The 144179-nt window shown below is 32.7% G+C and overlaps 1 protein-coding gene and 1 non-coding gene across 2 annotated transcripts; both read left to right on the top strand.

Annotated features, from left to right (window-relative positions):
• Positions 1-43217: 43217 nt before the first annotated feature.
• On the top strand, positions 43218-135607 carry LOC147070031 (allatostatin-A receptor-like). The gene is made up of 2 exons (XM_085949965.1): positions 43218-44060; positions 135350-135607. The coding sequence occupies exons 1-2, from the start codon at positions 43218-43220 to the stop codon at positions 135605-135607; spliced, it is 1101 nt and encodes a 366-aa protein (XP_085806091.1).
• On the top strand, positions 122539-122612 carry TRNAT-AGU (transfer RNA threonine (anticodon AGU)). The gene has a single exon. It is a non-coding gene; the product is annotated as a tRNA-Thr (tRNA).
• Positions 135608-144179: the final 8572 nt, after the last annotated feature.

Genomic DNA, 144179 nt, shown 5'->3' with positions numbered 1-144179 from the left:
TGTCTATAATATATAGTAGGTTTTGTTTTTCAATGTAACTAATATTACTTCTACTAACTTCTTGACCGTATCCGTAAATTTGTACGTAAACAGTTCACCGCAGGACACTTATTCGTGCGCCGCAGTACGTGAAACATGAGTTCGTGTAACATTTAATCAAATGACGAGTTCTTCGTTAAACATTTCACCGTGGAGTATATTTGTACGTATGCTACAACATGTGGAGATGTCTTTACTAGGTTAGGTTAGGTTAGGGTTAATCTAATTGGAACAGTATTATTTGCAAACTATCGCCGCATTTTTTAAGATACGTACAAATTTATTCCACGGGGAAATATTCAACGAAGAACTCGTCATTTGATAAAATGTTATACGAACCCATGTTAAACGTAATGCGGCGCACAAATAAATGTCCTACGATAAACTGCATACGTACAACTTACATGTAACCCTTCTTGACTGACGTCCGTTTGAGAATTAATGCGTGATTCCAAATGTATTTTTAATAATGAAATAATCTTATTAATTGAGATAATTCTTATATTGTTTTGGCTACTCTTCTTCATCCACCACTTAGTTGGAGCAGAGCCAGGTCCAACGCCGTCTCTACGCTCTCAGCGTGATGAGAGACTGTTGAGTGCGTTCTCTTATCTCCTCGTTACTACTAAAGTCAGTACCCAGTATCCATCGCAACATTTGTTTTCGAAATTCAGTAAACGGTTTCTCTGAGCCTTTGTAAAACGCCCTGACTACCGTAAAGCAGCACCGTCAGAATGCAAGCGTCGAATAGGTGGCATTTGGTTTTGACCGAGTAGAATCGTGAGTCCCAGTTTTGGCTCAGCATTCTATTTCAAAATTTATTGTCTAACCTAGTTTCCTGCATTATATAATACTATAATTAATTACAAGTATGTGAGACAATTTTCATATAAATGATTTTTTAAAGAAACAAACACTAATAATAAAGTTAAACAACATATATTTTATTGTTTTTATATTTTTTTCCACATTTTTATATACTTAATTGAAAGAAAGGATTTTTCTGATGACAATATAACATTTAACTTACTTAATATATTTCTCATATGGTGGTAACTGTAAATTCATGCTGGACATACATTAATATATCAATTAAAATAAAACACAAAATGTAGTACTAATTCTACTTCATTAAATAATATTAATCAGGATCGGTGTCATCATTTTTATTTCAAAGGGTCATTGTAAATCGGTAAATAATAATATACAAGAATATTATAGATGTTACTAATAAATTTTAAAAGGAAAAATTATTTATTGAAGATGTAATAATTAAATAAAATTCTAATAAATTCTCCGTTCGATGATTATAATGTTTTCTGAGAAGTTGTGTAAATTTAGTTGATTTATTTCTGAACAGAGAATTTCTTAGAAATTTATTTACTTAAATATATTTAATATCCATTTTCCTTCCATCATGTTTTTGCAACACGTGGTTTGTACACATGATAAAACTTTATCCAGCACGTGCATTAAAATTTACGTTTTCGTTTATGTACTGTTATAATTATTAATAATATGGTAGTGTAGAAAAGAAGCTGTGCTATAATAGGAAATGGTTAATTGGTTGAATTTTAAATTATAGTTGAAAAGAGGGGTGGGAACTTTTATCGAAAAGTGGTATATAACTCGGATTTTAAGTAAGTATAATAAATCGATACCATATTATTATTTCAAATGAGAAACAATTAAAAAAACCTTGTTCAAGATAATGGCGTTTGAGTTTTGCAGAAATTCTCATTTTAAATTTAAAGGCTTGATTTTGAGTAAAATGCATGTTTTTTATAATTTATTTTAGCGGAATTCAGCAATGTAATAATGTAATTTTACAGTTTAATAAGGAATTAACTCGGAAATTTCAGTATATTATTATTATAACGGAATTAATGATTAATCTCAGAAAAGGTTATTCGATTTTATGACATAAATTGTATTAATTAATTATTATTACAACGTTTTTCTTAGCTCGTATTCTTATTTGTCCGGTGGTTGTTTGTCCGGTACAAATCTTGCAATCGATTTTTAACTGATTTCCCGACTAGCTAGACATTTTAAACTTTTAGAATATATCAGAACTCGATACCAATGCATTTTTTTAATACTTTCAGCCATCTTTAAATAGGATTAAATTCATTTTCAGTTAATTCTATTTTGTATGAAAAGTTATTACGATACCATTATTGGTTGCTAGGGGGTCCTAGTAATTAAATTATTAATATATACGTGCGTTACTATGGAAATCAATATAAAATGACATTTCATTATTCAGTATTTCTATCAAGTACAATATTTTTTGATCGTTTAAGCTAGTCAAGTCAAGTTTATATGATTCAACAGAAAATTTAAAAACGTTGAATATAAAAAGTTCTTTTTATCCTGTAATTTTATTTTTATAAGTTTTTTATAACTCCTTTTTTGCTAAATTATAAAGAGACGACCTTTCTACATCGAATGTCATTATTAACTCAAAGCCTTGAAATTTTGAGTTGTTTCCATAATGAAATGGGGTATCGACATATTCAATATTTTATTGCTACGTTAGTTTTAATAGAACACTTTATGGTTATCCCGTTATATTATTATATTTCATAAAATCACATAACAAATAAATATTTATTAAATTCTAATGGATTTAAATTTTGTATTATTCCATTTGAGTCGTTTTTTGCGGCCCGGGTTTCGCCTTTCGGCATGTTCAGGCACGGTGTACTGTTAATTTCCAATACGTTACCATTGTGTCTAGAATGGTCGATTTTATACCTCTTGATTGTAGTATTTTTAATGTTTATAATTACTAATGATCTATTATTAGGTTTTGACGATTTATTATACCTACGCTTATCTAGGGTATAATTATTAATACTATAGGGGTTTTTTTACTAACACTACAACTATTCATAATTTGTTTGCTATATTTTTTATTGTGACCCTTGGTTTGATAGGTAGGTAATCGAGTTTTTACCTACTTTATTGTATTGATTGTTTATATAAGTTAGAGTTAATAGTATTCGTTGTCAGTGGTTATTTGCCTTTTGGTGAGTGTACATAGTGCCTGAAGATGCCTGAAGATGCCGAAAGGTGAAACCCGGGTCGCAAAAAACGACTCAAATTGAATAGTACAAAACTTAAATCCATTAGAATTTAAATTCAAATTCCATCAAGTACCGTCGGTCGATAGTATAAATATTTATTATTATTTTTAAGCATCATGTATTGCCATTAAAAACTAACAGATAATTAAATTCATAAGAGTACTTGATAGCTTTTTTGTGACTTCGTTGGGTACAGTTAATATTACGATGATAATTTTGTCACTTATACTTTTTCATTGTATCTATTTGTGACTGTAATCTATATTCGACTTGTTCACCGCAACGATGAATTCAAGGTCTTTAAATAATTCAAAGCAAATTTACAAAAGGTCTTGTTGTAATTTGCCGAAATTATTCAAGCAATCAAAAGGTGAGAGCGTCTAGATACTTGTTCTGTAAATAATTCATTTATATGTGTGACGGGGTAAAGTGTGATAGATGACATTTTGCCTTTGTGATGAAGAAAAGTGGAATAGAATGGCAGGTGTCAAAATCCTGCCTCGATTGATTGCCACATTAAATTAGTAAGGTACTGCTTTTAGGTGAGATTATGCCTTTGTCTCGAAGTAACAAGAACGGATTTATTACGACCTGGTGTCAATGCACCTTTATCGCCTTTTTAACCAGGGGTGTAATGTTCAACTGGGCAATATGTGCATCTTACAAATGTGTCCAAACTATATGATACTCAAGCATAGAGTTGGGTTTCGGGAATTCTCCAGAAATTTCTGAGATTTTCAATCCCGAATCTCGAGAATTTAAATTTTTAACATTTCGGGAAATACCGGATCTCGAGAACCGTTTATCGGGATTCGGGATTTCGGAAAGTGAATAGAAAACACAAAAAGTTCAAAGACTGATCGGGGCAAACACAATTAAGCCAACGTCGACTCAAAATGTGCGCAATTTTTGCAACATCATCTTGTGTCTCAAAAGAGCACGCAATTATCAGAGACAGCAATTGACAGTCTGTGTTTTTTGAAAATCCATTTTAATAAGTAATTTTTCGATTAATTTTTGTTTTCCTATTTCTATTTTGTTTGTTTTCTTACATATATATTTTTTTTTGCGATTTGCCTATTTTACACTGATTTTAGGATTTTTATAGGTTTTTTTAAATTTCCCTCTTAATATCTCGAGACTTCTCGAAAATTCAAATTTTCATGCGTTCGGGAAATCCCGAATCTCGAGATTGAGATTTTCTCGGGAAATACCCAACTCTACTCAAGCATGATTTTAATATTGCAAGTTTGATCACTAAGTTATATTATCTCAAAATTGCTAAGAAAATAGTGTGAGTCATAATTTTCCACTTTAGAGATTTTCGCCAAATGATGTGCTTTTTGAAACGCTGAACTCAAACAAACACTCAAATACCTAACCTCATAAAAAACTCATTTACGACCTCAATGCTATTTTGCCTTAGCAACTTCGATTTACTGATTTGCAAAAGAATCGTCACTGTGTTAATTCACTATGTTCAAGTAATCTTCGGAGAAATTTGTTTTCAAATAGGTGCTTGAATAGCCTTATCTTGTTTCACCGCCAGACTCCAGGTTTAACACACAATCACAGCATGTTTTCTTTTTCTTTCTTTTTCAAGTACATGCGGAACGTTTTTTAGTCATCTTTACACGATTTAAAAATATATTCCTCCGACGCCATCACAAAACAAATTGACGTGCAAACAGGTCGACTATCGATCTCCGAATGGCAACGCGGCCAAAATTTCATTCCAAATACAGTTGAAAATTATTTGCCGTTTCACTTATGTATGCTCGTAAAATAATAAATAGTTGGATTTTGTTCATCGCATTGTCTCGATAATTAGTTTAAATATTTTTATTACACTTTTAGTGAATGGAAAACTATGTTAGAATACTGTGAGTTTTGATAATTCAAGTTAGTAAAGTTTTCTTATAATATTTAAAACTAGATAGAAACTAAAATAAGGCACATTATTTAGTTTCAGAGCAGAGGCGGGAGTGCCCCTAGTGACCACCCTGCATTTCGTTAAGTTAAAGGTAGATACCCGCATAATAAGAATACCTAAGTGATTTATCATAAAGCTCTGAATAATCGAAAGCTCCCTACTCGTGAATTATATCAAGGGAAAATCGTATTACAAAGACAAAGTCAAATCTTTGTATTCGTAAAAGTGAATATTTTAAATCAAATTAATGATTGCTACTCTTTGTAACGTCGCTCATGAATTTTTTTTACTCACAATATATCACTGGAGTTCATAATCCTTAGTATTTTTGAATAATAAAATATTGTGAATAATATTCCCATCAATTTTGATCGATTAAAATTTCCATTTCGTTTCGAATAATTCTTCTTCTTCTTCTTTCACCCTGTTACGACCCAGCATTGGGGCATTTAGCAAGCACAAATTCGCGTCACTTCCCTCGATCCATCGCCAACTCTTGCGCCTCCCGCCATTCCAGACCTGCAGCGCGTAGATCGCTATTATAGCACCACTGCAGGGTGAAGGAGGGCCGGCCACGAAGACGGAACCCTTGAAGCTGTGTCACAAGGGTACGAAGTGTCTCACTCTTTGGCGGCATCCGGAACACATGTCCCATCCACGTAAAACGTCTCTTCGTGATTGCGTCAAACACCGAAGGCTTCTGTGTCTGCAGAGCAGACAAATGGCATTCAACGCCCTTAAAACCCGCTGGTTGGACGAGCTCATAAAGTTCCGAGGATATACGTGGCAGCGAATATACTAGGAACCGAGAAGAGTGGAGAGAGCTTGGGGAAGCCTTCATCCAGTTATGGATCGACCACGGCTGATGATGATGATGATGACATAATAAAATTTCTAATTCGTATTACCTTCTCTAATCCAGTATTTTACTCCAGTATACCTGAGATTCACCACGTCCCACTATTATTATAGCCAGCCCGCTTCCGGTTTATTCCTGGCGTAGCGGTTTCCGTTATCTATTGACCAGTATTAATTAATTGAACCAGCCTTCAGTGAGAAGGAAAGCTCCAAACGAAAGGTTAGTAATAAATTGACACTGGCTGAAAGCTTAGAGAGCTGTTAGAGCGGATAGGTGGATACAGTGCAGCTTTTAGCGTCGATGCAGTATAATATATGAAACATCAGTGGCAAAAAGCTCTGTTAGACGGAACTAAGTTATTAATATCTATCTAAACAAAAATATTTTAAAGGGTGAATTTTATTTATACAATATTAGTGAATGCATGCAATGAAAGAAATTTGATTTATGTTATATTATTCACCTATCTACAACATTAGTCATATTTAGGGAATCCAATCCGGAGCCAAAATTTTGATCCCGGGATTTCGAGATTAAAAATTTAATATTTCCAAATAAAATTGATAAAATCGGTCAAAAAAAATCTAATATAATTAATACTATTTAAGACATTTATTGTTAATATTGTATACGTCCAATCTTAGAAATGCTAAGTTGGATGGAGTAAATAATATTGTAATATAAATAATAATGTGAATTTAATATGAGATTGCTGTTTCTGATAGTAAATACTTGATGAATGGGTTAGCGAGATTTAAAATAGTAAACCAAATCATGGTGTACCTACTTATGGCCTTTCCGCTTCATTAATCCAATTAGTCAGCCAAATATGAAACTGCCGTAAAACGTATTAGATCATGGTGGAATTACTTTGTTAATAGTGCTAAGCATTGTTTTTTTCCAACATTTTTCATTTTTATTAATTTATGTGAAAAAATAAAATGAATCGGCAACTTACACATGGGTATAAATCAAACTTCATTAAAACTCAGTTTATTTCTAATTCTTTTTGTTATTAAAAGTATTTTTTCTGTCATATTTTCGTTTTTATTTTATTTTCCATAAAACTTGATAAAAAATGAATCCCGAAAGTATATTTATCAATCCCGGGATTCATAGGTATTAAAAATAGCTCGGGATTCCTAATTATATTCAATTAATAGACCAATCGACTCGCGTAGTATAATATCTACCCTTTTCTGATATAGTGTTAGTCGGGTCGCACATTTAAACAAAATGACTAAACAATAGTTGCACAATTTATGCCAAATGTCCACAGCCTATATCCTAGTGGCGAAGAGTGGAAGTAGGTTGTTAAGATTTAACGCGCGTGTTTGAACATGTACCTAACCGTTTTTTTAAATGGTACATGTTCAAACACGCGTGTTAACATCATTTTACTCCCTACTTCAATTATAGTTTTGTCAATTTATGACTACGGCAGTATGTTGTAGCTTAACCACTGGGGAATGCCAAAAGAAATAGCGTATTTCAAAAAAACACTACCTTATTCTTAGGTCAATAATTATTATAAAGCAATCATTATTCGTAAGATGTTTATCACACTTGAATGGTCCAAGACATAGTTTATAATGAGTATCTTTAGAATTATCTTCAAATGTGTTAATCTTGCCTGCACCACTGCACATGTATGTACTGAAATATGACTATATTCTAAAACATTAGAGCGAGAAGTTTAAAAGAATACTATTTTATATAATAAAAATACTTTATGAAGTCATCAAATGTTTAAAATAAATATAAAGGATAAAAAGGCTTCAAAATTATATAAATAGATTATCTACAACGTTTAAGGTATGTCCAGGATCATGCTTTGAAAATAGAACAAAAGCTCCATTTTGACCTACGCTGAGCATGTCCCCCCTTAAGAATAAATAATATTACAGATGGTGTTAGTTAGTTTTTTAAAATCATTAATCCCTACCTATTCCAAATCATAATTATTGATAAAAAATATCGTTCTATCTATAAAACATCGAATCTTATGTGTGGTTTAATGTCATAGTTTTAGATACTTTATAGATACACGAATATTTTTTGACTATTATCTACTATGGCTTGGATTAGGCAGGGTTTAATTAAATTAAAAAAAAAAAACTAACATACACTATCTACACAATTATTGTCACAGTTATATTAGTTCATCACCTACGGTGGCCATGCGGCTTAAGCGTTGGACCATTACGCCGTGGGTCTCAGGTTCGAATCCTGGGTCTGGCAAGTATACGTATTGTTTTTCAATATGTGTGTGAGTCAGGGTATGGACCTAATAGGTTGAGCAAGTGGCTTCCATTTCTCGTAAAAAACAAAATCTATTAATACAAACCTCTACTCTGTGGAGGCCCATATGATCCTATTAGGATCGGACATGGTCGAAAAAAATATTAGTTCAATGAAAACATATACGTATGACTGACAAAATTTAGTGTGCACTATTTATGTCGGATCTTAACAGCCTACCTCCACCCTTCGCCACTACCATATCCACCCGTCAACACTGCTATGATATGTTAAAGCAATCTGGTAGCTGAGAGCAAACGTTGTTCAGCTAAATAAACCCCTTTTTGACACAAATTATCCCTTGAGAATGACCTCTAAAACGTGTCCAAAACGTCGAAGAATGAAGGAGAAAGAACATTCGCTGACAACCCAAAAATCTTCTACGATAACAATAATTAAGTTTATAAAGCACCGAGTCTTTACCATATCTCTCCTGATTGATATCATCAGCATCCCTGATCCGTGATACTCTATCGCCATGAGTATATTTATTCACTTATTTCGCCGCAAGTATCGCTATTCCGATACCCCACCCTGCTATCCTTGCATCGTAGCGTATTTGATTAATCACCAGTCCGTGTGTAGAGAGGGGGTAGTTGCTGGAATCAGGTCCGCGAACAATGCGAAGGCTTTGCATACAATATTGTTTTTTTCATGCTGTAATTATTGATAGTTTGCGTGGGTTATCAATATGTATTCGGAACAAAAAATATTGAATGTAGCAAAAAATCACTGCGCACATAAAGCCTGTAAAAATAATGAACGCTGTACAAAATGAATCACTTAACCAAAAAGACTGACTACAATGAAAGGGACTTCATACTTGAACAAGAGTAGCAAGAATATTAATTTATTGTGTTTCAATTATGGTTAACAATAATTATTATAAACTCTAATGGATTTAAGTTTTGTACTATTCCATTTGAGTCGTTTTATGCGACCCGAGATTCGCCCACATATAATAAATCAATACAATAAAGTAGGTATTGGATCGTTGACTTAATAGGTAAGTGATAGTTTTAACCTAATTTATTATATAAGTTAGAGTTAATAGTGTTATTTGTCAATGTGTGTTTGCCTTTTGGTGAGTATACACAGCGCCTGAAGATACCGAAGGGCGAAATCCGGGTCGCAAAAACGACTCAAATATAATAGTACAAAATTTAAATCCATTAGAATTTAAATTCAAATTACATCAAGTACCTTCGGTCGATAGTATTAATATAACAATATAAACATTTAAAAACTACTGTCAACAAGAAAATTTAGGCACAAGCCGGAAGTCGCTGTCGTCGATAAATAGGAGGAGCTTGTTTAGTTCACAGTTTTAACACGTGGATAACTCGTCGCTAACCGGAAGGCGCTATAATCTAAAATGGGATGAGCTTGTTACTTCACAGTTTTCAGTTTTCTTCTTCAGAAGATATTGTTGGACAGTACAAGTTAATTTCAACGTAACTATTCAAGACGCTCGTGGCCCAATTGGTAAAGCATATTTGCGCAAATTCAGCGGATATAGGCTCGAATCCCACCGGGAATCAAATTTTCAAATCAAGTTTTTTTTAAACATGTCCGATTCTATAATCACAGAGTGGAAGTAGTACCTATTAACAGATTTTCGTTTTTTACGAAAAATGGATGTTAGTCACTTGCTCAACCTATTACGTTCATACTCTGGGTTCAAACACACATTGAAAAATAACACGTATTTTTGTTGCCAGACTCTGAAATCGAACCCGGAACCCACGTCATTATAGGACGACACGTTATCCTGGGGTATTACGTTCATTAGTGCATTGAAAATATAAGACGGTGACATGATGTGACACATGTATGGTTATCTCTACACTTTGGTTACCTAATAAATATGTTTGCGCTTGAAAAACTGTGATTAATTTTATATACTGAGTGTTTGAGTTAAGTACTGAGTGGGGTTGAGTATGCATAATATGAGGGACGTTGTTTTGTTTTCTGATTCGTTTACCTGAGATGATAGCTTATACGAAAAGTCTTATAAATGCCATCCTCGGATGTTGTCGTGTATCTCATTTCGATTCCATTTAATTTGGTGTTTCAAGGGCACTTGTCCTATAATACGTGTGAAATGTAATAAATTTTAATGAAAATTAAGAATTTGGGGAATCTCTTCTGAGGTAATTCCGAATAATCGATATATTTTATAGAAATGATGTATATGTCATCATCATTCCTTATTGTTTATCATCTTATAATATTACAGAACATATCTCTCTCTCTCTCTTCTTGGTCGTAAACTCATGGCTGAGGATTGTGACCACTTTTTAATTTTGCCATCATTTGAGCGACCAAGACTTTATTAATACAACAGTATTATTGTAAACTTCATCAGGTTATAATTGAAAACAAAGTCATAATTGTTGCATCAAACAATATTCATGATATTACGTGATTTTTAAGTGTAACTATTTTTTAATCATTGTATTGAAAATGTACTTTTTTTTGTACTTTGAGATTTTGTAATTGATTTGCAATTTACGACATTAAGCGATCTGTATTTACCATGATATATAATTTATGTATTTTATTACTAATATAATCGCTGCCAAAAGTTGGTAAGTCGATAATTTAAGTATTTACGGTTAACAACAGATTATGTGTCTATTAATTATTTATTATAAACATGTAAAATTCAAGGTCATCTGATAAAATATAACATGCACACAAAAATGACTTATTGTGATTTCCATAATCTCACACGTTTGTTTTATGTTCTGCACAAATCAGCCAAGCTGCTGTCATACAAAAATCTCATATAAATGTGTTCTAAAGATTTTGCAAATCACAGAATATGACATTTTTGATTTGCATAAAGCAACCAAGATGCTGTCATACAAAAATGTCATATAAATGCGTCCTAAAAATACGAGTATGCCATATTCGTTCTGCAAAAAGCAGCCAAATGATAATATTATGTACTCAACTAATTTTTTAAATCGTGACTGTAAGGTGTGTTTTTCTACATTCAATTAATAAACATTATTTTCTCAATTACGTTATATGTTTTTCATTTTATTATATACAATATAATATACAGATTTTTCATATAAAAAATAGTGCCAGGCAACTAAATATTGATGTATAATTTACAAGTTTTTTGAATTATTTTCAGAATTTTGCAATTTCCATAATAATTTAGTAACTTAGAAGGCTTAAGAAAATAATCAAAAATAAAGACTTTTCTTACAAAACTTACCCTGGCATGCTAAAACACCAAAATTTCATAGATTATATGCTTTTATCTCTTCAAAAGTTATACAAAATCATATATATATATATATAATATCTATCATTCAAAAAGTATAAACAGTATACAGAGGCTTTGCTGATTTAAAAGTGCCTCTATCTCTGTTTGAAGTTTGTGTGGCTCGGCTGCTTTGTGCATAACTACGCTCTATAATTAGTCATCCCGTGACACGAAACTGTTAACTACGATGGTAGTGACAGTAAGTTATCGCTCCCACTTTGAATGTAATATTATGGTAAACTATTTGTATACAATGATGATTATTACACATTTATAATAAATGGTAATAATTTCAATAAAATTTATGCAATCGTAACCGTACAGGTGACCGCATTGCATTCGCACTACTTCTCATTGCACTACTTCTCAAACAAGTATTTTCCGACCAACTTTCTTCACGGTATGCTCGCCTTTCATTCTCTTGAAGCTCGCATGTCACTTCTGCTCTTAAAGCATTTTTCCCTGCTCTCGTGTGGTATAGTTACCAATCTCGATATTCTGGTAAAATTTTGTGCACCTGTAGCTTACCTGCATGGTCGCAGCCAGGATCTATTTTGGGTGAAAGCTATTACGTCATGTCAGGCTCACCAGGCACCAATAGCGAGGGCTGTGCGGCTGGTCAATGCACTCTATAGAGATGTAGATATTTTTAGCGACGCACTTTGCATTCTGTTTTATTGTTTAATTTGTATTTTTTTTTTTTTAAATATTATTGCTGTTTTTTTCTCTAGTTGATTTACTTGTACTTTTTATTCTAAATGTCATGTTGTGAACATCTTGAATTAATAATTTGTTATGTGTCAACGTGTCTTTTTTAAATAAATAAATAAACATTGTAGGCAATCATAAATAAAATTACATAAAGTTGCATTATAAATTTTTAAAACCATAATATTATATAACCTATACAGCCTCTTGTTTTCATCCAGATAGATGGAAAAAAATGGTCGTCAAGAGAGAGAAAAATATGACACCCCTGTGGTGTTTTCGCGCGCTCAGTGTGAAAAATACTGATCCGAACATTCGAAAACTTGGCGGGGAAAAAACACGCCACCGCCATCTTGCCACGAGAGAGAGATGTAGATTACCCGAACATTACTCACCACCTTTTTAAGATTTTTTTTTCATATTTTGGCAAGTGCTGACAGCTACTTTCAAGTTTATGAAAAAAATCACGCGCAGGCGACTTATTTCTGCGGAGACGCCAAGGACTATTATTTCCACGTCCGGGGATTACCCGCCGTCATCAATCCTTTCTTTAAAAACACGCACACTAAGCTAGAAAACTAGTGTCGCTTGAGTTTTTACCGCCAAAAAAGCATCATTCGAGTGAGCGCACAGACACGCCTACACAGTTATAAATAATTACTCATAAACATTGACTTATATCAGGACAATTCCATAGAAAATCTTAACATTAACTTCACGTGATCAAAATAAAAATAACATTTTCAATAATCACGATTATTAAAATGTGGATAACGGAACCCCGACAAAACCGCCCGAACCAAATGCAGCCGTACCAGTGCTCGTCAATACCCCCCGGACAAATCCGCCTAGACAAAACCGCCCGCAAAAAATACGAAAATAATATAAAACAAGTGATTTTTTAGTTTTTCGAATTGCGTATCGATAGAAAATTATATACATACGATAATCAGTATAATTTGAGACTTAATCCGTTGCAGCTGTTAGTAGACAAATAACTTAAAATGCCTTATCAATACCTTTGTATGGTAGTATTTCTAATTTAGAATTTTTAAGAAGGTTTCCACACAATATTTAAATTTAAATACTTAATTTATATTTTTTTATATCTTTATTTGCGATCAGCTATTTATGACGTATGCATAATTGGATACTGCGCTGACTATATAGATGAAATGAATAATCAATAAATTGCAACCAGTTTCTATCTCGCAATGCATACCGTTACTTGGCCTGAGTGGTTGTCCCAGACATATTATCCATATTTCTACATTACAATTTACTTAAGTATAGATGAAGGGTTAATAGGATGGTTGCATATTTCTCCTAACCGTACTACTTGCTACTCGGCACAAGGAAGTGTGGCACTAAAATCTTTTCATTCTGACACGTTTATAGCGCCATGGAAGGCGACCGGGCACAAACCGTGGCTGCACATACATGGCTGGTGAGATGGGGCAACTCAAATCATTCTACAAAATTATAAAATGGCGTGAAATTTTAAAATGGCGACAATATGTGAAATATTCTACTATTAAAACCTCGTAAGTTGGTTTGAGAAGGATATTGAGGGGAAGGAAAAAACGTAATAAAAACAACATTTTAAACACCTCTCTAATCGATGAATTTGCTAACACTGTTTGTGAAATACGAGATTTTAATTCCATGTTTGAAACCACTAGACCTCCGAGTTTTTAAAACTTGTCGATAGATAGACAGCATACTAGTCCAGAGAACCGAGGTTTTGATATGATTTAAAATGTATTGTTGTTTAAATTTTGTCGTACAAACTTCATTTTTCCATAATATCGGACTTACGAGGTCTTAATAGTAAGGTGACGTTATATTTCAATGCTGTTATTTGTTTTGCATAGTGAGAGATACATTATATTAGAACATATTAAAATAATAATCCAGGGATATTACTCATTTAATGAAGAATTATTTGTATTTATTTAACAGCAGATAAATGAGTGTCATCATAAACTACAGAGTGGAATACAAAATTCCGGACATGGGGTATCCAAAAAGCGATAAGTCCACATTTGCTCAAAATCGAGAAAAAATACGCACGTATTCTTTGTATAATTTTACACAATATGTATTGATCTATAAATTCCAAAACGCGACAAAACCCTACAGAAAAAATATTTTAAGTCACGATTTATTACTAAAAGCGCCAAGTCCATGATTCATATTATTATTTAAAGCTTGGTTGATTTCGCGCGTGTTTAAGTCAGCCAATAAGAGAACGTTCAATATTAAAAATGGCGTCTCCCATGCTGTAGCATCCGGTAAATTTATGACAGTACCACGGAAATATGTGCCTTATGCGGACAAAATTAAATACAAGTAGCGCTACGTTCAATTTTATTTTGCTTTTATTTATTACATTTAAGAGTTTATCGGAAGAATTTTGACATAGAATACAACGTAAAAAATAATCTCACGTTAAAACAAATAATTTAAGCTTGAAACATAAAAACGTTGTTTCCGGAAATATCGAATTGGACACAATCGGACTTGTCGCTTTTTGTAATTCGACGCCTCATATCGTCCACAAACATGTCCTAACCGCCATTAAATAGCTTCGATAAAATATTACAATCCTTCTCTTTTATTTTAATTATTATATTATATTTTCACCAATTATTAACAATCAATTCCATAACAATCAATAATTAGTAATAAATGTTCATTTTCTCTCTGTGTGGAGTTGACTTGAACAAACATTTAGCCCTCTACAGTTGATATCAAATATACATACAATATAATATTATTCTTATATCGTAAAGCAAGTGTGTGTGTGTATATTTGCTTATGCAGTGAATTGACGCATAATAATTGAGGAGCTGAGAATGAACTAATGCAAGTACAGCGCTGTGCAAATTGAGTAAATCAGCTTCAAAGTTAATTATTTTTTAAATGAGATAGCTTTGTAAAATGATCCATGATTAATATTCCAAGAAAAATTATTGGTATTTTTTATTTTTATGATATTTTAAAGGAGAGAAATCATGCTAAAATTATAAATATATTTATTTAATTATGAAAATAATAAGAATAGTATATAATGTATATATATATATCAATGGCGAAGGGTGGAGGTAGGCTGTTAAGATCTGACAAAAATAGTGCACATTAAACTTTTTTAGACTACATATTTGTCTTTATTGAACTAAGACTAGAATTTACAGATGGTGTTGGTTAGTTTTTAAAAATTAATCAAACCATAACAGTTTAGGTATAATTTGGGCGATCCGAAAAAAAATGTGCATACGTTTTCATCCATGTTTGTTTTAGTTGAGATAGAAAAACATATTATGTCACGTTGTTGGTTAATTTGTTTGAATTCATTAACCCCTGTCTAACCAAACAATAATAAATAAATAATATTATTCTATCTATAAAATATCCAAAATTATATATGATTTATTGGCATAATTTTAGATATTTTATTGGTATTAAGCTATTAATTATGGCTTGGTTTTCGCAGGGTTTAATTGAATTTTAAAAACTAACCAACACCATTTGTAAATTGTAGTCTTAGTTCAATGAAAATAAATACGTACTTATGACTGACAAAGTATAGTGTGCACAATTTATGTCATGTCATTGACGATATGTCCAAAAATACCAGCGACAGGTAACAAAATTTGTCTTTGGACATATCGTCAATTTAAAATCTACCATCTACCATCATTTCACAACCGTATAATTCTTTAAAATCGTACTATCGTAAGTACTACGAAAATAGCAAGTCTTCTACGGTCGTTTTGCGAAAATTAACGTCAGAATTCGGTACAAATCATCACGTAACTGAAGGCTGTCTTTGCTAGCTGATTAAAAAAATTAAAGAGACTTGAGATAGTGTTTTATATCGCCTGACGCATGTGCGTTTTAACGCTAAAACATTGTAACTTTAATTTTATATAAAGACTTTCACCCGTATAATATGCAGCTTGGGATTAAGATTGGGTACCAAACCGATTTGTTTTAAATGGTACATGTTCAAACACGCACCTTAACATAATTTTACTCCCTACTTCAATTATAGTTTGACAATTTATGGCTACGGCCGTATATTGTAGCTTAACCACTCGGAATGCCAAAAGAAATGGCGTATTTCAAAAAAATACTACCTTATTCTCTTAGGTCAATAATTATTATAAAGCAATCATTATTCGTAATATGTTTATCACACTTGAATAGTCAAAGGCGTAGCGTATATGTAAAAATCTTAACACCACTGCACATGTATATTGTACTGAAATATGACTATATTCTAAAACATTAGAGCAAGAGGTTTAAAAGAATAATATTTTATGTAACAAAAGTACTTTATGCAGTCATCAAATGTTTAAAATAAATATAAAGGATAATAAGGCTTGAAAAATATATAAATAGATTATCTACAACGTTTAAGGAATGTCCAGGATCATGCTTTGAAAATAGATTAAAAGCTCCATTTTGACCTACGCTGAGCATGTCCCCCCTTAAACACTGGCTTTATTGAGTGTAAAAAATAAAAAACAATTTCGCGCCAGGCTTGGATAACGTATTACCTCTCTATACGAGCTCTTGGCAGAGTCAAACCCGTGACATCATGATCCTTCCACGTCTTTTACATACTTACTTAGAGTTCCAGTGACTATCAACGTATACACTATATTGTCAGTGCTCATGCAGGTAATGTGACCAAAGAGACTTAGTATGCATCTTGCATATAACACCTAGAACATAACCTAGATTTGCAGCCCCTTCATGATAGAGACGTTCCTACATAATAATATGTCACCTCTTGTAATTTGGAGCATTTTTTCCTCCGCCGCATCACATCTTAAAACCATCCGTTGTTTTAGGCAAAGGGTTGGAGCGGACCCTTTTTTGAGTTGCTCCGCTCTAGGACCTAATACTTACCCCAGCTCCGCTCAGAGAAAAAAGTTTTAATATGTATATATATACAAATGTTAAAAAAATAAAAAAAAAGTGGTTTTGAAATAAGGTTATTATGCATCCTTTTCATTAATAATTCTATTAAACAAAACCGACAGCAAATCGGCTTTCATTATCTGCCTCTTCTGTCAAAAAAGTGGTGAGGTTATTAATTATCACTCGACGGTGTTGCCGTATTTCAAATAATTCCAATGTTTTTTTCCATCACGTCCGATCTTAATAAGATCATATATGCGCCTCCATCGACAGAGTGGAGGTTTGTATTAACAGGTTTGTTTGTACGAGAAATGGATGTCAGCCACTTGCTCAACCTAGTAGGTCCATACTCTGACTCATACACAAATTGAAAAACAATGTGTACTTGCCAGACCCAGGATTCAATCCTGGGACCCACGGCGTTATAGGCCGATGCTTAAGCCACGCGGCCAACCTGGGTGTAATTCCAGTGTTGCAAAGTGTCCAACATAATATTTTCATCGGATTTTAGGATGAAAATTTAATATTAAAAAAACACAGTGGAGTACTACAAATTGTCGGTGCTCCGGCTCCGCTCCTACTCGGGGTAAAACCGTATTGCACCACTGCTCTGTGCTCCTGCTCCGAGCTCCGCTCCAACGCTCTGGTTTTAGGCATTCAGAAGTCATTTTTCCACCACATAAAAATACTTAATAATAGGTACAGACATTATTAATAATTGTGTCTCATTATTTTATTAATATAATAATATTGTGTAATATCAATCCATTAAAAGCTTGAAAATAGTTATTAAATTATTTAATATTGAAAGTTGTCAAGATTGTGTTTTTCATTTATAAATGAAACCATTTAATATACTTACAAACTATATTCAAATTCAATGAAATTTTTAAACTACTATAAAATGATGAATGATTTTAAGATTTGAATCAAAATATTATTAACAAAAGAGTCTATATTTCACGAAGCTTATAAATTTTGTGTTCCTATAGAATTGTACGGTTTTCATCGAGTTTCATTAATTTATAACATTGATGTCTGAACAATTTTCATAATGTATTATTTTGTTTAACTGTGTACCTAGACACGTCAAAATTTCATTTTTTTTTTTAAAATAATTAATAATAGTCCGATATTTATCAGCCAGAATGTTCGCTTCTTTCAGGACCTCTGTTTACCTCTTATGTTCACTTTCAGTATTTCCCATAGACGATGATTGGTTTACCTATATTAACTTCACTCTGGTACTTCATACCTAATATATATTATATCAGTGTTGTTTTTAACTTCTAGTTTCGAATTTCGAATTAATGATCCAATAAACGAAAAAACAGCCCACTTCTATGAATATCACCTATACATATACGTTGAGTTATTTATTTATTTTATTTATTTATTTAAAAATATACATAGAGCACATTACAAATTATCAATTCAAGACGTTTACAACATAACATTTAGAATAAAAGTACAGGTAAATCAAATTATAATTTGTAAATAGATTACTACAATTAGTTAGGTTGTCCACTCCAAATTCAAGCATATGTGTCGCTACATTTCAAAATCAGCCAAGTCCAACTTTAGGTATTTTTGACTTTTTTTGTAAATTGCTGAAGAACTACTTCTTTCTATCATTGCATTATCATAATGTGGAATTTAATAATTTTAAATATTCTATACTCGAAATAATATAAACTTTCACCCTTGTGACTGTGTATTTGAGAAAACAAAAAGCTGTTTTTCTCCAATTCATCTATTATGGATTTGGGTGATTTTGTAATCTAGCGACACATATATAGAAGCTCTCAGCGTTGACTACGCATTTCGTTTACGTAAAAAACTTAATTTTATAATATTATTATGATACAGATGTTAGTATTAAAAATAATAATATATTCTCTCACACGTGTTTAAGCTTATTCAATATTTACCTACCCTCGAAAATCGTACACTTACTTTCTTACAACTACCCCAAGAAGGGAACGTACGTTCCTTAATATTTATTATGTTCGCTGAAAGCAGTTATTTTTTTTTCGTTAGCAAGTAGCAGAGACCAATCTTCTTTGCTATTGTAAAAGCATGTAGAAAAATTATTGGACCACTGGAACATTTCATATAAATTCATTTTTTTTAATATCATTCAGTCTCTGAGAACTGTCTTTAAACGTAGATAGTATTCAAATAACACTAGATAATATTAATATCATTTATTATAGTAACTTCTATTGGCAAAAAACAAAAACTTTACTCACTGTTTTGCTAATAAAAATCACCTGTCATCAAACAGTAATTTTTGATACAATTAGACGTTGTTTACAACAGAAGGTAAGCAACAACACCAACACGAAAAGATTATTTTCTTCTTTTAATAAAAAGTATGTGCCCATCCAAAATTATAGTTACAAAATATTAAATTCAAATATAAATAACCACAAAATAAAAATGGTGACTGCGACATGAAACTACAAACAAAAACAATCACGTTCATTTGTTTTTCTTTCAATCGTATAAAATGAGTACTTTTTTTTCGAATAATGAATTTTAAAATTGGAATAACGGAAACGGAAGTGGTTACAATATGTTAATATTGGAAAATAACCCTTACGATTTTAATTCGTATGATTAAATAATATAAACGTGTTTTTTTAGTAATTAATTATCACATAATATGTAGGTTCAATGTAAAACGTAATAAAAATTTTCAAACTGAAATCAAATAAAATGATTTGTCTGTGTGTCTAAAAATAATTAACGTGGGGGCTAGCATATCCTTAGCAATTAATTACAGAAATGAGGCATATTTTATAATACGGGTCTAAGTACACGTCAAAATAGAATAATTTCTCCTTACCCTTTTAAAACAAAAAAAGACACTCTCTGAATATGTTTTCATTGTCCAAAATCTTTTAACATAACATTAAAATAGTTGAGGTTTAATTACTTAATTTAATATGATGTAATAAATTCAGTAAGTAACGAAAATTCAAATTCAGCCATCCCCTGTTTTTATTTTATAATTTGACCGCCTAAAAACATAAAAATTAAAAATATTTACGTAGTATCGCTAGCAATTTTTATAAAATAATAAATAAAATTGCGCCGCAGGCGCATGCGACTTTGTCAGATATATATAGTGAAATGTTAAAAAGGTTTGCTTTTCCCAAGTTAATGGTGGATACTTTTATTGTATTATTTCAAATTTAATGGTGGCGCTTTTAGCAGTGGACTGTAATTTGAGGGTGATACTGGATTGTGTGGATTATGGATCTAGGGTAGGTGTTTACATAAGATGCCAGACACTGAGCTTTATATTGAGATGGTTGGCGCACGCTGGGGCCGGTTCGGTGTTCACGCACTCATGCACTGATGATGATAATAAGTTCAGGATGGATGATAAACGCGACGTTCGTTCAAACCGAATCAGATTTAGCACAACAAAGCTCGAACATAATATGCGTTTTGATTCACTCGGTAGTTAACGATGGCCTCGTTCGTATCATATCAGATAGAGCGCGATAACTTGGTGAGATGGACAATATCAGCCTGATGACAAAACCTGCATAATATGTGGCGTATTGCAAAGTATTTAATACCTTGTCTAATGCAAGGTATACTCACTGAAATGCAACTTTAACGAGAGCTGAGAAAAACGGAGTTGCTTTTTCTAACTTCTAAATTGAATTAAATATTTTTTTATTTAAGAAATAATTCACAAGATTTAAGAATTTAAAATTCTTTTCATTGAACATACTTACATAATTTTGAAAACTTTGGAAAGCGCTTCAGAGAGTATTGAAGAGCCATTAGTTAAAATTTGTCGCAATTAGATAGGATACTGATACTATATAAAATGCGATCACCGCGTGGCCACAAACTTAACATCCCAGGAAGAGTTCTGAGGAGAGTCCAGGAATTAAGCTTACAATTTCCTATTTAATGTACATAATATAGGCGGCTCTCGTGGTGCAGTTGGTAAGGCGCTCGCCTTCCACCCGAGAGTTCCTGGGTTCGATTCCCGGTCATGACAAAAACATTTATGTGTTTTTCTCAAAGCCTGGGTGTTTGTGATTGTTCAAAATTACTAACAAAACCACCTTGTACGAAAAAGCAAGGACATGGTTATTAATAATTCAAAAAAAAAAAAAAAAAATGTACATAATATATATTTCCACATATTCACTCTTATATAATGTAATCTATTATAAGTACTTATAACTAAATTGGCAATCACTTCACTGCGCCGTATCTTTTCTCTCGCCATGAGTGTCGTAGGCTTTTTACTCAACGTCTCAAGGGTACTGGATTGAACATTTCGGAATTATGGGCTGCTATGCAAGCTGGCCAAAATTCCCAGTACTCCGGCCGCTCACAGCCCCCAGAATAGCTGTTTCCTTGGTTACTGACCACTATAATAATATCTACTACCCGCATTCTTACCTACGATCCACATCTTGTCTATCGGTAAAATGCGCCCCTTAGCTGCCTCTCGGCTGAATTATATAGGTATTTTATTATTATTCTTAAATTTGCGGCGCTAACAAGAGCGCCGTTTGCAAATTTACTTCAGCCTATTAGTCCAGTTGACTAATAGGCTGAAGGTTGAAGGTTAGGTCGTCTAGTGATCCAGAGGAGTCGTCTGCTGAAGCCGGAATGTTTCAATTGGTGTTAATACCTATAGCATTGTGGTCGACGTGCGTGGGCGCGAATTCTTAGAGACGCAAGTTCGATTCTTACAGGGTGCCGTATTTTTTTAAAAAAAGATTTTTTTCTATTGGTTATATATTTTCTCAGAAGTGTTTTCAAAATTATGTATGTTCTAAAGTAAACTCTTGTAATAGCTGAATATTTCGACATGAAGAAGAAGAAGCAACGCTTTGACGCAAAAGTACTCTTTATTGTTATAAACATGTCCGGTGTCCAAAAAAACTATACTTACAATATGTTGTAAATGCTGAATTATATCGTTCGAGACTATTTATGAGAATAAACATTCTTTCTCTCGTTTGACGCAACGAACACTAAAAACAATTGTATTTTTTGCTAGAGGAAAATAAATTATCCACGATTAAGCTAAATAACACAAAAGATAAAATATAATGTTCTTCGCCATTTTGTCTCGTACAATTCAGCATTATATTGTCCCATGGTAGGCTAATTCCGTTTATATTCTCAGTTCGCTTATCCGAAAAATAGAGTTAAGTAATTGTTTACTGGAGTGAAACGTGGCGTGTCCTTTAATTTTACTCGCTTATAATATATACAAAACTTCAATACCTACCTTTTGTATAACCAGACGTTATCAAGCCATTGTTATCAAGTTTATTAGTTTTTCAAATACTTTAGAATACGTAGATATTTTTTAATAAACACTTAACTATAACCAATAGAAAAAATCTTTTTGAAAAAAGTAAGACACCCGGAAGGAATCGAACCTGCATCTTCTTGGGTTTACGCCCCGTGCGCATTGTCTACTATGCTACTAGGTTACTAATACTAACTACGACAATTTTTAACTATTGGCTCTAATAAAACCTGCTCATCAGTGCTATTCCAATTCAAGCTACTATTGGCAATCAGTTTTTGTTTATTAAATCAAAGTAGGTACCTACTACTTTAATAATTACTAACCGTAGTCACGGGTCTCTCCAATATTTTATGTTGTAACTTACTCGAACTTGCTAATAATTTATAATTAATTATTTCTTTTATTCAACGAATAATTCACAATTAAGAATATACCATTCTAATTATTGAACATACATAATTTTGAAAAACACTTCTGAGTGTTTGAGTCTTCTCTTTTAGCAAACATTTAAAGATACTACTTCAAGAGTAGATAATATAATTAGAATCATGTAATTCACTATAAAAGATTAACCATATACCTAATATAGTGAATATAAGGTACGCATGTATCATTAGTTCCCGTGAACAAGAAATAGGCGGAGCTAATTAATTGAGTATTGTGTATTTTTGGTATTGTTGACAGTGCTTATATCGCTCTCACTATAGGGTTTCTCGTTCCGTCCTCTTATAACCCGCCAAACTGTATAAGTTTCTAAACATACTATGTATATTAGTCAATGACATTAATAAGGACGAAGCATCTGGAAAAAAAATGACACTCACTTTTTTTGTCGGGTCTGCCGAATGGCATAATCTGTTCTAACGCCATTACAATAAAGGTGATATTGCTATAAATTCCCGAAACTTTTTGTCGGGTCTGCCGAATGATTCGGTTCGAACAGGTTCGCTCAAATGATCATTGATACTAGAAACACTGTTCTAACGCCGTTACAATAAAGGTGATATTGCTATAAATTTCCGATGCGTGATATCGCATAATGGATATTGCGTGACGTCTACCTATGCACGTGCGAATGTCACTATGGGCGAATTTACTTGCTAGCTACTGTACTGAGTGCGTCGTCCATTAATAATGTCATTGATATTAGTCGTGAGAAATGTGAACCGAAGTTTTCGCGACAATTACATTTTCATGTCTCGTTTTGATTCACTAGGTCATTTGTGTCGTGACCAAGGCCTGAACAAAAACGATGCATGAGTGCGAGTGAGAAAGTATTCGGAACCCTTATAATCTCTGCGACACGCGCTAGAGTAAGATAAAAGGTCTACATATTTTTAAGTTGGTTTCCAAAAATATCGCTGGCAAATCGTGCTGAATCGCTTCACGTAGCGTGTTGTTCGTGTTGCTAAATTTGCTATTTTTTGTGTTAAACATAAAGTCAGTGGTAAATATTTTTAGTTAATTAAGTAGGAAAGGTGGTTCTGCATGTTGTATTAAAATATGGTAGCCGTACTGATAAGCAAGAAGATGGTATTACGTTTCAAAGGTAAGTTGATACATGTTCGTGACAATTTATTTGTATATTATTATTTATTTTCACCTAGTGTGTGACCTAGTGTTTCTTTGAAATAACTTAAATTATGGATATATTTACCTAATTGGTTGCATTTTGACCGCTTAAAAATACTATATAACGTAAAAAAACAGAAAATTATATTTTAATTCCGAGCGTCTAGTGCGAGCACTTTGGGCGAGCACTAGCGAAATGGTCTATGGTCTCGAACATTTATAGGCGAATGCGTTCGCTCGCCCACAAACCAAACGCACGGCACGTAGCTTCATTTAGCAATGCAACGGGTGGCGTCTATATGTATCTATAGTCTATGGTCGTGACGAACAAAAGTTCTCCTCGATGCGTTCACGAAGAGCTCCCTGAGATGATTTTGTTTTCGAAGCATTCAATAATATATTCTTTTTGAAGTTATACTTCTTTTGGGGCGTTTGGTAAAGAGTGATTGAGAGCTGCGCGCGCACACCGTTACGAAAGTGCGCAACAGTATGAAGTTAGCTGCGAATCAGTCAGATGTATACAAACGCAAGTTTGATAGTAGAATTGTTCCGTTGCTTAGGCAACGAATTTATTATTGTCGACTATTTGCAATTCCTTACGTAAACGAACGATTAAACGTCAGAGTGACAGTTGTTACTTTAAAAATAAAAACAACGAGAAATAATTATATAATTTAGTAAATAAAGTTAAAGTGTATAGAAATAAACCAACGGCGCTCCAATAAGCGGCTCTTTTTCTTGAGTGTGTAATTTTAGGTATGTAGGTTTCAAGTCAGTTCGTAAGCTTAATTTATATTATGACATTTAAACGCATTTGTTGGGTCACTACTGTGGTATTCGATGTGTGGGTTGAGGATGATGATAATGAAGTCTACGATATAGCAGGGTGAGATTTATTAGCAACGTATCGGTACAATAGTATATTATACAATGATAGTACATATAATCTACTGAGATAGTTACGAGCTAGGTACTTGGATTCGAGTGACATTTAGATAAATTATTCTTCGTTATTTATACAATAAAAAGGAATACATTAACATTAAATTCTAGTAGGTACATAATCATATTGGACTAATTATAGAGTCAGCGTTTTAAATCGAGTAGTTTGTGAAATATTATTTATTATTACAGTCGTAAGAAAATATGATACCATGAAAAATGATTATTCGGCTAATACACCGTAATGATATAATGTGCTGTGATATGATGTAATAATATACCGTATCTAATATTGCCAATCAACTTGCTGATCTAGCTAAGAGTTGTGTGCTGGAAATTGATTCGCTGGGAATATATTATTGCAGAATAATTTCATACATTAAACAAAAGATATTTGATCGATATTATACTACAGCTACACATTTTTCGAACGAATGAAACATGGTTAAAAGGTTGACTAACTTGGAGATGCTTTCGTCCAGCATTGGAATGATGTAAACAGGTGATACTTTGATTTTTAGTTATATTTTAAAAACATGTTGAAGATTTTTTTTCTTCTATAGGTATTACAGATGTAGCCTGAAGTGAAGCAAAAAATTATTAACGGAACGCGAATTATCGAATTGATATTACGTTGGTTACTCTAAAGTAATAATTGCTTACTCGCAGTGGGTACGATGGAATAAACGCGTTGGCATACTAGACTGCGAAAATTATAACTTGAAGTGTCATGGCCACCATCGTGGTGCTGCGAAATATTATAAAAGGAATTCCAGTATTAGGAAACGTTTCTTCCCCCTACTTTGGTTCAGAATGTGAATATCGAATACAATACGAGACAACAATATTTTTCGGGATATTTTTAGTTATATGGTAACACTGAAATGTCAAAGAATATCTACCTGTCATTGCACCGACTTTATTAATTATAGACCGAGTGAGATCGCTTTATTTTTTTCTTCTTCGCAGTAGGTTGTAAGTGTTGTAACACAACTTATAATCTTCCTGCTACCAGTTTTCAACACTTTTTTTACATTATTACAAAAACTTGCATCAAGCACAACAATTAATAACGAACGTCAAATGATTGCATGACGAGGGGAACGAAGAGGAAACGGCTAGGGAGGATTGTAGTTCTCGAAAGGGCCACGCGTCACGTTATAAATACTTGCCGCAGTCTAATTCCATATAATATACTAACTGTTAGAAGGGTTTTTGGTTGATGTTTTATAAAAAATGCTACTTGTGACAAACTGAAACTTTCTTCAGCTACATTGATGGAAAATTTTACAGAAAGCTACTTCTGACTGAAAAGGAGATTTTTATTTTTTTTAAATATACCCAACTTGACATGCTATGCTCCCCTGTGACTCAAACCCTCAAACAGTTATTAATGCTTGGTCTGACTCACTCTAAAGTATTTAGCTAATTTATAAACAAAATACTATTTCATTCTGATTTATAACCTAAAAGCAACCTTAAATTTTAATAACATTTATACAAGACCAAAAGCAGATCACTTTACAATGTAAAAAATATTTGTTAGGATTACTTTTGTAAAGCAAATGGCTAAATTCAATTAGGTGTCCGTGTTTGGCTCGGAAAACGCTAAAGTGGGATGACAGCTCTCTGTGCCACGTGTACATTTATCTTTTTTAATTCGCTTAAGGGACAGGTTCCCTTAAAGGCAAACTTGATTAATCATGCCCAATATAAGTGATCCCTTGCCTTAAGGTATCGCTTGAGTGTGATGGGATCCATAAAACTGCAGGATTTCATTATGCATATTATTATATTAATTATATAGGTTATCGGGAGGATGAACGTTGTGTTGTTCTTACCTCCGATGTTAAGTTTAAATTCAGAAGGTTGTTTGATGACTGTGTGACATGGTATATTCAGGCAGTGATAAATTATACACGGAGTTGGTATTTTCTTGGTTTTATTTTGAAGTAATAAATTCATGATTAACACGGCACTAAGAAATGACTGTCGCATTGATCTTAGTTCTAGTTGGAAGGTTTACATTAATTTGGAATTTAGATATGGTGAGAGACACGGAACCGGTGCATGTTGACTACATTGTAGGAAAGCCGAAAAACAACTGTATCCTAGGAAGGCTCAATGATAACTGTCTAATTTCCGTTTGCGTTATTGTCTATGGTCTATCAATGACCGAGTTACGAGAATACGAGCTAATAAAAACGTGGTAAAATAGGAATGGTTAACATTATAAATATTTCAATGAAATCATATTGATACTAGATGGAAATCTCCCACAGGAGACTACCTCAAAGGGCGGACCGAACCATCATATTTCCCAAAATACCACAGCCTACGTCCACTCTTCGCGGTGATCGCAACCCTCGGCCGAGCGGAACCCGTCTCCTTGAAATTCAAATTCGTCAAAATCCCGCCAAAACAGACGCGGTCTATCAAAAACGGCCGCTCGCGCCGCCACTAGTCAATCCGTCGGTAAAACAGGGAGCTTCCCGACCGACGGATAAAACAGGACGCCGCGAATCTGGCAGTTGGATCTGGATGGGCGCGAAAGCTCTCTCTTGCCTGATACGTCGACCAGCGAGGATCTCTCTTACATCAACCGCCGAACCAGCAGCATCGACCGCAAAATCTCTTCTCGCCTTCGCTCGCCTCGGACGCGAAGCCAAGCCAGCATTCCGGACAGCCCGCCAAAAAGACCACATCTGACATCGGCAGCACGCCAAGCCGCAAGCCCCGACCCTACCTCCCATCGGACAGCGAGCATCGCCTCGGATGCGAAGCCCCAGCAGCCAAGCCCGCGACACCACGTTGCAGCCCGCCAATTACCAACCGACCGCCAACGACGACAATAACCTGTATCTGTAACGACTACCCTGCAATACGATGAAATAAACCAGCCTTGACCAAATACCCCGTGCGTTTCTGTCCCCCACCCCCGCTTTGACCTTGACGTTATCACGGCCTGCCATCTCCGCTTCAGAGCGCGCAGAAGGCCGGTGATAATATTATATATTATTATTACTGAATCTACACACTTTTATACATTTTATATAAGTACTTAGTTCCAGTATACATATGGTGCGTTCGATCAAAATACATCTTACGATCTACGGGTTGGATATGCTTGATTTAACCTATTTAAAATACCGAGATGTATATTTTCACATGACAATGTGTTTGTTATCTGAGACTAAAAACCGCTGAGTTTTTAGGCATTATCTGAAGTCGGCTTTTTAAATATATTCTATAAAACGTAAAGATCTATCGAAACGTGCAAACAGCTTTTAAAATGCGTCTCAGATTCACAGAAGCTATCAAAGATTTTACTATCATACCCCAAAAACTGGGGGTGCGCTGCATTGTAAAGTTTAACGTTTAGCATAACCATTATTATAATACTGGTATGTTTAATGACGTATAAAATCCAGTGAAATTTTCACATCCACAGTTAAATATTATGTCGCGTTTTGTGCGCTATAAAATTTTTGACAGTAAGATGGATTTAACATCTTTTTCCAGCGATCGAAATGGAAAAATTCACCTATGAAAACCGTCAAATATTTTACAAATCATATATTCATTGAAATAAAATTACAATTTACAGATGGTGTTGGTTAGTTTTTAAAATACAATTAAACCCTACGACAACCAAGCCATAATAAATAATAGTCAAAAAATACTAGTCTATCCATAAAATATGCAATTAAATCATACATAACTTTGAATACAGATAGAATAATATGTTTTATCTATTTAAAGTTTGGTTTAGACAGGGCTTAATGAATTTTAAAAAAAGTAACCAAAAATATGTGTTATATGCATTCTTAATCCAACGAAAACAAATTATTAATAATAAAAAAGTGTGCACAATTTTGTCGTATCGCCCAAAATATACCAAAACTATTATGGTTTGGTTAAGCAGAGTTTAATTGATTTTTAAAAACTAACCAATACCATATGTTAATAATTATTATAGTCTGAGTTCAATAAAAACAATTGCGTATGACTAACAAAGTGTAATGTGCACTATTTATTTCGGATCTTAACAGCCTACCTCCACCTTTTGCTACTAACGCATGGTATATAAAAAGTAAAATCAATTTAATAATATTATGTTTTAAATCGAAATTAACACGATACCGTTTCGCCGTGCCGGTTAACCCTCTCACATTTCGAGCCCTGCCTGACAGAGAGATGGATTTAGCATTTTTCCCACAATAAAGACTAACATTTTTCGTAGGATGTTATGTAGACACTCTTTTCATTGTATAGAATCCGCTCCCACTCCGACAATTTTCAATTTTACCACAGAGTATAAATTTTAAATATAACATAATATTCTGACATATTATTCTGTTACAGTTTTTGCGGTGAAAGAAATATTGTTTCAGATTATGAAAAAATTATAGTGATATAAAATATTATGAAATTTTAAACTTAAAAACTGCTATAAATATTTTGAATGTGTTAAGTATAATACATTGTTTTGTTATTTAAAACGAAAGACTACAGTATTTTATACTTACGTATAGTTGATATAGGATAATGATGAAGAAATATAAGATGGATGCAAGGATGGAAGCGAGTTTTATTTGCGGTGTAAACAGGTACAATATTAGTTATGTTAAAATACTTATGATAATGTTCCGATGTCCGAATCTCGGTACAATGAGATGTTGTGCGAAGCGATATAGAGACTGAGATAGTAATGAACCAGGTACTTTGATTCGAGTGACATGAATTATTATTCGCTATTTATACAATCAAAATATTATTCTTCTTATTGAAATAATCGAGTCAGCTATGGCGTTTGTGTCAATGGATGACTGACTAAGTGAAAAACGGATATGCAGAATTTATTATTGAGGTCAGCTCCTTACCGAGTTTTCTATAATTTGACACTATGGAAAATAGATATTTAATTTATGAATCTATATCTCTATATATTTATTTTATTCATAGTAAATAATTATACATTATTTTCCGCAAAGTAGTTTAATAAAATAATAAAAAAACACCGTTTGTTAAGATTAAATTTATTTCCCACAATATTCCCGCCCTATCAATCAGGACCTACCCTAGATTTGATACTGCGTATGGCAGTGGCGAAGGGTGACTTTTAGAAAAATTTAGGCTATGGAGATCAGAGAAAAAGAGCACACTTGCAAGGTATACTTACTGAAAATAAGAAGGTAATAGATATTACTACTGATGAATAACAACGAAACACTAAATCGATGAAATTTCAACATCTCACTGACTAATCATTATAATATTATCTATTACAGTGTAATAACCAAACAATATATTTTTACAATATAGTTAATACCATAAACACTTCACTTAACAACACTTAAGGCTATACCTCAGCTGAGGCATGGTCTAAAAAGATTGTGCTAGAGCTAGGCGATGCGCGGATTGTGCAAATGACGCGTGCCGAATGAAATATAATTTGTCATATATATCCAATATGCGTCCATTTAATGTTCTATTTATTGTTCTATTAGTAACAATAATAATATATTCATTGACATGTTTTCTTTTTCAAATAAATCGGTAACGTTTTTTAGTCATCTTGAAACGATTTAAGAATTAATTGCCCCGTCGCCATCACGAAACAAATTGACGTGTTCCCAGCTCAACTTTTGCTCTCCGATTGCCAGCGAGTCCAAAATTTCGTCGCACCTATAGTTGAAAATTATTTGCCGTTTCACTGAAGTATGCTCTTAATAATATTATGTTTTGACGATTAATGTTGGTTTTATAGTCCTTGCTTTTGGGTGATTTTTTTCTATGAATTTTTGGCACCCATCCTATTCACCACAATATCCTGGTTTTTATCAAGTGAGTACAAATGAGCACACTTTCCTTTTTTATAGACAATACTTTTTAACTTTAATTGGCCTTTAAATCCCTATCCGTGAATGTAGGTAAGTAAATAAACCCTTCGAAGCTCAATTTACGACTAGGGTTTTCAATTTTGCCGTTTACTCGATCCAAAAATCCTGAAATTAAAAATACTGGAATCCCAGGATTTTGGGATTAGTTTTACGTGCTTTTTATGGTTAAAAATGCGTATTTTCTATGGCCTTATATTATATTAGGCGCCGTTCATAAACCCATATGATCAAAATCTCACAAAATATACGTAAACTATATTATATTCTCATGTCAAATGATTTATAACTTTTTAAAACATTATAAACCCTTATTACGTATTTAAAATGATTCTAACAAATAATATTAATTATTAATTAACTCTTTTTTTATTCAACAAATAATTCACAAGATTTAAGAATGTAACATTCTAGGTAATTATTGAACATACATAATTTTAAAAACACGTCTGAGAAAATATATTAGTAACGTCGATTAGTTATTAAAGTAATACCTACTTTGATTTAAAATAATATAAAAGCTAACTCAATTTGGAAAGCACTTCAGAGAGTATTAACCGGTTAAGTGCCCAGAGCGTCTTTGGACGCCTTAATTACACCGATTCTTATGTTAATTACTATAAATTAACTAATTGCGGCATAGAAAGGATTAAGAGCCATAAGTTAAAATTTGTCGCAATTAAGTATGACGCATATAGCATAGTGGTCTATGTGCATGGGCGCGAAACCCGAGAGATGCAGCCTCAATTCCTCTAAGTGGTGTCTTACTTTTTTCAAAAAAGATTTTATCTATTGGTTATAATATTATATTTCCTCAGAAATGTTTTCAAATTTTGTGTCCAAAATATTTATTAGTAAACAATAATGGATTTTCTTCATTTGATGTCGTCTCCAATCGAAGGTTAGAGACCAAATCGTCTTAAATCCAGTCATATCAGATTAACAACACTTGGACATTGACCACACATGTGAATGCTATGTAGTCAAGAGAAATTTCTTATGCCCTTTCTTCTGTCTTTCTCTGCATTAACTAGACTAACTAGAGTATATAAATTTTCTCATAGCGGACAAATATCCGATGTATTCAGTTTTTATGCGATTGACTGAAGCTATAGGTTGTAGTTGCTTACCAACCTGTATTAAAGCCACATAATTGGTAATATAATCTGCACAAAAAATCTTTATTGTATGTCGGTACAGTTACGACTCTAAGGCTTCCAATCTTCTGATGGTCCGTTTTGTATCTTTCAGACTTAGACTCTTGAAGACCTCCGACTTCCTGACTAGCTCAGGCACTTGGAAGTGGAGGATCATTAATGTGGAGGAACAGGCAGGAATCTCATAGACGTGGAGTAACCAAGAAGTTACGGTAGAGAAAGAAAGTCGATAACTCAAGAAAACACTGGTTAAACTTCATAACTGGTATATTATCAATGTTGTTACACAATTTAACTTGTGGTCACCCTTTATTCAAAAGTTTATAATCAAATGTCAATGAAATAATGTTTATATGTAACTAGATTCTCGTTAAACAATCACAACAAGTCGAATGTCAAAATTATTTAACGTCTACAAGCCACAATTATCCAAAAGGAAAAGGTCTGAATTGTTCGCATCCGAAATTCACAAGTAAATTATGAAAAGTCATTTATTTAAATCTCGAAATTCAAAAAAACATTTGAAAACGTGTGATTTATTTATATCTCGAAGTCCACAAAAATAACCACATTTATTACTGATTAATTAAAAATTAATTCGAATATTATTAATTAATTATTTTAAAATTAACTTGATTATTATTAACTAATTATTTAACATTAACTTAATTATTTCTAATTAGTTATGCAGACGAGATCGCGCAGGTCCCGGGGCAACAAAGCGTCGCAGAGACGCCCCCCGGAATCCACAAGCAGATTGATATCGGATTTTAGAATCTTGCCTTTTTATTCCGTTAGGGGTGGTCGTATTTCTTACCCATTCACACCGATACCGCCATATGATACATATTTATATAAGGTTGACGGATGTCAGTCTATCAACCAAACATATAGTGATATCGATGTACATAATATGATTAATATTAATATTACCTTAATTACATTAATTACCATAATTATACTATTAACGCCCGTCCATATGTCCCACTTTATTATTTCGCTAACCCATTGCATATTACATTTCATTAACCATTATATTACAATTATACATTACCAATTATCTTACAACCAAATCATATTTTATATTTAATCTATCTTAATTAACCCTTTACCTAAGCATATTATATTTAGTCAAAATATAATCCTATTATCTTATTACCTATATGTACATGGTCTGTGACCGACTTATCTCTTCCACAGTTCACCCTGAGAAGTGGTGGGACCTTCCAGAGCAAACTGCGGGACTTCTACATATATTAAATATTGTTCTGCTTTGTCGAGGGTCGTAATCATCTAACCGGTGGTACATTGACTGCCAGGATCAGACCGAGCGGCTGGGAGGCACTACTCTTTATGGGAGCGCCCCCCACAGGGGCGGAAAATTAAGTGTGCGTCACTCTGTACCTATGTATGGAGATAATGTAGCACCAGATCGCTTTTCGTTGCTCGGCAATATATGTTAAATATGAATATATATTGTATTGCTCTAATTTTAAAATACAATACTATAGAGCACAGGTTCTCAAACTTATTTCGACCACCGCCCACTTTGAATTTTAAAAAAATCTAGTGCCCGCCATATGTTTAACTTACCTTTACATTACCATCTGTTGTGTATCTTAAAAAAAGTTATTGCAAATATAATGTGTAAACATGCATTAATATATGGATAGGATAGATAGGGTGTGACCCATATCCTATTTCTGAGATCAAAGAATGTTTCAATAAGAGGAAATAAAACTCATACTTAATCATATTTAGAAGTATTTTTATTAACATTAAAAGAAGGCTTTGAATTTAAAACTTATATCTAATGTGAAGGATGAATCTGATGCATTTCGACGAGTTTGTTAATATCTAGCTCGAATTCACTTAAAAACAGCCGTAAGTCGCCGCGGGATGGGATTGCGATCGACCGAAAACTTTTGTATGCATCTATGTATGTATACTGCGTCCACATTATTACATGCGTAAGCGACTGATGATTTAACCGTCTATACGGGACTCCAAGCATTCGAGTAGTAAATCGCATCTCAAGTGGTGTCGTGTCTAGATTCCGTCGGATTTTTATAGATAGAATTTGTCTGCCGTCGCCCCTCTAGATTTCCTTAACGCCCCCTAACTTTTTTTGAACCTTCTACTGCTCCCCTGAAAGCCTCCAGCGCTCACAAGGGGGCGTTATCGCCCACTTTGAGAAAGACTGCTTTATAGTATATAATACCTTTATAAAGTTAGATATCACTGCTTATCCAAGAAGTCGAATATCCTGTATAATCTGTATTTACAATATTCGTCGTCGCGCTTGCAAAATCCGCTATGTAATAAAACACAACTTTTCAGGAGAAGGAAAAAACTGATTTACTCAACAATGCCTCACGTTTTTTACAAAGCAAATAAACTGAAAATTAGATAATTACTTCGGATTCAGTATAAATGACATTTTATAATACAATATTTAACACTTTAGTCGTAATATTTTTTTTTCTGTGTAAAAGCCACATAGCTTGTTTTATTTGGGTCTTTAAATCCGTTTTGTGGTTGAGGCAGCACATAGCGGATTTAAATTACCGCGTATTTTAGACATAGCGGATTTTGCCCCGGGTAAAAAATGGTAATTGCATAATTTAATGATATTAATTCTATGCGTAAAACATCTTTAACCAAGCCAATAGTCTGTATCTAACAAACCTTTATCTTCCCAGCCCAAATTTGACATATAAATAAGTAATAATTATCTAGTGAAGGGGAAATAAAAATATCCAGAGTAGGATGGATAAATAATTAAACAATTTTATTATAGCACATCGATAAATTTACATTAGATTATAATAAACAGTTGTACATATACCTACTTACCGGGCTTTTAAAATTAACACTCTTCTTTAAGGAAACACAAATGATTGTGCAATGTAATGTTATTTTACACTTTTTTATTGCTTAAATAGTATTTGTTGACAAACGTAAATAATCCGCTATGTGCACTAGCACTGATAGTAAAAGGCGCATTCTGAAGCAAAGGTCAGTGCAAACTCCGTCATGTGTCATTAACAGGCGCAATTAATAGTAACTTTTTTTACTTTAAAATGTGATATATGACCGGAATATTCATAGCGTATTTTGCAAGCCATTTTTAAGTGAAAATACATAGCTTATTTTGCATTTTTCTAAACTAGCGTTGATATTAGAAAACGGGTTTTACAGGCCCGTCCGTCGCGTCTCGTTCTATCACATAGCGTAAAAATGTAAAAACGCAAAAAAAATGTTTGTCAGATTTTGCAAGCGCAACGACGATATAATAATGTAAGGGAGTAAAATACTTACCTGCCTCACACCAGATAGAAAAGCATGGGGTTTGCAAGCGGCTTTGTTCGTGGTCTGTGGTTGAAAATTTGGTTGGTTTGGCCGAATCGTAATTGTTAATATCTTGGCTGGGAAATTCCACCGCATGCCGATTTCCACGTCTACTTATCTGTAAATAGTCTTATTGCGAATGAGCATTCTAAGTCTACCTGTCATCGGTACTTCCCATTGTATAAACCATGAGTTCCCAACCTATTGGTCGCCGTCCCCAGACTTGACTTCACAGGGATTTTTATAGCGGGTCACTAAATAAATGGTAAACTGAAAAAATATCGTATCCGGAAAATTGTACTATTTTATCGAAGATAAATGACCGTATAGCATTGAGATCACATTCATGTCTAAATAAAATACTTAATAATTACAAGATAAAAATAACTTTTTATATAAATCATATAAACTTGACAATTCTATGTATTAATAATTACTTTTTTGTACTTGATAGAAATACTGAATAAATATAGAATACTGAAATGTCATTTTGACATTTCATATTGTTTTCGGTAGTAACGCACGTATATATTAATAATTTAGTTGCTATGACCCCCTTAGCAACCAATAATATTGTTTTACTTTTTTCGAATTTTCTCCGAAATAACTTTCCATACAAAACAGAATTAACTGGAAATGAATTCAATTCTGCTTAAAGATGGCTAATAGTATTAAAAGAATGCATTGTCGTCGTGTTCTGATATATTATAAAAGTTTAAAATGTCTAGCTAGTCGGGAAGTTAGTTAAAAATCTTCAATATTCCAATACAAATCTTGGACAAACAAGAATACGAATTAATGAAAACGTAGTAATAAACATAATTACGTAATAATAACCGTTGGAATACAAGGGAAATACAGTAGAAAATATTTATTTATTTACGAGGGTGGGTCAATAAGTCCTTAGAAAAGCCGACAAGTGGCGCGACTAGTACTGTAAGCGGTTTGTTTTCATGCAGCGGCACTACTGATTCAGTATGCTGCGAAGTTTCAATCAGATTGGTCGGGTTGTTGTGTGTTTCTCGTACATTTAAAAAAAAATTGCTTGTGGAAAATGGAAAAATGGAAAATGGAGAAAATTGAGTTTAGAGCTGTTATTAAACATTTTAATATAAAAGGGTTAACAGCAAAGGAAATAAAAAATGAGTTGGATTTAGTTCACGGCATATCTGCTCCTTTACTTGCGACTATTTATAACTGGTTAAATGAATTTAAACGTGGTCGTACATCAACAAAGGATGAACCACGCTCAGGACGTCCTGTAGAGGTGACTACACCAGAAATGATCAATAAAATCCACGATATGGTGTTAAGTGACCGAAGATTAAAGTTGAGTGAGATAATTGAGGTTACAAGGATCTCAAAAGGTAGCGTCATTTCTATTTTACATGACAAATTGGGCATGAAAAAAGTTTCTGCAAGATGGGTGCCGCGTTTGCTCACAGTCGACAATAAACGCAATAGGGTGGTGGCCTCTAAAGCCCTGTTGTCGCTCATGCAACGCAATCCGGATGAATTTTTTCATCGCTTTGTGACTGTAGATGAAACATGGATACACCACTATACTCCCGAGACGAAAGAACAGTCAAAGCAGTGGATTGCGAAAGGCGAACCATGTCCAAAGAAGGCGAAAACCGTAAAATCAGCTGGTAAGGTTATGGCTACTGTATTTTGGGATGCACGTGGAATTATTTTCGTTGACTATTTGGAAAAAAGAAAAACAATAACAGGGGATTATTAACAGTGTTCACACATGTTTACGATCAATGGCTAAAATTGAAGAATTGAAGTTCGAATTGGTCGACCACCCACCGTATTCGCCAGATTTAGCCCCCCCCCCAGTGACTTTTTCCTTTTCCCAAACCTAAAAAAATGGCTAAGTGGACAACGTTTTTTTTCAAATGAAGAAGTCATCGATCGGACAAATGCTTATTTTGAGGACCTTCCGAAAACTTATTTTTCTGACGGTTTAAAAAAAATTGAGAAACGTCTAACCAAGTGTATTGAGCTCCAAGGAGATTATGTTGAGAAATAAAAAAAAAATACAAAAATAAAAACTGTTTTAATGCTTTTTTCTAAGGAATTATTGACCCACCCTCGTATTTATAATATGTAGGATAGAAAATAGGTAAGTAAATTAGAAATACAATAATATCGTATATATTTAAATACAATTTCAAATGATGTAAAAGTAGGTTAACAAGTAAGTGTTTTGTAGTATCAAGTCGTAGGTACCTATCAATTAATATGTGATAATAATGACAGCTAGTTATATCCATTGATTTATTATACCAAAATTGTCACATTCGTCTTAGCCAATCACGACGTAGCACTTTTTCAAAATGGCCAATTATTTCATGGCATTTTATCAAAATGGCTCCCATAGTCAAATGCTTTGTGTGTGTGTGTAAGTACTCTTCAAGTTTTTAAGTGAAATATTATTATTTAACAATTGTCAAATATTGTCCAGTAAAACAAAACATGTCCAATAGTATTTATTTCAAACCTGGTTAAATCCAGATGATAGAAAACAAATATGGCCATTTTCAAAATTAAACAGTAAATTTCTTGTTTGTTAATGATTTGTGATTATTCACTATTGTTTAAATCGTATTTGTTAAGTTAAATACAATTATCAATTAGGAAATTATTAACTAATGGGTAAAAATTAACCGCAAAAAGAAAAAAAGTTGATTTATTCGGTTTTACTTATGATGGAGATGGCCACGTTTGTGCTTTGGCGTTTATAGAAAAGTGAAAACTGAATCCAGTGTGAAAATGTGTAATATTTGTTAGTATAGTAGGCAAGGCTGAATTAAAATGATTAAGAAAAACAGTATCGTGAGATAAAATGTGATTAATGCGGATACATAATACTTACTTTAAAATGGGATGATTGGTAATTGTAAATATGTTTTCTGCACCATGCAAGTATGTTGCGATTCGAGATATAAACGCGGTATAAACCGCCGAGCTTTTACGCAGCTTCTGAGGGAAGCTTAATATTTAGAATTTAATATTGGATCACTGTGAAAATTTCCACATCTTATCTCCGTCTTTATGGCTAAGAGGATAATCCCGTATCAAAATCACGACAAAAAATATAAGCAAAGTTACTTATAAGCTTAAAAGTTTCAGCTATTTTCAGGATGTGGGGCTGTTATTATCCTATGAAATTTACGAAATCTTATAACGGAAGTTTTGCAAAATGTTTAAGTGGGTTTCGCGCGTGGAAAATGTAAAAATAATAACACACCTACTTAGATATTATATCATGACGCACTTTGGTATGGTGGGTTAACGGTGTCAAGCACAAGTTGTTGTCATTCCAGTTTTTGGCATATCTATACCTTTTCAAGCTTTTTCATTAATTCTCAATATCGGTGCGAGGCCGCAAAGGCCAATTATATTACATTTAAAAAAAATTGCGGTGTCTTACTAAGGACGTGAAGATCTCTTCACATAATTTTGTTTGTCCGTATTTTTTAAAATCTTATATATCATTAAATTTATTTCTTTCTGTTAAGTCTCCATGCCTTTCTCTCCCACGGCACTTTTTATTAAGTACGTCTTTCAGTAAACTCAGTCAAAGCTCACTTGAGAGCGTGGCGGCCTCAGTCTTGGGCATCTGCTCCTGAGACATTCCCAGGCATAAAAACTGCTGATACTTCACATCCAAACGTAGGGCCTCGTGATACGCTCGATTAAGACAGAGTGTTGTGCGGGGCAGATTAGTTTGGAGGGGTCTATATTTGTGTTGTTGGTACGAGGCCATTCTAACCTATCATTTAACTCCAAAAGAAATAACAAATGTGATAAATGTGATAAACATCAGGCAGTTAATTATTATAGGAAGTTAACCGTCAAACGTGCTATCTTTTAACACGGCCTCTTATGACCGTGCTAATGGTTTTAGAGCGAAATAAAGTTGGTCAATTACCTACATAATATTGAGAATTCCGACTATTTTGAAATTTAAAGACTACCTGTCCACTTCTACAGTGGATAGGTAATACAGGTGAAAGACGGTTGTAAATGTCATGATGATGGAAGAGCGAGCGTTTATTTATTGTTTAAATAATAACAAGGGTACAATCGGTACAATATAATAAATATAATGACAATAGGCGGCTCTCGTGGCGCAGTGCGTAAGGCGCTGGCCTTCCATCCGAGAGTTCTGGGTTCGATCCTGGTGAGGACAAAATATTTATCTGTTTTTCTCAACGCCTGAACGTTTGTGATTGTTCAAAAATTACTAACAGCCACCTTGTACGAAAAAGCAAGGACGTGGTTATTAATATTTTTAAAAAAATGACAATGCGGTGCGATGTGTTTTCACCAGGAATTTATAATTGAATGATGTGTACAATCAATAATTATGATCCGCTTTTTATTAAAAACAAAGAAATGTTTATAAAACAGTATAATTGTGTAAGTATATAAAAAAAAGAAAAAATAATTTCATATTATATCATAGTGCTACCTAGTTAAATAATAATATCAATTTAGTCTGTATTGAATTTATTTTAATTTAATAATACATTAAAAAATTAAGGGGGGACATGCTCGTCGTAGGTCAAAATTAAGTTTTTTTTGTATTTTCAAACCATGATCCTGGACATTCCTTAAACGTTGTAGATAATGTATTTATATAATTTTGAAGCCTTATTATCCTTTATATTTATTTTAAATATTTGATGACTGCATAAAGTATTTTTATTACATAAAATAGTATTCTTTTAAACCTCTCGCTCTAATGTTTTAGAATATAGTCATATTTCGGTACATGCATGTGCAGTGGTGTTAAGATTTTTTACATTTATTAATTATTAACGCTTTCGCTGCTGAATAGATAATGAGATTTTAATTGCCCCCTTTAAAATGCACGTTAATTACATCGATCGGCCGCCTGGTCATTACGCACCGTGTGCGTCTTCCGCGTCCAAAGTATTAAACGCATTTATAAAACCATTAGTATAATTAATGAAGAGATAATTTTAGTAAAATATTTACGATAAAAAATTATATTGATAATCTCTGAGATCCCAAATTTTACAAGAATTAGGCATTTTATTATTCAAAAAATTGGCAAGATTAACACATTTGAAGATAATTCTAAAGATACTTATTATAAGCTATGTTTTTGACCATTCAAGTGTGATAAATATTTTACGAATTATGATTGCTTTATAATAATTATTGACCTAAAAATAAGGTAGTGTTTTTTTTGAAATACGCCATTTCTTTTGTCATCCCCCAGTGGTTAAGCTACAACATACGGCCGTAGCCATAAATTGACAAACTATAATTGAAGTAGGGAGTAAAATTATATTAACGCGCGTGTTTGAACATGTACCGTTTAAAAAAAAAAAATTTAAAAAATCGGTTAGGTACATGTTCAAACACGCGCGTTAATTATATTATATTGAACACTCGATAAAATAAATGAATGTTGTTGCTGTCATATCATTTGCATTACGCATTAAAAAAAATCGTAATCTAATTAGCTTTTACTATAACTCAGGTGTTCGAATTTAGAACTAAGCTCATCACAATATAAAAAAATGTTATGTCAAATGTTAACATGTGGCGCCCTCAATCAGCGAACAACTTATACTAGTGTATCTATAGTCTATAATGTTTCATGATAATAATTATTGTATTACACTATAGTTTTAATTTAATTTGTCGTTTCTTTTATTTCAGATTCCAGCCTGCTGCAAATGGAAAGAAAACGTGGAATATAACAAACATTATGTTTAATTCACAAAATTAATGACAGTTACTATAAAAGTGTCAACGGTAATAATATGTTTTTAATACAAGCTCATAAAGAATTTTACAATTTTCAAAATATACGGGTAATAACTATTATTATATTTGTGATGGAAAATACAAATGATGTCTGAGTAATTATTTTGATAATATGTGATATTATAAAACGAAAGCTTTTAAAGTTAACAGAGTTACTCTAGTAACAAGATTTTTTTATATATGAAGGGTTTGGCAAATAAAGTACATTATAACATTTTTTTCTAAATCAAATTTTCAATTATATTATTTTGTTTTGAGTCTAGTTTAACAAAGCCGAAGACCCAAGACCGAGCGATAACGTACCAGTCTATAAAATCGTTTCGGGTTCAGACCTCATATCTGAGAGATTGACATGCTAATTATTTAGTATGTGTTAGGACATAATAATTTCAAGCAGTTGATCTATTGGAACACCTCTTTGTGAAGTGGCTACATCGGATTGTAAATCCAACTAAAATAAATACTAAATATAGGTACATTAGACATTTTGATGGCTAAAATTGTATATTAATTATCATGATGGAAATCAGCTTGAAAAAGTTTCATAATTGAATCAAAGTATCTATACTTAAATAAATGCAAGGTTAAACGTACGTTGCATCCAAGTTTTAATTAAAAATCATTTACATGTACAAGTATTGCATTTGTAAGTGGGGTATTTTTTTCCTAAAAAGGTGTTTATAATTGTTAAGTTTTATATATATATATATATATTTTTTTTTTAATTTGGCAATCATTTGTCTTTAAATATAATAAGCTATTTCTTGTAATAGTAATGTTTTTTAGACAAAGCACATGATAATTATCTTTCCAATAAACTCATAATATTATGGATATTACAATTAGTTAATTCAAGTCATTGACAGGATGACATTTAGATTGAAAAAGATATGCACTAAAACTGTATAATAGTATTTAGGTAGGTACATCATAAAACCAATATAACATTTACTTTGTGCAGTAAATATTCTACCAAGTCAGTTAAAAAATGGATCTTCTATTACGGATTTGTAAAACAACATTAATCATTAGCAAGTTTAGTAATAAATAATTTGTTACGTATAATATAATATTACGTAATCAAAGTTCTCGGTAAAAGTATTGAATTGAATTCTATGATTTATGGAGTGCATTAGATAGAATTGAAATTGCACTTATGCCGTGAGAGTATAACCACATTGAATTAAATTCATATCTAAGAGAAAACACGTGAAATATTACGTTCATATTAAAGTACTCCAACTGTCATTTATTAAAGATTCACCTCATAAAATGAGAGTGCATTAAAGTGTAAAATACAATTTCGAACTTTGAAAATGAAATGAGAGAGTGGATAATAATAAAAAAATGAGCTTTTTAATATTAAATGTGTTAGTTTATGTACATGTTATGATGAATTTGTATCGTTAAAAGTTTATAATATACGTGTTTGTAACTATATTTTGTAGTATTGAATATTTTATTAGTAATAACTAACAACTAAATTGTTGCATTAAAAGTTTTTTTAATACGTCACATATTATTAAACAATGATTTAAAATTATGAACACAAGTAAATAATTGTTATAATAAGGTATTAGAAGTACTATAATATTTGCTCAGTGACAAGTATACGTCATAAACATTAAGTGGTACCGAATTTATTACTGTATTTATTTTAAAAATGCCACATTACTTATAATATTTACTTAACAATCGAGATTATAAAACAAACGAATATAATTAAGTACAAACTTTCAAATGAGCACGTGATACATGTGGAATATTAATTTAAAACAACAGCTAGCCACCGTAAGGTGTTAAATTGTTACTAAACAATAAAATTAATACTAAAGAACAACATTATTAATTATTGAATCATCATAATATACGAAACCTTACTGATATATTTATTTATAATATGAATAAATTCGTGTTAGTTTTAATTGAAGTTTAAATATATTTTAATATTACGGAATAATACTTATAAGCTCGAAAATTCTTTTTAATTACGGACGCTATGTTCGACACGAACAACGAAAACTTAAAAATGGATCTACTAATGAATGAGTATTCTTGGTGTGGTAACATTACATCAGGAGTAGGCTCAGAGCTCTGTGGCCATAACCTAAGCTGGCTGGATGAGTACGCCGTATTCGGGGGAGAAGAGAGAGCCTTGGAGCGCCTCGTTTCTACAGCAGTCCCAGTTTTCTTCGGCCTGATCGGATTAGCTGGACTTCTCGGAAACGCATTGGTTGTACTAGTAGTCGCTTCTAATCCTGGCATGCGATCAACGACTAATCTACTCATAATCAACTTGGCAATAGCTGATTTGTTGTTTGTCATATTTTGTGTGCCGTTCACGGCTACGGATTACGTTGTGACACGTTGGCCTTTTGGAGACGCTTGGTGTAAGCTGGTGCAGTATTTAATAGTCGTGACAGCTCATGCTTCAGTTTATACGTTGGTGTTAATGTCACTTGATAGATTCTTGGCAGTGGTCCATCCAGTAGCGTCTATGGCAGTGCGTACTGAACGTAATGCATTACGTGCCATCGCTCTGGTCTGGGTTATTATACTGAGCACCGCAGCTCCCGTGGCGGTTTGTCATGGAGAACAAGAGTACTGGCATCATGGAAGGTCGCAGTCTTCATGCGTGTTTCTGGATAGAGGATCATGCAGTAAGCCAGCGTTTTACTTGGCGTTCTTAGCATCATCTTATGCTGTACCTCTGGCGCTGATTTGCGGGCTTTATGTGAGGCTTTTGGCGAGGCTTTGGCGCACCGCTCCAGGAGGACGTCTATCGGCTGAAGGGCGCAGGGGGAAGCGGCGTGTCACGAGGATGGTGCTGGTCGTTGTAGCTGCATTCGCTTTCTGCTGGTGTCCAATACACGTAAGTGAACAAATTCATAATACTTTATTTTTCTCACTTTCCATTATTGCTCAACTGGCATATTATTACATATTGTATATAAATATGGAAACTTGTCGTGACCTGACCAGCTATAAAAACCAGCTATAAAATGCTTAGATGCTCTTATGATACAGCTTTTCAAGTAATATAGACTATGACCAGTACTTCTTCCGAGGATATTTGACAGTATCTCGTCAGTATTGCTAACTCTCGTCAAGACAAAAAAATATGACAGACGCGGAAACAAAGAAGCCATTTAACACGAAGATTTTAAAATTCCAATGATATATTTTCCCTGTCTTGTTAATTTTGATAAGAAATCATAATCTATTTTGCTTGCTCCCTCCACCTACCGCCACGTCTCCACACCCGTTTTGTAGGCATATACCGTGGCGTAACGAACGTCAAGTGACCTTTAAAATTGATAAAAGTATCCCAGGAGCAATTTCCTAAGACTTTGGTAATAATTTTTATTAACTTTTTTTTTATTCAACGAATAATTCACAAGATTTAAGAATGTACCTAATATTATAATTATTGAACATACCTACATAATTTTGAAAACACTTCTGAGAAAGTATATTATAACCAATAGAAAAAATCTTGGTGTGATCCGTAACGTCGGCTAGTAATTTAAAGTAATACCTACTTTGATTTAAAATACAAAACCCAATCGCCAATAGTAGTTTTAAAAAGCCAATTGTTAAAAGTTATCGTAATTAAGTATGACTCCTTTAGCATAGTGACCAATGTGTGTGGGCGTGATACCCGAGAGATGCAGTTACGATTCCTGCGGGGTGGGGTGTCTTACTTTTTTTCTATTGGTTATAATATATTTTCTCAGAAGTGTTTTCAAAATTATGAAAGTATGTTCATTAATCTATGCTTGTAAATAAAATAATGTTGCATTGCATTTTATTATACTGAACTTCGTCGAGTTTTGTTTATATAATAAAAAATAATAATAATATAATTCTCGAAGCGACACAGTGGTGGCGGTTATAGGAGTGGTTAATATTGCAGTTCACTTTACACTAAGTACAAGTCTTCGAGAAGCGTAATATTCATTTTACCTTATCGATAATGTGCAGCGCACTGTCGTTTTCATTTTGTATCGAGTGCCACTTTCCCGACGAAGCCGCAGGGAAGTGATTTTCAAAGTGTGCGCTGCGACCTGTGCCAAGGGGCCGTAGGCATTTACATACTTGCTTGAGACTGGGCAACACTAGTACGGTTACATTTAAGTTGTACGTATGCAGTTCATCGTTGGACACTTATTCGTGCGCCGCAGTACGTGAAACATGAGTTCGTATAACATTTTATCAATTGACGAGTTCTTCGTTGAACATTTCACCGTGGAATACATTTATACGTATCTTACAAAATGCGGTGATAGTTTGCAAATAGTACTGTTCCAATTAGATTAACCCTAACTTAACCTAACCTAACCTAGTAAAGACATCTTCACCACATGTTATAGCATACGTATAAAAATATACTCCACGGTGAAATGTTCAACGAAGAACTCGTCATTTGATAAAATACGTTACACGAACTCATGTTTCACGTAAGTGTCCTTAACCGCCTACCGCCACCCATCGCGTCTCAACATCAACGTCTCTCAAAATACAAATAACTTAGGTGAATAAAATAATACTTCTTCTTCGTTAGGACCTCATGACTCAAAGGGTTGCCCCCACACCTCTCTGCATTCTTCAGCACTCAAAGCCTGTGTCAGTAGAAAACCGTGGAACTTATGATCATGGCCATCAAATATTTGCTTTAATATTCTGACGCAGCTTGTCTAAAATACATGGACGACATAGACGGACACCAACAATCCTAATAATTACAACCGTTGCGAAAGATCGCAATTGCTTGTACAGGAGCACTCGTAGGTAATACTTCTATACTAAAAATTAAAAACTACCCTCGATAGGTAGCTGCCGATAGCGGCCTATAGCAGTCTTGTGTATAAAATAGATGCGCTGATGGCTGTATTAAAAATCAAAGCTGTGTCTAGTTTGATTACAATGTTTGAGAATCTGCATTGAGAAAAATAGACTAACCGAACTGGTATGTTTTTAGGGGGCCATAAAAACACTTTTAATACAATAAAGGCGCCGTGAAACGAAAATATTGAAAACTACCGGTTTGTGAGCCACTTTTACTGGCTGCAGCGCTTAAAATTTTCCTATCGCATGACTTGATAGGTGTCTCCATTGTTCGGCACTTACTTGAGACATATTGATTGCTCGGCACTTCCATAGAAAAAGGTATCATTGTGAAAATTTAACACTGTACAAAGTAGAGCTATTTTTGAAACAAAATTTAAGAGTACTTTGTTCTCGTTGTCAACGAAGATCCGTTTTCAGATAAAACTAATTATCTTAAACAAAATGAAACGCTTAAATTTTATTTATTGTTTTAGATAAAATTTTGTTGACAGCTTTATGAAAATTATATTCATTTAATTACTTTTTTCCTGCGTGTTTTAAAATAAATATGAGTATATTAATTACAAACTCCAAAATGAAATTTATAATAATGTATCTAAGCAACACAAATATTTACACAAAAACCCAATTCGTCCCACATGCTACTCGGTCTTAATCAAGCTTTTTACCGGTAGGTAAGCTTGGGTGTGAGCCATCAGCGCATCTATTCTATACACAAGACTGCTTTCGGCCACTACGGAAGCTATCTAGGGTAGGTTTGTATCGAAGTATTAGAATTTACTGTAACAATAATTTAGTTGTAATTGTTACAATAAGTGCTTTGTTTTAACAGCACCTCTTTTGGCTGTGGTAAATTTTAGAGCGAAATAGACAGTTTTGACTGTTTAAACAGCTAACTTATTGTAATTTTTACAATAAGTGTTAATACTTCGATACAAACCTACCCTAGATAGCTGCCATAGCGGCCGAATGCAATCGTGTGTATAGAATAGATGCGCAGGAGTACACCCACGATGGCCGAGTGGCTTAAATGCCGGCCTATAGAGTCGAGGGTCCCAGGTTCGAATCCTGGGTCTGGCTAGTACACATATTGTTTTTCAATTTGTGTATGAGTCAGAGTATGGACCTAATAGGTTGAGCAAGTGGCTGACATCCATTTCTCGTAAAAACAAAAATCTGTCAATACAAACCTCCACTCTGTGGAGGCCCATATGATCCTATTAGGATCGGACATGGTCATAAGAAGAAAAGAAGAAGGAACAATAATGGAAGTGGGATACCTTTTGCGTCTAGCTGTAAGAAGGTATAATTATTCTTGAGTGTGGAAAAATATGGAATTAACTTAAACACGTGTAAAATTTTTCAATAGGTACATTTTTATCAAAGTAAGCATTAAAGTGAAATGCGCATTCAATATTGGTAATATATTTTTTAAAACCAAATTTGACTTTTTAATTAGTCTTAATCGATAGGGACTGACTTTCGTTTCTGTTTTATTACACTGATCTGTGTTCGTGAGTAGTTACCCAAGACTGAGATTACCAATCACTGAAGCGTGATTTAACTGAGTTTAATAATAATTGACTTCGTAAATAAAATGTGCACATGAAAAAGAGCAGCGGGAATAACCAACACCACATCCATATTGCAACAGGATATCTTGAAGACCATATACGTGATAATATCATTGGGTACATAATTTTCCATGGAAATCAAATAACCGAATTTACATAATCATATACGTCCATATGACATAACATAGTTTCCAGTTTACATTGAAAATATTTCACGAAACGCTCGAAGTTTTTGAAAAAGTCTTGAGACGTAGAGAAATTCAGCGGAAATTTTCAAACTATAAAAGTTTTATGCCAGTTTAAAGTGGTCACTCTCATAACATGTCTGCGACATCTTTGGCAAATACGCTTTCAAAAGTTGTCTCCATAAAATCCATGGAGTATACTAGCCTTGAAGTACACTTCAGAAGCATTGATGGAGGGAATGGACAAGGGGACTTTGGTGAAAATGAAAATTGAAGAGATTTATAAATATTGGAAATCATAAGTTTTTTATTTTCTTTTTTACTAATATTATAAATTAACTTTATATAAGCTTTATTTACTTATTCGTATAAAAATAATATACTTACTAAAATCAAATCGATAAAAATACAAAACTGCGTATATTATATAGTGGGTGTTTGGGTGATTTAAATAGTGTTGTACTGTATTTTTTCAGCGTGATATCAGTAGAGAAGGGTGACTTTTGGAAAAAAGTAGGCTGTGGAGATCAGAGAAAAAAGCACACTACTGATGAATATTGAATAGGTATACACTAATGTCAACGACATACTAAATCAATGAAATTTCAATAGCTCATTGACGATATTATAAAATTAAGCGATGCGTTTAAATTATGTATTTTCTTAAACATTTATACACATCAAATATCATTAGATTCTAATGGATTTAAGTTTTGTACTATTCCAGCTGAGTCGTTTTTCCTAACCGGGTTTCAGCTTTCGGCATCTTCGAGCACTATGTGTACTCGCCAAAAGGCAAATACACACTGACAACGAATACAGTAAACACTCACGTATATAACAAATTAATACAATAATGTAGGTAAAAAAAATATCACCTACCTTTTAAGTCAAGTATCACCATAAAAAATATAACAAACAGTTTACATAAAAAAGCCCTACATTATAACACATTCCCTGCTGATCAGATAAATACTAATTATTTTCCACATTTAAATAGCATACCAATTATATCTAATGGCCAACGAATGGTTACGGGCCTAGCGCGTCTTTAGCACTGAAAGACTTAATACACTCGATAAGCATATCAATCGTCTAAACCTAATAATAGATCATTAGTACCTAATTATAATCAATAAAAATACTACACTCAAGAGATGTAACATCGTTAATTCTGGGAACAGTGGCTACATATTGGGAATTTAATATAGTTAAGGCTATACTACAGCTGAGGCATGGTCTGAAAAGATCGCGACTAGGCGATGCGCGGATTGTGCAAATGACGCGTGCCGAACGAAATATAATTTGTCATAAAAATTCAACATGCGTCCTTTTAATGTTATGTTTATTATTATATTCGTAATAATAATAGTATATTCATTGACATGTTTTCTTCTTCAAGTACATGCGGAACGTTTTTTAGTCATCTTTACACGATTTAAGAATATATTCCTCCGACATCATCACAAAACAAATTGACGTGCTCACACCTCCACTGTCAGTCTCCGATTGGCGACGACTGCGAAGTTTCGTTCCACCTACTGTTGAAAATTATTGGCCGTTTCACTTATGTATCGCCACTGTTCTGGCAGAAGACAGTAATTCGAAAAAATGACATATTGAGTTAGTTATACCAAAATGTTCCTTATTTCAAACTTTACCGTCTGGAAACCTTCTTAATAAATAAACAGTCTTTATTTTAAAGTCATCCTTTTTACAATTACTCAATAAACTCACATGATAGACCATTTCAAACATTTTAACAACTTCAAAGTCAAATTACTCAAAACTAGTATTCTCCAGTTAGTGTGTTCTGCCAGAACAGAGACTGTATGCTCTTAACTAATGACATATAATATCAATGATATCAGTCTATAATATTAATTCTTACGTGATTTATTAAAATAGTTCATTCAGAGGTATCCACTTAGTAAAGGCTTGGCTGGCAGTGGAAAGGTTAATTATTAACCTGTATCTCTGTTCGAAAATTTATAGCTAACATCGTTTAACCCCGCCCCTGGATGTTTAATTAAATTAATGAAAGATTTTTTTAATAACACTGATATTGAAAAAAATATTTAATTTGATGAAAGCCACATTCGATTTAGAAATGTTGTTAGTTACTAATTGCATGAATTCTATATAAAAATGTAACAACAACAGTCTTACCGTATAATTAGTAAACACTGAAAAGGTGTGCGCAAAGTCAGCAATCTGTGTAAATTAATGACATTTTAATAGTCATTTCAAAAAAAACAAAAAAACAAAATCAGCAAGTAAACAAGTTGATTATAATTCCGGGTAAAATTTAAAAAAAAAAAAAATTTTACCTACTTTGGAAATTATCTAATAACAACTGGGTTTTTTTTCGAAATACAACTATATAACGTGATGTAAAGTAGCTTTTCTAAAAAAGTGTATTAACATATTACGTGTCCGGAAATATATGGTCGTAGTTTAAAGAGCGTCCAACCTCTTTGGATCGTATAGTACCTACTGAGATAAAATGCATGTCTAAATAAAACACGGTTCTTGTCGGTTTACAGGAAGCCAGCGGCAAACAAATTATGAAAATAACCGATATACTGGATTATTTGTTAGATTAGGTTAAGTCAGGTTAGGTGTGGTTAGGGTTTAATTCTTGAATTCATGAACTTTGCCAAAATCAGCTATGAAAATTGAATTAATGTTCATATTGAATCAAATAAACTTGGAGACCGTATAGTACACGGTCATCTCTTTCCGATAAGAAAGCTCACGGCGAACTGTGCTACGGTGAAATGTTTTACGTACATTTTACATGTAACCATTAACATAACATCATCAGACTGCTGCAACTGAAATATTGGGAGATGGTCCTCAATAAATTCTGAATAATATACATTTATACAGTACCTGCGTAGCTATTCTATACATAAGGCGGCTATTGGCTGCTATCGACGGTAGTTTATCATATCTATATATTTAGGCTGTCAATCGTTACAATAAGTTAACCATATTATGGTCCTCAATAAATTCTGAATACTATAAATTTATACAGTACCTGTGTAGCTATTCTATACATAAGGCGGCTATTGGCTTCTATCGACGGTAGTTTATCATATCTATATATTTAGGCTGTCAATTGTTACAATAAGTTAACCATATGGTCCTCAATAAATTCTGAATAATATACATTTATACAGTACCTGTGTAGCTATTCTATACATAAGGCGGCTATTGGCTGCTATCGATGGTAGTTTATCATATCTATATATTTAGGCTGTCAATTGTTACAATAAGTTAACCATATGGTCCTCAATAAATTCTGAATAATATCCTTTTATACAGTACCTGCGTAGCTATTCTATACATAAGGCGGCTATTGGCTGCTATCGACGGAAGTTTATAATATCTATATATTGGGGCTGTCAATTGTTACAACAAGATATAAATGCCACTGGTAAATACACTACTGTTTTACTATACTACTGGCATAGGGACTAATGGCCTGTGTTATAGTGCTAAAAAGAAAAAATATATATTTTTTTTTTGTTTAGAAATTTAATTAGATACTATCTTAGCGTCGGCCACGTGTATAGAATGCTGTAGGATATACCGGTAAGGCGGGCTATGTACGCAATGTCCGATGGCAAGGAATGTCCTAGATGGCCGAAATTGAGATGGCTGTATGCGACGGAATATTTAAAAATGCTCGGTCAAACAAATTGGAGAATGTCATCGCTAGATCGTCCAATATGGAAGAAGCTTTTGAAAGAAGCCATGACCTACCAAGGTTTGCAGTGCCATAAATGATGATGACTATCTAAGCGTCGCTTTGAAAGTGGATTTATAGCAAACATAAATATCTTTTTTTTCTTTTATTTTGTTAACTGTCAACTCATGGTGGAACTGCATTGTATTGTTGTTTTAATTTAATAAAACGCAATTTTTTTGTAGAACTTACTTATTCCACTTTTAATCAATAGATTAGGACTGGTTTCGTCCGCCTCAGAGGGACATTTTCAACTCCCTCCTCTGAGGCGGACGAAACCGGTCCTAATCTATTGATTAAAAGTGGAATAAGTACTACAAAATTTTATTTTTTTTCGACCATGTCCGATCCTGATAGGATCATATGGGCGTCCACAGAGTGGAGGTTTGTATTGACAGATTTTGTTTTTCACGAGAAATGGATGTCAGCCACTTGATCAACCTATCAGGTCCATACCCTGACACACACAAATTGAAAAACAATATTATGTGTACTTGCCAGACCCAGGATTCGAACCTGGGACCCACGGCTTTATAGTCCAACGCTTATGCCGCGCGGCCACCGTTTGATTGAAAAAAAATGCGTTTTATTAAATTAAAACAACAATAAATATCTTAGTCATTGTAGAATTATCAAAAACTTTGTTTTAAAACCATTATGCCTTTTTAACCTCGTGAAATTATTTTTAGGTACAATTTAAAACGTTCTCTCGCCAATTTATATCGTCTACAGTTAGCGATTGATCATTATAATCAAAATATAGGAGAAAAGTTTTAGAGAAAGGCACAGCCCGCTGTAGACGTTTCTGCAAAATGTTCCACTTTTATAGCCACGATATAAAATGGAACGTATATCCCTGCGCGAGATATTTCCCCGAACGCGTGTCTCGATATTAGCATTTTATTCAAATTGCCTAAAAAACCGAACCTGTCCGCGTTCGGTTTTCCGAGATTTTAGACACGCTTTGTAAGCAGGCACGGTTCGGAAACTTTTATACGGCCGTTTAGCTTTCGATACCGCGAAATATCAGAAAGGAGAAACGTCTTGTATTTTGAAAATAGAGACATATCGTTGCAGCTTCGGAGAAGCGAACCATTTCTCGGTGTTCAATAAAAATGAATCTATATTATTACCATAAACCTATAGAATGACATCAATGAATGCTATAAGTAGTAATATTCTATTTTTATGTAGAATTATTATAATATTATGATTTGAATATGATTCGAAGCATTGTAACTTACAAACGCTCAGACCGATCTTATACTGAGCTCTGAATACATATGTTTGTGACTGATGATGGGTATTTGGTGGTATTATTTTATGCATCGGCCTATAGTGTCGTGGGTCCCAGGTTCGAATCCTGGGTCTGACAAGTACACATATTGTTTTTTCAATTTGTGTATGAGTCGGAGTATGGACCTAATAGGTTGAGCAAGCAGCTGACATCCATTTCCTCGTAAAAAATCTGTTAATACAAACCTCTTCTCAGTCTACTCTGTGGAGGCCCATATTTTTTTTATTATTTTTTTATTTATTTATTAAGGAAACAAACAGTTACATATTGATAACAAAAATTTAAAATATAATAATGAAAAGTTATTGCAACCAGCAAAGTTTCCATGTATACATTATAATATAGTTAAGCCTAACAAGACAGAGAGTAAGAATAACATAAATATAAAGAAATTACAAGAGAAAAATTATTAATAATTAAATTATTTACAAATAAAGTAACATGAAAAATATATATATTTAAGTATATATATCTATTTATACAAAATTTTGGAGATAGCGCGTTTAAATGAAACAGGTGAATTATTAAAAGGATCAACGTTGGAGAAATACATATTATAATTTAAACAAGAGCGCCGAATAAAGGAGTGTTGTGCATAATTAGAACAGCTACGACTGATATGGTACAAAGTTTGGTTTCGCGTAAATCTTGATGGACAATGGAAACCCACCCTTTCGAGTAGGTTTGGCGAGTCAACAAAACCATTGATAATTTTAAAAAGAAAATATTTATCAGATATAGAACGTCGACTTTCCAAAGATGGTACCATAAAAGTTGCAGTGGTCGAAATAGAATTAGATAAATCGTAATATCATATGATCCTGTTAGGATCGGACATGGTCGAAGAAGAAATATATTATATAGGTATTATTTGAATTTTTGTGTGGCGGTGGCAATGTATGTTTTGTTATTGCAGGTATAATTTAAAATTCTTAGGGAAAATATATGAATAGGCTGAATAGGCTGAATACTGACTCATTTCTTAAGTGTGGAGGCCTATAATTATGGTCCTAATAGGATCGGACGTAGTCGAAGAAGAAGAATAAGTACGAGGAGATAATAGAGTAGACTAAGCAGCCTCTCATCATGCTAATAGTGAAAAGGCGACGTTGGCCACGTACTGCGGATGATTATTTCACGCTAACCTTACCTGTTCTTTAAACCAACCATATTCCAGGGTTCTATAATTATGCTTAATAATATTTACAGAGTGTATACGAAACTACAGGATGTTGGCTTGACCTGAAATGACGTTAGAATATTGCCAAATGATAGAGATTCTTAAAGGTACCGTGTGGTGTCCATATGCTCCAGCTAATGGATGCACATGGCTGAAGAAGAAAATTAATTTATCATTGACCAGTTGTGATAGTTTTACATAATAAAAAATCAAACTGATTCGATTTGAATGTATTCGTAATAACTAATTGTTTATTTAAGTCAGTAAATAAATAAAATCAGAATTTAGACATATTTGAAATGTTTTGCTGGAAAGTCTCGTGAATGACCAAACACATCGACTATTTCATAATCAGCAAACTCTCTAGAATCGAGATAAAAGGTTTTCATTTGATCGACTTCACCATACACTTAATTTTTTATTCATATAGCCCACAGGGACGATGACAATCTGAAAATAAATCATGGTATTTGATTAAGTGAGGATCGGAGAGGATAAGGAAGAGCTCACTCCAAATAGACATATCAAATCGATAATATCGAGTTTTTTTACTAACAGAGTATCAAAAGGGCTGGAGCCAAGGCCTGGACAAAAACGATGCATTAGTGCGAGTGAAAAAGTAATCGGCCCCCTTATAATCTCTGCGACACGCGCTAGAGTAAGATAAAAGGTTTACAGATGTGTGAGATGATTTGCTGTGGTGTCGCCGCCAAATCTTAGTTTGTTGCTTAACTAAGCGTCGAAAACATGTGAGCGCGTGTTGCTAAAATTTATATTTTTTGTGTTAAACATAAAGTCAGTGGTAAATATTTTTAGTTAATTAAGTAGAAAAGATGGTTCTGTGTGTTGTATTAAAATGTGGTAGCCGTACTGATAAGCAAGAAGATGGTATTACGTTTCATAGGTAGTTCATACATGTTCGTGATAATTTATTTGTATATTATTATATATTTTAATATCAGTGACCTAGTGTTTCTATAAAATAACTTAAATTATGTATATCTTTACCTAATGGTTGCATTTTGACCGCTTAAAAATACTATATAACGTAAAAAAATAGAAAATTAGATTTTAATTCTGAGCGTCTAGTGCGAGCACTTTGGGCGAGCACTAGCGAAATGGTCTATGGTCTCAAACATGTGTGTACGAATGCGTTCGCTCGCTCACAAACCAAACGCACGGCACGCAGCTTCGTTTAGCAATGCAACGGGTAGCGTCTAGGTGTATCTATAGTCTAAAGATGGAGCCAACCCGTGTAGGAGGTTATAAAGTGACCTAATCGTCCCGGTCACTATCCTTACTCATGATATTCAATGTAATTTTGGTAGCTTTAAAATGACAGTGAAGAGAAAAAACAACATTTTTAAAGAACAACTAAATTTATCTTTTAATTTAATTATTTATTTTATTTATTTATGCAATATTTCTATGAATATCTATCTAATCAGTCTTTAGATAGGTACGTAAGTATCACACTTAACCCTTCAATTGTTGATTTTCTACTTTTTAATAAATATATATATATACTTATACCTACTCATATACAACGGATAAGTTTGATTACAGGAAAATAATATTTAATAGTTGTTCTATGAATATTTTCATCAAAAAACACTTTGTATTATAAAAATTCTGTATTCAATTTGTTGTTTTTTGAAATTATTTTTAACAATTATATTATCATAAATAATCAATCAATCCACCTTGTAAAATCGAGTAATATTTTTTTCCCGATCAAAATCTAATATTTTGTGGTTAAAACTGAATTAGAATACAGCGGTTGAAAAATAACTGCCAAAATCCGACCCATACATACTATAATATAATATATATCATCGGCTCGCATCATATTTGATTATAAACAAGTCGACCACAATCAATAACCACAACTTACAGTGACATCTATCGGCAAAATTAAAACAATGATTTCTACTTTACTAATAGTTATAACGTTTATGGTAAAATCGATTTCTGTTTTTCTCAAAAAACCGAAACTAAAGTTTCTACTATCTTAGTACAGTATGCAAGGATCGACTAAACTTGCGCGAATGGCACTTCACAACTCTGCCATTTGACCATTTTACCTACTCGAATCAAATGCATTATTTTTAGTAGAAGTTTTACCTTGTGTCTTCAAAACCGAGTTATTAATAATTACAAGATAAAAAGAACTTTTTATATACAACGTTTTTAAATTTTCTGTTGAATCATATAAACTTGATTTGACTAGCTTAAACGATCAAAAAATGTGTACTTGACATGTCATATTGATGTCCATAGTAACGCACGTATATATTATTAATAATTTAGTTACTAGGACCCGCTTAGTAACCAATAATAGTTTAACTTTTTACGGATTTCTTCCGAAATAACTTTTCATACAAAACAGAATTAACTGCAAATGAAATGAATTCTACTTAAAGATTGCTAAAAGAATTTTAAAAAAATGCATTGGCATCGTGTTCTGGTATATTCTAAAAGTTTCAAATGTCTAGCTAGTCGGGAAGTTAGTTAAAAATCGATTGCAAGAGTTGTACCGGACAAACAACCACCGGACAAATAAGAATACGAGCTAAGAAAAACGTTGTAAAAATTAACACAAAGATAAAAATGCCGAAAGGCGAATCCCAGGTTCCTAGAATATAATTAATTAAGACATGGATTATTCTTTAATATTTATGAAATAGCTAATATTCAAATCCATAAAGGTATAACTCAAAAATAAAAATTGTGACTTTTCCGATTGCTCTTTCAACCCTTAATATAGTGGTAATTAATGATCTTTTACATACTATAACGATGTATGTTTCTAACAGGTCGTTAATTACTAAAACCTCACTTCAAGTCTATTTCAGTTAAATTACTAATACTGTTTCCAGTTAATTACCATTTTCTATTCTTCTATGAGCAAACACGCTACACTAATTAGAAGTATTATGTTATATATATTTTTTTTAATTCAATTGACGTCACAAGCAGTGGCGTAGAAAACTGCGTATATTTGGGAAATCTAGGTGTGCAGTTAATTAACTGGACGGTTTAATTACTAGTATCGTCGCTATATTTTCAATTCGTCATTGCTATATTTTAGCAGCATCTCTCTTGCTGCTGTTAAAATATAGCGCTTATTGCAACAATTACAACCAACTTATTGTAATTGTTACAATAAGTGCAAATATTTTCATATAAACCTACCCTGATTATGATAATATTTATCACGTTATCACTTTAACGGTCGATAAGTATAGAATAGTCCCACATATGAAGATTATAGATATTTATTTATTTATTTAAGAATACAAAACATTGTGGACAAAACAAATCTAAATACTTCAAGACGTACACAACATGAGATTTACATTATAAAAATATTACCTACCCTCAAAAGAGAGAAGAAGAGAATATAATAATAATAACAGAAGAACAAATTAAACCAAAACATATTTAAGTACAATTTAATACAGAAAATTAAAATTTTAAAAACAAAAAACATACAATTTTACACAGAAAAATAAAGTTTCAAAAACAAAATGCAAAGTACATCACTGAAAATGTTTTAGTCTTTAGGGAGCGCATTTACTAATCTTGTACCCCTCGCTAATGGTGCCTGATAGGCTTGACACGAGGAAACGGTTCCGAATCAGAATAAATCATGGCTGCGACCACGTAGGTAATTGGCAGGCGCATGTAAATTTTAATTTATTAGGACACCAAGATTGGAAACCATCCCTCGCGCTGACAAACAAAAGCTATTATAGATAGTATTTACTAAATGTAGAACGAATTCCTTATAATAATAATTATAATAACCTTCTTTGGTAATAATTACCCTACATAAAATGTGATTCATAAAAAACCTAGTAACGCCAATGCAACGAAGTCATTAACATGCATTTCTAAGTGGGTTGCAAATTTATATGCATTTATATTGAAACCTTGGAATGCATAGGTCTTCAGTTGTATACTCTTTTTTCCTATTGTAATACATATTATAAAGATTCGTAGATATAACAATAAAACGGTAATATGTATATAAATAGGTCAAATAATAGTCCGGTGCTTAAAAAATTCAACGGATTGTACACTTTTGTATTAAAACATAAACTAATAAATAGGCATATCGTCAAACGGGGTTATTACGCCTAGTTTTTGTACGACGTGTTGTTAATTTGTATTTTCTGATTTTTTTTTTGTACTACGTATCCATTGTTATGTCGTTTTTATGGTTATATATTTATACTTAATTGCAATTATTAAAAATAGTTAATATTATTTATCTACATTCTAATGCATTAATTTTACTGATACATACACATATGTAGGCGTAATTACACTGTCTCGGGGTCATTCCGCCTACGTTAAAAAAATCCATCAAGTCATAATCACTGTTACATGGAAACAGCAATGTAGTAGAATAATAGTCCATAACCCATCTACACTCTTATTTTTGTGTGTTTTTGCATCGTCAAAATTTTTTAGGAGGAATCACCCCTGTTTCACTGACACGTGCATACATTTTGTAGATTGAACTTAGGGTTGTGCTAAAAATATCATTAATTATTTTTTGTATATAAACTATGTTCATAATATTATGATATGTTCTAACAAATTAACGTGCATATTAATTAGGTAGAATTATAATGTATGAAACTATTGTATTTTATGCTTTTTTTTTGAAAGAAATATAACAAAAAGTATTTTTGTAACTAAATACAAACACTGATTTAATGAAGCCAAGAAAAATAGATACCAATATAATTATTATGCTTATGTGCATTTTTATATTTTAGTACTTTTTACACAATTTTATAAGACGCCAACATCAATTTCATCATGCTTCTATCAAATTGATTTATTACCGAATAAATAATAATAATCATGTTGCAATACATATTTTTGTGTTCCACTAATAAATAATAGACAATACAAAATAATACTATTAAAAAGTGTTTTGAAGACCCTACCTCAGGCGGAATAACCCCAAAAATTCATGATGCTCTTCGGTACAAGTCCGCCTGGCGTATTTTAAGTCTTTTAAATTCAATTTATTTAAATATATATATGCATTTTAATTGCTAACATATAATGGAATGGAGAGTAAACATATCAATAACGTACCTTCTGTATTTCTGGTAGATAAATGATGATTTTTCGACAGTTGACGGAACTGCATATGCACACACCATTTATTTTACAAAAGTCAAGTTTTATATTAAACTAACGTAAAGTTATAGATGTTTAAAATGTACAATTTGACTAACTAACAATTGAGAATAAGGTTATAAAAAATATATTGTCTACCCTAGTATAAAATTAAGTAGTGGCCATACGAACAATTTTTTTTTTACTAGGCAGAATTATACTTGGAAGGCGGAATAACCCCATTTGACGGTACTCAAAGGGTAACTTTTAACGTATTGAGCAGTTACAAAATTTACCCAAATTTTAAAATGGTGGATAAAACAATTTCTATAATCACCGTTTAATTGGATGTATTTTTAGTGTGAGCACACGGACATGTATTTTAAAATGTTGAATACTAATTTTAAGTTAAGTTAAGTTAGACGTGATATTTGATATTTGGAGGATATAAAATACCAAGATGGCGGCCAAAATTATTTGTTTATATAATTACCTGCCCCTGATTAGATACTGTTATTAAACTAAATATTATTATTAATACCTATTAGGTCTCTACTAGGGATTCCAATCCCGGGATCCCGAGCTATTTTCGATACCTATGAATCCTGGTATTGGTAAACATAATCCCGAAGATTTCGGGATTGATTTTTTTAATCAATTTTTATAGAAAATAAAATTAAAACGAAAATATAACAGAAAAAAACTTTTAATAACAAATAACTAAATTAGAAATAAACTGAGTTTGAATGAAATTTGATTTATACCCATAATGTAAGTTTCCGATTCATTTTATTTTTTCACATAAATTAATAAAAATGAGAAAGATTGAAAAAAAACAATGCTTCGCACTTTTAACAAAGTACCTAATTCCACCATGATCTCATACGTTTTACGGCAGTTTATATGTGGCTGACTAATTAGATTTATGAAGCGGAAAGGCCATACACCAAGATTTGCTTTACTATTTTAAATCTCGCTAACCCATTCATTAAGTCTCTACTATCAGAAACAGCAATCTCATATTCCATTAAAGTTATGTATTTTCAAAATTGAACGTATACAATATTAACAATAAAAATGTCTTAAATACTATAAATTATACTAGATTTATTTTTGACCGATGTTATCAAGGTTTATTTGTAAATATAAAAAAAATATATTAACTATGGAAAAAATGCCAATCCCGGGATTGTCAAATTGTAATCCCGAAATCCCGGGATCAGAATTTTGGCTCGGGATTGGATTCCCTAGTCCCTACCTATCTTATTGTTTCATGTACTCAGAAGTTGTATCTCTGATTATTTATTAATTAAGTATTAATTCAATAATTATTTCACATGCCGGGACTACTTACAATCAATAATTTACTCCGCGAGATGTCTATCCAATTGTTTGTCAGATTTGTCAGAAGAGCTACGTACATCAAAGGGTTTTTTCGTTTATTCCGTATAATATAATTCCGCGTGTCTGATTGAGCAAAATTACTAAAATATGAATTAAAAACTCTATGCTATGACTTTTCTGATCCCTTCTCTATCAACTTCTTTCATTTTTGGTACCTTTTTTACTTTTGTGCAGAAGTTAGTCTTAGCATCGTAAACCTATAAGAATAAAAATATTATGACGGTGTTCCGCGTCTTTGTTAGTTAGCGTATATTGTGTAGGTAGTTCATGGGACAAAATATGCTTTTAATCATGAGAATGTGAAAATCATATTTGATTTAAACATGGCTGCCATTTTGGTTTTTTTTTTAATTTTTCGATATTGTTTAGCATGTATAAATATTTCTTACCTTTCAAATTTGTTAGAAGCTGTGGATAAACTTAGGTACAAAATCAAAAGTCTGACCCTCCATGTGTATATAAAAATATGAGATGTTTTATGCCATAAAACATTGGTTAAATTTTTTTCATTGGTTAAATTGTTTAATTTCTCATAAACTTAACATTTTTAACCTATCATCAATGTCAAATTGCCTTTCAAGAGTAACTTGTTAGTTTCACAAACAAACCACGTCAGTCTCATTTTGTCAGATTCCACTTTGAAAATGGCCATCGTTCCATGTTTAAAAGGTCACGTTTCCGGCGTATCAACAAAAGCGAGGCTTCCCGCCTTTTTCGGAATTTCCGCGGTTTATCCGGTGACATCGCACAGTGTCAAACATTTCAAAAAACGCAAATCACACACAACAGTAGGTATCTATAAACAGCGAAGAGATTATCTAACTGATCTCTTTGGTGTTTGATAAATTTCCTGTTGTCAGATAAATGAACCACGGATACGCAAGAACCACTGATAAGGATTTTTGAAAAAGGTGTTTGTCTTGGTAGTAAGCTGCAACAATCAACATGAAGTATAAAATGATGCTGCTGGTGGTGTTGGGAAAACATGTATGAATAAAGCTGCTAATATATTCGGATTTCCACAAATTACCATTTATATTCATAGTAAACTTTTGATGTTACGTGGCTGTACCAGTACACCCACATAATTGCTGTATGTGCTCTAGAATATGTGGACGCTTTTCCACCTTAAACGTAAATTATCTTACGCCCTAGTTATTACAAGTGAATATTACGGAAAGACTGACTTGTTTCCTCCCGACAGCCTTTTGTTGAACCTGTCACGATGTAAAATGCTTACCTTTGTATCTCAGCCATTTGGTGGGAAAATATAATAAATTTTTATTGAATATCACTGAAGTAAACAAAGAGCTTATTAAATAGTAATTCGATTGTGTGAAAAATGTATATAAAGAAATTACACATACTAAATAATAACCAATTTAACTAATTAATTAATTAAAAGTAATTTGAAAGTGATTCCAATTGTCAGGGATTCTACTAACACTGCTTGGTTCTCACAGAACCATTGACAGCCCCATGAATAGAATGTATTATAATATATACAAAAAGCGGAATGATTGGATAAAAACCAGAAAAGGGTTTGTGATGTAATAAAGTTCGTTAAAAACCACAAATGGAAATGGGTTGGACACATAGCTCGAAAAAGGGACAATCGCTGGACAAATTTAGTCATCCACTGATACTCAAGAGGTGCAAAACGTCCGCAAGGTAGACCTAGAGGCCGCTGGATCGATGAAATGGTTAAGTGGCAACGAACACACGGGACCGAGAGAAGTGGAATCAGCTTGGAGAGGCCTTCATCCGGCAGTGTATTGATTCAGACTGATGATTATGACTGTTACTATGCTACTCCTCCATCAATGATAGTTATTCTGGCTATTAATATGTATACTTGTCATTGTTTACACATGTACCTACTTATTTATTTATTTAAGAATAGAAAACATTGTGGACATAATAAATCTAAATTCAAGACGTACACAACATGAGATTTACATTATAAGTCAAACATTACCCTCACAAGAGAGAAGAGAATATAGAAAAAGAAATATATAAATAATAACAATAATAATAACAAAAAAAAATAATCAAAACATACTTAAGTATAATTTAATACAGAAAAATATAATTTTTGAGAACGGAAAATATACAATTTTATACAGAAAAATACAGTTTCAAAAATAAAATGCAAAGTACATCATTGAAAATGTCTATGTCTTTAGGGAGCGCATTTACTAGTCTTGCACCCCTCGCTAATGGTGCCTGATAGGCTTGACACGAGGAAACGGTTCCAATCCAGAATAAATCATGACTGCGACCACGTAGGTAATTGATAATCTCTACACTCTATAAGAATATACTATGCAGTATCTATCTCATTTTTTTAAATAAAAATACCCAGATAATTTTACCTACTAATGATAATGGCTTTAGAATATTCTGCATTTTTTTCCTGGTAGAAAACACTAACTCGTTTTTTTATAAACAAATAAGAAAATAAACTAAAAAAAGAAAAGTTATGTTTTACTTTAACCTTGTTAAATAAATAGTCTTTATTTTACACTAATATTTTTTCGATTACTTTAAACTTACATGATAGACCATTTCAAACTTAAAAGTCAAATTACTCAAAACTAGTATTCTCCAGTTAGTGTATTCTGGCAGAACAGAAACGAATTATGAGTATTATATTAGTAAAAAAAAATCCAAGCTCTATCATCATAATATTCTAATGAAAAAATTCTTGATGAAAAAATACAGAATTTAAAAAAGGTTATGGCTTTCAAGGCCATTACTTCATTTATTATTTTTACTAATATAATATTATATTAAACAAGAACATGAATAATTACGTATACTGTATTATAAAACCGAAATAACTTTACAAAAAAAAATTATTGTATTAATCATTATTATGTTTTCCAATCGTTATCACTGTGCGTCGCAGAATCATTTTCCTTCACCTCTTTTCACACCAACGACTCTCAAAGACGAAAACCGAACGTCAGAAAGGGGAGGTTCTTATTTTACTAAGGCTTTATTCTCCGACATGGAGATCAAATAGACCTTTCGTAGTAACATCTCAATAATATTCACTATGAAACACACCTTTTTGTGTTTGCTTATTTTCTTTCACCGTATCGACACTCACACATGTTTTACCAATTTATCGGTGAGGTTTAGGTTCTTCTTTTTCTTTGAGTCAGGTTTTAAATGGCTATAAGGTGGCGCACCAGGAATTGGCAAAGATGACTCCATTTTTCTCAGCTGGTAAGATCTCTTTGAAATTGCATTTGAGTAAGAATTCTTTTTGAATAAAAACATAATAGAGGTATTCCATTCTTTGAATTTTGCCGCATTTTCAGGTGTTTTAATCAGAGTTACTTTATTCCATAAAGCACATTACTTTATAATGCAATACTAATATAATACAGGCGTAAAGTATTTTAGATTTATATTAATAAATACAGTTTTTATGCAAGATATTTTTACTTTCACCCCAAAATCAGTATTTTAGGCTAATTAAAAATTACATTGAAGCCAATTAGTTCCAGTAGAGTTATCTATGAATTTAAAACTAATGTTTGGTTAGTATAAAGTTGAACATCATATTAGCAGGTAACTTTTTTTTTACATGGGCGGACGTGCTCAGCCTGGGTCAAAATGGAGCTTTTTTTCTATTTTCAAAGCATGATCATGGACATACCTTAAACGTTGTAGATAATCTATTTATATAATTTTAAAGCCTTATTGTCCGTTATATTTATTTTAAACATTTGATGACGGCATTAAGTATTTTTATTACATAAAATAGCATTTTTTAAACCACTCGCTCTAATGTTTAAGTATAATTTATATCGACATTATTATAGTGAAATATTTACGATAAAAAATTATATTGATAATCTCTGTGATCCCAAATTTGACAAGAATTAGGTATTTTATTATTCAAAAAATGGGCAAGATTAATATATTTGAAGATAATTCTAAAGATACTAATTATAAGCTATGTCTTTGACCATTCGAGTGTGATAAACATCCTATGAATAATGATTGCTTTATAATAATTATTGACCTAAGAATAAGGTATTGTTTTTTTAAATACGCCATTTCTTTTGGCATTCCCCAGTGGTTAAGCTACAACATACGGCCGTAGCCATAAATTGACAAACTATAATTGAAGTAGGGAGTAAAATGATGTTAACGCGCGTTTTTGAACATGTACCTAACCGATTTTTTTTAAACGGTTGTTTGAACAAATGTTTAAAATAAATATAAATGATAATAAGACTTCAAAATTATATAAATAGAATATCTACAACGTTTAAGGTATGTCCAGGATCATGCTTTAAAAATAGAACAAAAGCTCCATTTTGACTTACGCTGAGCATGTCCCCCCTTCTTCGTAGCGCTACAACCTTGTGTGATTCTTGGCCTCTTCCAGCATCTGCCTCTAACCAGGTTTCTGACGTCTAAGGGCTTTAAAACCAACTTGACATTACCCTTCCATCTTGTACGAGATCAAACAGGTCTTCGTTTGAGTACCAACTTCCCAAATGTCAACGTTCTTATTTGTACCAATACACCCTCAGAGTGTGTGTGCTCAATCAGATAAGGACGCTTTTCCATAGTCAAATGCATTTATATTTGTTTCTGAATATAAATTGACATTTCATCCGATGACTCCGGGTTCGATTCCGTTGATATTATAATATATTATTTATATTATTTTCGACACTATGCGTAACTCTTCAATTCTATGTACATGGCTCAGCCATCTAAGGCGGCTCAATTTGATAGACTCTATAGTATGCGGGGCCCCATACAAAGCATACAGATCGTAATTGTATCTTCATCTCCACTAAGAATTGCAATACCAAATGAAAATATTAAAATCGGTATTCAATAGGAAATTTGTAAAATATACCAATAAATAAATATAAAAAAATATATATCTATGACACCTGACAACTTCTAAAACCCGCAAGCGACTGGCGAAAATACTTGAATATTAAATTTAAGGAAGCACCTACAATAATGCATTTCGCAAATCTGCACGTGTCATTGCTGATTATCAAGGACGTCGAAGGGCAATAGAAGTAAACACACCGTAACCCGATAAAAAAAAGGTACAGTCCACGGAACTCAGAAATAATGGAAACTGAAATACACAACGGGTAAGGCGATAACAGGTAACCGACTCGAGTAAGGAAGGGTTAAACTTACACACGCGTCTAGAATACGTTTTATGTCGAATATTGAAAACTGCTCTCGGTGTATGCAGTTACGCTCATTTAATATTGGTGTATTACACAGACTATTGCACGTGCATAATGCGTGCTTCATTTTCGTAGGACACTCACACATTCAAAAGCCTGCTTCACCATGCGGTGTATTGAATATAGCGTATCGGTATTATATTTATTATCTGTTCTGTGGTACAGTCCTATTAAATATTTTATGTTAATTAACACATTTTGTTTCCATGTTCAATACCGACTATATCGGTATTGTCTAATTTTTAAAACCGGTATTTCGGTATAGAAATCCCCAGTCTCCACTCTCTCAATCTACCTCATGTACATCCACGTCATATTATTGTGACATTGAATAATGTCAAACCTTAAATTTGAATCACTCTTCACGTTTACTTAGAAATGTTCAGCAAACGACTGGTAACTAATAATACGATAGGTAGTCAATTTTCATATAGTTTTCATTCATTAGAAAGTGATCTTCTGTGTTTATTATATCCAAACCATTACACTGTAAACAATACATTGCCACACCGACCGCATAGTCTTTGACATTATATCCAAAACTGATTGAGTTCTCTCGTCCATTGTGGTCCGAATTACGGATAATCCAAACCCTTTGTTACAAGCCTCTCAGCAAGCGGCTGTCTAAAAGGTATTCAAGAATACAACCCGTTTGATTTGCGAAACCTTTCAGATCTAATTAAATATTTTTTGACTACAAAATTCTCTACCTGTCTACTATATTTTTTTGCTTTTATGATACTCCTTACTATCGACATACTAATTCGTCGTAGACGTCAAAATTTAAAAAAAAAATGTATTTTGCGTAAAACACTTTTGCTAGATCAGGGGTTGGGAACCTATTAATCAAAATTTATTATTCTTAGTCAATATCTGCTTCTGTGTGTGAAGGGCAACAATTTAGAATTTAAGATATATTATATCGACTGTGTTTAGGAAAAAGGGCGCAACTCTCACAGAACAAATTGTACAGGAGGAGCAAAAAACGTTTTTTGAATGATTTTGGTTCAATATTAAAAAAAAGCACAGACATTGGGTGCAATGATTGATGATTTGGTGTAATATCTTTTTGATCTAACAGTAATTAAAGAATTTATTACATAAAAATCATTAAAATTGAGGGTAAATGCTTTTTTCCTTAAAATAAAACTTAATTAAAGCTCTATTTAAACTTAAAACCTGAATTTAGATAATAATTTGGAATTTACGGCTTACTTCCTCTTTACAGAATGTGTATTTAGTTGTATACATTGTTAATATCTAATAAAAGCATTTTTTTTAAAACCGAGGGTTACACCCTTTTTCCTATACATAGTCGATATATATTTGTAGGTTTGACCTAAATAAGACTATAAGTATTGATTTCCTGTTTCAGAGTCTGTAAGTATTTTCTATCGTATATTTATGTATATTCCTAAAAAATATATCAAAATGCAGCTCTATTTGTTAGTTAAATAGAATTCAATCCTGAAGGTTGATTGCAAAATTCTTTATATTCATTAGCAGCCATGCTGTACCTATATTTTACGACTAATTTTAACCAAGGTTTTTTATTAATTATAATGACGTTATGGATATTTTTTTCGCTATTCGTTGCTTCTATTTTTTTTTCAAAAAAGAAAATATTCTATTTCTATCTCGGTCTTTAATAATATGTATGGCGGGTTTTTGCGATTATTTCAAAATAGTGGAATATGGAGGTTACCTACTTTGAAACCGACAGCCTCAAATTTATACTGTACTTATATTCTATAGGAAGACTGCATAAAATGTGGTTATGATTCCCTGTTTTTTAAATTCTTCTAAATAAAAATTTACTAACTTCAACTTTAACTATTAATCTAAACGTCGTCGTGTTAAAATTGAAAACAAAGCCATATTTTCTACATCAGCGGATCTATTATAAGACAGCTATCGGCGGTTATCGAGAGTAGTTCATCATATTTTACAACGTTTTTATTAGCTCGTATTCTTGTTTGTCCGGTGGTTGTTTGTCCAGTACAAATCTTGCAATCGATTTTTAACTAACTTCCCGACTAGCTAGACATTTGGTAACTTTTAGAATGTATCAGAACAAGATGCCAATGCATTCTTTTAATACTTTTAGCCATCTTCAAGCAGAATTGAATTCATTTTCAGTTAATTCTGTTTTGTATGGAAAGTTATTTCAGAAAAATCCGTATAAAGTAAAACCTATTATTGGTTGCTAAGGGGGTGGTCCTAGCAACTAAATTATTAATATATACGTGCTTTACTTGTGGAAATTAAAATGACATTTCAGTATTCTATATTTGTTTGTTTGTTTGTTTTTATTTACTCCATATCAAGTACAATTTTGAGCAAATTGAGCATAATAATTCAACAGAAAGTTTAAAAACGTTGTATTTAAAAAGTTCTTTTTAAACGTTCATAACTGTTTATCTCGCTCTAAAATTTAGCACAGCGAAGAGGATAGCATGACGTAACAGTTACAACTAACTTATTGTAAAAATTATAATACTTCAATACAAAAATATGAAAAACCACCCTCGATAGCAGTCTTATGACTATATGCAGGTACAGCAATTTAATTTAATTTTTTCAATACGGTGCGATGTGTTTCTACCGGAAACTTATAATCGAATAATCTTTCAATCAATATTGTGATGCGCTATTTATCGACGTACTCACAATCAAAATAATATCTAAAAATTATATTTAGGAAATAACTATTATAATTGAGTCAGCTATTTTATATGGAGTTTGCGTCATCGGATATAGCTAACTATGTGGAAAACGGATATGTGAAAATTATAATTGCAGTAAGCTATTTACTGAGTTTGCCATAATTTGACACTACAGGAAATGGATATTAAAGAATAGTGTAATTGTGGTAATGTATTTAATATCGCCGATTAATATGCTGACATAGACCGCACATTCCAGGTCGCAATCCTCAAAATTCCTTGGACTGACCGGGTGACAAATATTAAAGTTCTCAATCGAATGGGGAAGGACCGAGAAGTTCTACGTAGTATCAAAATCAGGAAACTACAATACCTCGGCCACATTATGAGAGGACAAAAATACAGCATTCCCCAACTTGTCATTCAAGGAAAGATCAATGGGAAGCGTAGCAGAGGACGGCGCCGCATTTCGTGGCTTAAGAACCTCCGTGATTGGTACGAGTGCAGCTCCACCGAACTGCTCCGGGTAGCAGACGACAAATATAAGATCGCCTTGATGGTGGCCGACCTCCGCTAGGGGATGGCACAATAAGAAGAAGAATATGCTGACACGGATTGAGTTGTTTATCCTCATACACTATTATTAAACTACCTAAATTGTGAAACAAACCACACAAATATTATTTTCCGTCGTGGGTGTAGCAAAATATTGTTGTTTAGCTGAACTCTCGCCTTGTTGGCGTGAACATGAGCACAAAGTAATACTTCACGAAGGCAAAATATGCAAGCAGGTTTATATCTTATGCAGCGAATCTAATCAACACGGAACTACATACAGCACGTGTCTTCTGCACAGTGGCGTGCTAAGAATTCAATTTAGGCAAAGTTTATACGTAAAGAATTTAAAATCAGTAGGTGCCATTTCTGGTTGCTTTGTCTTACAAACTAGTCAATATGTTCAATGTATACAGAGTTTACGTGGTGAGAATTTTATTTATGATAAAATAAATCTTCTTTAGTCGCGATAGTGTAAACAATTGACAGGAAAGTAAATGTAAATGTGTGACAGTAAATGTGAAACAAAAATTCAGTAAAGTATGATTAATTATTATTAAATTATACACATTATATTTTTATTTATTTGTCTGTCTGTCGTATGTAAAACATAATATGGGTGGGGTGGTTCACAATAATTATGGATCAAGTCCAATTTTCATAAAATTCGATTTTTTTTTATTTCAGTTGCTAGATAAAACAGATTTCTATATTGTGTGTTAATATCACAATAGTAAATCTACAATTTTCTGCATATTATGGCAATACTAGTATTGATAAGACATCAAATTGAATGTGAATCATGTCCATTTTGACAGGTTCCTTCAGCAGTATAAATAGGTATTTTCCAACATTAATTTGCTAATATTAATAAAGCCTGAATATACGTCTTTATGTTTCGACTATTTATTTAAATTAATCCATGTACTATCAAAAAAATGGTAAGTACATACAGTGAAAACATTCTTGAATTTTACAGAAGGAGTTTTAACTTTAGGTCCAAACATCTCAGGATCCATTTAGATGGACTTGATCCATAAGTATTGTGAACCACCCATATGTAAATGTATAAAAGAGAGCAAGAGGTGAAAGCTGTTTCCTCATGTCAGGCTCACCAGGCACCAATAGCGAGGGCTGTGCGGTTGGTCAATGCACTCCCTAGAGATGTAGATATTTTTGGCGATCCATTATATATTCTGTTTTTTAAATTCTATTTTATTGTTTAATTTGTACTTTTTGAATCATTTTTGTTTTTTTTAATTTTATTTCTTTTGTATAAAAATATTTTTTGCTTTCTTTTTTTCCTCCACTTTTTTTTTCTGATTTTCCGAAGTGATTACTTATAATTTTTATTCTAAATGTCATGTTGTGAACGTCCTGAATTAATAATTTGTTATGTACTCAACGTGTCTTTTTCAAATAAATAAATAAGAGCTGGGGAAGAAGTAAGGTGAGAAAAAAAACACCGAAACGCAAATTTTAAATTTTAAAAATAAACTGATACGCAAATAAAGGGAACGCTTATTTTAATTGGGTCGTGAAAGAAAACAAATGAGAGGATATATAATTGATAGTTTGACAGATGCTGATAGTGCAGTACCTACAAGCTTATCAAGTACGTATATACGAATTCAGTAATAAACGAAATTACAATTAATTTGTGATAGATTGACGGAGAGGTATTATAAAAGTATAGTGTCGAATAGGAAACACAATTTTGAAAATCATGTATTTCTGAAAATGTCAATTTCTATACGAAAATGCTCGATTCAGTTTAGATTAATCGACGTAAAATTGCTTAAAAATCACTAAAGTGGCATTGACGTCGATAATAAATTATTATGTAATTCGATACACAATAAACAAGAAAATAGAAACATTTTGGATGAAGAAAAACTAAACAACATCCCACGATGTTGACAGGTTGCGCTGTTACCTGATATTTTTCCAATTTAATGAATACTACACAATAGTGAGTGAACACGAGAGGGCATATCGACTTAAACATTACACGATGTCGGCAATTGCCAAGCACTCGAATTTGCCAAGCACTCGAAACACACAAATTTGACTTTGAAATCAAGATATTGGGTCGGAATAAAGAATATTTCGCACGATTGGTAAAGGAGGCCATTGAAATCCATAGAAACCCTAAAAATATTAATAGGGATGATGGATTACGGTTAAAAACGTCATGGCTTCCGGCACTATGAGCAAAATCCAATATTCGAGCCGGTATCCCTGGTCGTTACAATTGACAGATTACTCTGAGCAACGTTTGCTCTTAGCTAATCGGATTCCTTTTGACATTCTTAGAGCAACGTTTACATTCACATACCTATACTACATTTTTATTATAAGACATATTATCATCTCTTGATAATGTGCGCGATGATGTGGCGATAAACGTCGAGTAAAGAAGGAAGAAGGACACACTGTGGAAACGCAAAAATTCACTACGATAAAAAACAACCGTGAAAGCCTCAAACATTATAATATTACACAAGATTTTAGAATGTAGCATTATTTATTACATATAATAATTTTAATACCTCATAAACTGATTTTATATGAGCACAAATATTGGATTGCGATAGTTGTGGAATCCAACTCGATAAAAATATTCTTGTTTTTTTTTTGTTTTATATAATATTTTACAATAATTATGTAATATCTTCGAGGATCAAGACCACCCTGAAATACAGCCATCTTCTGTGTGACCATGACTCCTCACATCTTAACGCGATCTATTGTTGTCAGGGAGTTAAGGCTACCTCCAATAAGCTCCTTCACTTTGTCGCTCCCAGGATAGAACACAACAATCTATTTCAATACGGGTAGTCAGCTGCTGCAAACGTAGGACTCCAAATAAACAAAAGTAAACCCAAAAACCCGCCAGTTCTCCAAAGCCAAAATAATTATTATATCAACCTTATCGTTGGCGGCGATGGTATTGAAACTATGAAATCATATATTTATACCGTGTTTTTTGTCACAGAAATAACACAAGCAATTAAATAAATCTCCGAATTAACCAAAGCCCTTCGAAAAACAGGACACTCACAAGGATGACCAAAACAACTATAAATAAAACTCTTATGTGCCCAGTATTAACGTATATTATATGAGAATGCTGAACACAGGATGACATAAATTATCATTTATTTGAGAAGAGATTCTTGAATGATATCTTTCTTTGGAGGTGTTCAAGAAAATACCATATATACGCAATGTTGCCCTTCCAAGGACGAAGGCAGTAACTGACTCTCACACATTTTCGAGATAAATGACATAATGTGTTTTTTTCACTGTGTACTGTGAATTAATAAAAAAAAATATTATATTTTTATTAGTAGGATGTTAAAATACAAACAAAGTAGTAATAAACAAGCAGTAACTGCAATAATTATGTGCAATTACTGCCTTTTTGCTAAGAAATGTAAATTATTTTAGCTGATTTCTATTTTTTATAAAGATATTAATGGTATTTTAGTGATAATACTGATTTTAAAGGAGTTGCCAAAAATCGGAATATTTACCCACCCCATTAGCCAAAAAAAAATCTGAACAATATAAGCTTATTAAAAAGATTATGCTCGGCCGAAGCAACTGGAGAATATCGGCATTAAATCGTTCAGAATGGAGGGAAGTTTTTAAAAGAAACCAAGACCCTCCAAGAGTTGTAGTGCCATAAATGATAAATATTACATCACAGTAATGCGAAAACTGTAAGTACGTAGCGATACTAAGTAGTGTTTATTATAGGCACTTCACTGGAAGAAGGTTATTATTTTGTATGACCTTAATAATATAAGGCGATCCCCTATAGATTTGATGTTTTCCTCCGTGATATTAGATTTTTATGTATATCGCACAATAGACGTGTGTCAAATACTGAATGTAACATGACATCAGTAACACAATGTTTCAAACTAGAATAATAAATGTATTAATTTAATTCGAAGCATATATAATTCACAAACACCTTGTTATGTATCCATAACTCTATGATATCTCCCCAATGACATTAAATAATTGTCTTTTGCTTAATATTCATCGACACCCTAAGTTACTAATTATGTTCCATTGTTGAGAATATTCGATAGGTGTGATTTCGACTATTGCAATATATCTACTCAATATTATATTATTGATCAACCCCAATTTATCCACCCTATCTAGCTGTATTACTACACACATATTATAAACTCTTGTACATTAACTAACATCACTAATATTACTTACTTACTATTTCATATGGAAATGATTCTAATATCATTCAACTCGGACCATTCAACTCTGCGAGTTGTGTCACTGCGGATCAAGCTCTCTTAAATTCTTTTTCTCTTATTTACAACTTGTAACTGTACTTAGAGACATGCCAAATAAACATCACTGAAGATTAATATCCAGTCTTATTACTGACATATAATACCTGCCACTGGATCACGTGAAGGATTGGGGCCCATTGGTAAGGATTTTCATTGCCGAAAACGTAACAACCTTAAAAACATTTATATTAAAAAAAAATCGATGTGTGTACTTATGTACACGCGTTAGAAATTATACTTATTTAGCGTAACAAAACTAAAACAAAACTTGTGATAACCTAGATTCTTCGACTAGCTCTTAATTATCTTGTTAAATTACACACTCAAGTAAAAAGGCCGCTTATTGGAGCACCATTGGTTATTTCTATACACTTTAACTTATATTACATAATAATATAATTATTTCTCATTGTTTTTATTTTTAAAGTAACAACTGTCACTCTGACGTTTAATAGTTTGTTTACGTAAGGAATTGTAAATGGCCAAAAATAATAAATTTGCTGCCTAGGCAACGCAACAATTCTACAATCAAACGTTGCGTTTGTATACAGCTGAATGATTCACTGTCACGCACATTCGTAACGGTGTACGCGCGCCGCTTTAAATTTTACTCTCTGGTCATTGTGCCATTATTATTGCGGATAACATTCAAAATGAGATGACTCAAGGTGTGCCAACTTCACGCTATTATAAAGTAAATTTAAAAAAAAAACTGATTTAACACACCAAAATATTCAAACTGCTCTCCTGCAAAAACAAAATTTCGAGTTGTGCCACTATTATTCCCCGGGTGCGATATAATCGTTAAGTTTGCCCATTCGTCCAAAGTAATTCAAACTGTAATGTTAAATGATAATATATTTCTAAGTTAAATATAACGTTGCATGTTGTAAACTTTAATGGACTTGTTATTTTCGTGTCATATCTCGCGGTGCACTGCGGTGGAAGCGTAGAGGATGCCTCGAGTTATTCCGGAAAATTCAATTATTGCTCACGTAAGGGAGGTTTTTTTTTTACGACGCCAAGTTATGAATTTTTATATATTTTTTTGTTTTGTTTATCAGCAGGCTTTATGAATGTTTTATCGTATTAACTTATATTAATAAAAAAATAATAATTAATATTATATAAACTAGAAAATAATTGTATTATCACAACCATAGATAGATATATATACATAATAGATATATTCGTAGGTTATATATATATATATATATATATCAGTGGCGAAGACTCCATACTAGGCGATTATTTAAAGCCTACCTTCTTAAGAAAAATATTTTTTAATTTTATATTGACATATTAAATATTATAACCACATAATAATATATTCAATATGCCCAACGACACCTATCGTATAATTGTCATAATAATTGTACGATCTTTTCCACTATTCCAATAAGCACCATTTATGGCATGTCTCGAAGGTTTAAAAAAATAAGCGACATCTCGTTTTGCTTTACATATTGTAAGGATTACGTTCGCGTGAATCGAAAACTTTTTTTATATGAAGTTTGTTTCTCATAATTTCAAGACGTCTGCGGTGGCCTATATAAATTGGTAGGTTATTTAAGGAGAGCTTACGCTTACATATTACGTAAGTGCACATTTAAAAAAAATATTTCTAGGGATTCAATCACATATAAATATTGATTGTTGTTAAAAATAATAAATAATTTATCTCGTGATTTTTATTTGTCAATTAGTTTATTCATAGACAGACTAAGACAATTTATTCAGCCAATTATGTAAGCTGAAATCTGATATTGTATCTAAGTCTGTGTTTTAAATATAGAAGTATTTAGAAATGTCTAGTTTACGGGTTAAATTATAAATTGTTATGGAACAGATTCACAACAACGGATATTCTCAATATATTTTGAGCGTATCTAGCGTTTATATTTAAGAAAATACATAATTCAAACTAATTGCTTAATTTTATACCATCAGTGAGCTTTTGAAATTTCATCAGTTTTTGTGTACCTACCTATTCATCAGTAGTTATGTCCGATTATCTTCTTATTTCCCGTAAATACATCTAACAAGTGTGCTTTCTCCACAGCCTACCTGTTTCCAAAAGTCACCCTTCGCCACTGATATATTATATTCATTAGATATAGTCATTTAACTGTCATTTACTTTTGTTTGTAAGAACCTTTTTTCCATCCAATCGTCTTAATCCTAGAATCATTCGCTTCAAACTGAGGTGGGTAACCTTATTGCTAAAAGCCAAAACTGATGAATTAGATATAGATATATGACACATTTTGGCCTTTTTAGTATTTATTTTACTGTATTTTATCCAGAAATAGACTAAAAATCATTGGAAGCTTTTCATCGCCCCAAAATCAAAAGGGCACTTGTGACTTGTTGAAGGTTTTGAGATATACATAATGTAGTTTTGTACGTATTGTTTTTCTTTACATTATAGGTAGAATGGCATCTGTGTAGCTATGAAATCACAATTTATGAAAGGAAATAGAGGTCACCTGTATTTTTGTAAACCAATCTTCAAATAACGTATAACAAAAACGTAACATGTACACGACTTTTACAGTCTCATGTGCAGTGGTTACAAAAATAATATAAAAGGTATTATTGGACGGATAATTATTATGTACCTATTGTTATATTATTTATATCGCTTTGAATTTTGTTTGATAAATATTGTTTTAAAAAAATGTATTCAGTTGAAAATGTCCCACTGAGGCGGACGAAACCGGTCCTAATATATTAATTAAAGTGGAATAAGTACTATAAAAAAATGCGTTTTATTAAATAAAAACAACAATACAATGCAGTTCCACCACGAATTGACTGTTAACAAAATAAAAGAAAATAAAATAATTTAAGAAAAAAGTACTATGTAGAATTATTTTTAAATGTGTAAAGGCAAAAAAAAAATCGGTGTGTATACTTATGTACGCGCGTTAGAAGTGTTACTTCTTTAGCGTAACAAAACAAAAACAAAACTTGTGATAAACTAGATTCTTTGACTAGCTCTTAATTATCATGTTAAATTACACACTCAAGAAAAGGGACCGCTTATTGGAACGCCGTTTATTTCTATACACTTTAGTTTATATTACTAAATTATATAATGGTTTCTCATTGTTTTTATTTTTAAAGTACCAACTGTCACTCTAACGTTCAATCTTTTGTTTTCGTAAGGAATTGCAAATGGCCGACAATAATAAATTTGCTGCCTAGGCAATGGAACAATTCTAAACTATAATATTATACTGTATAATCGTTACGATTTCAGTATCATACTGTGGTGTAAAGGTAGTGCGTTCGGCTGATAACCGGAACAATCGGTGGTTCGAATCCAATCGAGAGCGTTTTTTTTCGTGTGAAAAAATAAATTATGTGTTACATGTCACACGCCAAAAATACACTCTGGCCTGATTTCCCAAACGCGCCAAAAGAAGTATAGCTTCAAAAAGATTTTTTTTGCAGAAAAGGTATCTTTTTGACGAGAATCCTAACAAGATATAAGATATAAAATATAAAGATTACATTTCAATTTTTGAGTATTAAGTCAGCTGTACTCTGAATTCCATTTCAAAATATTAATAAATAACCTCCACACGTTTTTTTTTCACTTAAAAAAAACTTTAAATGCGTTGTTCTCAAAAATCTGTTTTTGCACAAGTTTCCTTTTGCTTTTGCGATGATTTGTGGCTGTTTATTCATTGAAGGGATCAATTAATTTGTGGAATCCCATTTTTGTTGTCACTTCTACATTATTGTTTCACCATGTGGATAATATTAAGTAATTACATAGATTCGATTTTGATTGATGTTTATTGTTGAATAGTTAAATTACAACTAAAGTTTATAATGTAATATTAGTAGAAGTTATAATGCTAGTTTTAGTAATAAAAAAATGACGATAAATGTTACGATACATTCCGTTACTTCTTTGCCCTATATTTCTTTATTTACTTCTTCACTCTCTACCTTGAATACGTGGTGAACAGTAACATGCATTATTTAAATTATGTTTTGTGAGTCCATGATGTTTTAGTAGCACCAGGATAAGTGGATGACAAAACAACTGAACGACGGACATCAGGGCGCCGCACATATTGAATTTCGCGTATTAATATGCTTACATTGTGACTTAAACCACTAAAAGTATACAATATAGTCTAATATAAAACTTCTACTTATAAAAAAGCTAGGTTTTTACCTGTTGAAAATATTCATATCGATGGTGTACTTTCACATTCCAATCATGCGTGGAACTGCAATCGGCGGTGTCCAGTTTACGGCGTCCACTTCTCGGTGCCGAATCGTCTCATTCCCTGTTTTTATGAATGTTTCATAAAACGAAATTTACCAGTATCTCTGTTTTATGGACATGTTTTTTTTCTCAACATTTTTCTAATAATTATAAAAGCAATATCCATCAACCTAATTTAGCTCAATCTGCGAGGATATGATCTGGTGAAATCGCTATAATCATGAGCTCTACAAGCTCGACGTCATCAAGTTCACCAAAGCCAAATGTCTGTGATGGGCAGGTGACACGAGTATGGTTTAATAACCTTCGACAAATCATTTTAATTAGTCTATAAAGAAAATATATGCAGACGAAGATACAAATTCTTGTGACTTTATGGCATACAAAGGGACTTTTGAGTGGTCTACTGGATATAGAGAGTAAAGAAGTCTGCCTGAAGTAAATAATGTTCACCCCTGACTGTAGTGTAAAATAATAAAAATACTGAACCAGAGAAAACTACTTGAGCAGACCAGGGGCACTCCTGGGTGTTTTGCCTTGAGTGATATAGTATATTTTGTTGTAGTATGTACAAGAGTTGTTTCTATTTTCTTTATCTATTTTCAACTATTATATTAAATAATATTATATAAGTACACCCTGTCTACATCGCACAATGTCTGTCAGTGTTCTTTATTGCCAACTTAGTAACTACGTCGCCCATTCTTTTCGTCAGAATTATGATCATTCCGTTTCGCTATATTATATAGCAGTATTTCTTACGGGATAAAACTGAAGAAACGTAAAGGCCATTTTAAACCTTTTACTACCTACCGTAACAGTTCAGTGTCTCCGTATTATCCATAATTTATGCCTGAGAGTCGCTTGTGTATTAGCACTGTTTGGTGATACTAAGCTTTAAACATTAGGCCTTTTAAAAATATGTTAGTAATATATTATGTATAATTGAATATAATTAGTTAATTTTTAATTATAATTAGAATATTATTATTATTATAATTAGAGCCTATGCAACGATGGAAACAACCAGGATATTCACAATCTTTTTTTCGGTTTCCAATTTTCAACAAGGTGAAGCACAACTTGAACTTTGTGTTACATATGGACAGACGCGGATATAATTATTACAGCACTCGAAATGGACTGGAACGTACCGAAACGCAGCTCCGGTTTATGCAATACTCGAGACTACACAGAATTATTATGAAAATCAGTACTGATTGGGCCAATTATGGTGACCATCATTCCTTTTTTCCCCACCTACCTCACATCCTTATTTATTATTATCACAAGACCAGGCAACCAGCAATTACCGGTCATCAGTTGACAGTGATTAAATAACATTTAGTTAGCTAAAGAAACATCAAGAAAGCGGACGCGTGCAGGCTTGTTATAGCTTAGCCGTCGTTAATCACAGAGTGACTCAGACAAAACACATGTTCAATCTTCGTTGCGCTAAATATGATACGTTTTGAGTAAACGTCGCGTCTATCATCCATCCTGAACTTGTCATCATCATCCCAAAACCAAAAGTTAAACCGTGAGAGTGATATTCCAAACCTTCCGTTCCGCCTTATCAACATAAAAGGTCAGTATCTGGCATCCTGTTACCCCCCCCCCCCCCTAGATCCGTAATCCACCAAGCAGCATCTTCAAATTACAGTCCACAGCTAAAAGCGCAATCAACTACATTTTTTAAGTAAAGTATAATAATAATCTTGACATGTCGTACACACTTATAAATAATAATATAACATAAATTTTAAGAGATAATAATATGATATTACTATTTGATATAATTGATCGATCGTAAATAATATATGATTTATTAGTACAAAACTGTGACGTCCTTCAGGGTGGAAACAACTATGCACTGCTTAATTATATACTAAACTAGAGATAAAGTAAGGAAAATATTATTATCATTTTTGTTAGTATATTACGTATAAATTGGTTTTTTTCGCCTGCGATGCTTAAAAACCTTGCCTAGTCAAATATTTAGTCTTAGTGCATAACATATTATATCTAAAGACTGTTAAATCATTTGTCTGTCAAAGGTAGTACGTAGGTATATTCCTTGGACCATAACGAGGCCGGGAGATATGCGCTTTTTCATTTCTGCATTGATGTAAAGAATCAAAAACATAAACAGTGACAAAATAAAAATAATTCATGCATTTCAACCACCCAGTGGTTGCAGTCATACAATATATAAGCTTAGATGGCTATATTATATTCAAACCTTAGTTCTGCAGCATCATATTATGTTGACAAGTCCAGTCCTTATGTGACATTTTCATTGGGAAAAGTACAAACATTACATAATTTTTATGTAATCCAAAACGAAAAATAAAATACCACAAACTACACTCGAACGAAACTGAGTACTTTATATAGATAGTTGACAAATAATATCAGTTTGACGGTACGTATACTGACAAATATGAAATGGACTTTAACACTGTACGCAGGGAAAAATAATGGCAACATTTCCTGTAACAACTTGTTTGTCTGCTGGAATAATATAAAATAAAATATATATCCTCTCCACTCTCTACCTCTCTTACGTACATCTTACGAGCTATAAATTTTCGATCGTCGAACTTCTTACAAAATTTATTTATACATAGGTAGAATATAATATTTATTCGCGGTTTTTTTCCCACTTCATTGAAACAAGTACTTAACTTAGTAAAAAAATCGATCATTATGGTCAGAGGAACTATATAATCGTTTATTAATTACATACATACCTAGTTTGAAATAACTAGATGGGAACTAGCTTTGATCACATTTAAATTACTATGAGATACGAGTATTATATAAACTTTTTAATCACGCGGAAATTTCCTATTAACTATGCATTTGAAACGTTTTTTGAAGTTATACTTCTTTTGGCGCGTTTGGAAAATCAGGTCAGAGTGTATTTTTGGCGTGTGACATGTACCTAACACATAATTTATTTTTTCACACGAAAAAAACGCACTCGATTGGATTCGAACCACCGACTGTTTGGTTATCAGCTGAACGCACTACCTTTACGCCACAATATTGTACTACAATCGTGACGATTATACAGTATAATATTAAAGTTTAGAATTGTTCCGTTGCCTAGGCAGCGAATTTATTGTTGTCGGCCATTTGCAAATCCTTACGTAAACAAACGATTGAACGTCAGTGTATAGAAATAAACCAACGGCGTTCCAATAAGCGGTCCTTTTTCTTGAGTGAATAATTTAACAAGATCAAGTTTATCACAAGTTTTGTTTTTGTTTTGTTACGCCAAAGAAGTATAACTTCTAACACGCGTACATAAATACACTACAGTACATAAGTAAGTCATTACCGACCATCTTTTGTACAGTTTTAGGTAATCTTGGGTTCTGAACTTGTGGATCACGATTCAAAATTGGGGTATATAAAAACAAAAACAAGGAATGGACTTTAACACAATTTCACCAAGTATTCAACTTAATTGTAATGAAAAGGTTATTTTTTCTTTCATAATGTCAAATACCTATCAGTTATCGAACTGCACATAATGACGTTCCAAGTTTCAGAATATGTTATATCTACCATACTTTGCAAGTTAATTAGGGTTAACGGCCCACATGCTCAGCGTAGGTCAAAATGGAGCTTTTATGGTATTTTCAGAGCATAACCCTGGACATTCCTTAAACGCTGTAGATAATCTATTTATATAATTTTGAAGCCTTATTATCCTTTATATTTTTTTTAAACATTTGATGACTGCATAAAGCATTTTTATTACATAAAATAGTATTCTTTTAAATCTCTCGCTCTAATGTTTTAGAATATAGTCATATTTCAGTACGTCTATGTGCAATGGTGTTAGGATTTTTTAGGTTTATTAATTTTTAACCGCATTTACAAAACCATTTGGTAAGGAAAGCAAGGAGAATACCATCATACCACCACCATCAACCCACATCACCTGATTCCTTTGCATTCTTCCCTGAAGGACATAGTAGGACGGCAAAACCAAAGCAGTTCAAACATTAATTGTCAAAATTGAAATAAATGCATTGTCTTTTTATGCCTGGGGATCTTTGCTTTCTGACTACTCATAAACTTTCCTTTTATTTTACAATTGGTTACTAAAAAAGTATATAATAATTAAAGTTCATACCTTTTGAATATTTTTTTCTACATTATAAACATGTTTTTGTTGGATATTTAATTGGGTTTCAAGATTATTGGCTACTTTTTCAAAAAGCTTAAAATTTACAAATATTTTAGGGTGAATAAAGACGCGTAGGGGGTGAATAAAACCGTATCCGGAAATTTTTACGTAAATAGTTCACCGCAGGACACTTATTCGTGCGCCCCAGTACGTGAAACATGTGTTCGTGTAACATTTAATCAAATGACGAGTTCTTCGTTGAACATTTCACCGTGGAGTATATTTTTACATATGCTACAACACGTCGAGATGTCTTTACTAGGTTAGGTTAGGTTAGGTTAGGGTTAATCTAATTGGAACAGTACTATTTGAAAACTATCACCGCATTTTGTAAGATACGTACAAATGTATTCCACGGTGAAATGTTCAACGAAGAACTCGTAATTTGATAAAATGTTATACGAACTCATGTTTTACGTACTGCGGCGCACGAATAAGTGTCCCACGATGAACTGCATACGTACAACTTACATGTAACCGAATAAAACCACCTCGCGGGTGAACATAGATAATGGGAAAACATGATTAAATTTATACTATAAATATAAAATTTACAAACATAATTTTAGCAGCATAATTTTGACATACCGGTACTAGTTAATAGTTTTTATTACTCATTCAACAAATAATACAATGAGAAAATATTTATAAAATGAATGAGTCTCAGAAATATCTATCTAGATCTCGTCTAGATATATTAAAAAAATAATAGAAAAAATGGGTAAACTATGTCCATCGCTATCTTTGCCAGAGCTTTACAAATTAAGCTGCTGACTTACCTACTACTCACGTAGAGTGCAACTATGTACCCGAGATATTATTTCAAATTCCGTTAATATTGGCATTCATTTTGGGTACTCATACTGGGGAAAATTAACTGGAATATTTTATTTTCAAGTGTAAGTAAAGCATTTATTAATCTTTTGTAAAACATCAATAAAGGGCGGACGTGCTCAGCGTGGGTCAAAATTGAGCTTTTTTCTATTTTCAGAGCATGATCCTGGACATACCTTGAACGTTGTAGATAATCTATTTATATAATTTTGAAGCCTTTTTATCCTTTATATTTTTAAACATTTGATGACTGCATAAAGTAGTTTTATTACATAACATAGTATTATTTTAAACCTCTCGCTCTAATGTTTTAGAATATAGTCATATTTCAGTACATAAATGTGCAGTGGTGTTAAGATTTTTTATATTTATTAGTTTTTAAACGCATTTATAAAACCATCAATATAATTTATATTGACATTATTATAGTGAAATATTTACGATAAAAAATGATATTGATAATCTCTGTGATCCCAAATTAGACAAGAATTAGGCATTTTATTATTCAAAAAATGGGCAAGATTTACAGATTTAAAGATAATTCTAAAGATACTGATATAAGCTATGTCTTTAACCATTCAAATGTGATAAACATTCTACGAATAATGTTTGCTTTATAATAAATATTGACATAAGAATTTTTTTGAAATACGCCATTTTTATTGGCATTTCCCAGTGGCTAAGCTACAACATACTGCCGTAGCTATAAATTTACAAACGATAAATGAAGAAGGGAGTAAGGGAGTAAAGTAGAGGATACTAAGGCTTCAAAATTATATAAATAGATTATCTACAACGTTTAAGGAATGACCAAGATCAGGCTTTGAAAATAGCATAAAAATCTCTATTTTGACCTAAGCTGAGCATGTGGGCCGTTAATATGTGTGTAGGGGTCAATACCCTACCATCCACAAGACTCGGCAGGAAACCATTAATTTATAATTACAATGTACCTTGCAACATAACAATGTTGAAATAGTAGAACAAGCGATTTATGTGAATCAATCAATTTTTAACAGAAAGCTTATTTAGCAAAATAATTCAATAATTATATCAATTAATTATTTATAATTTACAAAACATCATGATATGCACAAAATTGTTTATATGAAAATCAACCGTGCCTAATAATTAAAAAGTGCTTAATTGTCTAAAATTAAAATCAATTATTTATAGCATATTATTATATAAGCATGATTATCAAAATATGCAAATAGTGATAGCAGCATTTTCTATTGTATCGAATCTGTATAAAACACTCAATTACATGAAATCAATATGTCAGTCAGTTATCAAAGATTTAACCGTAAGGTTATAGTTCCGCTCCGCCCGATCGACTTCGCAATTTCTTATAACGCATACACGTGCTTCCACTCAGCTAAATTATAAATCTGCAAACTTACCTGTAATAATTAAATTGACATTTATTTGGAAGGAGATAATAAAACCAGGGTTCATTTCATTCACGCACCAAATTCTGAATTATTCATTTTTGGAGTCAACCTACCCTCCTGTTCCTTATTCCATCTCACTTCCTCATGTGCATTCATTTTGTAATACTCATGCTGGGTAAAATTAATTGGAATATTTTATTTTCAAGTATAAGTAGAGCATTTATTAATCTTTTGTAAAACATCAGTATTATAATATGTAGGTAGGCTTAAACAAATAAAAAAACCCCTCCTCTAAATTAAATATTTGATAATATTTTAACAGCGTTTTCCAAAGTAAAATATTGTTTTAATTAAGTAAGTGCCTACATCATTTTCACGCAATATATTTTATTAATTTTACTAACAATACTTCGTCGTATTTTGAATCTTCCTGAATATTTCATTGGCATAGCAATAATACATTTTTGTCCTTAGTATATTTGATTTCAATATTATATAACATTAATTTGCCTCCAGAACATGAAATCTTGAGCAGAGTTTATATTGAAAAATAATTTAAGTAATAATTTAAATTAATAATTTAAGATAAAAAGAACCTTTATATATAACGTTTTTATATCGTCACTGTTCTGGCAGAAGACACTAATTCGAAAAAATTACATATTGAGTTAATTATACCAAAATGTTCCTTATTTCAAACTTTACCGTCTGGAAAAACACACTAATTTTTATAAAATATATATTTACCTAAAAACAGTTTTCTGCAAACGCACTAAATGAAAAATTACGAAATGTTGCCTGGAAATAGCAACTAATTGAGTTAGTGTTTTCTGCCAGGACCATTTTTGCTTTTCACCTTATACTGGCAAGCGAAATTTTAGAAGAAAATTTTACTTTTTTTTAACTTTAACATTCTTAATAAATAAACAGTCTTTATTTACGATTACTTAATAAACTCACATGATAGACCATTTCAAACATTTTAAAAACTTCAAAGTCAAATTACTCGAAACTAGTATTCTCGAATTAGTGTTTTCTGCCAGAACAGAAACGAAATTCTGTTGAAACATATAAAATTGACTTGACTAGCTTAAACGATCAAAAAAATTTGTACATGACATGTCATATTGATTTCCATGGTAACGCACGTATATATTAATAATTTAGTTGCTAGGACCCCAGACCCCTAGAAACCAATAATGTTGTCGAAATAACTTTTCATACAAAACAGAATTAACTGAAAATGAATTCAATTCTACTTAAAAATGGCTAAAAGTAAAAAAAAATGCATTGGCATCGTGTTCTGATATATTCTAAAAGTTTCAAATGTCTAGCTAGTCGGGATGTTAGTCAAAAATCGATTGCAAGATTTGTACCGGACAAAAAACCACCGGACAAATAAGAATACGCGTAAGAAAAACATAATTAATAATAATATAATTCATAATGTATTATAATACGAGTATTCCATTGAATATTTTTTTAAATATACACAGGTCTGGCTTGTGTATTTTTCCACCCTTATTTTCAGTTGTAAATAAATTACGTTATTCTGCTTGTATGTAATATAAACTTTTTCCTGATAATTATGATAACCTACGCCATGACGATTAGTTTTAATAGCAATGTATTACTAAATTTTACCTTACTTAAGCCAACTATATATAACAGGCGTGGGCAAATGCGGATCCCAATATCTCTTGATATATATATATATATATATATATGTATTTGCATTCCCCATTATCTTGTATTTTCATGAGTTTTCTTTCTAAATGTATGCGCGTATATGAATGCAACTCTCAAAGATGCACGATGTTTATTTTCTTATATACTCGTACCTATTTATTTTATCAATTAAGATTTGTGTAGAAATGTAATTAAATTTGAATTTGAGTATTTAATACTACGTGAGAACGTGACTATGGTCTAACTCTTTATATATATAAAAATCCAGAATATGGCTCTCGTTGACCTCATGTATGCCCATCCTTGATATAATCATCATCAGCCTGATTCTATCCACTGCTGGATGAAGGCTTCTCTAAGATGATTCCACTTCTCTTGGTCTTGTGCGTTGCGTTGCCACGTACTTCCACAGAACTCTATCATTTAATTAATCCAGCGGCATCTAGGTCTACCTTGCGGACGTTTTGTACCTCTTGGGTACCACTGGATGACTAAATTTGTCCAATTTTTCCCTTCTTCGAGCTATGTGTCCAGCCTATTTCCATTTGAGGTTTTTTTGCGAAATTACATCGCAAACCCTTGTCTGTCTCCTTATCCACTCATTCCTCTTTCTGTCCTTTCGCGTTATGCCCAGCATGCACCTCTCAATACAACGTTATGCTGCTCTAAGTTTCTCGATCTCTCTTTTACTTAGTGTCCATGTTTCACATGCATCCCTGATATATGATAATATAAACATTTGTATAAAATCATTTTTTTTATATAATTTGACATTGATGGGAAAGTTAGTGTGGTCATTTTTGTAGGATTTTTTATTCTTTAATCGGAAGAAGCGAGTTGCATCTCGTGGAATATTGTTTTGATTCAAATATGGATTTTTTACGGTTTATCCTGCCCAAACTTAATTCGTTTTAAACAATTTGTCATTACAATTACATTAATTACATTACATTACAATTGAAATTTTTGAGAGTTTTTGAAACAACTTACTGAAATTATTTATAATCTTTTTTTTAAATTTAAAATCCCATACAAATAACCACACTAACTAAACTTGTCTACCAATGTTAGTGCCATCATTGTTTCAACACCTGAATTTTTGTATCGAAAGAGTTTACAAACAATTTAAAAACGTGTGTGTCTGTCTGTACGAAGTCTTGTTCGGACTGTTCCAGTGATTTAGACAAGTAGCGAGTGATTTGGTAAATAAACGTATCTGAACAGACAACCCCCACCCACTCCCACCACCTCTCACTAAATACTAAACAAGCCACAAAACAAGTCTGAACAGGCGAGTTCATTAGTCGCCGACTGCTGTAGAAATGGCACAGCGTTGGAGCGAAGATACTACTCGAAATAATATAACTTATAATAATTATACTTCAATGCGACAAACATTAAGATAACCGTCGTGAACGTGTGTTGATAGATCCGTAGATAAATGGCAATATTTCACAGAAAGCTTGTTATTATTGAGGATAGGTAATGGTTGTATTAATTTATTATTCCTTTTATTTTGTATACTCAGTATGAAGGATATTATATCATGTCGGTAGGTAGTGTTGATTAATAAATTGATAAATAATGGCAATATTTCACAGAAAACTTGTTGTTATTGAGGATAGGTAATGGTTGTATTAATTTATTATTCCTTTTATTTTGTATACTCAGTATGAAGGATATTATATCATGTCGGTAGGTAGTGTTGATTAATAAATTGATAAATAATGGCAATATTTCACAGAAAACTTGTTGTTATTGAGGATAGGTAATGGTTGTATTAATTTATTATTCCTTTTATTTTGTATACTCAGTATGAAGGATATTATATCATGTCGGTAGGTAGTGTTGATTAATAAATTGATAAATAATGGCAATATTTCACAGAAAACTTGTTGTTATTGAGGATAGGTAATGGTTGTATTAATTTATTATTCCTTTTATTTTGTATACTCAGTATGAAGGATATTATATCATGTCGGTAGGTAGTGTTGATTAATAAATTGATAAATAATGGCAATATTTCACAGAAAACTTGTTGTTATTGAGGATAGGTAATGGTTGTATTAATTTATTATTCCTTTTATTTTGTATACTCAGTATGAAGGATATTATATCATGTCGGTAGGTAGTGTTGATTAATAAATTGATAAATAATGGCAATATTTCACAGAAAGCTTGTTGTTATTGAGGATAGGTAATGGTTGTATTAATTTATTATTCCTTTTATTTTGTATACTCAGTATGAAGGATATTATATCATGTCGGTAGGTAGTGTTGATTAATAAATTGATAAATAATGGCAATATTTCACAGAAAGCTTGTTGTTATTGAGGATAGGTAATGGTTGTATTAATTTATTATTCCTTTTATTTTGTATACTCAGTATGAAGGATATTATATCATGTCGGTAGGTAGTGTTGATTAATAAATTGATAAATAATGGCAATATTTCACAGAAAACTTGTTGTTATTGAGAATAGGTAAAGAGGTAGGTACACATTATCCTAGTGTCCATAAGAATAATAATTATAAGTTATATTCATTTATCATTCCGTTTATTTCGTAGTCAGTAGGGACAATGGAGCATAAAATACCTATTTATTACCTAAGCATACTACAAAAATACATAGGTAAGCATAAAAAAAATTATGAAACCGCAAAAATATAATTGGTATCCTATGTAAATTAGTATTCATCAATAGGAATTTGGAGCTTAATCGATTCAATTACGTCAATGCCGTTTTTGTATCTCGACATTCGAATTCTTTTTGAAGTTACAATTTTATCTGACAGACGGCAGAACGGTGGCCGTTTTGAAATATCCGTCTCTCTGTTCATTTTGATACGTCACTCACTAATACACTGTGTTCGGATACTTTTCAGTTACTAATTCACTAAATCACTCGCCACTCTACTAAATCACTCGATCGGTCCGAACCGGCCATTACCGTGCAGACAAGTAAGATTTATATCGGAGGTACTGAGTGTGTTTTGCCAAAATATTGTTATTTTGTCTGTATATAATTTAAATTCTCATTTGCACGTGTGTGCGAAGGCCGGCGCGTTAATAACTCAACTCGAGTTTTATCAGATGATTGATACGGCTGACTCAAAATTCAATTTCGAAAATGAAATTCTCGTAAAACTGTCAAGACATTTTCGAGTTTGAATTCTGCAAAATGATTTCAAAATGTTCCGTTTATTAAATCCGTTCACATTATTAAAAAAATACCTCCAGGGTTCTAGTGAACAAACACCGTTGCAACATCGTTTCACCAAAGACGTCTGTCATTCAAGTAAGTAGATTAGAATGCCCGAAATCCGTTTTTATAATTTAATTTTACATTTCAAAAATCCTTTTGAATCTTACTATGATTATGGCAGCAGTTTAAAACCATTTTTTTTTTTGGAAGAAATTTTTAGATATAATAATATGTTATAACATTTTATGCAGACGCTCGTATCGGGGGGATGAAGGTATGTTCTGGTGTTACCCCCGATGTTAATATTCGTATCGTAGAAGATTGCTTGGTGTATAATGCGTAACATGGTATATTCGGGACACAGTTCAAATCAAATTTATTTATTTTACATATAATGAACATAACAAATTATAAATTCAAAGCGTTCACGACATGACATAAAATAAGTGTAAATAATTTTTAAAAATAAAAATACAGAGAATAAGTAATAAAATAAGAATATAAATAAAATATGTAACAAAATAAAAGTAGATGGAAGCACACAGAGTGAAATTTGATAGACCCTATCTTAAAAACTTATAAAACAACGTCCACCTAAATTCACCCTCACGTAAGTGGAATATATCAATATCCGAAGCGATTTCATTAAACATGGTTACTGCCCTCCCAATTGGCATTACTAATGGCAGGTTAGTTCTGCACCGTGGGAGAACAAACAACGGATGCCCTCGATTCCTAAGGTAATTATCAGAGACACACAAGCCAACACCACCAAGAATGGCAGAGTTCACATTTACGGTGTTGGTATTTTCATGGTTTTATATTGTAGAATAAAATTTGGATAAAATCGGCACTGATAAAGGACTATCACATTGGTTTTATGTTGAGTTGGAAGGTTTATAATATTATAATTTCAATTTAGGTTGAATATTACGTGCGTATCTTGACTGCATTATTGAAAGGCCAAAATGCAACTGTTTTATCGACTGTCATTTCCTGTTCGTATTATTTTTTGTGCTATATAAATGAACATAGACAACAATACGTCAGTTGTAGAGTTGAGTAACCTCGACATTCAATTGGCAAGCTAAAAGTAGGAGGATCAACAAACAAGTAAAAAATTGAGTTGTCAAAAACTAAAAGTTCTGATTATCGTAATTTCTTCCAATAATCCTCAAATTTTGTGTTATTTACATGAAGACGAAAATTTTACAATAAATCGGAAATTGAGTATTTCTTTGTGATATTAATACTATCGACCGAGAGTATTTGATGGAATTTGAATTTAAATTCTAATGAATTTAAGTTTTATATTATTCCATTTGAGTCGTTTTTTGCGACCCGGGTTTCGCTTTTCGACATATTCAGGCACTAAGTGCACTCATCAAAAGGTAAATACAGACTGACAACGAATACAGTTAATTCAATAAAGTAAGCAAAAACTTTATCACCTACCTATTAATTCAATATTTTTTATTGTGAAAAATATAGTTAGTTTTTTTTTACAAATAAGCTGCACTTTGAATTACTACACTATTTTAGCTTCCCCTTTATTTATAAAAAAAAATATATAACGAGCGGATTTGTTCTATATTATAATATACTGTATATTATTTTATGTCTGTATATTATATTACTGTATATTATATTATATTATCCGTATTTATGGCACCCAACTCGAGCAAGTCAGCAGCTACGTCTATCTCGGACAGCAGGTGTCCATAGACGGAAGCATGCACGATGAAATTGTTCGAAGAACAAAGCTGGGATGGAGTGCTTTCGGACGTCTGAATAGTATCTTCAAGAGTGACCTACCATTATGTCTTAAGCGTAGGGTGTTCAACCAATGTGTGCTACCCGTGCGCACGTATGGCTGCGAGACGTAGACCCTCAACACGAGAGATGTCCAAAGGCTAAGAGTCACACAGCGAGGCATGGAGAGGTGTATGTTGGGCATCACGCGAAAGGACCGTAAGAAAAACGAATGGGTTAGGAAGCAGACAGGAGTACGAAATGTAATAGACGTTGCCAAACAGCTGAAATGGAGATGGGCGGGGCACATTGCTCGCCGAAAGGACGGCCGCTGGACAAATGCCGTCATCCAGTGGTACTCAAGGGGCATGAAACGGCCACAGGGCCGCCCTAAAAGCCGCTGGATTGACGAACTGGTAAAGTTCAGCGGAAATACGTGGCAGCAAACGACACAGGACCGAGAGAGTTGGAGAAAACTTGGGGAGGCATTCATCCAGCAGTGGATTGACCCCGGCTGATGATGATATTATGTCGAATATGCAGTCGCTGGCTATCGTTGGTTACACAATTTGGCAAGTTACAGCGGACCTGTTTGTGAATCACTAGGTAACGTTACAGAATACCTATCACATTATTTAAATAACAGCTTATCATAAACTAGGAATCCGAGAAAAGCTTGAATATTTTTTGATGAAAATTTTGAAAATATTTAAATAATTAAATCACAGCGGGCACGAGGCTTTTAACTTATAAATTGATTTTTCAATAATGAACAAGTCTAGCTGAACAGGTATTTGTGATATTTCATAATTTGAAATTTTATCAAACGTGCTTCACAATTTATCATATAACTCTAACAAATTTATTAATATTTTTTTTATATTATAATATGAGAAGAGACCTTTTACTTTCTAACTAAATGAAAGAATAAAATTGTAAAATATTTTCGTCGTTCAATTATAAAGGGTGGAGAAAATGTCAAAATTTCACTTTGATTGCTAATAACGTTGTACCAGTGGCGAGGGGTGGAGGTAAGCTGTCAAGATTAGACATAAATAGTCCACACTAAACTTTTTCAGTCATACGTAAATGTTTACATTGAAAGAAGACAAAAATTTACAGATGGTGTTGGTTAGTTTCTAAAATTCAATTATTTTCGGTAAAATAAACTCTTATCGATTTATCTGAGCAACCTACCACCAGTCTTTCATCTCTGCACCTTCACCCCCTAAAGAATTTTTTGAAAGGCCAAAATGCAACTGTTTTGTCGACCGTCATTTCTTGTTCGTATTATTGTATCATCATCAGCCGGGGTCAATCCACTGCTGGATGAAGGCCTCTCCAAGCTTCTTGAAACTCTCTCGGTCCTGTGTCGTTCGCTGCCACGTATTTCCACGTAACTTTACCAGTTCGTCAATCCAGGGGGACTCTGTGGCCGTTTCGTGCCCCATGGTTACCACTGGATAACGGCATTTGTCCAGCGGCCGTCTTTTTGGCGAGCAATGTGCCCCGCCCATCTCCCATCAGCTGTTTGGCAACATCTATTACATCGCATACTCCTGTTTGCTTCCTAACCTATTCGTTTTTTTTACGGTCCTTTCGCGTGATGCCCAACATACACCTCTCCATGCCTCGCTGTGCGACTCTTAACCTTTGGACATCTCTCGTGTTGAGGGTCCACGTCTCGCAGCCATACGTGAGCACGGGTTGCACACATTGGTCGAACACCCTATATTATTGTATATGTCATATAAATGAACATAGACAACAATACGTCAGGTTGAGAAAACCTCTACACTTGATTGGCGAGCCAAAAGTCCGAGGAGAATAACTTGTCCGATTTATCTATGCTCTGCTACTGACCAATTAGTGATGATCAACGAGCAAGTAAAAAGATGAGCTGTCAAAAGCCATAGATTGTGATTATCGTAATGTCTTCCAATAATCCTCAAATTTTGTATTATTTACAAGACAAAAACTTTAAAACAAATCGGAAATTGAGTATTTTTTCTGATATTAATAATATAAACCGAGAGATGGAATTTGAATTTAAATTCTAATGGATTTAAGTTTTATATTATTCCTTTTGAGTCGTTTTTTGCGACCCGAATTTTGCCCTTCGGCTTATTCAGATACTATGCGAACTCGCCAATGGTAAATGCACATCGGTGATTGCGCATATCGCCTGAACAGGGAATGGGACGACTGGCCTCCGGACAATTGGACACCGCACTGTCGTAGACGAGGTATTTTAATCAGTTTCTATCTACTACTTAGTAGTTTGAATTCATTTTACTCTTAACATAATGTATTCTTTATCGCGGATTGAGAATTACCATGCCTAAGGCTTTATATAAAATAAAAAACTCTTTTTTCGATGGAACTTAAACATATGCACGATTAAATCATTGTTTACGTCTGCATATTTACATTCTCACCAACTATTAAATCATAATATAATCATTTAAATATAAATAATAGTATTGAATATTTTTTTTAAAGTACCTATAAGTACCTAACGTCTATTTATTTTCGAATTTCGTGGCGTCCAGTTGTCCGGTGCCAAATCGTTCTAGACCCCCTGAACATGCTGAAAGGTAAAAGCCGGCTTGCAAATAAAGACTCAAATGTATCAATACAAAACTTAAATCTATTAAAGTCTAAATTCAAATATCATCAAGTACCTACCCTCAGTCGATAGTATTAATAATTATTATATTCGTAGTAAATATAGCTACATAATACAGACAGACATTTTGCTAATGAAATACGTTTGACCAAAAGTTCGTTTGTGAAATATCAAGGTCTTTAGCGAAATTAACTGGTCTGATGTTCTCGCAACTAACTGCCAACTTAAATAAAATTATTGTCCGTTTCGAGATAAACTAGAATGTTAGTAGCTACAATGTGTTTATTGCTATTGTTCTCAGACATCAAGTGAAGACATTCAATCTCATACCGACCGTGCAAGACAAATGCAAAAATGATGTGTATTTTGAATACCTAATGAGGCTTCTAACGTGAGAATAGACTTGCGTTATTGTGTGTAAACAAAATGAATCATAAATTTTATTTGCCTTATAAATACTGATAAGGGAGGCGTTTATATCGAAGGGTTTGTTTTGGCTTTAATTAAAACTACTGATTGAGGGCACAATTGAATATTAGGTAAGTATATTTAATAAAAATAAAAATAACGATGTGTGTAGGTACTTATGTACGCGCGTTAGAAGTTATACTTCTTTGGCGTAACAAAAAAAAAACAAAATTTGTGATAGCCTAGATTCTTCGACTAGCTCTTAATTATCTTGTTAAATTACACAATCAAGAAAAGGAGCCGCTTATTGGAGCGCCGTTGGTTTATTTCTATACATTTTAACTTATATTACTAAATTATATAAATATTTATTGTTGTTTTTATTTGTAAAGTAACCACTGTCACTCTGACGATTAATCGTTTGTTTACATAAGAAATTTCACATGCCCTACAATAATAAATTCGTTGTCTAACCAACGGAACAATAATTCTACTATCGAAATTGCGTTTTTATAAAGCTAACTGATTCGCAGCTAACTTCATACTGTCGCGCACTTTCGTAACGGTGTGCGCACGCAGCTCTCAATTTCACTCTCTACCAAACGCCCCAAAAAAAGTATAACTTCAAAAAACATGGATGAAAGTTTACGTAGGTAATAACAATTGTCATTATGTCACGTACACTTTGAAGGGATGATAATTATATACTATTTTATTTGTTTATGCACTGGTTTAAATAAGAGCTTTACATAGTACATAACTTGAAAACACCTCAGATAATAATATTATATACCCACTAGAAAAAATCATATTTGAAAAAAATACGTTACTCGACGGGATTTGATCCCGTATAACCACTGGTAACGCGCCAACTATGCATAAACCAATTATGCTACGAACCTCCTATCTAATTAGGACAATTTAAACTAGTAGTTCTTACATGAAATGCTTAACTAAGTTATGTATGTTCAATAGTTGTGAATTATTTATTTATTTATAAAAAGAGTATTACGGCATTACAGCTATTGGCCAATGCGCCATAATACATAATAAATACAAATGTATAAAAATATCTTAATTACAAATAACAATAAAAAGACAGCATGTGTAAATAGTAATGAAATATTCGTTGAATAAAAGTAATGGTTTATTAAAAAGTATTGTTTTCAAGTTCAAGTAGACGTTATTACTAAAAATATTTCGCGAGAGCCGGGCGTCAGTTAGTAATTAAGGTAATTAATATTCCTTGATTTAATACACAGAAACCGATAGTCAATAATAACGCGATTTGACAAGCATTTCATGTAGGAATTATTAGTTTAATTGTCATAATTAGATAGGAGGCTCGTGACATAATTGGTTAATGCACAGTTGGCGCGATACCAATGGTTATACGGGTTCAAATCTCGTCGAGCAACGTATTTTTACCACGTTTTTCTTAGCTCGTATTCTTGTTTATCCGGTGGTTGTTTATCCAGTACAAATCTTGCAATCGATTTTTAACTAACTTCCCGACTAGCTAGACATTTGAAACTTTTAGAATATATCAGAACACACTGCCAATGCATTCTTTTAATACTTTTAGCCATCTTCAAAGAGAATTGAATTCATTTTCAGTTAATTCTGTTTTGTATGAAAAGTTATTTCGGAAGAAATCCGTAATCCAATCCACTATTATTGTTTGCTTAGGGGGTGGTCCTAGAAACTAAATTATTAATATATACGTGCGTTACTATGGAAATCAAAATGACATTTTTCAGTATTCTATATTTGTTTGTTTGTTGCGAAATAGCAAAAAAAATATTTGTTGACAATTGCCTTATGTGTCCTAAATTATTAATAGATAGAATTGTCAAGTTTATATGATTCAACAGCAAATTTAAAAACGTGTTATATAAAAAGCTCTTTTTATCTTGTAATTATTTTTTTTAAATATGATTTTTTCTAGTGGATATTATATCTCAGGTGTTTTCAAGTTATGTATGTTAAATATTTGGAATGTTGCATTCTCAAAATCTTGTTAATTATTATTCGTTGAAGAAAAGAAATGGTTTATTAAGAGCTTTACGTTTGGATTACAAATTATTATTAAAACTAGGCTGGTAGATACGCGCCTGAAAATTGAAGAACTAGTTACTGACTGCCTATCGTCTCTGTTCTGGCAGAACACACTAACTGGAGAATTAGTTAATAGTTTTGAGTAATTTGACTTTGAAGTTGTTAAAATGTTTGAAATGGTGTATCATGTGAGTTTATTAAGTAATCGTAAAAAGGATGACTTTAAAATAAAGACTGTTTATTTATTAAGAAGGTTACCAGACGGTAAAGTTTGAAATAAGGAACATTTTGGTATAACTAACTCAATATGTCATTTTTTCGAATTAGTGTCTTCTGCCAGAAGAGTAGTCATAAAATGTTTAAAATAAATATAAAGGATAATAAGGCTTTAAAATTATGTAAATAGATTATCTACAACGTTTAAGCAATGTCCAGGATCATGCTTTGAAAATAGCATAAAAGCTGCATTTTGAACTACGCTGAGCATGTCCCCCCTTAATTCGATAGATTATAAAATTACTATATTTCTGAATATTATTACATATTTTCATTTTCCTTCTTGAGTCTTGCGCAATATAATTCCACCAAGTGACGTCCCGTGGAGGTAGGCAGATTGAGCGTCGTTTGGGGGTGGCAGTTACTCGAAGGGTGGCAAATCGAGGAGAATCATTTGGTATACTTACATAGAAATAGCTAAAAAAAAAAAAATTACATGTACAATAATAGCATAGTAAAAATGGTGTGAAAATAATAAATATGTGTATTGCTAAATGGTACCAACCAAATGTGTTAGAAATATCAACCAAATAGGACCTCAGACTCTGATGATTTGGGCCAGTGTTTTACATAATTACCTTATTTATTCGCTGTTTATATCTAAATTTAATTAAAGTCAGTAATGTTTCCATACAAAACATACTGTAAAAAATGGGACGGCATTTTGCCGCTGCCTAGGGGCGGCATTTTGTCTAGGGACGTCACTGATTCCACCACTTCTGAAGCTAAAAACGAGCAATCAGCGGAATGATATTTTTGGACTTAATTAATCAGAGAAAAGCGACACGGTGTATACACAAACACAACGGCCATGTTAAATTTCTCTCTAGCGTTCACAGTGCTATTCTGAATAAGAGTTAAACGTGGTTGTCGTGAGAAAACTTAATTCCACATCGTAATACTCTATTAGTTTTTGTTCCAGACATGCATGCTTTTATGATGCATTCTTATAATTATAAAATTATAGCTTCCAGTTTCCAGAACCTTCTTAATTTGTATCACGTGGAGTATTACCTGACTTTTTATAAGTCATCTTTTCCAATTTTCCGCTAGATGGAAAATTTTATTTTCAAAGTCACCGACGCGAATTCACTTTGTAAACAAATCTCGGAAAAACAAGGTGTGAAATTTTAACTACAGCTCCAGTAGTGTGCGCTGAGTTATTTCATTATTTAATTATTTTTCTACGACATTTAAAAAATATTATAGTAGCATGACTCCGAAAAGAGACCCATCAATGGCGCTGCCCATTGACTGTACATTGCAAACACTATGTCAACAGATTAGGATTTAACTCTGTTGACTCCGTATTTGACATCTCTCACAGTCATACAACCATACAGTTTTGTCTGATTAGCTCTGACCCTTTTGATCATGCAGATCCTCTATTTTGAGACTAAGCACCTTACAATTCGTTTCTAGTGATAAGTGTGGTATCTAGCTGTCAGATGTGATACCTACCTGAACAGAACTAATTATATGGTTATTTGGTCGAGCGAGTCATCTTATTTTGTTAATCTGTTTTCGTGTACCGTTTGAAGTATTCTCTGTTACTACTGATTAAATGTCTGTGAACTCTGAATAAATACAAAACAGGAAGTGTTTCTATTTTATAACTAAAACATGATATAACTGGCGACCAACGTGGGCCCAAAGTGTTTCTATGTTATAAAAAAATAAAAACCATCCTATAATATATTGTATTTTCAATGAAACGAATAGTATCTATCTACATTCTTAAAAGTCGGAAATATTTAAATAATAATAAGTAATAGCAAATACAAGGACCTCGTAGCGTACCTTAAATTTTGATTATTTCAATTGCCATCTGAAAAGCATAGTAGTAATATTTAATAAACCGTTTATTTTATTCAACGAATAATTCACAAGATTTGAGAATGTAACATTCTATATAAACATACATACATACAAAATTACCTCAGACCCACTAGAAAAAATTACATTTGAAAAATATATATTAGTCTCAACGGGATTTAAACCCCTATATTTGAGGCATTTTTGAGTTAAATGATTCGTCTCTGTTCTGGCAGAACACACTAACTGGAGAATACTAGTTTTGAGTAATTTGACTTTGAAGTTGTTAAAATGTTTGAAATGGTCTATCATGTGAGTTTATTAAGTAATCGTAAAAAGGATGACTTTAAAATAAAGACTGTTTATTTATTAAGAAGGTTTCCAGGCGGTAAAGTTTGAAATAAGGAACATTTTGGTATAACTAACTCAATATGTAATTTTTTCGAATTAGTGTCTTCTGCCAGAACAGTGACGATATGTTCAATATATAGATAGTTACATTCTCAAACCTTGTGATGTCGGTTAGTAATTATTAAGGCAATTAATTATTCCTTGATTTAAAACACAAAAACCGATAGTCAAAAATAACGCAATTTGATAAGCATTTCATATAGGACATACTAGTTGATTTTTTTTTGTAATTAAGTAGGAGGACCGTAGTTTAATTGGTTAAAGCAAATTGGCGCGATATCAGTGGATATATGTGTTCAAATCCTGTCGGGCATCGTATTTTTTACAAATGTGATTTTTTCTAGTTGGTGTTTTAGAGTTATGTATATTCGTATGTTTCTGAGAATTTAGAATTATGTGTAATATTGTTGATAAGTTGTATGATAAAATAATATTGATAAGTTAACGTGGGGAAAATTAACTATACCTTTTGCCATGTGTGCTTAGTTATTTTATTAATTTATTTATTTTTAAATTTGTACTTCAGTGCGATGTGACTAAAGGCTACCCCACGAAGAGGATTGTTAACAAACTTTTGTTTTCTGGACAAAGTCATCATATTATTAGGTATAAAAATGCGTAAATACACGTAGCTTTTGTGGTATAACAGAAAGAGAGCGTATTTTGTGTTAATACCTGCACATTATTTACTCTATCGCTTACATGTGACTGTGTATAGATGCATTTCATTTAATCTTTTATTCATTAATTTACTAGGGTCGTATGCATGAGATTCCCAAATACTTTATAGGCTATATACTGCTCATTTGTATGCATGAGTGCAAATATAATCTGTTGGTTAGCGACGTCACGATGTGACATCATAATGTGTCATGGCGTCCAAGTAATTGCAAACTTATAAAATTTCATTCCCCGACCATTAATTTAAAATTTTTAAATTGTAAATGTGTCTGAAAGTGTGAGAACGGTACCATATAAATTTAATAATTATACATGAATAATTATTATGAACTTTATCAGTTATTTTATCACATTTATTTTATAATTCTACTGTACGAAAGGATAGAGTATTGCCAGTAAACATTTCCATTTGGTGGCAATACATACATATTATGACTAACTTCACTTCAATTATGAGATGTCGAAACAGAATAATAATAAATGACAGTAATGCAAATGGATTTCGATAATAATATGTAATGATCTTTGTATAATATAATCATATTTACCAATCACCTTATGACACTATTGATGTTATCAATGTATTTGAGAGTTGTGCCTTGTTTATTACAGTTATCTTAGAATAATTAACTAGGTAGGAAGGTACCATAATACTTTGAAGAATGCAGAATGCTTCCAAATGCATATTTTAATGCTAGATACAGCAGTAGGTACCTATCTTTACGGTCGCTTAGCGGAGATATTTTATCGTAATCTTACGTAAATCCATCTTATCTCTCCATGAGAAATATTGCGTTTTGTAAGCGAAATACGAGGCATTGTATCAGTTACCTTCTATCTAGATTATAGACTGGATCAAAATTATACGTATTTTGTAAACAGAACGACTAGGAACTCTTTTTAAAGTTTGCAAATGTTTTACAGAGTCTACAAAATGAACGAGGGCCTCAAGCAAACGTTTTTTGTAATGAATGCATTATTAAAATGACAGATGAAGCAGCCATTTTGAATAACGTGGGATGTCAGATTGCTTACGTCATAAACAGTGCTATACGCTATATGATGGAAAATCGGTTAAATAGCTTATAAAGAATTTTGGAATCTCATACATACGCTAGACAGATTAAGTTCCATTGACTTGAAATATTTTTATGCGTTAAAATTTTTAATATTAAAAGTTAAACTAATATAATATTTAATCGTTAACGTTCTCCGTTCATTTATCGAGCTATACTTTTCCACGCTAATTCCAAATGATCAGGCAGAGATTCCAAAATGAACGACACCCCACGTATAAATCTTGTTTACATTTTCATCGCCAGAGAAACACCGCTTTTTGATAATGAATTATGATTATTACTAAGAAAATTATAATAGTTCTAAGAAAATATGCTTTAAACATTAATTAATTTATTACAGAGTTTTTCTATAAATAAATATGACCATAAATATTTTTTTTATTTAACGGATAATTCACAAGATTGGGGAATATAAAATTCTGTAAGTATATTAAACATACTCAATTTAAAAAGACCTAACACTTGCCTGCCACTGGTAATGCCAATTGTGAGGGCGATAACTATGTTCAACAAAATTGCTTCGGGTGTTGATATATTCCACCTACGTGAGGATGAGTATAGGTGGACGTTATTTTATAAATTTTTAAAATAGGGTCTGCTTAACTCATCCGGTGTATTTCCATGTACCTATATAATTAATATTTTTGTATGTACATATTTCTACTGTTTAATAACATACTATCTATCTCTTTTTTTATGTCATGTTGTGAACGTCTTAAACTTATAATTTGTAATGTCCACAATATGTAAAAATAAATAAATTGAATTGAATTGAATTGAACAAGGGGGAGAATGACAGGGCTCTAGCCTGGGGGGCTGGCGTGGCAGGTCTACCAGTTAAGTGAGTAACACACACCATAATGGTAAAAAAGTCGACTGCTATTGCGACGAATATTAACATTTACAAATATGTGGCTATGAGATGCATGCAATTCGTTGTGATATGATGATTCATATTAAATTAAATGAAATTTTACGTGTCGAAATTTATTTTAATTATAAAGGGTCACTTGTTACTTGACTAACACAAACAGAGGTTGCAATCAGTGTTTCATAATCAAATATCGACCGTCGAGTGCCAACAACTCAATAATTCAAGTGGATTTATATAAAAATTGCTAAAAATACTTCAAAGGCCTTTAATTTTACTTGGCGGAATCCTCGGGTTCCATTGGTGACACCATTTAGGAAACATTAAAGTGTAGAATATCACACTGTCTTTAACCTTAGCGATAGGTATCGAGGCCCGCCAAATATCCTGGCATGGGTTCTTCTTTAGGATGTGGGGGCCATAACCCTAGTACATAATATGTTTAACTTATACCTACTTCGGTTCCATGATAAAACAGAACAAAAAGAAACAAAACGATTACAAACAGAACAAGAAAAAACAAAACACTGACAAAACGGAATAGAAATAGAACTATGACCTTTCAGGAAAAATATAACATTTAATATTTAAATTCTCGTATCTCTATATATATTATGTTGTATAGGTTTTTAATAACACAGGTCCTCAATACGTCGTTAACTCATTGTTTCGTTGTATTTTACCATTGCCTACTCAAGTAGAAAACCGATACATTCACAACGACTGGTCCTAGGTCCTATGGTCCTAGGTCCTGGTAACCATGCTTGTCAGATATATTTACGGGAAATAAAAAGATAGCCCAATATTACTACTGATGAATATGTACACTAAATCGATGAAATTTCAAAAGCTTAATTGGTTTGTTGTAATTAGTTTATAAAAATAAGCAATTAGTTTCAATTACTTATTTATTTTCCTAAACATTTATAAACGTAACATATGCTCAAAATATATTACCTATCATCTAATAACAAGAAAATATCCGTTGTTGTGTATATATTATGTTCCATAACAATTTATAATTTAACCCGTAAAACTAGACATTTTAAAATACTTCTATATTTAAAACACAGACTTAGGTAGGTACAATATCAGATATCTAAATTGTCTAATGAGTGAACTAAGAGATAAATAAAAATCACGACATAATTATTTGATATTATTAACAACAATCAATACATATTTATGTGATTGAATCCCATAGAAATTATTTTTTAAATTATCTTCTCATTAATTATTTTGAATAAATGTGCTCTAGAAATGTAAGCGCTAACAAAACAACTTGTTGATTTGTATGCGGGACGCCAGACATTTTGAAATTATGAGAAAAAATCTTCATATTGAAAAACCCGACGATTCAGGCCAAAATAATCCTATACAATATGTGAAGCGAAACACGGTGTGTTTTGGTTTTTTAAACTTTCGAGAGATGCCATAGATGGTGCTTATTGAAATATGGGAGAAGATCGTAAAATTATGACAATTATACGATAGATGTCTTTGGGCATATTGAATATATTATTATTTGTGATTATATAAATACGTCAATATGAAAATAAAAATTATTTTTCTTAAGAAGGTAGGCTTTAAATAATCGCCTAGTATGGAGTCTTCGCCACTGGTTATGAACTGTCATTGCCTGTCATTGTTTTATATATATATATATATATATAGAGTTCTCATACTGACGCGTATGTCGTGTTCACACAGGGAATGGTTTGATTTGAATAGATAAGTTACATGATAAATAATACACTAGCATTAACACACCTTCTACAAAATATGCAATGCATAGATCAATGCTACATATTTTTTTGGAAATCGATATTACCACCGGTTTTTGTATGAAGGACTAGTCTGACTTTGACTGCCGATGAATAACAGGAATGTATATTATTTATTAATAACACTGATAGCTAATATATTTGATTTGAGAATTTTTAATAATTCAATTTGAAATGAGAAAGGGGGAATCAATATATCAAGCAATCTGGTATCTGATTTTCTGATCTGATTTTGAGAGCTGAAAAGTGGACCAATCGTTGCTTGTGCAAAAAATTATGCTCAGGCTATATTAATCTAAAGATGGCGGTGATTTTACCCAAGCATTTGGAACCTATTAGATGGATTAAGTGAAGATATAACTTGCCATCGATTATAATTAGCCAATGCCCATACAGGTCACCTTGAAGTTAAAAAGAAAAGGCATGGAACCCTTAGTAATTGAGTGGGAATAGTTGTGCATGATTATCAATATCAAGCAGATAAATTGAGGTTTTTACGCCGAATTATCATTATAAAATATTTAAATAATATATTTCGTTATAAACTTAAGTTTATAAGTATTTAATTAATAAACTACGACAAAAATGAATATTTTATTTTTCACCTGGCTGTTCTATTTTGTCACTGTTTTGTTTTTTCATGTTCTGTTTATTCATGTTCTGTTTTGTCCGGTTACCCCTTCTCAAGTCTGGCGTTTTGAAAAAAAGAATCGAAGCTCAGCATTCTATTTTAGAGAAACTAGACACACGATAAAGATGAATAAAATCATCGCCGTCAACCAATAATAGAAATGGCACAGAAAGAAGAATGTTAAATTATGATGTTTTCCACAATATAATAATATTACTTAGTCATTTTCTTTGTTGATTTGCGATGAAAAACAATATGAGACGAAATCGAGCTCTAATTATTTTTACCAGCTTATAATTTTGGCAGAATTTTCACATTTTCATCCGCTATAACACGCAAAATTTTCCCGACCTGTATTTTCTTATGCGCAAACTTAATAATAAAGCAAATGAAAATTTTAGTGCTCACTTATTTCGTCTTTGATGTACACACAGACTATTAAGGTTTATTTCATGGCAGAACGGTATTACATAGTATTTTAAAAGAAAAATCAATACCTACCAAACATATAAAAACAGGAAAATTAATAGTATATTTTTTCTATGTATTTATTCGCTTGAAGTATTATGTGTAAGGCTTCGGCCACATTGTTAGGTGTTTCGCTAGTGCTGAGCTAGGTGCTATGTTTGTCTACTAAAACACTACTACCACATTGCACGCTACGTGATGGTACAAATTCATTTGACATTTGGGAGAGCTCAAGTCAACAACGATGTCACTCTCAAAACAAACTAGAAAGCTACTTATCACAGAGAATTTAAGTCTCAACTTCGAACTTGTTGGGTGCATAATGTCAATTCATCCCATTTGTCATTATTCATAACCTCAAAATATACGGTGTTTGACGTTTGTCATACTGAAGAAACATCTGCCATCTTGAAAAATCACTAGGTGACACAATAAAGATAACAACTAGGTGACTATTAATCGCGTGTGGCCATCGCGATAGTATAGTGTGCGTCCGTTCGCTTGGATATGTTACCTAGCACGTAGCCACCAAGCAAGGCACATACATATGTGGCCTTGGCCTAATATAATATTATTTCTATGTATTTATTCGCTTGAAGTATTATATTGTGTTAATGTTCTGGTTGGGGTGAGTGACTATCTCTACTTAGCCTTCGGCTGGGAAGATCAATAAATTTATTAACAAAGGTTTTTTCATATAAATATCTTTGAAACGATGACAAGAATAATTAATACGGCAAGTAGGTCACCCCCCACATAATGAAACAGACCCCCAGGCTATGATCATTGTCGCCCCCCCTACCTATCGCTAAAGTTAAAGTCAGTGTGATGCCTTACAATAGCATTTTCCAAATGGTGGTCATTGTAAATTTAGTTTATTCTTAGTACTTAAATCCACTTGAGTTGTCGAATATCGATACACAATAATTAAAAATTACACAGTATCACCAGATATTTTTAAATATTAACATTATTGAAGTGAAATAGTGCCGCAGGCGACTTTTTTTAGTATTGGAGCAAATTTGTGATCTGTTTTTATCTCACTTATCTGGACGACTCGCCAAAACGGGCCCTCCATGAGCCCGGACCCCCAGGCTATAGCCCTGTCAGCCCCCTCTCCCCTGCCATGAAGTAGGTACACCAAAATTAAATCTGCCAATGTTGGTTAAGAGCATACATAAGTGAAACGGCAAATAATTTTCAACAGCTGGTGGAACGTAATTTCGCAGTCGTCGCCAATCGGAGACTGATAGTCGAGGTGTGAGCACGTCAATTTGTTTTGTGATGGCGTCGGAGGAATATATTCTTAAATCGTGCAAAGATGACTAAAAATGTTCCGCATGTACTTGAAAAAGGAAACATGTCAATGTATATACTATTTTTATTACGAATATAATAATAAACATAACATTAGAAGAACGCATGTTGAATTTTTATGAAAAATTATATTTCGTTCGGCTAGCGTCATTTGCACAATCCACGCATCGCCTAGTCACGATCTTTTTAGACCATGCTTTAGCTGAAGTATAGCCTTAATTTATAAGCCTTGGTAGAATAATCATGTAACCCTTATTTCACATACGTAACGGTAACGGTTTTAGCCTATGGAAAAAAATCGAATGGTAAAAATCCAAAGTTCACGCTCTTTTCACACTATACGGTTTATGCACGGTTTTTTTTTCAGTCACAAGCTCAGTTTGTGTCGAGGCCTCACCGAGATCGATCTAGGGGTCCTCGGATGAAAGGCCAGCGCCTTACGCATTGGACTACCAAAGTAAGTATCATTATATTATCGCTAACGTAGATACAGACTTATTTAATAAAATACAATAATCTCAGGAATAGGGAATCCAATCCCGGGATCCCGAATCCCGGGATCCCGGGATCCCGAGCTATTTTCGACACCTATGAATCCCGGGATTGATAAACATAATCCCGGGATTTCGGGATTGATTTTTTTATCAATTTTTATGGAAAATATAACAGAAAAAATAATTTTAATACAAAATAACTACATTAGAAATAAACTGAGTTTGAATGAAGTTTGATGTGTAGGTTGCCGATTCATTTTATTTTTTCACATAAATTATTAAAAATGAGAAAGATTGGTAAAAAAACAATGCTTCGCACTTTTAACAAAGTAATTACACCATGATATCATACGTTTTACGGCAGTTTCATATTTGGCTGACTAATTAGATTTATGAAGCGGAAAGGCCATAAGTACGCCATGCTTATTTGCTTTACTATTTTAAATCTCGCTGATCCATTCATTATGTCTTTACTATCAGAAACAGCAATCTCATATTAAATTCACATTATTATTTATATTACAATATTATTTACTCCATTAAACTTGTGTATTTCCAAGATCGAGCGTATACAATATTAACAATAAATGTCTTAAATAGTAAAAATTATACTAGATTTATTTTTGACCAATTTTATCAATGTTATTTGTAAATATAATAATTTTATATTAACAATGGAAAAAATGCCAATCCCGGGACCAGTCCCGGGATCTCGGGATTGTCAAATTGTAATCCCGAAATCCCGGGATCAGAATTTTGGCTCGGGATTGGATTCCCTACTCAGGAACGTAAATTATGCAAATTATTTAGGTAAATGGAATATTAGTGTTCATCTTCTTCTTCGACGTCAGTGACCTGAATGATTTGGCTGTCGAACAGTTGTTTCAATGGGTTGGTCCCTCTCCTTCTGGCGTTTTACGACATGTAAGGCTTGTGTTAGTAGAACTCATGAATAATTAATTATCGGTGCAATCGTCTGAGGAATCCAAAGTTTGCCTTAATATTTGTTTCATCGACTTTGATAGGGAAATCACAAAAGAGTTCATTTGATAGTAGAACGGATTTTGCTATTGACCATGAGCTGTCAAAATAGTAAAGGAATCAAAAAACGACTCGTTGTTCGTGGGGCATTGCAGACAATAATGTTCTAATTTTATTAAATAAGAACATTAATTTGACATTGATCAGTAAGTATCAAATATCTTACAATAAGGTACGACTTAATACTAACGAACACCTACTTGCTAACCAATTTTTGGATAATTCTAAATTTTATATAATAAATTCGGTATGATTGTATTTTTACAAGTTATACACATTTATATTTTTATAAAAATCGATATTTTTTTAAATAAATATAAAAAATGTTAATACGATGAATTAGTCAAAAATCTAAACGATAAAAAATTTAAAACTTAATAAACTTAATTTTATAAATAATTATGACATTAAAATATAATGTAATAATATGATGTGACCCTGCAACGAATTCATATTTTATTACATTTTTTTACAATTGTAAGTTTATCTTTATATTTCAAAAAAAATAAAAATTCTTTTTAATGTTTTCAGATACATATTTCTTAATTAAAACAGTTGAAATTGTAAATTATCGAAAAAAAATCTGAAATTGTAAGCTTCAAAATTTTCCGCTAGGTTCTCTGCTGACGTGCCTTTCCCCCTTAATGGAGTAAATAATATTGTAATATAAATAATAATGTGAGAGTAAAACAGTTTTATTTATTTATGAAAATATAACAAATACAAGATCAATTAAAATAAAAAATAACATATTTAAGTAATTAAAACATTATTCTGAATAATATGCCCGAAGTAATACCAAACCGAATTATTTTTTTTTCTGACGTTGTTACGATTGCGTAAGGCAGCAAAAAAATGGTTATTTATTATCCAGTGATTCCCCCTGTGACCAGTGGGTCTCCAGAATAGCATTTTCTAGTAGAAACGTCTAACTAGAAATGTTTCTTGATTTATTTTTTATATTTCTCAAATTCATATCACGGATGTTACTAGAATCGTACATACTCGTATTATGTGGAATATTTAATGTATGTTAAACTATTTTCATTTATAAAATTTCGTAAAATCAATATTGTGTTTAGTGTTTTCAAATTATACTATAATATGAGATTCCTGTTTCTGATAGTAAAGACTTATGAATGGGTTAGCGAGATTAAAAATAGTAAAGCAAATCATGGTGTATGGTCTTTCCGCTTCATAAATGTAATTAGTCAGTCAAATATGAAACTGTCGTAAAACGTATGAGATCATAGTGGAATCACTTTGTTAAAAATGAGAAGCATTGTTTTTTTTCCAATATTTCTCATTTTTATTAATTTGTGTGAAAAAAATCGAAGAAATTGACAACACATGGATAATAAATCAAGCTTCATTCAGAGTCCGTTTATTTCTAATGTAGTTATATATATTAATCAATGTTTTTTTCCTGTTATATTTTCGTTTTTATTTTATTTTCCATAAAAATTGATTAAAAATATCAATCCCGAATATTTCGGGATTATGTTTACCAATCCCGGGATTCATAGGTATAGAAAATAATTCGGGATCCCGGGATTTGAATCCCTAATTGTGAGTGAAAGAGTGTACACGTATACAGTGCCTGAAGATGCCGAAAGGAGAAACCCGGGTCGCAAAAAACGACTCAAATGGAATAGTACAAAAGTTAAATCCATTAGAATTTAAATTCAAATTCCATCAAGTACCTTCTTTTCTTTTTTTTTCTTTCGACCAGGTCCGATCCTAATAGGATCATATGGGCCTCCACAGAGTAGAGGTTTGTGTTGACAGATTTTGTTTTTTACGAGAAATGGATGTCAGCCACTTGCTCAACCTATTAGGTCCATACCCTGACACACACAAATTGAAAAACAATATGTGTTCTTGTCAGACCCAGGATTCCAGCCTGGGACCCACAGCTTTATAGTCAAACGCTTAAGCCGTGCGGCCACCGTGGGTGTACAAGTGTGATATATATATTGATACTACTGAATTAGTAAATCCATCCCTCGATCGACGCGTTGGACATATTGTCTGTTCCAATGATACTCAACCTTTTTTTTCTTCGGGCCAAATACACATATTTGTAAAGTAACGCGGGCCGCATCATTACTGGTGTGACGAAAAAAATCATGAAGCTCCCCCTTTTTTACAAAACGTTTTTGAGATTTTAAAAATTATGCGTGTTTTTTTAAAATAATCATGTGCAATAGCAACTCTCTTATCCCAGATCTGATGTGGACCATAACGACATTCCTCTTCGGGTGTCACTATCTGTGCGTCAAAGTCGAAACGAATCTCAAGATATACGAAATTCCTGATAATAAATGTGTTTCGGGCCGCACATAAAAGCTTAAAGGGCCGCAGGTTGAATATCGCTGGTCTGTTCTATGTTATGTTAAATCGACGTTATAAATTAATTATATTCTAAGCATCAAATCAGATAACGTCATATTATGCGCTATTGTCTAATATTACCATTATCAGATCGATAATGTTTTTCGTATTCCCACGTTATCCTTTCATAAATGGTATCCGACTGTTAATGCGCATATTCCATCATGACATATATTTACTAGTATATATACCATCTGTCTGTATAATTGCGTACGTTAATTACACCTGACAAACGGTGATTACCGGTCATTCTTTGCTGTATAACGTCAGTTCAGAATAAGTAGATCCCAATTCGAAAAAACAGTCAATATTTTTTTCACTCTCATTTTTTTTACCATGTCCGATTCTAATAAGATAATAATATAATACAAGTACAGTGATGGCGAACTAATGGCACGCATGCCAATAGTGGCACGCGAGATGATTTTGCATGGCACGCGAATGTTTTATGTTGAAGACAAAAAATTAGATACTTATAATAAAAGAAGATACTATTTAAGAATACACATTACGTTTGATTTAAATTGCATAGGTCGGTATTTAGGTTGTATGCGTCACATAATATCTCTATCTCTATATATATAAAAATCTCGTGTCACGATGTTTGTGGTCGAACTCCTCCGAAATGGCTCGACCGATTTTTATGAATTTTTGTATGTATATTTGTTAGGTATGAGAATAGGTCAACAAGTATATTTCATACCGCTAGGTGATTAGGGTATCTCTATCCAGAAAAATTTTCTTTTATTTATTTGACAATTTTTTTTTGTATTTTTTTTAATATTTTGCATAAAAAAATACCTATAACCCCAAATTTTCACCTTCCTACCCCTATCCTCCCATTTTTAATCGCGATTTTATTATTTTTGTATGAACAAATTTAACCGTCGTTCGTATTTCAAACAGAACGAAATTATTTATGTTGTCGAATGACAGATGGCGCTACGTCCGAGAAGAATTCAAGAGAAGCGTCGCGTCATTTTGACATTTCATTCGGCATATCACAACGCAGTGCGTGCAAAATGTTGTACGATTTATTTTAATTTATCTATTTTTATGTGCGTGTATTACAGTACACAATGCCAGCAAGACGCAAAGAGGGCCATTTGGGCCATCGAACAAATAAAGCAACAAACATGCGAAATAGTAGAGCAGAAAGAACAGACGAACAAATCCAACAAGAGAACAAAAACGTGCATGTAAGCATGTCGCGATTGCGTGCATCTCAATCACAAGAGGCACGAGCTGAACGAAATCAACAACGACAATTGGAACGGAGCCAAGCGCGCCGGTTCGTAGTTAACACACGCAGAGCAAATTAATGACCGACAACGCCAACAAGTACATCGAACATTTACATCCGCTTCGTTCCTTCGTCTCGCATTCGACTACGAGCCAGATATTGAATATTCCGCTCATCCAAAAGTGCTGATTCAAAGCACACATGCACGAATTGCAAAGTAACAATCACGCTATTGTCATCAATCCTGATAAAACACCAGCTGGAGAGCACGTACGTCAATTCAATGCAACTGTTGTTGACGACATTGCTGGAATCATGGTTGGCGACCGCACATCGATGTGAGAAATCGTGATTCGAAGAAGAAACAATAATCTGGAGTTCATCGCTGACACACACCGTTCATACGACGCTCTCCAATATCCGCTAATTTTCTGGAAGGGACAAGACGGATATTGCATAAACAGTAAACAACGAGATCCTGTCACAGGTAATTCATTCATTATGAACATAATTTCTCATTTTGAATTGAGAAAATGAATGGTTGATGTTTTTTTGTTTTTATCGGCGGTCAACGTCTACAGCGCTCTATTCCTCTTTCTGTCATAGATCCCATCCCCACACACTTACGATACATTCTTTATTTTTTATTTAACAACCAAAATATTCACTAGAAATAATTTATATGGCAGAACAACGTTTGCCGGGTCAGCTAGTAATATTATATTATTATCGCACTGACCTTATCAGTCGGCGGGGGAACCTCTGATTTTGATCGATTTACAATCATTTTACAACGCTTGAGACCAGTGTAGATAGAAAATGCAGTAGGTGTATTTAAAATTTGTCTATGAAGAACAAAACTAAGTAATACAGAAATACTCAATAACTCAATTATAATTTTTGAATTTTTTTAATGTAATTCCTTAAACTATTTTTTCCCTATGAAAAACTGCTCAGCACGTCAGACAGGCAAAAAATAATATTTGGGATATTTTGCCACGCGTACGTAAAAAGGTTCGCCAACCCTGATATAGCATACCACAGGGCATAGATTTGTATTAACAGATTTTTTACGAGAAATGAATGATAGCCACTTGCTCAACCTATTAGGTCCATACTTTGACTTAAACACAATTTGAAAAACAATATGTCTACTTGCCAGATCCAGACCCATGACGTTATAGGCCGACGCTTTAGCCGCGCGACCATCGTGGGCGTAACTCTCAATACTATATATTATATATATAATATTTATAATATATGTGGTATGTACCTGTTATGAAAAATAAGCAATTCGATTATAACATGCAAGAAATAATAATTTCAAGATAACCAAAATGATAAAACTGATCTTGTGTTTAAAAAATTAAATTTATTGTAAAAAAAGTGAATTATAACTTACATAATATATTTAAGGGGTTGTTTTCAAGATATAATATCTACTTATTTAAAGTTTTTATTAGGCTTGCAGAATTTGAAACATGTTACAAAAATACCTCACCAAAAAAAAAATGCACCGGATGGGACTTGAATCCATAACCACTGAAGTAATATTAATCAAAATTGAAGTTAAGGGTCTATATGCCAGATAGGGGTCTAAAAAAATTCAATTTATCTTTATCCTTTCTCATTAAAAAAAAAAATGAGCGTTTCATGATCACATAAAATATATTAATATAATCATTGTGTTTTTTGTAAATTTCGTCGTGTTAAAAATATTTAAAAACTCATAATTTGGTACATTAGATGTCCGTGATTATGGCATTGATTTCAATTATTATTTTATAAACCCTTGCATAATATTTTCAATTTTAATGGAATACACATTTAGTGCTGACACCGCGACTGGCGCGTTGGCGTTACCTGGCCATTCGATATAACTAACATCATAATATCTAGTAAACTTTTCATTGGAGTTTGTAATTTACTCGTAATTTTAGAAAAATTCCAATATTTTGCATTCTGTATTTTTGACACAGTATATCACATTTTAAAATTTGATATATAGGTAAAAAAAAACATTTTTTTATTGAACAAAATAATAATTCACAAAATTAGATATTTTAACATTCTTTATTGAATATACATAATATTTTAAAAACCTTGTAGAAAAAAATCTTTGAAAAAATACGATTCTGGGGGGGACTCAAACCTGAGTCCTATGAATAATCGCCAATGTGCTTTATAAATTGGTATAACACATTGGTGGTAAGGCCCTTAACACGTTTGAGTACTTTCTGATGTGTTTTGTATGTTATGCATTATAATATATTACGGTGATACATCAGTGAAACGGCAAATAATTTTCAACTATAGGCGCGACGAAATTTTGGACTCGCTGCCATTCGAAGAGAGAACGTCGAGCTGGGAACACGTCATTTGCACCCGCGACCCGCAATCCGCGCATCGCCTAGCCACGATCTTTTTAGACCGTGCCTCAACTGAGGTATAGCCTTAATAAATAAAGTTTTCAGTTATGGATTATCAAGTTTTTTCTTATCATTCAACCGATATTTTTTAATTCACATTTCATAGAAACCTGGTATTCATTTATTATTTATTGATATAAATTATTGTACCGTGGAACATATATTTTCAAGGGTGATGTAATGCCTGTCAAAAGGGATGATAGACGTGTTGGGAAATCATTATTATTGGATTCTCTATTAACATCATATCATGCGACGAGGGTATGACCTTTACGTATGTGGATCCCATAGAGTATTAGGTATTACGCGCTGAATGGATTAATATCTTATTTTTATAAAGATTTACCTCAGCAGAGTAGTTCCAGAATGTCTATCTTTGAACAGTTACCATATTATTGCATCCGTTATGAGTCGCTTACCCGATTATAAAGACGCACCCGATTATATTACTCATATTTTTTCTTAAAATATCAATAATAAAATTAAAAATATACAACCATAATAACTTCATAACTAAAATAATGGTCAGCGAATAAAAGCATTAAATATATTATTATTTTAGAGTGACGCGTGTCTGGAGAGATGATGATGTGATGTGATGAATGACCATGAACACTGGTATTTACTGATGGAAATGGTGAGTTTGTTTCCGGATTGACAATATAGTGCATTTTACATAGGTACAATAAAGACTAGTAGTAAAAAAAATCACGCGTCTTGGTTAAAACGTGGCAATTTTAAATAATATCAAACCGGCGCTGCTTTTATAAATCGATCACTACTACCATAAAACATCAACTCGTGTTTTCGATCTATTATTAGGATGGTGACAATCATGCCCCCCACAAGAGCCTAGGGGGCTGGGATCAGAGGGGGCCTGGCCTGGAGAAAAACACAAACCACAAATATACCTTAGTGATCCTTACTGATTATTAACATTTAATAAAATATGACTATGCGATGTAATTTATGTACTATGATGATTAATATAGTTAAATAATAGTTCGCGTATAGAATTTTATTTTATAATTATTTTAAGCATGTTTCCTGACTTATAAAATGGCTTTTTATCCAATACTAGCTGACCCGGCAAACTTCGTACCGCTTCTGAATCAATAATCTTGTGTTAACTTATTAGCTGAATTAAATTCAGTTTTTTATTAAGTTGAAATGAATACTCAAAATGAATAAGTTCAATAAATGTGCAAAAATCAAATCAAAATGAAAAGTATTTTAATTATATTGAACTGTACACACTGTACACACACGTTGACCGCGTGGATTAAGCGCCGGTCTACAGTGTCGAGGGTCCCAGGTTCGAATCCTGGGTCTGGTAAGTTCACATATTGTAATTCAATTTCAATTTAATGGTGACTACCGAGCTAACCTTCAGTCGTAAATTGCGCGGTGGCAAGCCAGGCAGATCCAATGAGTTTAAAAATTCAGTTGGATAGTTGGTTGCTTCGTCTTCGTTTGTTACACAGTCGATAGATTTGAAGGAATGCAGTGGACCAACGATTTGATTTTGAATTGTGAAGTTTAAGTGATCCACATCTTTGTTCTTTACCGCAAGAATGCTCGTTCACTCAACCAATTGTCATGTTTGTGATTAGCAATGATGTTTGGTAACACTTTGTTGATGAGTTCGTCCTTAGTTAAATTTAGAAAAATTCAGCGGAAACGAAATCAATCCGCTCGATTCATCGACAGGAACACGGCCGTTACCGATAGTCAGCAATTGCTTGGAGAAATCTTCGGCAGATGGATCGTTTAGCAATGCAACTCGCATGTTTGTCGTCAGCTGAAGTGTCTTCACATAGGCACCACGGAGTCGATGATTTGAGGCAAGCATTTATTTCATCAGCAGTGGTCGATCTTGGAATGACTGGTAGTGTTTGGCGAAAATCGCCAGATAGTAGAATCATTGCGCCTCCAAAACTTCTTGAGTCATTGCGCAAATCTTTTATAGTTTGATTGAGTGCTTTTAATGCGCGTTTGTGCGCCATTGTGCATTCATCCCAGGTGATGATTTTACTTGCTAACAAAACTTTGGCCATTGCTGAGTATTTCGCAATGTTGCATGTCGGTTTTTCAGTCGGCAATTTCAACGTTGAATGAGGCGTTCGGCATCCTTTTAACAACGTGGTCGCTATCCCAGAAGAAACAACTGCTACAGCATTTTCGGATCTCGCACGAACAGTAGCCAAAATCAATGACATGAGGAATGTCTTCCCAGTTCCATCGGGCGCGTCGAGGAAAAATAAGCCACCATTTCCATCATCAATTGCCTTCATTAACGTATTAACGTATCGTACACTTCCTTATGTTGAGGGTTCAACAGTGGTACATTCGTTCAAACTGATTGGTTCAATGCATCTCGATCATATTCACGATCACGTTCCAATTCTCGATTGAAAGCGTCGTTCATTCCACGATGTGGCGTTAGCATTCCTAACTTGACTAAAAAACTGCCACACATGAGGTAACACATTTATTCGATCAAAATCAAAGCCTGGTTATGTATCTCCTCATTCACCTCGCGATCGGGATTCCCTGAACTGACACAAATTCGATGTAAAATGTCTTCTGACATGTCATCCTAGTATTTGTTTTACAGTTCAGGTGGATTCGATGGGAAGCATGTCGAAATAATGACAGTAAATAAAGTGCGTATCTGACTTAGAGATGCAGAAACAATTGCTTCAGCGATTGTCATATCGCAATGAGTATCGTTTTCAAGCAAATTGAGCTGTTGACATGAAGCACGAAATGTTGGGCACACCACACCGTTGTCAGTTAGACATTTCGACTATCAGTCTTTCTTTTGTTTGTTTGTTTCTTGTTTATTGTTTCTGTCATGTATCAGAGATGGCGTTGTATACGGATTAAATTTTTTTGTGATTTTCTTTTATTTTCGAATGCGCGAATGGTTCATTGTTCAAAATGTCAAAATGTATGAGAAAATTAATTTTATTCATAATTTTCTTTTCCGTGAAATTTTCCGATGTTTTAATAGTTATTCTGCTATTCGGGGCTGAGACAAATCCAACAAATCAAAGATCGTAAAAATCGGTCCAGCCGTTCTCGAGTTATAAATGGTGTAACTAACCCGACTTTCTTTTATATATATAGATGATGAAGGGTTGCATAGGTATTACTAGGTTACCACAAAAGGAGGTCGCGATCAATGCTTTTTATTAATATGCTGAGTGCCAAAAGCTCAATAAATCAACTGAATTTATTTAAAAATCGTTAAAAATACACAGAATACCCTTAACCCTAGGGTTCCATGGAAACCACTTGGGGAACACTGCTGTAAAAAAATCACACTGCCCTTAACCTTAGCGATGGGTAGGGAGCCCGCCATAGATCACCAGTTAAGTTTTTTTTAGATTTAGCTTCTGTCAGTATTATTAATACAAAACTGTGTTTTTTTGATGATGGATTGTAGTCTACTCGTATATAGAATTTATTTGCTATTTTTTAAAACGCTAACTCTCAAATTGAAATCTCGCTTCTAGTATCTCTGTCTAGTGGAAAGTAACCACGAGTCTCGTGGTTACAGTATATACTATCATAATATAAAATGGTTACATGTAAATTGTACGTAAAACATTTCACTGTAGCACAGTTCGCCGTGAGCTTTCTATCGAAAAGAGATAACCGTGTACTATACGGTCTCCAATTTTATTAGATTCAATATGAACATTAATAAATCAATTGTCATCACTAGAATCATTTTTATTTTTTTAATTTCCTTGTGTTCTTTTCTCCTCGGCACTTTGCATTAGAAAGTAACTTATTTAAATTCAGTCAGAGCTCACTTTGAGCGTAGTAACCTTAGTCATGGGTATCTTCTCCTAAGGCATTCCCGGCCTAAAACTGAACTAAATGCTTCACATCGCCAATGTAGGGCCACGTGATACGCTCGATTAAGACCGAGTGTGGTGCGTGGCGAGTTTTGGTTTGGAGGGATTAACTTCAATGTCATAGCCGATTTTGGCAAAATTCATGAATTCAAGAATGAAAACCTAACCTAACCCAACAATTAATAATTCAGTATATCGGCTTTTTTCATTTTTTTTTGCCTCTGGCTTCCTGTAAGCCGACAAGAACTGTGTTTTATTTAGACATGAATTTTATTTATCTCAGTAAGTACTATACGACCCAAAGAGGTTGAACGGTCTTTAATATACAACCATATATTTCTGATACACCATTTCACGGTGAAGTGTGATACGGCAAACTGCATACGTACAAATTTCCGGACACGAATATAAGTAGGTACCTATATACGTATTGTATTTTATCAATAAAAGTTTTGACTAAATTAGAATAATAAATCTTTTTAAATGCTGTGTGAACACTTCTTTGTTTTATTACATCTAAGTTTTTGAACATTTACAGCTAAAGTCAGTCACGAGGAATCGATTAATGAAGTTTCAAACCGATAGTGGCTTTTTAAAAAGTAAGTTTTTTGAAAGATCGTTCTAGAACTGTGATTCCAAAACTTTTTGGTTTTACGAACTATATAACAATATAGTATGTTGAAAAATCTCGAAAAACCCCTGCCTAACTGACACATGCCTATTATGTTTGACGGAGGTTAAAAATAAATTGATAAATATTAACTTTGTATCTGATTGAATGGCGTATAGGAATATTCCACACCTATAATAAACAGTGGCGCAATTAGGATTTAATATTGGGGGGAGCCCAAAGAGAAGAATGTCAATTAGTCCCATAGGTTCTTTTTCTTCTTCACAGCATAATTTCTCGTTTATCGGTCTTTTGTCTTGTACACTCGGTGTACCTACACCATGGTCCCCACATCCTGAAACGGGCCCTCAGGCTAGGATATTTGGCGGGCCCCTACCTACCGCTAAGATTAAAGGCAGTGTGAAATACTACATTAACGTTTTTCAAATTGTGTGTTAGTTCAAACTAAGGGTACTTATACAATGAACTATTGGCGATTTTTAATACATCTACTTTAATAATTGAGTTGTCAAGTATCGACTCATAGTAATCAAAAAATATTTTGTACAATTATGTAATTGAAAATGTTCGTGGCCATGAAATATAATAGCGCCGCAGGCGACTTTTTGCACTGTTAAAGCAAATGTATGATGTGTTTATCTCACTTACCTGGTCAACCGAATACGCCGGGCTCCCCACAGCCCGGGCCCCTAGGCTAGAGCCCTGTCAGCCCTCCCCAGCCATGACCTACACCACTCCGGAATTCGGGTGGACACCGAGAATTTTTTGACAGTTCCATTAGGGATTGGGTTTCTAAAAAAACCCGACATTAGTATTTCGAAATTTTTGTGTTAGAAATTAAATTTAAGAAAATTTTCTAAAAAGGCTGCTGGAAGTGAAAGTGTGCAAATCATTTTTTTGCCTTGTTTTTATTTGTCTAAGCCCAAAGGTATTATAGTTTATTGGCTTTCAATATCAATGTTTAAAATCATTCTAATAATTTTCATGTTTGGGGGGTGTCAGGGCCCCTTGCCCCCCCCCCCATGGGTGCACCACTAATAATAAATACCTGTAGTAATAATTCTGTGTTATGGCGTGGAGCAACGTTTTGTAGCAAAACCTGTAATTGAATGCATTTTTCTGATAACTTTCATTTTCATCTAGATGAAAGACGGCATTTAATATGTTCGTGATGATGGAGGAACGAGAGTTCGTTACTGTTTAAGGCGAAGTCTTTACCTACCAGAGGCACCTATCGGAAGAATACGAAGCTTGAAATTTGATTTTTTGATAATTGTAATTTTAAAATTCAAAATATCATTTTTTCTATAAAATATTTTTTTTATAATCTACGTCAATTTATTATAAAAGAATATATTTTCTTTTTACTGTTGATTTTTTTATCGTGCCAACCCCTAACAGAGGTCGTCCACCATCATGATGCATTATTATAAAGAAGAAAAGTAATAAAAGCAATAAAAATGAAAACATAATATAAACATACAAAAACAGTTAAAATACAATTATACATCTATAGAAAATCAAAGAAGAGTTTTCTAATGAGACCCCATTTTAAGAATTTATAAAATAGCGTCCACCTAAACTCACCCTCACGTAAGTGGAATACATCAACACCCGAAGCAATTTGGTTGAACATAGTTATCAACCTCCGAATAGGCATTACCAGTGGCAGGTTGGTTCTGCACCTTGGGAGAATAAACAACTGATGCTCTCTATTTCTAAGATAGTTATCAGGGACACACAGGTCAACACTGCCCAGAATGGCAGAGTTCTCATTTATTTTATACCTCGTAGAAGTCGAAAAAAATACGTAGATAAATAAATATCTCTTCTAAATTGCAGACTGCAGTATGTCAGCATACCTACGATGATGACGGTCAAAATACTTAAAAAATTTAATTATCAGAAAAAATGTTAAATAACATATTTTTTTTAATCTGATGGCTTTGTCCCTTAGTAGAATTACACTCCCCTTAAGTGACAAAAAATTTTCATTTTAACCTACAAAAAAATGTATCCATTTAATTTGACCAAAGTACCAACCTACAGATATCACCTAAAAATAAATATTAAACCTACTTTATGAATTTAATCAACACAGCTTTACATTACTATAAGACTCATTAAATATAGAATTATAAAACAGAGTGTTTCTTTCAATCCTGTTCAAAGGAAACATTGGTAACAGCATATAAATTCCGGTCGTATTGTCAAGTGGACTGTAAGATCATCCTTAATCTCGGCTGGTCGGCAACACGGCACCAACCATACTCCATTTCTTGTCAGCTCTCAACTCATGGATTAACAAAGACCGGATCGTTTTTTAGTCACGATTTCAGCCAAGGATTTAACTGTCGAGGCCCACAATAAGAATTTCATACAATATTCTGGACCAGTGGCGGCTCGACGACTTTCTAGGTGGCAGGGTTTAGCCATTGATAATTAATAAATATATAATATACCTACCTTCTTTCTCATATTATACATACTACTTATAATTTAATGATTTTATTAATGAAGAAATGAATAATTTTTCAGAATAAATACTATTTTCCTTTTGATAATTCGTCAAATGCTTTCTACAAGGCATGGTCTTGAAACACTTTTCCCTGTTATCGCGAGGGGTGGTTTCCAATCCTGGGGTCCTAATGAATTTGAATTTACATGCGCCTGTCAATTACCTACGTGGTCGCAGCCATGATTTATTCTGGATCGGAACCGTTTCCTCGTGTCAAGCCTATCAGGCACCATTAGCGAGGGGTGCGAGACTAGTCAATGCGCTCCCCAAAGACGTATTTTAGGTGACGTGCTATGTACTTTGTATTCAAAAATTTATTTTTCTGTAAGTATAAAATTTTACTTATGTATGTTTTTATTTTATTTTTATTTTGTTATTATTATTATTATTATTATTATTTCTATATTCTCTAGTTCTCTCTTGTGAGGGTAATATTTGTTATAATGTAAATCTCAAGTTGTGTACGTCTTGAATTTAGATTTGTAATGCCCATAATGTTTTGTTTTCTTAAATAAATAAATGATTATGTGAATCGTTACTCAATCATATTTAATTCACATCACATAATAATTATTATAGACTTACCATTATCAGTTTTGAACAACGACATACAGCGAGCGTTTTTACTCACCTAGGGGTCATTTGATTCGCTCCCAAGTATGCATATGCGTAACGTTAATGCATTCACATCCTTTGTGAAACGAGATATGTACCGCGGCGACGGGATGGGACTAGGGATTCCAATCCCGGGCTATTTTCGATACTTATGAATCCCGGGATTGATAAACATAATCCCGAAACCTTCGGAATTGATCTTTTTATCAATTTTTATAGAAAATAAAATAAAAACAAAAATATAACAGAAAAAATACTTTTGATAACAAATAACTACATGAGAAATAAACTGAGTTTGAATGAAGTTTGATTTATATCCATGTTTAAGTTACCGATTCATTCTATTTTTTTACATAAATTAATAAAAAATAGAAAGATTAGAAAAAAAACAATGCTTAGTACCTACTATTAACAAAGTAATTCCACCACGATCTCATACGTTTTACGGCAGTTTCATATTTGGCTGACGAATTAGATTTATGAAGCGGAAAGGCCATAAGTACACCATGATTTGCTTTACTATTTTAAATCTCGCTAACCCTTTCATTAAGTCTTTACAATCAGAAACAGCAATCTCATATTAAATTCACATTATTATTTATATTACAATATTATTTACTCCATTAAACTTAATAATGTATTTCCAAGATTGAACGTATACAATATTAACAATAAATGTCTTAAATAGTATAAATTATACTAGATTTTTTTTTGACCGATTTTATCGATATTATTTGTAAATATAAAATTTTTATATTAACAATGGAAAAAAATGCCAACCCGGGACCAGTTCCGGGATCCCGGGATTGTCAAATTGTAATCCCGAAATCCCGGGATCAGAATTTTGGCTCCGGATTGGATTCCCTAGATGGGACTGAGTGACTCCGGTCAACGAAAAATAGACGCCATATCTTTCTTAATTTGTACATAGGTATCACCGTGAAATAGGGCGTATTTAATTAAATTAATTATTTTAATACCGCGTAATCTTCATTATGTTATTACATAATTTACACTCATTGCTTTATTTATTTGTATAATAATAATAAATATATCTATAAAATTGCGACAGGTTTAGATGGATAAAATAAATGAAATAGTTCATTTAATCGTATAATTCAGTAGGTACGATTATATTATGACAATGATAAAAAATCGGACGTATAGGTATTTTTGACAAGAGAACGATGTGGGGATTGGTCCCTACTAACCCTTAAGGTAGAGCCACCCCTGTGCTGGACACAGAGAAGATAATACGGCCGTATCAGTTGCTTGACGAAATTTTAAACACTTCATAATTATAGTGTAGTTATTAGCAATTATTCACTTAAGGGGGGACATGCTCGTCGTAGGTCAAAATTGAGTTTTTATTGTATTTTCAAACCATGATCCTGGACACTCCTTAAACGTTGTAGATAATCTATTTATATAATTTTGAAGCCTTATTATCCCTCATATTTATTTTAAACATTTGATGACTGCATAAAGTATTTTTGTTACATAAAATAGTATTCTTTTAAACCTCTCGATAAAAAATTATATTGATAATCTCTGTGATCCCAAATTTGACAAGAATATTTATTATTCAAAAAATCGGCAAGATTAACACATTTGAAGATAATTCTAAAGATCCTTATTATAAGCTATGTCTTTGACCATTTAAGTGTGATAAACATCTTATGAATAATGATTGCTTTATAATAATTATTGACCTAAGAATAAGGTAGTGTTTTTTTAAAATACGCCATTTCTTTTGTCATTCCCCAGTGGTTAAGCTACAACATACGGCCGTAGTCATAAATTGACAAACTATAATTGAAGTAGGGAGTAAAATGATATTGACGCGCGTGTTTGAACATGTACCGTTTAAAAAAAAAATTAAAAAAAAATCGGTTAGATACATGTTCAAACACGCGCGTTAACATAATTTTACCCACTGTTTTCTACTCTACTGTTTAAAATAACCATAAAGGATAATAAGGCTTCAAAATTATATAAATAGATTATCTACAACGTTTAAGGAGTGTCCAGTATCATGGTTTGAAAATACAATAAAAACTCAATTTTGACCTACGACGAGCATGTGGGCCGTAAAGGAAATAAATAATGTGTTTCGCCTATACATAATAAATTGATGACAATAACCTAATAATGTTTTAATTTGTCAGGGGATGCAACGGCGCCGTGGCTTAGTTGGTTAAAGCGCCTGTCTAGTAAACAGGAGATCACGAGTTCGAATCTCGTCGGGGCCTGCGCTTACAAAGCGTCATGTATACATTTTTTGATATTTTTAATGTAGAATAATTTAATTTCTCTAATAACAAATAATACTCGTACTTACATGAAAATATCAAACGTATAATACGTTTTATTTTGTTTTTAATAATCTGAATTGATTTTTTTTTAATATAGGAATCATACCTGCTTGAACATTTTCACGTTTGAATTGATAACCCTGTCACCGCGTATATTCGCCTGTTTTTCAGGGTGGGCCTTTTCAAATTACGGACCTATAAGTTGGACCTAGTTGGGATTCAAAATCACACAATTCAGTCACGAAAGCGCTCTTATCAATCTGAGTATTATGACTCTGCGAATTACATTATATATTAATTGTTTTGATTTATCCGTCTGCTGTTTGTAACGCAGAGAGAGATAAAATTATCATATATACGAAACTATGCAGAGAGAGTGAGAGAGATATATAGAGGAAATATTAAAAGGGGTAAAGTGAGAGAAAGTTTTCTAAAACGTGTGAGAGAGATTATATTAATATAGTGGCAAGCCAAGATAAAATACATTCATAAACTTATATTAAAAGTTAATAGTATTATCGCGCGCAACAACAAGAATGTTGACAGGTGGCACTGCCACTTGGGATTTTTTTCTTGTCGTTTCATCATCATCAGCCGGCGTCTATCCACTGCTGGATGAAGGCCTCCTTAGCTCCCTCCGCTCTTCTCGGTCCGTGTTCATTGCTGCCACGTACATCCACAGACATTTTTGAGTTCGTTTAGCCAGCCGGCTTTAGGGCGCTTAGATACCATCGTATGATGACATTTGTCCAGCGGTTGTCTACTTGCCGAGCGACATGTACCTACAGCCCATTGCCATTTAACCTGCTTAGCGACCTCTATCACATCTCATGCTCATGTTTGGTTAAATGGCTTCGTAAATAACCACTATTATCGCACTTGGAGTAATAAAAAACCACATATATTCTAGAAACACATTTACATCCACAAAAATTAACAGTTTGGTGTAGTTTATGGTTTGGAAGTCTAATTGGACTGTACTTTTTTTGAAAACGAAAATGGCAATGCAGTTACTGTCAATGAAGAATACTACAGAAACATGATTACTGATTTTTTCTAGCATGAATGGGATGTTCTAATAAGATGGTGCAGCATGCCATACAGCTCGTAACACAATCAACTTATTGAGAATTAAATTAAAAAATATATATACAGATATTATATTATATAATAAGTATATTTGATAACCATTTATTTATGTAGTTTTCAAAATGCTTTCATAAGCAAAAACTTTGATAATGTTGTCACTTACAATGTGAATAAACTCTTATTCTCGTTTCGTACTTCCTACTTTGCTTTTCTAACATCTATAAGAAATTTTCCCTTAAGAAACCCACAAAACCTCGAGCTTATCTAAGTAAAAGCCTCTCGCTAAGTTAAAACCTCGCTGCTAAGCCTTCAACGTATACTAAAAGTACCTACTGAAACATATTTAATTGACCGAAAAGAATGTTTGTGCTTTTAAGATAATAATATAAAAGCGTAAACACACTTGTTAAGCTAGGTAATTATTTCGAGTTCTTCAAGCCAAAACAGACGATTTTATAAACATCGGAAAATTAAACTGAAACGCCCTATCAGAGAAATTAAAAACCTTTTACAATCCTACCAAATTTCAGTTCTCTATTTAAGATAAAAGCTACAACCTACTATTCTTCTAACACACACATTAATAAACACCAAATTATTTACGTGCATATTTAAAAATATTATAAAATACATAAGTAAAACAGCTTACATTGCTATATCGATTTTAAGTCAAGTCCATTACCATTATTGCTTTCACTTACTTCATACTGTTACTCTAGCATTAAAGTATAGGATAAGTATAGTAAATATAAGAGCGCTTTTATAGCACCGTTGCAAGGTGATAGAGATTTGCCTATTCCCTATGGCAACAAAATCCTTAAGGCTGTCACAGAGTACGAAAGCATCTCTTCGTGATAACTTCAATCATCGAAGGCTGACGTATCCGCTCATGAACACGAGAGTTTGTAACGCAGTCACACCACGTCGCCGTAGATGTCAAGGGAGCCAAGCCACAAATTTGGCAAAAATGAGTAAAGTACACAAAAGGATTTTAAAATCATCAAAGATGCAGTGGTCAATGGATTTAAGCCACAAAACTCTTTTGACTACATTCTTTGTACATTTCAATATTCAGTGGTCAAGAGATATAACACACATAACTTCTAAGATACTATTTTTTTAGTTATTTGTACAAAATAATAAAAAGATAACACCACAAAGTATATTCTATGTTGAAAGTTTCACCGTTATATCTTTAAAAACAAAAAAGTTCAATAAAAAAATGTTACTTTTCTTTGTCACACAAAATCTTTGAGTGCCTGTTTCTCAACAATATGATTTTGTGGACTGGCTCCCTTGACATCTACGGCGACGACCAGTGTACTCCTAAAATTTGGGGGAAACATCGTTTTTTAAAGCTCAAAAGTCGAGAACAGAGAGCCAGAAGTCATACAGATGAAAAAACTACATTTTGGTCCTTACTGAATACTTTGAATAACTTTGACCTTCGCGCGACTCTCGCCGGCTAGACGGCAGCGACTTGAATGCGCGGTATAGTTTGTGCAAACTACTTTTAACAGCGTTTTTAGGTTTGCACGAGCTACAGTTTTCCCGCCCATGCACACGGGCATCCCGATACAAACTGGTTTACGCAGGTAAGCTTGTGGTAAAGCATGATCGTCTAGCCGGTGCTTTAGTTGTCTCCACGCATCCTGAATTGAAGGTTCACTGGAAAGACTGCCATCGTCAAAAACCATGCTATATATTATATTATATAAATTTGGTTACTAGCTCGACGGATATACCGGAAACCCACAGAATAGTGACGAGATATAACTCATCCTTACTTTGGGTCAAACTCATATTCAAAAAATGACATGTAGACTGCTATGCCAGTCGCAGGTTTTGAACCTGTAATACATAAATTTAATGTCAGACGCTCTGCTACGATTCACTGGTCACAGATCAATATAAACTTCTTCTTTTTTAAGCACCATCTCCTCTTCGAAGTTGTTGTATTCATTGATGCCATCTCCACCTATAAGATAATTGACCAAAACAATGAGGATATCCTTTGATTAACCCAAATCTTTAGATTACGTTTGTCTCCTGCTTATGTTAATTGAGTTTGTCCTTTTCCGGAAGTTTTACGTCGACGAAAAGTTTCAGACGGTGGTATTTTTGAAGACGTATCGTGATTTTATCCTCTTTATGGTGTGTTTAAACTCTAGCTGCCTTATTATTATTAAATGTAATAAATATAATGTTTTTTATTAGTTTATCTGTCCACAATATCTTATTCATAAGTGCATGCACTCCCAATCTCAAAAGCAAGGCTTCTTTTATAATATGATGCCTTGTTCATAATCCATGCTTCCATATCATACACGATGATTGAACGTAACATCGTACTGTTATGTCCCTCAGGGAAAAAAGCAAAGGAATCTGGTGACTTGACGTGTTGAAAGGAACTGAGGTGGTATGATAGTTTTATCCTTCCTTTGTCTTCTTACCAAAGACTAGACATATGTGCAACTCCTGAGTAGTATTCACAGCTGTTACGTTTAAAGGCCGTTATCTTGAAGGTAATTGTCAGGTGATTTATCTTCTAATATAAATGTTTAGACTAGATGGCAAGACGATAATCGGGAAACAATAAAGCTTTCACGAAAATTAAAACATTAAAGCTTATTCAACGGAAATGCAAGTACATATATAGCGGACAAGATATACACGTTACAGGGAAATTAAAATAATATACAAGACCGTGAAGTGCGTGGCCCTTTTTATAATATATTTTGGTGACGTCATATTAATTGGTTTATTGACGTCTTGTGTATGATATCCGGGCGTGGGTCTTTAATCCTATGACCGTCTGTTGACCCACACGTATGTTTATCAAGTTAGAATAATTCTGTATGTATTGCATCATATTACATGGCTATTTTTTTGTTGATATATAGCCGTCCAATATAGCAATATAATTAAATAATATAATTAATAATATAAGAATAAAGAAGTACGTGTTTACATCTAGCGCTCGCTGTGCGACGCTGCTAGATACCGATTATTGTTTGTAAGAGGGAGACAGATTCTTATTCCCACTCTTACGCCGCACCTGTGTGTGCGGCGTGATACTAGTTTGTTCTCTTCGGTTATTTGTTACACGCGCATATAAAATGTAATCTTTCTGTATAATGATATTCATGCAGTTTAATCTAAATAAAGTTAATCGTATATTAAAACTACGTTGCTTATTTTCGATCCTCAAAACAATCAACTATTCCCAACATGTTTATTAACCCTTATTAACTTGCAAAGTTTGGTAGGTATAACATACTCTGAAACTTAGGAAGTCATTATATTATGACAGTAAGATCTTACTTATTTTTTCGCACTATATGTTTAAGACTTTCTTCTTTTGTATTAGTTCACTTCACTTCTTACCTAGGTACCGTAACCAATATAATATTATATATAAAATATGTGAATTTATTTGTTTTTATTTTAAATTTAGTATATTTTCGGGTTATCGTCAACGATAACCCAAAACTACAACGCAACAAACGCGTTATTCTGTAACTGCTATCTGACCAAGCTAGAAATAATATTCAGAGATAACACATTTTTGTTGGCCACAGTGTAATCATTTACCGCCATTTTTTTGAAAACTAGGAACTAGGCCTTATATAGACCTTCTCTAAGTAAAATCATTTTATAATTATTTTATATTACATTTACTATTTATTAGATCACCATGGTTACTAATATATTAGAGGATAGATTCCACAGTTACTCTACGAACATAATATGCTTCATCCGCTTCCGTTCTTTAGATCAGTGCTTTTCAAACTTTTTCATACCACGGCCCCCGAAATCAGAAGCTCCCAAAAATTTTAGTCTTTAGTGACCAACAGTACTTTATTTACCAACAATTAATATTGTATGCACATCTTTATTAAAACATTTCATTTACTTGCTTGTAAAGCAAAATTAAAAAAAAAAAACAAGAAAAATTTAGCTTCAAATTTACTACATCTACAGTCTATAAAAACGAAAATGAAAATACTGTTTCGCATAGGTATGTTGTCGTAAAAGGAATAATGATTAATAATGCTGCTTTTGCGATTGCGAAAAATATCCCTGCTGTCACCTTATCCAAAATTCTGCAAGACTTCGTTCATTAAATACGACTTCAAGGGAATTAGCTGATCTAATATCAATCAATTCTTCTTGAGCTGCCTACGTATTATTATGATCATATTTTAAGGATTTAGCAAATTGTGTTCTCATCTAATTGTACCTTTGGTTTTCATTTAAGTTTGGGAAATATTTGTTGAACTACTGAAATATTTTGCGGCTCTCTATCAGGAGCTCCAAGGCCCCCTAGGGGGCCGCGCCCCCCGGTTTGAGAAGTTCTGCTTTAGATCACATACAGCGCTATAAAATCGTAGATATTATGTTATGTTGGTTGTAGAATATAATTAAATAAATATTGATCGCACGGTAGCTTTTGTTGTGTTTAAACACACCCGACCCCAATTGAAATCCCTCCTTGTGGCACTCTGCGAATAATAAAAGATAACCCTAAAGGCTAAGGTTACACGGCCCACTTGATAAAGGCGATTTTTCGTTATGAAATATAATAATTCTGATATTATAGATTTTCAAACTGCCAGTGGAATTTCACAATAGAATGAACTCTTCCTTGCCCAGCTGAAGGGTTTGTTGATTTTAGTGAGTACGGTTGACTTAAGCATACAAGTGCGGCCGGTGCCAGTAATGCGCGGCGTTTTAGGCTTCTGCAAATAAATAAATATATGGAAACGGCTGCGGAGTCCATTAAGGGAAGATATAAAAGGGAAATAAAAAAGAATCATGACAAAGTTATGGCCGTAAATAAAATACTGGAAAGAAAGAAAGATTATTAAAAAATACACAAATACAACTGTTTATATAAAGGTCTATTTAAACCAGTAGTGTGCAGCCTTTTTACTAGTAACCTCAATAATGTATTTTATATTAGGGCAACAAATATCATAGACAATAATATTTTCTCAAGCTAATTAATCTATACAATATATTCTTGTATCCGGCTTTGCCCAGGTGTATTTTATAGTAGGTATTTAAGACAGTTTTGCGTACACGTGCATAGATTACTGTCAGCTATAGTGAGTATTTTAAACTATCGTGATAATAACTGTTTACACGTAAAAGTGCTGGCTGTCTTTCTAATTATTCATTCTTTAAGAGTGAGCGAGACGCGATGTTGTCATTTTATGGTACTACTTCGTACTATTTGACAGGTAGTAAAAATCGGTCAACCTGAAAATTCATTCGTAGTTCGTTTTTTAGGTTCGCGACTATTGCAGTAGGCGCAGCCGCAGATCGAAAAAAACATACTGTCGCATGAAAATTCAGAAGCTTCCAAACTTTTTTGATGCATGCAATCTTGGCAACTGCAGGATAATACATGTATACCCATACAATTTCTTGTTATGGCCACGATAATACTTACTGTCAACAGTAAATCCATGCACGTGTTAACCGGGTATTATGTTATTTTTAATAATTTATTCAGTTTCTCTTTAGATATCGAGAATCAAGAGTTTATTTTTAAATATCAAATAATAAACGTTCAAAGTTATTTATTTTAATCAACTATGAAGAGTCAATGGGTGATTATTTGCCATTAAAAAAAATAGTTTTTTTGAAAGAAAATTGTATTGGGACACTTTTTTTTAAATAAACAGAGATTAAACTCCACTAAATTGGTACCAATAATTCTGTCAATAATCTGTGGAAGTTTCATTCAGATTGGTTTAGTAGTTTTTTTTTTATTTATGGATGAAAAAAACAAACGGAAGCAGACATACAAATAAACAGGAAAAGTTTATTAATAATTAGTATTGATAGTATTATTAAAATATGCGCATACTAGATATTCTCGTCACCTTAAATTCTACATTACTTATATATTTTTTACAAGATTTAACTTAGTGTCAGAGTCAGTGAGATAGCTGACAGAATGCGTTTTGAAGGCGGGTCCAATATTAGGGATTGCAATACCGATATTTCAAAACCGGTATTCTAGTATTTATCGATACCGAAATACCGGTTTTTAAATTCAAAATGCCGGAATTTTCGGTATTAAGAAAGCACGCTTGTTTACGTTTTTGAAAATGAATTATAAGTTATGTGCTGCTAAAATGCAAATATATTGAGTGAATCCAACAGAGGTGAAAAAATAATAAAACAAATTTTATCAATTTTGTAATTGTCGCGATGAATTATCATAATATTATTTAGAGATAGAAAACAACCGTGACAAAAATGTTCAATTACCTATTCTATAAATATTGATGACTGTACAAGCGTTGAATTTAGAAAGCTTTTCCTGCAGCCGGATTTATTTTCACTTGATGAACTTTTGAGGGCTTCAGTTAAAAAAATACAATAATATATTACATTCAAATTATTTGTAAAAAATCACTAATTCTACAACTATGATCAGTACATATTTTTAAAAGTCAACATAGTAAATGTAGGTATGTAGGTTTTTGCTCTAAAATAATATTTTTAAATGATTTTAATAGCTATATTTATTGATAAGCACCTACTTCTATTTTTTTAATGTTTAAGAAATAACGGTATTTAATAATAAATACCGAAAAACTGGTATTGACATTTTCATTCGGTATTGCAATCCCTATCCAATATTAATTGTGGTCACTACCCTTATATAACACTGAAACAACCTAGTTTTATATATTAACACCTATTAAAAACCATTTTTTTATGTTTTTTACCTTTTATTACTGAAAACCTAGTTACAGTAAGTATGAGGATATTCTAAGTATTTTTTCGCACATTTCATTTAGTCGATGGACCGTTATAAATAGCTTAGGGCTTACACCACTGATTTAATTGTATGTAATAGCAAATTTTTAATAATCTCATTTTTATGACGTTCTGAGCATAATACTGGACCGCGCCATTTTTCTAGGAATAGCACTTGCTTCTTTCTTTGACTTTTGCCATAATATGACCAATAAAAAAATAATTTTTAATTTAGGGGGCGAAAATTTTAGGCTGGCACCCGGGCGGCAGACACCCTTAGCGTGTCCCTGTCGTAAACCATAACTGTTCTCATCGGATTAGATAATATATCGACTGGTATTTAGTTTACAACGTCTACATTCCAAATAAAAATATTATATTTTAATTAATATTTAATGGTATTTCAACAATAGTAATTTAAAAATATATATATTTTTAAATATATTTAGTTACAATTCGTATATTGCATGCATGTCTTTTCCCTACAGTAATAATATGAGCTTGTAGTTTCAAAATAATAGTAGTATTGTCAAAAAATTCTAAAGAATAGAAAAAAACCTTAAAAAGAAATGTGGTACTTACCTACAAAGAACTGAAATAAAAAGGAAATGTAATAGAAAAAAATGTATTCAGATAACACCTTTAGGTAAGTACAAAAACTGGAATGGTCATGTAAAAAAATATTCGTTTCAAAACTTACATACTTAACTATCTCTGTTAAATAACTTTTTTACATTATACAATATTTATTTTTATTTAACATATTATTTTACTTAAATCTTTTTTGATGATAATATGCATTAGTTTGTAGCAATGATACCACACTACAAGGGTGACACCAAGGCTTGAACAAAAACGATGCATAAGTGCGAGTGAGAAAGTATTCGCCACCCTTATAATCTCTGCGATACGCGCTAGAGTAAGATAAAAGATTTACAGATGTGGCATATGGTTTGCTACGGTGTCGCCGCCAAATTTTACCTTATTGTTTAACTAAGCGTCGATAACCGTGTTGCTAAAATTGATATTTTTTGTGTTAAACATAAAGTCAGTGGTAAATATTTTTAGTTAATTAAGTAAAAAAGATGGTTCTGCGTGTTGTATTAAAATATGGTAACCGTACTGATAAGCAAGAAGATGGTATTACGTTTCATAGGTAAGTTGATACATGTTCGTGATAATTTATTTGTATATTATTATATATTATATTTTAATATCAGTGACCTAGTATTTCTTTAAAATAACTTAAATTATGGATATCTTTACCTAATGGATGCGATTTCACCGCTTAAAAATACTATATGACGTAAAAATAGAAAATTATATTTTAATTCTGAATGTCTAGTGCGAGCACTAGCGAAATGGTCTATGGTCTCAAGCATTTGTATACGAATGCGTTCGCTCGCCCACAAACCAAACGCACGGCACGCAGCTTCATTTAGCAATGCAATGGGTGGCGTCTAGATGTATCTATAGTCTAAGGGTGACACACTTCAGTATGTATGCTTTGATGTCAAACAAAATAAAGTGACGGAAGCGATCGTCGGCATTTACTCAATCATAACTATATCAGTAGAGTATATTATGGTTTGTTTAATTGCGACAACGTCTCTTGTAATGTATGAACTGCATTTATATAAATAGCAAGGACAATCCATAAATCATCACTCCACTCGAGTCCATCACTCGGCTCACTGCTCACATCGAGACAGGCATCTCAACTCAGTCACTCACACATTCGTCTCTCGAGCACAGACTCCCGAGCTCATCTGATCAATATCACTACTGGATCGCGGCTCGGTCTGAGCACCTGGCTCACCGCGATATTCTGTACTCCGCATATAGACAATAAACATCTACGTCCATATTCTATCACTGCCTTTATCACCACACCTCCTGAGCACCTTGTCGACCGCCAAAAGCCTATTATTGAATCTGCTTTTCTCCTACAAATCCAACCGCAAGCGGTGTAGTTAGAGTTTTCACCCAATAATTATTATTAGCTCACAATACTAATTGCCTTTAAATAATGCGAAGTGCATTACCTTCTTTGGTGTGCTCATAAGAAAAAATATAATGAAATATTTTCAATATTATTTACATCTATATCATAATATGCATTAAAGTTTGTCATGTAAACGAACCGCGCTTTCAATATTAGTAATATTTAAAGACATTCTGGGAAATTATATTTCTTACGTTTAATAAGCCAAAACTGCCGTCAAAGTCTTTGTCTATGGCGAGTGGTTTTTTGCATTTATACCTTATTAATATTATGCAAATCAGGGCCCTTGTAGTCCAGAGCGTGAGCGTGTAAGTCAAAGTATGGGTGTTTATGATTATCTTACTTCTATTAGGTATCTACTAACTAAAAACAGAAAATATAATATGATTTTTTACTAGTTAAAATTTTTACATAAGATTAGAAAGTTTAACAAAACGCTGAGAAGTTTGTTGTCGAGCCTACTTGTTTGCTGTAAGTTTTTCGAGGAAAATACACAATGGGTACTACAAAATATCAAAGTAATGTTAAAACATAATATGCTCTCATAATATGTACATACTTAATAATTGGTTGGTACTTGGAATTTTGAATATTTTTAATAAAATTAAAATTCAGATGAAAATACGTCTCGTTAGGGACTTAAGAAAACAAATAAAGACATCGTAGCTAAATTTTTGTTAATAAATTTTTGTTTTAACTTTTTAAAATTATATTTTTACACCATTTTTTTTAAACCGCGGTAGTTGGTACTTGACAATTGCCGGGAGAGTGAAGCACTTTGGTCTGTGATGAAAAACTGGCATGATTTAATCATATACATTGTTTTGAAGTCAAACTCAGTGAGTGAGAGCGAAGCGTAGACGTTTCGACTATCAAGCATGTACGCTACCGATTGTGCTATTCCGGCCATCAGGCATATTGTAATAATTTTTAAATATGATTTTTCTTCACTAATATTAAAGGAAACAAGAGATTCAGCATTAATTCAAGAAAATTTATATGGGATTGTTGTAAGGGTGACCTGTTAAAGCATGTGTTAATACTTTTGTTATTCGTTTATTAGAATTGATTATATTATATATTGTTAATAATTAATAATCGTATACATTACACGTGTGCGTGTCGTCTCGAGGTCCGTGATGGACTGACGTGAATCAAGACGCTACAGAACCCACCTCGTAGTTAAATTCTTAATGACATGAGATCGTAAAGTTTGGATTGTCCACCGCCATGAACTGACTTGAGTCAGGACGATACGTTTATAATACCAGTTTATCACGTGGAACTCACCACATATAAATATTGCTTTACTACACGTGTTTCGCTTACATGATGAGGTTTATCAAGTATGACATTCGTTTGATTTATATAATGTTTTAATTGTTGTAAATACTATGTGGTGGGGTAGATAAAGAGCTAACTTTGTACCCCCACATAACTTCTTAGTATCCATCACCAATATTAAATCATAGACTAAATGTGTTTATATCGTAGTTGTACCTATGGATTGCAATACCGAATGAAAATTTCGATACCGATTTTTCGGTATTTCTAATTGAATACCGGTATTTCTTAAACATTAAAAAAACAGGAGTAGGTGCTTGTCAATAAAAATATATCTATTAAAATCTTTTAAAAATATTATTTTATAGCAAAAACCTACATACCTACATTTACTATGTTGACATTTAAAAATATGTATTGGTAGAACTAGTGATTTTTTACAAATAATTTAAATATATTGATAATTTTAACAACAGCCCTCAAAATTTCATCAAGTGCAAATAAGTCCGGCTGCAGAAAAAGCTTCTTAAATTCAACGCTTGTACAGTCATCAACAATTATAGAATAATTGAACATTTTTGTCACGGACGTACTTATTCTATTTTGAAATAATATTATGATAATTCATCGCGAAAATTTATTTAATGAAAATTGTTTTATTATTTTTTCACCTCTGTTGGATTCACTCAATATATTTGCATTTTAGCAGCACATAACTTATAATTCATTTTCAAAAACGTAAACAAGTGTGCTTCTTAATACCGAAAATTCCGGTATTTTGGATTTTTAAAACCGGTATTTCGGTATTGATAAAAACTGGAATACCAGTTTTGAAATACCGGTATTGCAATCCTTAGTTGTGCCACAAGTCGAGACAACTAGGCCTTGGTAAAATGCCACATCGCTATGCACACACGCGTTGAACAAGGGACGTTTCGTCAGTGTTTTGTAAAAAGGACGAATTAACCAAAATGCTATTTTACAGGAGGAGGATTCTTAACTTTTGATATTTGTAATTTTTATAAATGTTTAATAAGTTTATAATAAAGCTTAGAAAGAATACTGGGTACAAGTCGGTTATCCTGGACACTGCGGCAAACACATTTTGAAAATAGCCAATTATGTGCTAGGATAACCTAACCTAACCCAACACAAACTAACAAATAAACCAGTATAACGACTATTTTCTAAATTTGTTTGCCGCTGTATCCAGGATAAACTTATAAAACCGAATACTGTCTTTATAATAGGCTTTATAATATAATATTTTAAAAGGCCTAGTATGTGACATTCGCTTTTTATCCGTAACACTAAGTGAATATTCGCCCTTACGTAAACACCGACGATTTGGTCTTCACACAACACATCGTTGCTCATCATATTATCATCTTTATGCTGATTTAATACAAACCCCAAAATTTCCAAGTGGATTCCATGTTCATTGGTCACTTTTCTACCCTCTAAATAAAATTTCACTTCAACGTTATTAATAAAAATCTTTTTCTTTTTATTACAGGTTATTCTGGTACTCAAAAGCCTCGGACTATACCAGATAACTCAGGTATCAGTTGCAGTTCAGATTGCCGCTCACGTCTTGGCCTACACGAGCAGCTGCATCAACCCTCTTCTCTACGCCTTCCTGAGCTCCCACTTCAGGAGGGCCTTCCGGAGGGCAGCCTGCTGTGGACCACCTCCGCATCCCCAGAACGCGCAGCCTCCGCCCACCAAGTCTACGCGGACCAACAACAACGGGATGTGTACGGATGCCTTGTGAACTGAAGCTGCCACGGTATCGACAGCTGTGGAGTCGTACCTGTGAATGGAAAAGTCTAGGTAAATATTCAAATAGTCTAGAAGTCAAGACAAACCAAGGCCTGAACAAAAACGAACCATAAGTGCGAGTGAGTAAGCAATCGGTACGCTTATACTACGGCTGAAATTAAAAAAATTGAAAACGTCGCCGGAAAAAATTGATTTGGCTGATTACATGCATTTAAAAGATGCAAGCACGTATTGCTGAAATTTATTGTTTCTGTATATTATAAGGTTAGTGGTATTTAGTTAATTATTTTTTTTAAACAGTTAATGGTAACCTAAAATGGGTACTTTAATCTAAATACCAGTCTCAAAGAAATAACATTATAATGATCAAAGAGAACATATACTACATTCAAAATAAACTTTCAATACATACTTACACCGCAGAAATACGCCCAGATGAACTTTTAATCTTCAAAGCTTTGAAAGATAAATCTTCACAACTTCTTCATGTTTACGATGCCGAAATTATTATTTCGCATCACAATAAGCGCTTTTTGAATATTGTTTATTACTAAAATATCGTATCAGAAATGTCAATTAGTTGAGTTAAGTTTTGCGAACCGGTTAATAAAATATACGTCGTACACTTGTTATCAATGAAATTATGACAATATATCGAGTCATATCATTAATGCAATCTACTAGAATACTTTTATATCATAATATTATATTTCATTAACTTAAAGCTACCTAAAATTGAAGGATCCACTGCAAGACCAGTGAATGTCCAGGTAAAGTGATTTTGAGATATTCCTGCCTTTTAAGGGCCCACGTGCGCCACGTATGTCAAAATGGAGATTTTATGGTATTTTCAAAGCATTAGCCTGAACATTCCTTAAACGTTGTAGATAATCTATTTATATAATTGTGAAGCCTTATTATCCTTATAAAGATTTTTTATTACATAAAATAGTATTCTTTTAAACCTCTCGATCTAATGTTTAAGAATATAGTCATATTTCAGTACATCCATGTGCAGAGGTATTAAGATTTTTTAGATTTATTAATCTTTAAACGCATTTATAAAACCATTAGTAAAATGTATGTTAACATTATAATAATATAGTGAAATATTTACTATAAAAATTATATTTTATAATCTTTGTGATCCAAAATTTGACAAGAATATGGTAGGTATTTTATTATTCAAAAAATTGGCACGATTAACACATTTGAAGATAATTCTAAAGATACTGGTTATAAGCTATGTCTTTGACTATTCAAATGTGATAAACATCCTACGAATAATGATTGTTTTATATAATTATTGACCTAAGAATAAAGTAGTATTTTTTTTAAATACGCCATTTCTATTGGCATTTCTCAGTGGTTAAGCTACAACATACGGCCGTAGCCATAAATTGACAAACGATAAATGAAGTAGGGAGTAAGATCATTTATTAACGCACGTCTTTGAACATGTACCGTCTTTTTTCGGTTAGGTTAGGTACCTAGACATAATTGATCAGAATTTTTTTTTTTTAAAAGTTTCAATCAAGTCCAAAATTACCATTTCAAAAATGATGATATTCCATACTGTCGCCCATTTAAGAACGATGATTGTTCATTTTAACTCTGTTATTTTTGAATATATATATAACCAATAGAAAAAATCTTTTTTTGAAAAAAAATAAGACATCCAGCAGTAATCGAACCTGCATCCCCCGGGTTTCACTCCTATGCACATAGATCAATATGCTATTTGCGTCATTCTTAATTGACACAAATTTTCATTAATGGCTCTTAATACTCTCTGAAGCGCTTTCCAAATTGAGTTACTATTGGCGATCAGCTTTTGTATTTTAAATCAAAGTAGGTATTGCATTAATCACTAACCGACATCACGGATCATTCCAAGATTTTTCGTTTTAACTTACTTGAACTTGCTAATATTTTTTTGAAAAAAAGATTTCTACTGGTTATAATACATTTTCTCAGAAGCGTTTTCAAAATTATGTATGTTCAATAATTGGAATGTTACATTCTCAAATCTTGTAAATTATTCGTTGAATAAAAAAAAAATGACGTTTGGTGCATTCGGAGGAAACAAAAAAACCGAATTCGAATTTATTGGAAGAAAAGTTTGCATATTACTTTCCTTCATTAAATATAAAAATTATGACTGGATACGAAATCCATTTGCTACGATTGATACATCGATAGTAATTTTCGTACCAAGAAGAAAAAGAATCAGTCACCTTGTCAACGGATCGATTTAACTATGTAGGAATTTTGGATTACTGTCCAGTTCTCTACAGGAGGGCACTGAAAATCTTATTACAGTTTTCAACATAATATTTGTGTGAGCTCGGTTTTTCAACGACTAATATAAAAAAAACTAAAAACGAAAGAGACTTACGAATTTAGACGAAGAATTATTGAGGGTAGCTATATCAAATATTCGACCTAATATTTCTGAAATCTGCATAATCCGACAAGCTCAGGTATCACATTAATTGATTTTCACATCAAATAAATTCCATTTTATTAAGGGGGGACATGCTCAGCGAAGGTCAAAATAGAGCTTTTGTTCTATTTTCAAAGCATGATCCTGGACATTCCTTAAACGTTGTAGATAATCTATTTATATAATTTTGAAGCCCTATTATTTTTTATATTTATTTTAAATATTTCATGACTGCATAAAGTATTTTTATTACATAAAATAGTATTCTTTTTAACCTCTCGCTCTAATGTTTCAGAATATAGTCATATTTCAGTACATAAATGTGCAGTGGTGTTAAGATTTTTTACATTTATTAATTTTTAAACGAATTTATAAAACCATCAGTATAATTTATATCAACATTATTATAGTGAAATATTTACGATAAAAAATTATATTGATAATCTCTGTGATCCCAAATTTGACAAGAATTAGGCATTTTATTATTCAAAAAATGGGCAAGATTAACAGATTTGAAGATAATTCTAAAGATACTAATTATAAGCTATGTCTTTGACCATTCAAGTTTGATAAAAATCTAACGAATAATGATTGCTTTATAATAATTATTGACCTAAGTATAAGGTAGTTTTTTTTTTAAATACGCCATTTCTTTATGCATTCCCCAGTGTTTAAGCTACAACATACGGCCGTAGCCATAAATTGACAAACTATAATTTAAGTAGGGAGTAAAATGATGTTAACGCGCGTGTTGGAACATGTACCGTTTACAAAAAAAAAAAATCGGTTAGGTTAGGTTATTATACATATGCATATATGGCATACGAGATATGTATATTATTATAGCTTTTCTTTAATATTTTTTCCTTTGACTGTTATGTAATATGTTTAATGTGTAATAAAAGTTATGTCCGCATATTTTTCTTTGTTTTCTGACCACTCGATTTTGGTGCATCGCAATTTTTTCTTATGATCAAAAAAAAGTGCATCGTGGCAATGTAAAATTAAAATTATAACTGATTTCTGGAAGACCTCGTTCATTGTAAATCGTATGGCCGAAGCGGGCCTGCTAAAATTCAGGTAGAGGTCCTACAAGCCGTCAAAGATGGTATTGTTTGTTATAACTTTTAGAGCGACATCTTGTTGCGATTTATGACCTGACACGTCTGGTAAGTCTGACAAGATTACAAGTGGTGAATTAATTAATTATTAAACAGCGAGCCGTTTCTTCATAAATTTTAATATTGGAAATGTTTATAAAGTAATGTAGTCATATAATCTCCAGTTGTATCGTAAAGTTTTCTTATCTGAACATAAATTTGCATACTTGCGATTTAAATTTAATATAACAACGGGGAACTTAATAAACTACCCGTCCCATGAACTATGCTAATTTTGATAAGGTTTTCAACGGCACTTTTTTCTCCAGTCTCTCTGTTAGCGTTACGGTTATTGCCTACCTAATCATTCGTCTCCATGACACTCGGTTCTCCGTTACTTCCCCCCACCCAGTCATCTACCAGCCATAACTCCCTTGTGTCCCTTTTCACATTATTTCTCCAGCGTAGTTTCGATCTCCCTACAGATACCTTCCCCATGGAGATCCATCGAGCATCTTTTTGGAATTCGATTCGAAGCGAATTTGATTGCTTATCCTGTACATAATAGAATATTTGTAGTCATTTATTCATTTTATTATTTGTTATTGATAAACTACTATGTAGTTTAATATACATAATTTTTAAAACACTTCTGGGAAAATATATTATAACCAATCATTAAAAATTATTACCAAGTTCAAGTAAGTTACAACAAAAAATCTTAGAGTGATCCGTGACGTCGGTTAGTAATTACAGTAATACCTATTTTGATTTAAAATACAAAAGCCGATCGCCAATAGTAGCTCAACTTGGAAAGCGCTTCAATGAGTATTAAAATTCATTAGTAAAAATTTGTCGAAATTAAGTATAACTCCTTTAGCATAGTGGTATATGTGTGTGGGCGCGATACCCGAGAGATGCAAGTTCAATTCCTACGGGGTGTCTTACTTTTTTCAAAAAGATTTTTTTTATTGGTATATATATATATAATGTATTTTCTCATAAGTGTATTCAAAATATGTATGTTTACTACGTTTAAGTTTTGATATGTGGATACATATTATATTGATAGACAGAACTATTTTTATGCTCATTTATTGTATGCACTTTTGTACACTTGCATTTTGAGGATGCATATATTTAGATAATATTAATTTAGTTATATTATATGAATTTTGTATTTAATTTTATACAATGTGCGTGGAACGACAATTTAATTGAGAGGTTAATTTTGAACGCTTGATTGAAAGGTTTGATATCGACAAAATATGATGATGTTCAAGTAACGAGAACTTAATTATCATCTGTGTTTGTTAGTTATACTTTATGTTGATAGATGTTACTATATTATATACTACTGTCCTAATAATTCTTTTGTATATAAGGATCATTAGTTTGCTGTTTATTTCCGGGAATTAAAGATAGGCAGAAGGGGGAAGTAGACTCGATACTGTATAAAGACTCGTTTTATTACTTCGTTTTATGATTTTCAATAACGGTTTATCTTATATTTATTAATGTCAATATTTGACACCGTCAGTCTGATCTGTCAGCATGCATAACATAATAATTATCGTAAAATTAACAAAAAACTTTCTAGTGGTGCTTTTCAGTGTACTGTATTAGACGGAATATTTCAGATGATGGGGGGGGTACATCAAGGATTCCAGGCACTGACCTTAATGATGATGAAACTGGCGCACTGGGCTGGCTTCGTGGTATAGTGTCACTTACTCGCACTACCATTCTCGTGCGTTACTGTTTATTGATACCCTGTGGGCGCCATTGACGGTCAAAGCCATTGCACGTCTTAAAAGTTTTACATGTTAGGTGTTTACAAGTACACGATTTCAGAATGACTCCCTGTACATAGTATGTCTGTCGAAGATAATGACGTCAGGTGGTAAGACATTTTTATTGTATTAGGGCCGCCATAATCTAACCAAACTTTCCTTTAAAACCATTACAATGGAGTTATATCATGTAAACGTCAATTCAATAATATTTTTTTGATTTTTTTTATTCTTTTTTTATGATTTTACCGAGGCTTTGCTTGTAACACGCTGTCATATAGCCTCTTCTCGTCTATAAGAGGATCCGCCGATCATGTCCTCACTCCAATTCTGTTAAAGAACTTTACAATTTTGCCAAGCTCTTCTGCCTTACCCACCACCATGGCACTTTTCAATTCATCGAAATTCTCAAATATATCCGTAATTCACAGCTGTACTCTGTGTTGTTCATATTTAGGGCATTGTACTGCTATACGTATAATGTCCTCCAAAACATCACATTCATAGCAGAGCTGCAAATCACTTCTTCTCATGAGGACATCAGAACTTTTACCCATTGTGTGACCTGCTCTCAGCCACAGCATCAGCTTAAGCTCATTTTCTCTTAATTTTTATTTCTTAAAAAGAACGTGACAGATTATTTTTTAACATAGTTATAGCTTATAACTCAATATTTCGAATACCTACATTATATAATTAAACTATTCTTTTGAACGAATTAATATTAAAATCATTACAAGATAAAAAGAACTTTTTAAATACCACGCTTTTAATTTTCTGTTGAATCATATAAACTTAACAATTCTATGTATTAATAAATACTTTTTTTGTACTTGATTGAAATACTGAATAAAATATAGATACTGAAATGTCATTTTAACATTTCATACTGATTTCCATAGTAACGCACGTATATATTAATAATTTAGTTGCTAGGACCCCTTAGCAACCAATAATAGTGTTTTACTTTTTACGAATTTCTTTCCGAAATAACTTTCCATACAAAACAGAATTAAATGAAAATGAATTCAACTCTGCTTAAAGATTGCTAAAAGTATTAAAATAATGCATTGTCATCGTGTTTTGATATATTCTAAAAGTTTCAAATGTCTATCTAGTCGGAGAGTTAGTTAAAAATCGATTGCAAGATTTGGGCAGACAAGAAAAAATTTGTACTGGACAAAGAAGAATAGGTACGAGCTAATAAAAACGTGGTAATAAATACTATTTTAATAATTCCAAATATTCAATAGAAAACTTTTGGAGTAAAGGTAGACGCAAAAACTTAGCTTTCACTTATATAGATTACTTGATTAACTACTGTTGACAAACGCTTATAACACATATAATATACCTATATATTAGTGAAGTTTCCTTTGAAACACAAGTATCTACATTATAATCATTAGCCTCGTAAAGTTTCAGTAAAAGTTCAGTCGAAGTCTGTCCAACAGGGGAGTCAAATAATTAGTCTGACCCGACCTGAGTCAACTAAAATGTTTCTTGGAAGATGGTACCGTTCGAGAGACTGAGAGAATAAACATCTTCTTCTTTAGGTACCACATTTAATACGACTATGCTGCACTCATTATCATCATCAGCCTGAATCTATCCACTGCTGGATGAAGGCCTCTCCAAGCTGATTCCACTTCTCTCAGTCCTGTAAATTGCGTTACCACGTACTTCCGCAGAACTTTATCATTCCATCGATCCAGCGGCCTCTAGGTCTACCTTGCAGATGTTTTGTACGTCTTGGATACCAATGGATGACTAAATTTGTCCAACGAGCTATGTGTCCAGCCCATCTCCATTTGAGGCTTTTAATAAACTATATCACATCGCAAATCCTTGTCTGCTTCCTTATCCACTCATCCCTCTTTTTGTCCTTTCGCGCTATGCCCAGCGTGTACCATTCGATACCACGTTGTGCTACTCTAAGTTTCTGGATCTCTTTTTTACTTAAGTTCCATGTTTTACACGCATATGCGATTACGGGAAGCACACACTGAACACTTTGCGCTTTAGGCACAGTGGAAGGTCAATTTTAAAGACATTATTCAGGCGGCCAAAAGCACTCCAGCCTAACTTTACTCTGCTAACAATTTCATCAAATATACATCCATTTATAGACACTTGTTGTCCCAGATAGGTGTGGTTTTTCACCTGTTCGAGCTGAGTGCCATTGATGAGGATCTCTTTTTGGCCCGCAAAGCAGTTGAACATGACTTTCGTCTCTGTTACATTTATTTCCAAGCCTAATATGTTACTACTAATACTTACTACTACTAATGCTTACTTCAGCGGGTTCTATGCTGCAGTACATCTTCTTATCCTCGGCCATTCATACTGCACTTTAAGCCACTTACAGAGATTGCGTAGCCTTCGGGCTAAGTTCTACCTTTTCTTGCATTAAAATGACTGGACAAAATCATACTTCTAATCGCAAAAAATATATAAGTCATCTCCCTGCCTTTAATGATAGATATAAGTTTTCTTGACGTACGCGTGTTTACGTTCTTTCCAATTATTATTCGTACGCATTCACATATTGTTTTTCAATTTGTGTTTGGAGTCAAGTATAAACCTAAATAGGTTGAGCAAGTGAAGTGGCTAACATCCATTTCTCTTAAAAATGGATCGGATACGATTAAAAATTCTAATCGTACACTGTAAGCATCTATCAAATTATTATGATAGTATCCTAATATTTGTTTTCTTTCACGACCCGATTAAAATAAACAATTCATTTAATTTCGTCTCAGTTTATTTTTCAAATTAAAAAATTGTGTTTACGTGTACTTATCTTTTCTTTCTCCATACCCTATTTAATACGTATTGTTCCTGTCTCGCTCTATCTTACGTATTTACTTAAAAATATATCAGATAATAGCTGTTAATTAATCGCACTAATAATTTTAGTTTTTTCAATACAAATAGCTAGCAAGTTTATTTTAAATACAGTCCAAACCTGTTGATTATGGGTCAGTATAGCCTTGTAAGAAGAAAAACTCAATAATAATGTTTATTTTTTTGTAGACACAGCTGAGGTAAATGTATTTTGGTTATATTATATTCTACAAGAGAGCATATTATTAAAAGGGAAATTTTCCTTGCGCAAGTTTCTGATACCCAAATTATTTTATTAAAAAGAAATTTTTGACCCTTTTCGGACTTCTTTTTACAAGAAAATAAGTATCAGACATCTGCCGGGAAGCTAAGTACGTA

Source organism: Rhyacophila brunnea, unplaced genomic scaffold, assembly GCF_057557595.1.
Source record: "Rhyacophila brunnea isolate RB1 unplaced genomic scaffold, BYU_Rbru_1.0 scaffold_22, whole genome shotgun sequence".
In the NCBI taxonomy this organism is placed as follows: Eukaryota; Metazoa; Arthropoda; class Insecta; order Trichoptera; family Rhyacophilidae; genus Rhyacophila; species Rhyacophila brunnea.
The sequence above is the reverse complement of the archived record's forward strand: the minus strand, read 5'-3'. Positions and strand labels throughout refer to the sequence as shown.

What these genes read in the sequence shown, in the direction of transcription:
- LOC147070031 (XM_085949965.1), top strand. Translation starts at nt 43,218, where the DNA reads ATGGATCTACTAATGAATGAGTATTCTTGGTGTGGTAACATTACATCA. An exon ending in TCTGCTGGTGTCCAATACAC is followed by an intron (nt 44,061 to 135,349) that starts GTAAGTGAACAA and finishes TTTTTATTACAG; the next exon opens with GTTATTCTGGTACTCAAAAG.